The following is a 144179-nucleotide window of genomic DNA, read 5'->3' as shown; positions in this document are numbered from 1 at the left end:
TACCTACACCGCCATCTGTATGAACATGGAAATATCTACACCACTATCTGTATGAACATGGAAATATCTACACCGCTATCTGTATGAACATGCAATTACCTTCACCGCCATCTGTATGAACATGGATATATCTACACAGCCATCTGGATGAACATGGAAATATCTACACCGATATCTGCATAAACATGGAAATATCTACACCGCTATCTGTGTAAACATGCATACATCTTCACCGCTATCTGTATAAACATGGAAATATCTTCACCGCCATCTGTATGATCATGGATATATCAACACAGCCGTCTTGATGAACATGGAAATAACTACACCGCTATCTGTATGAACATGGAAATATCTTCACCGCCATCTGTATGAACATGGATATATCTACACAGCCATCTGGATGAACATGGAAATACCTACACCGCTATCTGTATGAACATGGAAATAGCTACACCGCTATCTGTATGAACATGGAAATATCTACACCACTATCTGTATGAACACGGAAATACCTACACCGTTATCTGTATGAACATGGAAATATCTACACCGATATCTGTATAAGCATGGAAATATCTACACCGCTATCTGTATGAACATGGAAATATCTACACCGCTATCTGTGTAAACATGGAAATATCTACACCGCTACCTGTATAAACATGGAAATATCAGCACCGCTATCTGTATGAACATGGAAATATATACACCGCTATCTGTATGAACATGGAAATATTTGCACCGCTATCTGTTTGAACATGGAAATATCTACACCGCTATCTGCATGAAAATGGAAATATCTACACAGCTATCTGCATGTACATGGAAATATCTACAAAGCTATCTCTTTACACATGGAAATAACTACACCGCTATCTCTATAAACATGGAAATATCTACACCGCCATCTGTATGAACATGGAAGTATCTGCACCGCCATCTGCATGAACATATAAATATCTACACCGCCATCTGTATTAAGATGGAGATATCTACACCGCTATCTGTATAAACATGGAAATAGCTACACCGCTATCTGTATAAGCAAGGAAATATCTACACCACTATCTGTATAAACATGGAAATATCTACACCGCTACCTGTATAAACATGGAAATATCAGCACCGCTATCTGTATGAACATGGAAATATCTACACCGCTATCTCTGTAAACATGCATACAACTTCACCGCTATCTATATAAACAATGAAATATCTACACCGCTATCTGTATGAACATGGAAATATCTACACAGCTATCTGTTTGAATATGGAAATATCTACACCGCTATCTGCATGAAAATGGAAATATCTACACAGCTATCTGCATATACATGGAAATATCTACAAAGCTATCTCTTTACACATGGAAATAACTACACCGCTATCTCTATAAAGATGGAAATATCTACACCGCCATCTGTATGAACATGGATATATCTGCACCGCCATCTGTATGAACATACAAATATCTACACCGCCATCTCTATTAAGATGGAGATACCTATACCGCTATCTGTATAAGCATGGAAATATCTACACCGCTATCTGTATAAACATGGAAATATCTACACCGCTATCTGTATAAACATGGAAATATCAGCACCGCTATCTGTATGAACATGGAAATATCAGCCCCTCTATCTGTATGAACATGGAAATATCTACACCACTATCTGTATGAACATGGAAATATCTACACCGCTATCTGTATGAACATGGAATTACCTTCACCGCCATCTGTATGAACATGGATATGTCTACACAGCCATCTGGATGAACATGGAAATATCTACACCGCTATCTGTATGAACATGGAAATATCTTCAACGCCATCTCTATGAACATGGATATATCTACACAGCCATCTGGATGAACATGGAAATACCTACACCGCCATCTGTATGAACATGGAAATATCTACACCACTATCTGTATGAACATGGAAATATCTACACCGCTATCTGTATGAACATGCAATTACCTTCACCGCCATCTGTATGAACATGGATATATCTACACAGCCATCTGGATGAACATGGAAATATCTACACCGATATCTGCATAAACATGGAAATATCTACACCGCTATCTGTGTAAACATGCATACATCTTCACCGCTATCTGTATAAACATGGAAATATCTTCACCGCCATCTGTATGATCATGGATATATCAACACAGCCGTCTTGATGAACATGGAAATAACTACACCGCTATCTGTATGAACATGGAAATATCTTCACCGCCATCTGTATGAACATGGATATATCTACACAGCCATCTGGATGAACATGGAAATACCTACACCGCTATCTGTATGAACATGGAAATAGCTACACCGCTATCTGTATGAACATGGAAATATCTACACCACTATCTGTATGAACACGGAAATACCTACACCGTTATCTGTATGAACATGGAAATATCTACACCGATATCTGTATAAGCATGGAAATATCTACACCGCTATCTGTATGAACATGGAAATATCTACACCGCTATCTGTGTAAACATGGAAATATCTACACCGCTACCTGTATAAACATGGAAATATCAGCACCGCTATCTGTATGAACATGGAAATATATACACCGCTATCTGTATGAACATGGAAATATTTGCACCGCTATCTGTTTGAACATGGAAATATCTACACCGCTATCTGCATGAAAATGGAAATATCTACACAGCTATCTGCATGTACATGGAAATATCTACAAAGCTATCTCTTTACACATGGAAATAACTACACCGCTATCTCTATAAACATGGAAATATCTACACCGCCATCTGTATGAACATGGAAGTATCTGCACCGCCATCTGCATGAACATATAAATATCTACACCGCCATCTGTATTAAGATGGAGATATCTACACCGCTATCTGTATAAACATGGAAATAGCTACACCGCTATCTGTATAAGCAAGGAAATATCTACACCACTATCTGTATAAACATGGAAATATCTACACCGCTACCTGTATAAACATGGAAATATCAGCACCGCTATCTGTATGAACATGGAAATATCTACACCGCTATCTCTGTAAACATGCATACAACTTCACCGCTATCTATATAAACAATGAAATATCTACACCGCTATCTGTATGAACATGGAAATATCTACACAGCTATCTGTTTGAATATGGAAATATCTACACCGCTATCTGCATGAAAATGGAAATATCTACACAGCTATCTGCATATACATGGAAATATCTACAAAGCTATCTCTTTACACATGGAAATAACTACACCGCTATCTCTATAAAGATGGAAATATCTACACCGCCATCTGTATGAACATGGATATATCTGCACCGCCATCTGTATGAACATACAAATATCTACACCGCCATCTCTATTAAGATGGAGATACCTATACCGCTATCTGTATAAGCATGGAAATATCTACACCGCTATCTGTATAAACATGGAAATATCTACACCGCTATCTGTATAAACATGGAAATATCAGCACCGCTATCTGTATGAACATGGAAATATCAGCCCCTCTATCTGTATGAACATGGAAATATCTACACCACTATCTGTATGAACATGGAAATATCTACACCGCTATCTGTATGAACATGGAATTACCTTCACCGCCATCTGTATGAACATGGATATGTCTACACAGCCATCTGGATGAACATGGAAATATCTACACCGCTATCTGTATGAACATGGAAATAGCTACACCGCTATTTGTATGAACATGGAAATAGCTACACCACTATCTGTATGAACATGGAAATATCTACACCGCTATCTGTATGAACATGGAAATAGCTACACAGCTATCTGTATAAACATGGAAATATCTACACCGCAATCTGTATGAACATGGAAATATCTGCACCGCCATCAGTATGAACATGGATATATCTACACAGCCATCAGGATGAACATGGAAATATCTACACCGCTATCTGTATGAACATGGAAATAGCTACACCGCTATCTGTACGAACATGGAAATATCTTCACCACTATCTGTATGAACATGGAAATATCTACACCGCTATCTGTACGAACTTGGAAATAACTTCACCGACATCTGTATGAATATGTATAAATCTACACAGCCATCTGGATGAACATGGAAATATCTACACTGCTATCTGTGTAAACATGCATACATCTTCACCGCTATCTGTATAAACATGGAAATATCTACACCGCTATCTGTATGAACATGGAAATATCTACACCGCTATCTGTTTGAACATGGAAATATCTAAACCGCTATCTGCATGAAAATGGAAACATCTACACAGCTACCTGCATATACTTGGAAATATCTTCACAGCTATCTCTTTACACATGGAAATAACTACAGCGTTATCTGCATGAACATGGAAATATCTACACCGTCATCTGTATGAACATGGAAATATCTGCACGCCCATCTGTATGAACATATAAATATCTACACCGCCATCTGTATTAAGATGGAGGTATCTACACCGCTATCTGTATAAACTTGGAAATATCTACACCGCTATCTGTATAAACATGGAAATATCTGCTCGGCCATCTGTATGAACATATAAATATCTACACCGCCATCTGTATTAAGATGGAGATATCTACACCGCTATCTGTATAAACATGAAAATAACCACCCCGCTATCTGTATAAACATGGAAATATCTACACCGCTATCTGTATAAACATGGAAATATCAGCACCGCTATCTGTATGAACATGGAAATATCAGCCCCTCTATCTCTATGAACATGGAAATATCTACACCACTATCTGTATGAACATGGAAATATCTACACTGCTATCTGTATGAACATGGAATTACCTTCACCGCCATCTGTATGAACATGGATATGTCTACACAGCCATCTGGATGAACATGGAAATATCTACACTGCTATCTGTATGAACATGGAAATAGCTTCACTGCTATCTGTATGATCATGGAAATATCTACACCACTATCTGTATGAACATGGAAATATCTACACCGCTATCTGTATGAACATGGAAATAGCTACACCGCTATCTCTATAAACATGGAAATATCTTCACCGCCATCTGTATGAACATGGAAATATCTGCACCGCCATCTGTATGAAAATATAAATATCTACACCGCCTACTGTATTAACATGGAGATAACTACACCGCTATCTGTATAAACTTGGAAATATCTACACCGCTATCTGTATAAACATGGAAATATCTACACCGCTATCTGTATAAACATGGAAATATCACCACCGCTATCTGTATGAACATGGAAATATCTACACAGCTATCTGTGTAAACATGCATACGACTTCACTGCTATCTATATAAACATGGAAATACCTACACCGCTATCTGTATGAACATGGAAATATCTACACTGCTATCTGTTTGAACATGGAAATATCTACACCGCTATCTGCCTGAAAATGGAAATATCTACACAGCTATCTGCATATACAAGGAAATATCTACAAAGCTATCTCTTTACACATGGAAATAACAACACAGCTATCTCTATAAACATGGAAATATCTACACCGCCATCTGTATGAACATAGAAATACCCACAGCACTATCTGTATGAACATGGAAATATCTACACCGCTATCTGTATGGACATTGATATATCTACACAGCCATCTGGATGAACATGGAAATTTCTACACCGATATCAGTATGAACATGGAAATATCTACACCGCTATCTGTATGAACATGGAAATATCTTCACCGACATCTGTATGAACATGGATATATCTACACAGCCATCTGGATGAACATGGAAATATCTACACCGCTATCTGTATGAACATGGAAATAGCTACACCGCTATCTGTATGAACATGGAAATATCTACACCACTATCTGTATAAACATGGAAATATCTACACCGCTATCTGTATAAACTTGGAAATATCTATACCGCTACCAGTATAAACAAGGAAATATCAGCACCGCTATCTGTATGAACATGGAAATATCTACACCGCTATCTGTATGAACATGGAAATATCTACACCGCTATCTGTTTGAACATGGAAATATCTACAGCGCTATCTGCATGAAAATGGAAATATCTACACAGCTATCTGCATATACATGGAAATATCTACAAAGCTATCTCTTTACACATGTATATAACTGCACCGCTATCTCTATAAACATGGGAATATCTACACCGCCATCTGTATGAAAATGAAAATATCTGCACCGCCATCTGTATGAACATATAAATATATACACCGCCATCTGTATTAAGATGGAGATATCTACACCGCTATCTGTATAAACATGGAAATATCTACACTGCTATCTGTATGAACATGGAAATATCTTCACCGCCATCTGTATGAACATGGATATATCTACACAGCCATCTGGATGAAAATGGAAATATCACACCGCTATCTGAATGAACATGGAAATATATACACCGCTATCTGTATGAACATGGAAATATCTACACCGCTATATGTATGCACATGGAAATATCCTCACCGCCATCTGTATGAACATCGATATATCTGCACCGCTACCTGTATAAACATGGAAATATCAGCACCGCTATCTGTATGAACATGGAAATATCTACACCGCTATCTGTGTTAACTTGCATACATCTTCACCGCTATCTGTATAAACATGGAAATATCCACACCGCCATCTGTATGAACATGGAAATATCTGCACTGCCTTCTGTAAGAACATATAAATATTTACACCGCCAACTGTATTAAAATGGAGATATCTACACCGCTATCTGTATAAACTTGGAAATATCTACACCGCTATCTGTATAAACATGGAAATATCTACACCGCTATCTGTATAAACATGAAAATATCTACACCGCTACCTGTATAAACATGGAAATATAAGCACCGCTATCTGTATGCACGTGGAAATATCTACACCGCTATCTGTACGAACATGGAAATATCTACACCGCTATCTGTATGAACATGGAAATAGCTACACCGCTATCAGTATGAACATGGAAATATCTACAGCACTATCTGTATGAACAAGGAAATATCTACACCGCTATCTGTATGAACATGGATATATCTACACAGCCATCTGGATGAACATGGAAATATCTACACCGATATCTGCATAAACATGGAAATATCTACACCGCTATCTGTGTAAACATAGAAATATCTTCACCGCTATCTGTATAAACATGGAAATATCTTCACCGCCATCTGTATGATCATGGATATATCTACACAGCCGTCTGGATGAACATGGAAATAACGACACTGCTATCTGTAAGAACATGGAAATAGCTACACCGCTATCTGAACAAGGAAATAGCTACAACGCTATCTGTATGAACAAGGAAATAACTACAGCACTATCTGTATGAACATGGAAATATCTACACCGCTATCTGTATGAACATGGATATATCTACACAGCCCTCTGGATGAACATGGAAATATCTACACCGATATCTGTATGAACATAGAAATATCTACACCGCTATCTGTGTAAACATGCATACATCTTCACCGCTATCTGTATAAACATGGAAATATCTACACCGCCATCTGTATGAACATGGAAATATCTGCACTGCCTTCTGTAAGAACATATAAATATCTACACCACCAACTGTATTAAGATGGAGATATCTACACCGCTATCTGTATAAACTTGGAAATATCTTCACCGCTATCTGTATAAACATGGAAATATCTACACCGCTACCTGTATAAACATGGAAATATAAGCACCGCTATCTGTATGAACATGGAAATATCTACACCGCTATCTGTACGAACATGGAAATCTCTACACCGCTATCTGCACGAACATGGAAATAGCTACACCGCTATCAGTATGAACATGGAAATATCTACAGCACTATCTGTATGAACACGGAAATATCTACACCGCTATCTGTATGAACATGGATATATCTACACAGCCATCTAGATGAACATGGAAATATCTACACTGATATCTGCATAAACATGGAAATATCTACACCGCTATCTGTGTAAACATGCATACATCTTCACCGCTATCTGTATAAACATGGAAATATCTTCACCGCCATCTGTATTATCATGGATATATCAACACAGCCGTCTGGATGAACACGGAAATAACTACAACGCCATCTGTATGAACATATAAATATCTACACCGCCATCTGTATTAAGATGGAGATATATACACCGCTGTCTGTATAAACATGGAAACATCTACACCGCTATCTGTATAAACATGGAAATATCTACACCGCTATCTGTATAAAAATGGAAATATGTACACCGCTACTTGTATAAACATGGAAATATCAGCACCGCTATCTGTATGTACATGGAAATATCTACACTGCTATCTGTGTAAACATGGAAATATCAGCACCGCTATCTGTATGAACATGGAAATATCAGCCCCTCTATCTGTATGAACATGGAAATATCTACACCACTATCTGTATGAACATGGAAATATCTACACCGCTATCTGTATGAACATGGAATTATCTTCACCGTCATCTGTATGAACATGGATATGTCTACACAGCCATCTGGATGAACATGGAAATATCTACACCGCTATCTGTATGAACATGGAAATATCTACACCGCTATCTGTATGAACATGGAAATATCTACACCACTATCTGTATGAACATGGAAATATCTACACCGCAATCTGTATGAACATGGAAATAGCTACACCGCTATCTCTATAAACATGGAAATGTCTACACCGCCATCTGTATGAACATGGAAACATCTGCACCGCCATCTGTATGAACATATAAATATCTACACCGCCAACTGTATTAAGATGGAGATATCTACACCGCTATCTGTATAAACATGGAAATATCTACACCGCTTTCTGTATAAACATGGAAATATCTACACCGCTTTCTGTATAAACATGGAAATACCTACACCGCTACCTGTATAAACATGGAAATATCAGCACTGCTATCTCTATGAACATGGAAATATCTACACCGCTATCTGTGTAAACATGCATACATCTTCACCGCTATCTGTATAAACATGGAAACATCTACACCGCTATCTGTGTGAACATGGAAATATCTACAATGCTATCTGTTTGAACATGGAAATATCTACACCGCTATCTGCATGAAAATGGAAATATCTACACAGCTATCTGCATATACATGGAAATATCTACAAAGCTATCTCTTTACACATGGAAATAACTACACCGCTATCTCTATAAACATGGATATATCTACACCGCCATCTGTATGTACATGGAAATATCTGCACCGCTATCTGTATAAACATGGAAATATCTACACCGCTATCTGCATAAACATGGAAATATCTACACCACTACCTGTATAAACATGGAAATATAAGCACCGCTATCTGTATGAACATGGAAATATCTACACTGCTATCTGTACGAACATGGAAATATCTACAACGCTATCTGTATGAACATGGAAATAACTACACCGCTATCTGTGTAAACATGCATACATCTTCACCGCTATCTGTATAAACATGGAAATAACTACACCGCCATCTGTACGAACATGAAAGTATCTGCACCATCTATAAGAACATATAAATATCTACACCGCCAACTGTATTAAGATGGAGATATCTACACCGCTATCTGTATAAACTTGGAAATATCTACACCGCTATCTGTATAAATATGGAAATATCTACACCGCTATCTGTATAAACATGGAAATGTCTACACCGCTACCTGTATAAACATGGAAATATAAGCACCGCTATCTGTATGAACATGGAAATATCTACACAGCTATCTGTACGAACATGGAAATATCTACACCGCTATCTGTATGAACATGGAAATATCTACACCGCTATCCGTTTGAACATGGAAATATCTACACCGCTATCTGCATGAAAATGGAAATATCTACACAGCTATCTGCATATGCATGGAAATATCTACAAAGCTATCTCTTTACACATGGAAATAACTACACCGCTATCTCTATAAACATGGAAATATCTACACCGCCATCTGTATGAACATGGATATATCTGCACCGCTATCTGTATGAACATATAAATATCTACACCGCCGTCTGTGTTAAGATGCAGATAACTACAGCGCAATCTGTATAAACATGGAAATATCTACACCGCTATCTGTATAAACATGGAAATAAATACACCGCTATCTGTATAAACATGGAAATATAAGCACGACTATCTGTATGAACATGGAAATATCTACACAGCTATCTGTACGAACATGGAAAAATCTACACCGCTATCTGTATGAACATGGAAATAGCTACACCGCTATCTGTATGAACATGGAAATATCTACACCACTATCTGTATGAAGACGGAAATACCTACACCGCTATCTGTATGAACATGGAAATATCTACACTGATATCTGTATAAACACGGAAATATCTACACCGCTATCTGTATGAACATGGAAATATCTACACCGCTACCTGTATAAACATGGAAATATCAGCACCACTATCTGTATGAACATGGAAATATCTACACCGCTACCTGTATGAACATGGAAATATCTACACCGCTATCTGTTTGAACATGGAAATATCTACACCGCTATCTGCATGAAAATGGAAATATCTACACAGCTATCTGCATATACATGGAAATATCTACAAAGCTATCTCTTTACACATGGAAATAACTACACCGCTATATCTATAAACATGGAAATATCTACACCGCCATCTGTATGAACATGGAAATATCTGCACCGCCATCTGTATGAACATATAAATATCTACACCGCCATCTGTATTAAGATGGAGATATCTACAGCGCTATCTGTATAAACATGGAAATATCTACACCGCTATCTGTATAAACATGGAAATATCTACACCGCTATCTGTATAAACATGGAAATATCAGCACCGCTATCCATATGAGCATGGAAATATCAGCCCCTCTATCGGTATGAACATGGAAATATCTACACCACTATCTGTATGAATATGGAAATATCTACACCGCTATCTGTATGAACATGGAATTACATTCACCGTCATCTGTATGAACATGGATATGTCTACACAGCCATCTGTAAGAACATGGAAATATCTACACCGCTATCTGTGTAAACATGCATACACCTTCACCGCTATCTATATAAACATGGAAATATCTACACCGCTATCTGTATGAACATGGAAATATCTACACCGCTATCCGTTTGAACATGGAAATATCTACACCGCTATCTGCATGAAAATGGAAATATCTACACAGCTATCTGCATATAAATGGAAATATCAACAAAGCTGTCTCTTTACACATGGAAATAACTACACCGCTATCTCTATAAACATGGAAATATCTACACCGCCATCTGTATGAACATGGAAATATCTGCACCGCCATCTGTATGAACTTATAAATATCTACACCGCCATCTGTATTAAGATGGAGATATCTACACCGCTATCTGTATAAACATGGAAATATCTACACCGCTATCTGTATAAACATGGAAATATCTACACCGCTATCTGTATAAACATGGAAATATCAGCACCGTTATCTGTATGAGCATGGAAATATCAGCCCCTCTATCGGTATGAACATGGAAATATCTACACCACTATCTGTATGAACATGGAAATATCTACACAGCTATCTGAATGAACATGGATTTACCTTCACCGTCATCTGTATGAACATGGATATGTCTACACAGCCATCTGGATGAACATGGAAATATCTACACTGCTATCTGTATGAACATGGAAATAGCTTCACCGCTATCTGTATGATCATGGAAATACCTACACCACTATCTGTATGAACATGGAAATATCTACACCGCTATCTGTATGAACATGGAAATAGCTACACCGCTATCTCTATAAACATGGAAATATCTACACCGCCATCTGTATGAACATGGAAATATCTGCACCGCCATCTGTATGAACATATAAATATCTACACCGCCAACTGTATTAACATGGAGATAACTACACCGCTATCTGTATAAACTTGGAAATATCTACACCGCTATCTGTATAAACATGGAAATATCTACACCGCTATCTGTATAAACATGGAAATATCAGCACCGCTATCTGTATGAACATGGAAATATCAGCCCCTCTATCTGTATGAACATGGAAATATCTACACCGCTATCTGTGTAAACATGCATACGACTTCACCGCTATCTATATAAACATGGAAATACCTACACCGCTATCTGTATGAACATGGAAATATATACACTGCTATCTGTTTGAACATGGAAATATCTACACCGCTATCTGTACGGACATGGATATATCTACACAGCCATCTGGATGAACATGGAAATTTCTACACCGATATCACTATGAACATGGAAATATCTACACCGCTATCTGTGTAAACATGCATACATCTTCACCGCTATCCGTAGAAACATGGAAATATCTTCACCGCCATCTGTATGATCATGGATATATCTACACAGCCGTCTGGATGAACATGGAAATATCTACACCGCTATCTGTATGAACATGGAAATAGCTACACCGCTATCTGTATGAACATGAAAATATCTACTCCACTATCTGTATGAACACGGAAATATCTACACCGCTATCTGTATGAACACGGAAATATCTACACCGCTATCTGTATAAACTCGGAAATATCTACACCGCTATCTGTACAAACATGGAAATATCTACACCGCTATCTGTATCAACTTGGAAATATCTACACCGCTACCTGTATAAACAAGGAAATATCAGCACCGCTATCTGTATGAACATGGAAATATCTACACCGCTATCTGTATGAACATGGAAATATCTACACCGCTATCTGTTTGAACATGGAAATATCAGCACCGCTATCTGTATGAACATGGAAATATATACACCGCTATCTGTATGAACATGGAAATATTTGCACCGCTATCTGTTTGAACATGGAAATATCTACACCGCTATCTGCATGAAAATGGAAATATCTACACAGCTATCTGCATGTACATGGAAATATCTACAAAGCTATCTCTTTACACATGGAAATAACTACACCGCTATCTCTATAAACATGGAAATATCTACACCGCCATCTGTATGAACATGGAAGTATCTGCACCGCCATCTGCATGAACATATAAATATCTACACCGCCATCTGTATTAAGATGGAGATATCTACACCGCTATCTGTATAAACATGGAAATAGCTACACCGCTATCTGTATAAACAAGGAAATATCTACACCACTATCTGTATAAACATGGAAATATCTACACCGCTACCTGTATAAACATGGAAATATCTGCACCGCTATCTGTATGAACATGGAAATATCTACACCGCTATCTGTGTAAACATGCATACAACTTCACCGCTATCTATATAAACAATGAAATATCTACACCGCTATCTGTATGAACATGGAAATATCTACACAGCTATCTGTTTGAATATGGAAATATCTACACCGCTATCTGCATGAAAATGGAAATATCTACACAGCTATCTGCATATACATGGAAATATCTACAAAGCTATCTCTTTACACATGGAAATAACTACACCGCTATCTCTATAAAGATGGAAATATCTACACCGCCATCTGTATGAACATGGATATATCTGCACCGCCATCTGTATGAACATACAAATATCTACACCGCCATCTCTATTAAGATGGAGATACCTATACCGCTATCTGTATAAGCATGGAAATATCTACACCGCTATCTGTATAAACATGGAAATATCTACACCGCTATCTGTATAAACATGGAAATATCAGCACCGCTATCTGTATGAACATGGAAATATCAGCCCCTCTATCTGTATGAACATGGAAATATCTACACCACTATCTGTATGAACATGGAAATATCTACACCGCTATCTGTATGAACATGGAATTACCTTCACCGCCATCTGTATGAACATGGATATGTCTACACAGCCATCTGGATGAACATGGAAATATCTACACCGCTATCTGTATGAACATGGAAATAGCTACACCGCTATTTGTATGAACATGGAAATAGCTACACCACTATCTGTATGAACATGGAAATATCTACACCGCTATCTGTATGAACATGGAAATAGCTACACAGCTATCTGTATAAACATGGAAATATCTACACCGCAATCTGTATGAACATGGAAATATCTGCACCGCCATCTGTATGAACATGGATATATCTACACAGCCATCAGGATGAACATGGAAATATCTACACCGCTATCTGTATGAACATGGAAATAGCTACACCGCTATCTGTACGAACATGGAAATATCTTCACCACTATCTGTATGAACATGGAAATATCTACACCGCTATCTGTACGAACTTGGAAATAACTTCACCGACATCTGTATGAATATGTATAAATCTACACAGCCATCTGGATGAACATGGAAATATCTACACTGCTATCTGTGTAAACATGCATACATCTTCACCGCTATCTGTATAAACATGGAAATATCTACACCGCTATCTGTATGAACATGGAAATATCTACACCGCTATCTGTTTGAACATGGAAATATCTAAACCGCTATCTGCATGAAAATGGAAACATCTACACAGATACCTGCATATACTTGGAAATATCTTCACAGCTATCTCTTTACACATGGAAATAACTACAGCGTTATCTGCATGAACATGGAAATATCTACACCGTCATCTGTATGAACATGGAAATATCTGCACGCCCATCTGTATGAACATATAAATATCTACACCGCCATCTGTATTAAGATGGAGGTATCTACACCGCTATCTGTATAAACTTGGAAATATCTACACCGCTATCTGTATAAACATGGAAATATCTGCTCGGCCATCTGTATGAACATATAAATATCTACACCGCCATCTGTATTAAGATGGAGATATCTACACCGCTATCTGTATAAACATGAAAATAACCACCCCGCTATCTGTATAAACATGGAAATATCTACACCGCTATCTGTATAAACATGGAAATATCAGCACCGCTATCTGTATGAACATGGAAATATCAGCCCCTCTATCTCTATGAACATGGAAATATCTACACCACTATCTGTATGAACATGGAAATATCTACACTGCTATCTGTATGAACATGGAATTACCTTCACCGCCATCTGTATGAACATGGATATGTCTACACAGCCATCTGGATGAACATGGAAATATCTACACTGCTATCTGTATGAACATGGAAATAGCTTCACTGCTATCTGTATGATCATGGAAATATCTACACCACTATCTGTATGAACATGGAAATATCTACACCGCTATCTGTATGAACATGGAAATAGCTACACCGCTATATCTATAAACATGGAAATATCTACACTGCCATCTGTATGAACATGGAAATATCTGCACCGCCATCTGTATGAAAATATAAATATCTACACCGCCTACTGTATTAACATGGAGATAACTACACCGCTATCTGTATAAACTTCGAAATATCTACACCGCTATCTGTATAAACATGGAAATATCTACACCGCTATCTGTATAAACATGGAAATATCACCACCGCTATCTGTATGAACATGGAAATATCTACACAGCTATCTGTGTAAACATGCATACGACTTCACTGCTATCTATATAAACATGGAAATACCTACACCGCTATCTGTATGAACATGGAAATATCTACACTGCTATCTGTTTGAACATGGAAATATCTACACCGCTATCTGCCTGAAAATGGAAATATCTACACAGCTATCTGCATATACAAGGAAATATCTACAAAGCTATCTCTTTACACATGGAAATAACAACACAGCTATCTCTATAAACATGGAAATATCTACACCGCCATCTGTATGAACATAGAAATACCCACAGCACTATCTGTATGAACATGGAAATATCTACACCGCTATCTGTATGGACATTGATATATCTACACAGCCATCTGGATGAACATGGAAATTTCTACACCGATATCAGTATGAACATGGAAATATCTACACCGCTATCTGAACATGGAAATATCTTCACCGACATCTGTATGAACATGGATATATCTACACAGCCATCTGGATGAACATGGAAATATCTACACCGCTATCTGTATGAACATGGAAATAGCTACACCGCTATCTGTATGAACATGGAAATATCTACACCACTATCTGTATAAACATGGAAATATCTACACCGCTATCTGTATAAACTTGGAAATATCTATACCGCTACCAGTATAAACAAGGAAATATCAGCACCGCTATCTGTATGAACATGGAAATATCTACACCGCTATCTGTATGAACATGGAAATATCTACACCGCTATCTGTTTGAACATGGAAATATCTACAGCGCTATCTGCATGAAAATGGAAATATCTACACAGCTATCTGCATATACATGGAAATATCTACAAAGCTATCTCTTTACACATGTATATAACTGCACCGCTATCTCTATAAACATGGGAATATCTACACCGCCATCTGTATGAAAATGGAAATATCTGCACCGCCATCTGTATGAACATATAAATATATACACCGCCATCTGTATTAAGATGGAGATATCTACACCGCTATCTGTATAAACATGGAAATATCTACACTGCTATCTGTATGAACATGGAAATATCTTCACCGCCATCTGTATGAACATGGATATATCTACACAGCCATCTGGATGAACATGGAAATATCACACCGCTATCTGAATGAACATGGAAATATATACACCGCTATCTGTATGAACATGGAAATATCTACACCGCTATATGTATGCACATGGAAATATCCTCACCGCCATCTGTATGAACATCGATATATCTGCACCGCTACCTGTATAAACATGGAAATATCACCACCGCTATCTGTATGAACATGGAAATATCTACACCGCTATCTGTGTTAACTTGCATACATCTTCACCGCTATCTGTATAAACATGGAAATATCCACACCGCCATCTGTACGAACATGGAAATATCTGCACTGCCTTCTGTAAGAACATATAAATATTTACACCGCCAACTGTATTAAGATGGAGATATCTACACCGCTATCTGTATAAACTTGGAAATATCTACACCGCTATCTGTATAAACATGGAAATATCTACACCGCTATCTGTATAAACATGAAAATATCTACAACGCTACCTGTATAAACATGGAAATATAAGCACCGCTATCTGTATGCACGTGGAAATATCTACACCGCTATCTGTACGAACATGGAAATATCTACACCGCTATCTGTATGAACATGGAAATAGCTACACCGCTATCAGTATGAACATGGAAATATCTACAGCACTATCTGTATGAACAAGGAAATATCTAAACCGGTATCTGTATGAACATGGATATATCTACACAGCCATCTGGATGAACATGGAAATATCTACACCGATATCTGCATAAACATGGAAATATCTACACCGCCATCTGTGTAAACATAGAAATATCTTCACCGCTATCTGTATAAACATGGAAATATCTTCACCGCCATCTGTATGATCATGGATATATCTACACAGCCGTCTGGATGAACATGGAAATAACGACACCGCTATCTGTAAGAACATGGAAATAGCTACACCGCTATCTGAACAAGGAAATAGCTACAACGCTATCTGTATGAACAAGGAAATAACTACAGCACTATCTGTATGAACATGGAAATATCTACACCGCTATCTGTATGAACATGGATATATCTACACAGCCCTCTGGATGAACATGGAAATATCTACACCGATATCTGTATGAACATAGAAATATCTACACCGCTATCTGTGTAAACATGCATACATCTTCACCGCTATCTGTATAAACATGGAAATATCTACACCGCCATCTGTATGAACATGGAAACATCTGCACTGCCTTCTGTAAGAACATATAAATATCTACACCACCAACTGTATTAAGATGGAGATATCTACACCGCTATCTGTATAAACTTGGAAATATCTACACCGCTATCTGTATAAACATGGAAATATCTACACCGCTACCTGTATAAACATGGAAATATAAGCACCGCTATCTGTATGAACATGGAAATATCTACACCGCTATCTGTACGAACATGGAAATCTCTACACCGCTATCTGCACGAACATGGAAATAGCTACACCGCTATCAGTATGAACATGGAAATATCTACAGCACTATCTGTATGAACACGGAAATATCTACACCGCTATCTGTATGAACATGGATATATCTACACAGCCATCTGGATGAACATGGAAATATCTACACTGATATCTGCATAAACATGGAAATATGTACACCGCTATCTGTGTAAACATGCATACATCTTCACCGCTATCTGTATAAACATGGAAATATCTTCACCGCCATCTGTATTATCATGGATATATCAACACAGCCGTCTGGATGAACACGGAAATAACTACAACGCCATCTGTATGAACATATAAATATCTACACCGCCATCTGTATTAAGATGGAGATATATACACCGCTGTCTGTATAAACATGGAAATATCTACACCGCTATCTGTATAAACATGGAAATATCTACACCGCTATCTGTATAAAAATGGAAATATGTACACCGCTACTTGTATAAACATGGAAATATCAGCACCGCTATCTGTATGAACATGGAAATATCTACACTGCTATCTGTGTAAACATGGAAATATCAGCACCGCTATCTGTATGAACATGGAAATATCAGCCCCTCTATCTGTATGAACATGGAAATATCTACACCACTATCTGTATGAACATGGAAATATCTACACCGCTATCTGTATGAACATGGAATTATCTTCACCGTCATCTGTATGAACATGGATATGTCTACACAGCCATCTGGATGAACATGGAAATATCTACACCGCTATCTGTATGAACATGGAAATATCTACACCGCTATCTGTATGAACATGGAAATATCTACACCACTATCTGTATGAACATGGAAATATCTACACCGCAATCTGTATGAACATGGAAATAGCTACACCGCTATCTCTATAAACATGGAAATGTCTACACCGCCATCTGTATGAACATGGAAATATCTGCACCGCCATCTGTATGAACATATAAATATCTACACCGCCAACTGTATTAAGATGGAGATATCTACACCGCTATCTGTATAAACATGGAAATATCTACACCGCTTTCTGTATAAACATGGAAATATCTACACCGCTTTCTGTATAAACATGGAAATACCTACACCGCTACCTGTATAAACATGGAAATATCAGCACTGCTATCTCTATGAACATGGAAATATCTACACCGCTATCTGTGTAAACATGCATACATCTTCACCGCTATCTGTATAAACATGGAAACATCTACACCGCTATCTGTGTGAACATGGAAATATCTACAATGCTATCTGTTTGAACATGGAAATATCTACACCGCTATCTGCATGAAAATGGAAATATCTACACAGCTATCTGCATATACATGGAAATATCTACAAAGCTATCTCTTTACACATGGAAATAACTACACCGCTATCTCTATAAACACGGATATATCTACACCGCCATCTGTATGTACATGGAAATATCTGCACCGCTATCTGTATAAACATGGAAATATCTACACCGCTATCTGCATAAACATGGAAATATCTACACCACTACCTGTATAAACATGGAAATATAAGCACCGCTATCTGTATGAACATGGAAATATCTACACTGCTATCTGTACGAACATGGAAATATCTACAACGCTATCTGTATGAACATGGAAATAACTACACCGCTATCTGTGTAAACATGCATACATCTTCACCGCTATCTGTATAAACATGGAAATAACTACACCGCCATCTGTACGAACATGAAAGTATCTGCACCATCTATAAGAACATATAAATATCTACACCGCCAACTGTATTAAGATGGAGATATCTACACCGCTATCTTTATAAACTTGGAAATATCTACACCGCTATCTGTATAAATATGGAAATATCTACACCGCTATCTGTATAAACATGGAAATGTCTACACCGCTACCTGTATAAACATGGAAATATAAGCACCGCTATCTGTATGAACATGGAAATATCTACACAGCTATCTGTACGAACATGGAAATATCTACACCGCTATCTGTATGAACATGGAAATATCTACACCGCTATCCGTTTGAACATGGAAATATCTACACCGCTATCTGCATGAAAATGGAAATATCTACACAGCTATCTGCATATGCATGGAAATATCTACAAAGCTATCTCTTTACACATGGAAATAACTACACCGCTATCTCTATAAACATGGAAATATCTACACCGCCATCTGTATGAACATGGATATATCTGCACCGCTATCTGTATGAACATATAAATATCTACACCGCCGTCTGTGTTAAGATGCAGATAACTACAGCGCAATCTGTATAAACATGGAAATATCTACACCGCTATCTGTATAAACATGGAAATAAATACACCGCTATCTGTATAAACATGGAAATATAAGCACGACTATCTGTATGAACATGGAAATATCTACACAGCTATCTGTACGAACATGGAAAAATCTACACCGCTATCTGTATGAACATGGAAATAGCTACACTGCTATCTGTATGAACATGGAAATATCTACACCACTATCTGTATGAAGACGGAAATACCTACACCGCTATCTGTATGAACATGGAAATATCTACACTGATATCTGTATAAACACGGAAATATCTACACCGCTATCTGTATGAACATGGAAATATCTACACCGCTACCTGTATAAACATGGAAATATCAGCACCACTATCTGTATGAACATGGAAATATCTACACCGCTACCTGTATGAACATGGAAATATCTACACCGCTATCTGTTTGAACATGGAAATATCTACACCGCTATCTGCATGAAAATGGAAATATCTACACAGCTATCTGCATATACATGGAAATATCTACAAAGCTATCTCTTTACACATGGAAATAACTACACCGCTATCTCTATAAACATGGAAATATCTACACCGCCATCTGTATGAACATGGAAATATCTGCACCGCCATCTGTATGAACATATAAATATCTACACCGCCATCTGTATTAAGATGGAGATATCTACAGCGCTATCTGTATAAACATGGAAATATCTACACCGCTATCTGTATAAACATGGAAATATCTACACCGCTATCTGTATAAACATGGAAATATCAGCACCGCTATCCATATGAGCATGGAAATATCAGCCCCTCTATCGGTATGAACATGGAAATATCTACACCACTATCTGTATGAATATGGAAATATCTACACCGCTATCTGTATGAACATGGAATTACATTCACCGTCATCTGTATGAACATGGATATGTCTACACAGCCATCTGTAAGAACATGGAAATATCTACACCGCTATCTGTGTAAACATGCATACACCTTCACCGCTATCTATATAAACATGGAAATATCTACACCGCTATCTGTATGAACATGGAAATATCTACACCGCTATCCGTTTGAACATGGAAATATCTACACCGCTATCTGCATGAAAATGGAAATATCTACACAGCTATCTGCATATAAATGGAAATATCAACAAAGCTGTCTCTTTACACATGGAAATAACTACACCGCTATCTCTATAAACATGGAAATATCTACACCGCCATCTGTATGAACATGGAAATATCTGCACCGCCATCTGTATGAACTTATAAATATCTACACCGCCATCTGTATTAAGATGGAGATATCTACACCGCTATCTGTATAAACATGGAAATATCTACACCGCTATCTGTATAAACATGGAAATATCTACACCGCTATCTGTATAAACATGGAAATATCAGCACCGTTATCTGTATGAGCATGGAAATATCAGCCCCTCTATCGGTATGAACATGGAAATATCTACACCACTATCTGTATGAACATGGAAATATCTACACAGCTATCTGAATGAACATGGATTTACCTTCACCGTCATCTGTATGAACATGGATATGTCTACACAGCCATCTGGATGAACATGGAAATATCTACACTGCTATCTGTATGAACATGGAAATAGCTTCACCGCTATCTGTATGATCATGGAAATACCTACACCACTATCTGTATGAACATGGAAATATCTACACCGCTATCTGTATGAACATGGAAATAGCTACACCGCTATCTCTATAAACATGGAAATATCTACACCGCCATCTGTATGAACATGGAAATATCTGCACCGCCATCTGTATGAACATATAAATATCTACACCGCCAACTGTATTAACATGGAGATAACTACACCGCTATCTGTATAAACTTGGAAATATCTACACCGCTATCTGTATAAACATGGAAATATCTACACCGCTATCTGTATAAACATGGAAATATCAGCACCGCTATCTGTATGAACATGGAAATATCAGCCCCTCTATCTGTATGAACATGGAAATATCTACACCGCTATCTGTGTAAACATGCATACGACTTCACCGCTATCTATATAAACATGGAAATACCTACACCGCTATCTGTATGAACATGGAAATATATACACTGCTATCTGTTTGAACATGGAAATATCTACACCGCTATCTGTATGGACATGGATATATCTACACAGCCATCTGGATGAACATGGAAATTTCTACACCGATATCAGTATGAACATGGAAATATCTACACCGCTATCTGTGTAAACATGCATACATCTTCACCGCTATCCGTAGAAACATGGAAATATCTTCACCGCCATCTGTATGATCATGGATATATCTACACAGCCGTCTGGATGAACATGGAAATATCTACACCGCTATCTGTATGAACATGGAAATAGCTACACCGCTATCTGTATGAACATGAAAATATCTACTCCACTATCTGTATGAACACGGAAATATCTACACCGCTATCTGTATGAACACGGAAATATCTACACCGCTATCTGTATAAACTCGGAAATATCTACACCGCTATCTGTACAAACATGGAAATATCTACACCGCTATCTGTATCAACTTGGAAATATCTACACCGCTACCTGTATAAACAAGGAAATATCAGCACCGCTATCTGTATGAACATGGAAATATCTACACCGCTATCTGTATGAACATGGAAATATCTACACCGCTATCTGTTTGAACATGTAAATATCTACAGCGCTATCTGCATGAAAATGGAAATATCTACACAGCTATCTGCATATACATGGAAATATCTACAAAGCTATCTCTTTACACATGTATATAACTACACCGCTATCTCTATAAACATGGGAATATCTACACCGCCATCTGTATGAACATGCAAATATCTGCACCGCCATCTGTATGAACATATAAATATCTACACCGCCATCTGTATTAAGATGGAGATATCTACACCGCTATCTGTATAAACATGGAAATATCTACACTGCTATCTGTATGAACATGGAAATATCTTCACCGCCATCTGTATGAACATGGATATATCTACACAGCCATCTGGATGAACATGGAAATATCTACACCGCTATCTGTATGAACATGGAAATATGTACACCGCTATCTGTATGAACATAGAATTACCTTCACCGCCATCTGTATGAACATGGATATGTCTACACAGCCATCTGGATGAACATGGAAATATCTACACCGCTATCTGTATGAAAATGGAAATAGCTACACCGCTATTTGTATGAACATGGAAATATCTACACCACTATCTGTATGAACATGGAAATATCTACACCACTATCTGTATGAACATGGAAATAGCTACACAGCTATATCTATAAACATGGAAATATCTACACCGCCATCTGTATGAACATGGAAATATCTGCACCGCCATCTGTATGAACATGGATATATCTACACAGCCATCAGGATGAACATGGAAATATCTACACCGCTATCTGTATGAACATGGAAATAGCTACACCGCTATCTGTACGAACATGGAAATATCTTCACCACTATCTGTATGAACATGGAAATATCTACACCGCTATCTGTACGAACTTGGAAATAACTTCACCGACATCTGTATGAACATGTATAAATCTACACAGCCATCTGGATGAACATGGAAATATCTACACTGCTATCTGTGTAAACATGCATACATCTTCACCGCTATCTGTATAAACATGGAAATATCTACACCGCTATCTGTATGAACATGGAAATATCTACACCGCTATCTGTTTGAACATGGAAATATCTAAACCGCTATCTGCATGAAAATGGAAATATCTACACAGCTACCTACATATACTTGGAAATATCTTCACAGCTATCTCTTTACACATGGAAATAACTACAGCGTTATCGGCATGAACATGGAAATATCTACACCGTCATCTGTATGAACATGGAAATATCTGCATGGCCATCTGTATGAACATATAAATATCTACACCGCCATCTGTATTAAGATGGAGATATCTACACCGCTATCTGTATAAACATGGAAATATCTACACCGCTATCTGTATAAACATGGAAATATCTACACCGCTATCTGTATAAACATGGAAATATCTTCACAGCCATCTGTATGAACATGGATATATCTAAACAGCCGTCGGGATGAACATGGAAATATCTACACTGCTATCTGTATGAACATGGAAATATCTTCACCGCCATCTGTATGAACATGGATATATCTACACAGCCATCTGGATGAACATGGAAATATCTACACCGCTATCTGTATGAACATGGAAATAGCTACACCGCTATCTGTGTGAACATGGAAATAGCTACACCGCTATCTGTATGAACATGGAAATAGCTACACCGCTATCTGTGTGAACATGGAAATAGCTACACCGCTATCTGTATGAACATGGAAATATCTACACCGCTATCTGTGTGAACATGGAAATAGCTACACCGCTATCTGTATGAACATGGAAATATCTACACCACTATCTGTATGAACATGGAAATATCTACACCACTATCTGTATGTACATGGAAATATCTACACCGCTATCTGCATGAACATGTAAATATCTACACCGCTAAGTGTATAAACACGGGAATATCTACACCGCTATCTGTATAAACATGGAAATATCTAGACCGCTATCTGTATAAACATGGAAATATCTACACCGCTACCTGTATAAACATGGAAATATCAGCACCGCTATCTGTATGAACATGGAAATATCTACACCGCTATCTGTGTGAACATGGAAATATCTACACCGCTATCTGTTTGAACATGGAAATATCTACACCGCTATCTGCATGAAAATGGAAATATCTACACCGCCATCAGTATGAACATGGAAATATCTGCACCGCCATCTGTATGAACATGGAAATAGCAACACCGCCAACTGTATTAAGATGGAGATAACTACACCGATATCTGTATAAACTTGGAAATATCTACACCGCTATCTGTATAAACATGGAAATATCTACACCGCTATCTGTATAAACATGGAAATATCTGCATCGCTACCTTTATAAACATGGAATTATAATCACGGCTATCTGTATGAACATGGAAATATCCACACCGCTATCTGTACGAACATGGAAATATGTACACCGCTATCTGTATGAACAAGGAAATAGCTACAACGCTATCTGTATGAACAAGGAAATATCTACAGCACTATCTGTATGAACATGGAAATATCTACACCGCTATCTGTATGAACATGGATATATTTACACAGCCCTCTGGATGAACATGGAAATATCTACACCAATATCTGTATGAACATAGAAATATCTACACCGCTATCTGTGTAAACATGCATACATCTTCACCGCTATCTGTATAAACATGGAAATATCTACACCGCCATCTGTACGAACATGGAAATATCTGCACTGCCTTCTGTAAGAACATATAAATATCTACACCACCAACTGTATTAAGATGGAGATATCTACACCGCTATCTGTATAAACATGGAAATATCTACACCGCTATCTGTATAAACATGGAAATAACTACACCGCTACCTGTATAAACATGGAAATATAAGCACCGCTATCTGTATGAACATGGAAATATCTACACCGCTATCTGTACGAACATGGAAATATCTACACCGCTATCTGTACGAACATGGAAATAGCTACACCGCTATCAGTATGAACATGGAAATATCTACAGCCCTATCTGTATGAACATGGAAATATCTACACCGCTATCTGTATGAACATGGATATATCTACACAGCCATCTGGATGAACATGGAAAAATCTACACCGATATCTGCATAAAGATGGAAATATCTACACCGCTATCTGTGTAAACATGCATACATCTTCACCGCTATCTGTATAAACATGGAAATATCTTCACCGCCATCTGTATGATCATGGAAATATCAACACAGCCGTCTGGATGAACATGGAAATAAATACACCGCTATCTGTATGAACATGGAAATATCTTCAACGCCATCTCTATGAACATGGATATATCTACACAGCCATCTGGATGCACATGGAAATACCTACACCGCCATCTGTATGAACATGGAAATATCTACACCACTATCTGTATGAACATGGAAATATCTACACCGCTATCTGTATGAACATGCAATTACCTTCACCGCCATCTGTATGAACATGGATATGTCTACACAGCCATCTGGATGAACATGGAAATATCTACACCGCTATCTGTATGAACATGGAAATATCTACACCGCTATCTGTATGAACATGGAAATATCTACACCTCCATCTGTATGAACATGGAAATATCTACACCGCTATCTGTATGAACATGGAAATAGCTACACCGCTATCTCTATAAACATGGAAATGTATACACCGCCATCTGTACGAACATGGAAATATCTGCACCGCCATCAGTATGAACATATAAATATCTACACCGCCAACTGTATTAAGATGGAGATATCTACACCGCTATCTGTATAAACATGGAAATATCTACACCGCTTTCTGTATACACATGGAAATATCTACACCGCTATCTGTATAAACATGGAAATATAAGCACCGCTATCTGTATGAACATGGAAATATCTACACAGCTATCTGTACGAACATGGAAATATCTACACCGCTATCTGTACGAACATGGAAATAGCTACACCGCTATCAGTATGAACATGGAAATATCTACAGCACTATCTGTATGAACACGGAAATATCTACACCGCTATCTGTATGAACATGGATATATCTACACAGCCATCTGGATGAACATGGAAAAATCTACACCGATATCTGCATAAAGATGGAAATATCTACACCGCTATCTGTGTAAACATTCATACATCTTCACCGCTATCTATATAAACATGGAAATATCTTCACCGCCATCTGTATGATCATGGAAATATCAACACAGCCGTCTGGATGAACATGGAAATAAATACACCGCTATCTGTATGAACATGGAAATATCTTCAACGCCATCTGTATGAACATGGATATATCTACACAGCCATCTGGATGAACATGGAAATACCTACACCGCCATCTGTATGAACATGGAAATATCTACACCACTATCTGTATGAACATGGAAATATCTACACCGCTATCTGTATGAACATGCAATTACCTTCACCGCCATCTGTATGAACATGGATATGTCTACACAGCCATCTGGATGAACATGGAAATATCTACACCGCTATCTGTATGAACATGGAAATATCAACACCGCTATCTGTATGAACATGGAAATATCTACACCTCCATCTGTATGAACATGGAAATATCTACACCGCTATCTGTATGAACATGGAAATAGCTACACCGCTATCTCTATAAACATGGAAATGTCTACACCGCCATCTGTACGAACATGGAAATATCTGCACCGCCATCAGTATGAACATATAAATATCTACACCGCCAACTGTATTAAGATGGAGATATCTACACCGCTATCTGTATAAACATGGAAATATCTACACCGCTTTCTGTATAAACATGGAAATATCTGCATCGCTACCTTTATAAACATGGAATTATAATCACGGCTATCTGTATGAACATGGAAATATCCACACCGCTATCTGTACGAACATGGAAATATGTAGACCGCTATCTGTATGAACAAGGAAATAGCTACAACGCTATCTGTATGAACAAGGAAATATCTACAGCACTGTCTGTATGAACATGGAAATATCTACACCGCTATCTGTATGAACATGGATATATCTACACAGCCCTCTGGATGAACATGGAAATATCTACACCAATATCTGTATGAACATAGAAATATCTACACCGCTATCTGTGTAAACCTGCATACATCTTCACCGCTATCTGTATAAACATGGAAATATCTACACCGCCATCTGTACGAACATGGAAATATCTGCACTGCCTTCTGTAAGAACATATAAATATCTACACCACCAACTGTATTAAGATGGAGATATCTACACCGCTATCTGTATAAACATGGAAATATCTACACCGCTATCTGTATAAACATGGAAATATCTACACCGCTATCTGTATAAACATGGAAATATAAGCACCGCTATCTGTATGAACATGGAAATATCTACACCGCTATCTGTACGAACATGGAAATATCTACACCGCTATCTGTACGAACATGGAAATAGCTACACCGCTATCAGTATGAACATGGAAATATCTACAGCACTATCTGTATGAACACGGAAATATCTACACCGCTATCTGTATGAACATGGATATATCTACACAGCCATCTGGATGAACTTGGAAAAATCTACACCGATATCTGCATAAAGATGGAAATATCTACACCGCTATCTGTGTAAACATGCATACATCTTCACCGCTATCTGTATAAACATGGAAATATCTTCACCGCCATCTGTATGATCATGGAAATATCAACACAGCCGTCTGGATGAACATGGAAATAAATACACCGCTATCTGTATGAACATGGAAATATCTTCAACGCCATCTGTATGAACATGGATATATCTACACAGCCATCTGGATGAACATGGAAATACCTACACCGCCATCTGTATGAACATGGAAATATCTACACCACTATCTGTATGAACATGGAAATATCTACACCGCTATCTGTATGAACATGCAATTACCTTCACCGCCATCTGTATGAACATGGATATGTCTACACAGCCATCTGGATGAACATGGAAATATCTACACCGCTATCTGTATGATCATGGAAATATCTACACCGCTATCTGTATGAACATGGAAATATCTACACCTCCATCTGTATGAACATGGAAATATCTACACCGCTATCTGTATGAACATGGAAATAGCTACACCGCTATCTCTATAAACATGGAAATGTCTACACCGCCATCTGTACGAACATGGAAATATCTGCACCGCCATCAGTATGAACATATAAATATCTACACCGCCAACTGTATTAAGATGGAGATATCTACACCGCTATCTGTATAAACATGGAAATATCTACACCGCTTTCTGTATAAACATGGAAATATCTGCATCGCTACCTTTATAAACATGGAATTATAATCACGGCTATCTGTATGAACATGGAAATATCCACACCGCTATCTGTACGAACATGGAAATATGTACACCGCTATCTGTATGAACAAGGAAATAGCTACAACGCTATCTGTATGAACAAGGAAATATCTACAGCACTATCTGTATGAACATGGAAATATCTACACCGCTATCTGTATGAACATGGATATATCTACACAGCCCTCTGGATGAACATGGAAATATCTACACCAATATCTGTATGAACATAGAAATATCTACACCGCTATCTGTGTAAACCTGCATACATCTTCACCGCTATCTGTATAAACATGGAAATATCTACACCGCCATCTGTACGAACATGGAAATATCTGCACTGCCTTCTGTAAGAACATATAAATATCTACACCACCAACTGTATTAAGATGGAGATATCTACACCGCTATCTGTATAAACATGGAAATATCTACACCGCTATCTGTATAAACATGGAAATAACTACACCGCTACCTGTATAAACAAGGAAATATAAGCACCGCTATCTGTATGAACATGGAAATATCTACACCGCTATCTGTACGAACATGGAAATATCTACACCGCTATCTGTACGAACATGGAAATAGCTACACCGCTATCAGTATGAACATGGAAATATCTACAGCACTATCTGTATGAACACGGAAATATCTACACCGCTATCTGTATGAACATGGATATATCTACACAGCCATCTGGATGAACATGGAAAAATCTACACCGATATCTGCATAAAGATGGAAATATCTACACCGCTATCTGTGTAAACATGCATACATCTTCACCGCTATCTGTATAAACATGGAAATATCTTCACCGCCATCTGTATGATCATGGAAATATCAACACAGCCGTCTGGATGAACATGGAAATAAATACACCGCTATCTGTATGAACATGGAAATATCTTCAACGCCATCTCTATGAACATGGATATATCTACACAGCCATCTGGATGAACATGGAAATACCTACACCGCCATCTGTATGAACATGGAAATATCTACACCACTATCTGTATGAACATGGAAATATCTACACCGCTATCTGTATGAACATGCAATTACCTTCACCGCCATCTGTATGAACATGGATATGTCTACACAGCCATCTGGATGAACATGGAAATATCTACACCGCTATCTGTATGAACATGGAAATATCTACACCGCTATCTGTATGAACATGGAAATATCTACACCTCCATCTGTATGAACATGGAAATATCTACACCGCTATCTGTATGAACATGGAAATAGCTACACCGCTATCTCTATAAACATGGAAATGTCTACACCGCCATCTGTACGAACATGGAAATATCTGCACCGCCATCAGTATGAACATATAAATATCTACACCGCCAACTGTATTAAGATGGAGATATCTACACCGCTATCTGTATAAACATGGAAATATCTACACCGCTTTCTGTATACACATGGAAATATCTACACCGCTATCTGTATAAACATGGAAATATAAGCACCGCTATCTGTATGAACATGGAAATATCTACACCGCTATCTGTACGAACATGGAAATATCTACACCGCTATCTGTACGAACATGGAAATAGCTACACCGCTATCAGTATGAACATGGAAATATCTACAGCACTATCTGTATGAACACGGAAATATCAACACCGCTATCTGTATGAACATGGATATATCTACACAGCCATCTGGATGAACATGGAAATATCTACACCGATATCTGCATAAACATGGAAATATCTACACCGCTATCTGTGTAAACATGCATACATCTTCACCGCTATCTGTATAAACATGGAAATATCTTCACCGCCATCTGTATGAACATGGATATATCTACACAGCCATCTGGATGAACATGGAAATACCTACACCGCTATCTGTATGAACATGGAAATAGCTACACCGCTATCTGTATGAACATGGAAATATCTAAACCACTATCTGTATGAACACGGAAATACCTACACCGTTATCTGTATGAACATGGAAATATCTACACCGATATCTGTATAAGCATGGAAATATCTACACCGCTATCTGTATGAACATGGAAATATCTACACCGCTATCTGTGTAAACATGGAAATATCTACACCGCTACCTGTATAAACATGGAAATATCAGCACCGCTATCTGTATGAACATGGAAATATATACACCGCTATCTGTATGAACATGGAAATCTTTGCACCGCTATCTGTTTGAATATGGAAATATCTACACCGCTATCTGCATGAAAATGGAAATATCTACACAGCTATCTGCATGTACATGGAAATATCTACAAAGCTATCTCTTTACAGATGGAAATAACTACACCGCTATCTCTATAAACATGGAAATATCTACACCGCCATCTGTATGAACATGGAAGTATCTGCACCGCCATCTGCATGAACATATAAATATCTACACCGCCATCTGTATTAAGATGGAGATATCTACACCGCTATCTGTATAAACATGGAAATAGCTACACCGCTATCTGTATGAACAAGGAAATATCTACACCACTATCTGTATAAACATGGAAATATCTACACCGCTACCTGTATAAACATGGAAATATCAGCACCGCTATCTGTATGAACATGGAAATATCTACACCGCTATCTGTGTAAACATGCATACAACTTAACCGCTATCTATATAAACAATGAAATACCTACACCGCTATCTGTATGAACATGGAAATATCTACACTGCTATCTGTTTGAATATGGAAATATCTACACCGCTATCTGCATGAAAATGGAAATATCTACACAGCTATCTGCATATACATGGAAATATCTACAAAGCTATCTGTATAAACATGGAAATATCTATACCGCTATCTGTATAAACATGGAAATATCTACACCGCTACCTGTATAAACATGGAAATATCAGCACCGCTATCTGTATGAACATGGAAATATCTACACCGCTATCTGTGTGAACATGGAAATATCTACACCGCTATCTGTTTGAACATGGAAATATCTACACCGCTATCTGCATGAAAATGGAAATATCTACACCGCCATCTGTATGAACATGGAAATATCTGCACCGCCATCTGTATGAACATGGAAATAGCTACACCGCCAACTGTATTAAGATGGAGATAACTACACCGCTATCTGTATAAACTTGGAAATATCTACACCGCTATCTGTATAAACTTGGAAATATCTACACCGCTATCTGTATAAACATGGAAATATCTGCATCGCTACCTGTATAAACATGGAATTATAATCACGGCTATCTGTATGAACATGGAAATATCTACACCGGTATCTGTACGAACATGGATATATCTACACAGCCCTCTGGATGAACATGGAAATATCTACACCGATATCTGTATGAACATAGAAATATCTACACCGCTATCTGTGCAAACATGCATATATCTTCACCGCTATCTGTATAAACATGGAAATATCTACACCGCCATCTGTACAAACATGCAAATATCAACACTGCCTTCTGTAAGAACATATAAATATCTACACCACCAACTGTATTAAGATGCAGATACGTACACCGCTATCTGTATAAACTTGGAAATATCTACACCGCTATCTGTATAAACATGGAAATATCTACACCGCTATCTGTATAAACATGGAAATATCTACACCGCTATCTGTATAAACATGGAAATATCTACACCGCTACCTGTATAAACATGGAAATATAAGCACCGCTATCTGTATGAACATGGAAATATCTACACCGCTATCTGTACGAACATGGAAATATCTACACCGCTATCTGTACGAACATGGAAATAGCTACACCGCTATCAGTATGAACATGGAAATATCTACAGCACTATCTGTATGAACACGGAAATATCTACACCGCTATCTGTATGAACAAGGATATATCTACACAGCCATCTGGATGAACATGGAAATATCTACACCGATATCTGCATAAACATGGAAATATCTACACCGCTATCTGTGTAAACATGCATACATCTTCACCGCTATCTGTATAAACATGGAAATATCTTCACCGCCATCTGTATGATCATGGATATATCAACACAGCCGTCTGGATGAACATGGAAATAACTACACCGCTATCTGTATGAACATGGAAATAGCTGCACCGCTATCTGTATGAACATGGAAATATCTACACCACTATCTGTATGAACACGGAAATACCTACACCGCTATCTGTATGAACATGGAAATATCTACACCGATATCTGTATAAGCATGGAAATATCTACACCGCTATCTGTATGAACATGGAAATATCTACACCGCTATCTGTATAAACATGGAAATATCTACACCGCTACCTGTATAAACATGGAAATATCAGCACCGCTATCTGTATGAACATGGAAATATATACACCACTATCTGTATGAACATGGAAATATTTGCACCGCTATCTGTTTGAACATGGAAATATCTACACCGCTATCTGCATGAAAATGTAAATATCTACACAGCTATCTGCATGTACATGGAAATACCTACAAAGCTATCTCTTTACACATGGAAATAACTACACCGCTATCTCTATAAACATGGAAATATCTACACCGCCATCTGTATGAACATGGAAATATCTGCACTGCCATCTGTATGAACATATAAATATCTAAACCGCCATCTGTATTAAGATGGAGATATATACACCGCTATCTGTATAAACATGGAAATATCTACACCGCTATCTGTATAAACATGGAAATATCTACACCGCTATCTGTATAAACATTGAAATATCTACACCGCTATCTGTATAAACATGGAAATATCTACACCGCTATCTGTATAAACATGGAAATATGTACACCGCTACCTGTATAAACATGGAAATATCAGCACCGCTATCTTTATGAACATGGAAATATCTACACCGCTATCTGTGTAAACATGGAAATATCAGCTCCGCTATCTGTATGAACATGGAAATATCAGCCCCTCTATCTCTATGAACATGGAAATATCTACACCGCTATCTGTATGAACATGGAAATATCTACACCGCTATCTGTATGAACATGGAAATATCTACACCTCCATCTGTATGAACATGGAAATATCTACACCGCTATCTGTATGAACATGGAAATAGCTACACCGCTATCTCTATAAACATGGAAATGCCTACACCGCCATCTGTACGAACATGGAAATATCTGCACCGCCATCAGTATGAACATATAAATATCTACACCGCCAACTGTATTAAGATGGAGATATCTACACCGCTATCTGTATAAACATGGAAATATCTACACCGCTTTCTGTATACACATGGAAATATCTACACCGCTACCTGTATAAACATGGAAATATCTACACCGCTACCTGTATAAACATGGAAATATCAGCACCGCTATCTGTATGAACATGGAAATATCTACACCACTATCTGTGTAAACATGCATACATCTTCACCGCTCTCTGTATAAACATGGAAACATCTACACCGCTATCTGTGTAAACATGGAAATATCTACAACGCTATCTGAACATGGAAATATCTACACCGCTATCTGTATGAACATGGAAATAGCTACACCGCTATCTCTATAAACATGGAAATATCTACACCGCCATCTGTATGAACATGGAAATATCTGCACCGCCATCTGTATGAAAATATAAATATCTACACCGCCTACTGTATTAACATGGAGATAACTACACCGCTATCTGTGTAAACTTGGAAATATCTACACCGCTATCTGTATAAACATGGAAATATCTACACCGCTATCTGTATAAACATGGAAATATCACCACCGCTATCTGTATGAACATGGAAATATCTACACAGCTATCTGTGTAAACATGCATACGACTTCACTGCTATCTATATAAACATGGAAATACCTACACTGCTATCTGTATGAACATGGAAATATCTACACTGCTATCTGTTTGAACATGGAAATATCTACACCGCTATCTGCCTGAAAATGGAAATATCTACACAGCTATCTGCATATACATGGAAATATCTACAAAGCTATCTCTTTTCACATGGAAATAACAACACAGCTATCTCTATAAACATGGAAATATCTACACCGCCATCTGTATGAACATAGAAATACCCACAGCACTATCTGTATGAACATGGAAATATCTACACCGCTATCTGTATGGACATGGATATATCCACACAGCCATCTGGATGAACATGGAAATTTCTACACCGATATCAGTATGAACATGGAAATATCTACACCGCTATCTGTATGAACATGGAAATATCTTCACCGCCATCTGTATGATCATGGATATATCAACACAGCCGTCTGGATGAACATGGAAATAACTACACCGCTATCTGTATGAACATGGAAATATCTTCACCGCCATCTGTATGAACATGGATATATCTACACAGCCATCTGGATGAACATGGAAATACCTACACTGCTATCTGTATGAACATGGAAATAGCTGCACCGCTATCTGTATGAACATGGAAATATCTACACCACTATCTGTATGAACACGGAAATACCTACACCGCTATCTGTATGAACATGGAAATATCTACACCGATATCTGTATAAGCATGGAAATATCTACACCGCTATCTGTATGAACATGGAAATATCTACACCGCTATCTGTATAAACATGGAAATATCTACACCGCTACCTGTATAAACATGGAAATATCAGCACGGCTATCTGTATGAACATGGAAATATATACACCGCTATCTGTATGAACATGGAAATATTTGCACCGCTATCTGTTTGAACATGGAAATATCTACACCGCTATCTGCATGAAAATGTAAATATCTACACAGCTATCTGCATGTACATGGAAATATCTACAAAGCTATCTCTTTACACATGGAAATAACTACACCGCTATCTCTATAAACATGGAAATATCTACACCGCCATCTGTATGAACATGGAAATATCTGCACTGCCATCTGTATGAACATATAAATATCTAAACCGCCATCTGTATTAAGATGGAGATATATACACCGCTATCTGTATAAACATGGAAATATCTACACCGCTATCTGTATAAACATGGAAATATCTACACCGCTATCTGTATAAACATTGAAATATCTACACCGCTATCTGTATAAACATGGAAATATCTACACCGCTATCTGTATAAACATGGAAATATGTACACCGCTACCTGTATAAACATGGAAATATCAGCACCGCTATCTTTATGAACATGGAAATATCTACACCGCTATCTGTGTAAACATTGAAATATCAGCACCGCTATCTGTATGAACATGGAAATATCAGCCCCTCTATCTCTATGAACATGGAAATATCTACACCGCTATCTGTATGAACATGGAAATATCTACACCGCTATCTGTATGAACATGGAAATATCTACACCTCCATCTGTATGAACATGGAAATATCTACACCGCTATCTGTATGAACATGGAAATAGCTACACCGCTATCTCTATAAACATGGAAAGGCCTACACCGCCATCTGTACGAACATGGAAATATCTGCACCGCCATCAGTATGAACATATAAATATCTACACCGCCAACTGTATTAAGATGGAGATATCTACACCGCTATCTGTATAAACATGGAAATATCTACACCGCTTTCTGTATACACATGGAAATATCTACACCGCTACCTGTATAAACATGGAAATATCTACACCGCTACCTGTATAAACATGGAAATATCAGCACCGCTATCTGTATGAACATGGAAATATCTACACCACTATCTGTGTAAACATGCATACATCTTCACCGCTCTCTGTAGAAACATGGAAACATCTACACCGCTATCTGTGTAAACATGGAAATATCTACAACGCTATCTGAACATGGAAATATCTACACCGCTATCTGCATGAAAATGGAAATATCTACACAGCTATCTGCATATACATGGAAATATCTACAAAGCTATCTCTTTTCACATGGAAATTGCTACACCGCTATCTGTATGAACATATAAATATCTACACCGCCATCTGTATTAAGATGGAGATATCTACACCGCTATCTGTATAAACATGAAAATAACCACCCCGCTATCTGTATAAACATGGAAATATCTACACCGCTATCTGTATAAACATGGAAATATCAGCACCGCTATCTGTATGAACATGGAAATATCAGCCCCTCTATCTCTATGAACATGGAAATATCTACACCACTATCTGTATGAACATGGAAATATCTACACTGCTATCTGTATGAACATGGAATTACCTTCACCGCCATCTGTATGAACATGGATATGTCTACACAGCCATCTGGATGAACATGGAAATATCTACACTGCTATCTGTATGAACATGGAAATAGCTTCACTGCTATCTGTATGATCATGGAAATATCTACACCACTATCTGTATGAACATGGAAATAGATACACCGCTATCTCTATAAACATGGAAATATCTACACCGCCATCTGTATGAACATGGAAATATCTGCACCGCCATCTGTATGAAAATATAAATATCTACACCGCCTACTGTATTAACATGGAGATAACTACACCGCTATCTGTGTAAACTTGGAAATATCTACACCGCTATCTGTATAAACATGGAAATATCTACACCGCTATCTGTATAAACATGGAAATATCACCACCGCTATCTGTATGAACATGGAAATATCTACACAGCTATCTGTGTAAACATGCATACGACTTCACTGCTATCTATATAAACATGGAAATACCTACACCGCTATCTGTATGAACATGGAAATATCTACACTGCTATCTGTTTGAACATGGAAATATCTACACCGCTATCTGCCTGAAAATGGAAATATCTACACAGCTATCTTCATATACATGGAAATATCTACAAAGCTATCTCTTTACACATGGAAATAACAACACAGCTATCTCTATAAACATGGAAATATCTACACCGCCATCTGTATGAACATAGAAATACCCACAGCACTATCTGTATGAACATGGAAATATCTACACCGCTATCTGTATGGACATTGATATATCTACACAGCCATCTGGATGAACATGGAAATTTCTACACCGATATCAGTTTGAACATGGAAATATCTACACCGCTATCTGTATGAACATGGAAATATCTTCACCGCCATCTGTATGAACATGGATATATCTACACAGCCATCTGGATGAACATGGAAATATCTACACCGCTATCTGTGTGAACATGGAAATACCTACACCGCTATCTGTATGAACATGGAAATACCTACACCGCTATCTGTATGAACATGGAAATATCTACACCGCTATCTGTATAAACATGGAAATATCTACACCGCTATCTGTATAAACTTGGAAATATCTATACCGCTACCAGTATAAACAAGGAAATATCAGCACCGCTATCTGTATGAACATGGAAATATCTACACCGCTATCTGTATGAACATGGAAATATCTACACCGCTATCTGTTTGAACATGGAAATATCTACAGCGCTATCTGCATGAAAATGGAAATATCTACACAGCTATCTGCATATACATGGAAATATCTACAAAGCTATCTCTTTACACATGTATATAACTGCACCGCTATCTCTATAAACATGGGAATATCTACACCGCCATCTGTATGAAAATGGAAATATCTGCACTGCCATCTGTATGAACATATAAATATCTACACCGCCATCTGTATTAAGATGGAGATATCTACACCGCTATCTGTATAAACATGGAAATATCTACACTGCTATCTGTATGAACATGGAAATATCTTCACCGCCATCTGTATGAACATGGATATATCTACACAGCCATCTGGATGAACATGGAAATATCACACCGCTATCTGAATGAACATGGAAATATATACACCGCTATCTGTATGAACATGGAAATATCTACACCGCTATATGTATGCACATGGAAATATCCTCACCGCCATCTGTATGAACATCGATATATCTGCACCGCTACCTGTATAAACATGGAAATATCAGCACCGCTATCTGTATGAACATGGAAATATCTACACCGCTATCTGTACGAACATGGAAATATCTACACCGCTATCTGTACGAACATGGAAATAGCTACACCGCTATCAGTATGAACATGGAAATATCTACAGCACTATCTGTATGAACACGGAAATATCTACACCGCTATCTGTATGAACAAGGATATATCTACACAGCCATCTGGATGAACATGGAAATATCTACACCGATATCTGCATAAACATGGAAATATCTACACCGCTATCTGTGTAAACATGCATACATCTTCACCGCTATCTGTATAAACATGGAAATATCTTCACCGCCATCTGTATGATCATGGATATATCAACACAGCCGTCTGGATGAACATGGAAATAACTACACCGCTATCTGTATGAACATGGAAATAGCTGCACCGCTATCTGTATGAACATGGAAATATCTACACCACTATCTGTATGAACACGGAAATACCTACACCGCTATCTGTATGAACATGGAAATATCTACACCGATATCTGTATAAGCATGGAAATATCTACACCGCTATCTGTATGAACATGGAAATATCTACACCGCTATCTGTATAAACATGGAAATATCTACACCGCTACCTGTATAAACATGGAAATATCAGCACCGCTATCTGTATGAACATGGAAATATATACACCACTATCTGTATGAACATGGAAATATTTGCACCGCTATCTGTTTGAACATGGAAATATCTACACCGCTATCTGCATGAAAATGTAAATATCTACACAGCTATCTGCATGTACATGGAAATACCTACAAAGCTATCTCTTTACACATGGAAATAACTACACCGCTATCTCTATAAACATGGAAATATCTACACCGCCATCTGTATGAACATGGAAATATCTGCACTGCCATCTGTATGAACATATAAATATCTAAACCGCCATCTGTATTAAGATGGAGATATATACACCGCTATCTGTATAAACATGGAAATATCTACACCGCTATCTGTATAAACATGGAAATATCTACACCGCTATCTGTATAAACATTGAAATATCTACACCGCTATCTGTATAAACATGGAAATATCTACACCGCTATCTGTATAAACATGGAAATATGTACACCGCTACCTGTATAAACATGGAAATATCAGCACCGCTATCTTTATGAACATGGAAATATCTACACCGCTATCTGTGTAAACATGGAAATATCAGCTCCGCTATCTGTATGAACATGGAAATATCAGCCCCTCTATCTCTATGAACATGGAAATATCTACACCGCTATCTGTATGAACATGGAAATATCTACACCGCTATCTGTATGAACATGGAAATATCTACACCTCCATCTGTATGAACATGGAAATATCTACACCGCTATCTGTATGAACATGGAAATAGCTACACCGCTATCTCTATAAACATGGAAATGCCTACACCGCCATCTGTACGAACATGGAAATATCTGCACCGCCATCAGTATGAACATATAAATATCTACACCGCCAACTGTATTAAGATGGAGATATCTACACCGCTATCTGTATAAACATGGAAATATCTACACCGCTTTCTGTATACACATGGAAATATCTACACCGCTACCTGTATAAACATGGAAATATCTACACCGCTACCTGTATAAACATGGAAATATCAGCACCGCTATCTGTATGAACATGGAAATATCTACACCACTATCTGTGTAAACATGCATACATCTTCACCGCTCTCTGTATAAACATGGAAACATCTACACCGCTATCTGTGTAAACATGGAAATATCTACAACGCTATCTGAACATGGAAATATCTACACCGCTATCTGTATGAACATGGAAATAGCTACACCGCTATCTCTATAAACATGGAAATATCTACACCGCCATCTGTATGAACATGGAAATATCTGCACCGCCATCTGTATGAAAATATAAATATCTACACCGCCTACTGTATTAACATGGAGATAACTACACCGCTATCTGTGTAAACTTGGAAATATCTACACCGCTATCTGTATAAACATGGAAATATCTACACCGCTATCTGTATAAACATGGAAATATCACCACCGCTATCTGTATGAACATGGAAATATATACACAGCTATCTGTGTAAACATGCATACGACTTCACTGCTATCTATATAAACATGGAAATACCTACACTGCTATCTGTATGAACATGGAAATATCTACACTGCTATCTGTTTGAACATGGAAATATCTACACCGCTATCTGCCTGAAAATGGAAATATCTACACAGCTATCTGCATATACATGGAAATATCTACAAAGCTATCTCTTTTCACATGGAAATAACAACACAGCTATCTCTATAAACATGGAAATATCTACACCGCCATCTGTATGAACATAGAAATACCCACAGCACTATCTGTATGAACATGGAAATATCTACACCGCTATCTGTATGGACATGGATATATCCACACAGCCATCTGGATGAACATGGAAATTTCTACACCGATATCAGTATGAACATGGAAATATCTACACCGCTATCTGTATGAACATGGAAATATCTTCACCGCCATCTGTATGATCATGGATATATCAACACAGCCGTCTGGATGAACATGGAAATAACTACACCGCTATCTGTATGAACATGGAAATATCTTCACCGCCATCTGTATGAACATGGATATATCTACACAGCCATCTGGATGAACATGGAAATACCTACACTGCTATCTGTATGAACATGGAAATAGCTGCACCGCTATCTGTATGAACATGGAAATATCTACACCACTATCTGTATGAACACGGAAATACCTACACCGCTATCTGTATGAACATGGAAATATCTACACCGATATCTGTATAAGCATGGAAATATCTACACCGCTATCTGTATGAACATGGAAATATCTACACCGCTATCTGTATAAACATGGAAATATCTACACCGCTACCTGTATAAACATGGAAATATCAGCACGGCTATCTGTATGAACATGGAAATATATACACCGCTATCTGTATGAACATGGAAATATTTGCACCGCTATCTGTTTGAACATGGAAATATCTACACCGCTATCTGCATGAAAATGTAAATATCTACACAGCTATCTGCATGTACATGGAAATATCTACAAAGCTATCTCTTTACACATGGAAATAACTACACCGCTATCTCTATAAACATGGAAATATCTACACCGCCATCTGTATGAACATGGAAATATCTGCACTGCCATCTGTATGAACATATAAATATCTAAACCGCCATCTGTATTAAGATGGAGATATATACACCGCTATCTGTATAAACATGGAAATATCTACACCGCTATCTGTATAAACATGGAAATATCTACACCGCTATCTGTATAAACATTGAAATATCTACACCGCTATCTGTATAAACATGGAAATATCTACACCGCTATCTGTATAAACATGGAAATATGTACACCGCTACCTGTATAAACATGGAAATATCAGCACCGCTATCTTTATGAACATGGAAATATCTACACCGCTATCTGTGTAAACATTGAAATATCAGCACCGCTATCTGTATGAACATGGAAATATCAGCCCCTCTATCTCTATGAACATGGAAATATCTACACCGCTATCTGTATGAACATGGAAATATCTACACCGCTATCTGTATGAACATGGAAATATCTACACCTCCATCTGTATGAACATGGAAATATCTACACCGCTATCTGTATGAACATGGAAATAGCTACACCGCTATCTCTATAAACATGGAAAGGCCTACACCGCCATCTGTACGAACATGGAAATATCTGCACCGCCATCAGTATGAACATATAAATATCTACACCGCCAACTGTATTAAGATGGAGATATCTACACCGCTATCTGTATAAACATGGAAATATCTACACCGCTTTCTGTATACACATGGAAATATCTACACCGCTACCTGTATAAACATGGAAATATCTACACCGCTACCTGTATAAACATGGAAATATCAGCACCGCTATCTGTATGAACATGGAAATATCTACACCACTATCTGTGTAAACATGCATACATCTTCACCGCTCTCTGTAGAAACATGGAAACATCTACACCGCTATCTGTGTAAACATGGAAATATCTACAACGCTATCTGAACATGGAAATATCTACACCGCTATCTGCATGAAAATGGAAATATCTACACAGCTATCTGCATATACATGGAAATATCTACAAAGCTATCTCTTTTCACATGGAAATTGCTACACCGCTATCTGTATGAACATATAAATATCTACACCGCCATCTGTATTAAGATGGAGATATCTACACCGCTATCTGTATAAACATGAAAATAACCACCCCGCTATCTGTATAAACATGGAAATATCTACACCGCTATCTGTATAAACATGGAAATATCAGCACCGCTATCTGTATGAACATGGAAATATCAGCCCCTCTATCTCTATGAACATGGAAATATCTACACCACTATCTGTATGAACATGGAAATATCTACACTGCTATCTGTATGAACATGGAATTACCTTCACCGCCATCTGTATGAACATGGATATGTCTACACAGCCATCTGGATGAACATGGAAATATCTACACTGCTATCTGTATGAACATGGAAATAGCTTCACTGCTATCTGTATGATCATGGAAATATCTACACCACTATCTGTATGAACATGGAAATAGATACACCGCTATCTCTATAAACATGGAAATATCTACACCGCCATCTGTATGAACATGGAAATATCTGCACCGCCATCTGTATGAAAATATAAATATCTACACCGCCTACTGTATTAACATGGAGATAACTACACCGCTATCTGTGTAAACTTGGAAATATCTACACCGCTATCTGTATAAACATGGAAATATCTACACCGCTATCTGTATAAACATGGAAATATCACCACCGCTATCTGTATGAACATGGAAATATCTACACAGCTATCTGTGTAAACATGCATACGACTTCACTGCTATCTATATAAACATGGAAATACCTACACCGCTATCTGTATGAACATGGAAATATCTACACTGCTATCTGTTTGAACATGGAAATATCTACACCGCTATCTGCCTGAAAATGGAAATATCTACACAGCTATCTTCATATACATGGAAATATCTACAAAGCTATCTCTTTACACATGGAAATAACAACACAGCTATCTCTATAAACATGGAAATATCTACACCGCCATCTGTATGAACATAGAAATACCCACAGCACTATCTGTATGAACATGGAAATATCTACACCGCTATCTGTATGGACATTGATATATCTACACAGCCATCTGGATGAACATGGAAATTTCTACACCGATATCAGTTTGAACATGGAAATATCTACACCGCTATCTGTATGAACATGGAAATATCTTCACCGCCATCTGTATGAACATGGATATATCTACACAGCCATCTGGATGAACATGGAAATATCTACACCGCTATCTGTGTGAACATGGAAATACCTACACCGCTATCTGTATGAACATGGAAATACCTACACCGCTATCTGTATGAACATGGAAATATCTACACCGCTATCTGTATAAACATGGAAATATCTACACCGCTATCTGTATAAACTTGGAAATATCTATACCGCTACCAGTATAAACAAGGAAATATCAGCACCGCTATCTGTATGAACATGGAAATATCTACACCGCTATCTGTATGAACATGGAAATATCTACACCGCTATCTGTTTGAACATGGAAATATCTACAGCGCTATCTGCATGAAAATGGAAATATCTACACAGCTATCTGCATATACATGGAAATATCTACAAAGCTATCTCTTTACACATGTATATAACTGCACCGCTATCTCTATAAACATGGGAATATCTACACCGCCATCTGTATGAAAATGGAAATATCTGCACTGCCATCTGTATGAACATATAAATATCTACACCGCCATCTGTATTAAGATGGAGATATCTACACCGCTATCTGTATAAACATGGAAATATCTACACTGCTATCTGTATGAACATGGAAATATCTTCACCGCCATCTGTATGAACATGGATATATCTACACAGCCATCTGGATGAACATGGAAATATCACACCGCTATCTGAATGAACATGGAAATATATACACCGCTATCTGTATGAACATGGAAATATCTACACCGCTATATGTATGCACATGGAAATATCCTCACCGCCATCTGTATGAACATCGATATATCTGCACCGCTACCTGTATAAACATGGAAATATCAGCACCGCTATCTGTATGAACATGGAAATATCTACACCGCTATCTGTGTTAACTTGCATACATCTTCACCGCTATCTGTATAAACATGGAAATATCCACACCGCCATCTGTACGAACATGGAAATATCTGCACTGCCTTCTGTAAGAACATTAAATATTTACACCGCCAACTGTATTAAGATGGAGATATCTACACCGCTATCTGAATAAACTTGGAAATATCTACACCGCTATCTGTATAAACATGGAAATATCTACACCGCTATATGTATAAACATGAAAATATCTACACCGCTACCTGTATAAACAAGGAAATATAAGCACCGCTATCTGTATGAACATGGAAATATCTACACCGCTATCTGTACGAACATGGAAATATCTACACCGCTATCTGTATGAACATGGAAATAGCTACACCGCTATCAGTATGAACATGGAAATATCTACAGCACTATCTGTATGAACAAGGAAATATCTACACCGCTATCTGTATGAACATGGAAATATCTACACCGCCATCTGTATGAACATGGAAATATCTGCACTGCCTTCTGTAAGAACATATAAATATCTACACCACCAACTGTATTAAGATGGAGATATCTACACCGCTATCTGTATAAACTTGGAAATATCTACACCGCTATCTGTATAAACATGGAAATATCTACACCGCTACCTGTATAAACATGGAAATATAAGCACCGCTATCTGTATGAACATGGAAATATCTACACCGCTATCTGTACGAACATGGAAATATCTACACCGATATCTGCATAAACATGGAAATATCTACACCGCTATCTGTGTAAACATGCATACATCTTCACCGCTATCTGTATAAACATGGAAATATCTTCACCGCCATCTGTATTATCATGGATATATCAACACAGCCGTCTGGATGAACACGGAAATAACTACACCGCTATCTGTATGAACATGGAAATATCTTCACCGCCATCTGTAAGAACATGGATATATCTACACAGCCATCTGGATGAACATGGAAATACCTACACCGCTATCTGTATGAACATGGAAATAGCTACACCGCTATCTGTATGAACATGGAAATATCTACACCACTATCTGTATGAACACGGTAATACCTACACCGCTATCTGTATGAACATGGAAATATCTACACCGATATCTGTATAAGCATGGAAATATCTACACCGCTATCTGTATGAACATGGAAATATCTACACCGCTATCTGCATGAAAATGGAAATATCTACACAGCTATCTGCATGTACATGGAAATATCTACAAAGCTATCTCTTTACACATGGAAATAACTACACCGCTATCTCTATAAACATGGAAATATCTACACCGCCATCTGTATGAACATGGAAATATCTGCACCGCCATCTGTATGAACATATAAATATCTACACCGACATCTGTATTAAGATGGAGATATATACACCGCTGTCTGTATAAACATGGAAATATCTACACCGCTATCTGTATAAACATGGAAATATGTACACCGCTACCTGTATAAACATGGAAATATCAGCACCGCTATCTGTATGAACATGGAAATATCTACACTGCTATCTGTGTAAACATGGAAATATCAGCACCGCTATCTGTATGAACATGGAAATATCAGCCCCTCTATCTGTATGAACATGGAAATATCTACACCACTATCTGTATGAACATGGAAATATCTACACCGCTATCTGTATGAACATGGAATTATCTTCACCGCCATCTGTATGAACATGGATATGTCTACACAGCCATCTGGATGAACATGGAAATATCTACACCGCTATCTGTATGAACATGGAAATATCTACACCGCTATCTGTATGAACATGGAAATATCTACACCACTATCTGTATGAACATGGAAATATCTACACCGCAATCTGTATGAACATGGAAATAGCTACACCGCTATCTCTATAAACATGGAAATGTCTACACCACCATCTGTATGAACATGGAAATATCTGCACCGCCATCCGTATGAACATATAAATATCTACACCGCCAACTGTATTAAGATGGAGATATCTACACCGCTATCTGTATAAACATGGAAATATCTACACCGCTTTCTGTATAAACATGGAAATATCTACACCGCTTTCTGTATAAACATGGAAATACCTACACCGCTACCTGTATAAACATGGAAATATCAGCACCGCTATCTCTATGAACATGGAAATATCTACACCGCTATCTGTGTAAACATGCATACATCTTCACCGCTATCTGTATAAACATGGAAACATCTACACCGCTATCTGTGTGAACATGGAAATATCTACAATGCTATCTGTTTGAACATGGAAATATCTACACCGCTATCTGCATGAAAATGGAAATATCTACACAGCTATCTGCATATACATGGAAATATCTACAAAGCTATCTCTTTACACATGGAAATAACTACACCGCTATCTCTATAAACATGGATATATCTACACCGCCATCTGTATGTACATGGAAATATCTGCACCGCTATCTGTATAAACATGGAAATATCTACACCGCTATCTGCATAAACATGGAAATATCTACACCGCTACCTGTATAAACATGGAAATATAAGCACCGCTATCTGTATGACCATGGAAATATCTACACTGCTATCTGTACGAACATGGAAATATCTACAACGCTATCTGTATGAACATGGAAATAACTACACCGCTATCTGTGTAAACATGCATACATCTTCACCGCTATCTGTATAAACATGGAAATAACTACACCGCCATCTGTACGAACATGAAAGTATCTGCACCGCCATCTATAAGAACATATAAATATCTACACCGCCAACTGTATTAAGATGGAGATATCTACACCGCTATCTGTATAAACTTGGAAATATCTACACCGCTATCTGTATAAATATGGAAATATCTACACCGCTATCTGTATAAACATGGAAATGTCTACACCGCTACCTGTATAAACATGGAAATATAAGCACCGCTATCTGTATGAACATGGAAATATCTACACAGCTATCTGTACGAACATGGAAATATCTACACCGCTATCTGTATGAACATGGAAATATCTACACCGCTATCCGTTTGAACATGGAAATATCTACACCGCTATCTGCATGAAAATGGAAATATCTACACAGCTATCTGCATATGCATGGAAATATCAACAAAGCTATCTCTTTACACATGGAAATAACTACACCGCTATCTCTATAAACATGGAAATATCTACACCGCCATCTGTATGAACATGGATATATCTGCACCGCTATCTGTATGAACATATAAATATCTACACCGCCATCTGTGTTAAGATGCAGATATCTACAGCGCAATCTGTATAAACATGGAAAAATCTACACCGCTATCTGTATAAACATGGAAATAAATACACCGCTATCTGTATAAACATGGAAATATCAGCACCGATATCTGTATGAGCATGGAAATATCAGCCCCTCTATCGGTATGAACATGGAAATACCTACACCACTATCTGTATGAAAATGGAAATATCTACACCGCTATCTGTATGAACATGGAATTACCTTCACCGTCATCTGTATGAACATGGATATGTCTACACAGCCATCAGGATGAACATGGAAACATCAGCACCGCCATCTGTATGAACATATAAATATCTACTTCGCCAACTGTATTAAGATGGAGATAACTACACCGCTATCTGTATAAACTTGGAAATATCTACACCGCTATCTGTATGAACATGGAAATATCTACACCGCTATCTGTGCGAACATGGAAATATCTACAACGCTATCTGTATGAAATTGGAAATAGCTACACCGCTATCTGTATGAACATGGAAATATCTACAGCACTATCTGTATGAACATGGAAATATCTACACCGCTACCTGTATGAACATGGATATATCTACACAGCCATCTGGATGAACATGGAAATATCTACACCGATATCTGTATGAACATAGAAATATCTACACCGCTATCTGTGTAAACATGCATACATCTTCACCACTATCTGTACAAACATGGAAATAACTACACCGCCATCTGTACGAACATGAAAATATCTGCACCGCCATCTATAAGAACATATAAATATCTACACCGCCAACTGTATTAAGATGGAGATATCTACACCGCTATCTGTATAAACTTGGAAATATCTACACTGCTATCTGTATAAACATGGAAATATCTACACCGCTATCTGTATAAACATGGAAATATCTACACAGCTACCTGTATAAACATGGAAATATAAGCACGGCTATCTGTATGAACATGGAAATATCTACACAGCTATCTGTACGAACATGGAAAAATCTACACCGCTATCTGTATGAACATGGAAATAGCTAAACCGCTATCTGTATGAACATGGAAATATCTACACCACTATCTGTATGAAGACGGAAATACCTACACCGCTATCTGTACGAACATGGAAATATCTACACCGATATCTGTATAAACACGGAAATATCTACACTGCTATCTGTATGAACATGGAAATATCTACACCGCTACCTGTATAAACATGGAAATATCAGCACCACTATCTGTATGAACATGGAAATATCTACACCGCTACCTGTATGAACATGGAAATATCTACACCGCTATCTGTTTGAACATGGAAATATCTACACCGCTATCTGCATGAAAATGGAAATATCTACACAGCTATCTGCATATACATGGAAATATCTACAAAGCTATCACTTTACACATGGAAATAACTACACCGCTATCTCTATAAACATGGAAATATCTACACCGCCATCTGTATGAACATGGAAATATCTGCACCGCCATCTGTATGAACATATAAATATCTACACCGCCATCTGTATTAAGATGGAGATATCTACAGCGCTATCTGTATAAACATGGAAATATCTACACCGCTATCTGTATAAACATGGAAATATCTACACCGCTATCTGTACAAACATGGAAATATCTACACCACTATCTCTATAAACATGGAAATATCTACACCGCCATCAGTATTAACATGGAAATATCTACACCGCTATCTGTGTAAACATGCATACATCTTCACCGCTATCTGTATAAACATGGAAATATATACACCGCTATCTGTATGAACATGGAAATATCTACACCGCTATCCGTTTGAACATGGAAATATCTACACCGCTATCTGCATGAAAATGGAAATATCTACACAGCTATCTGCATATACATGGAAATATCTACAAAGCTATCTCTTTACACATGGAAATAACTACACCGCTATCTCTATAAACATGGAAATATCTACACCGCCATCTGTATGAACATGGAAATATCTGCACCGCCATCTGTATGAACATATAAATATCTACACCGCCATCTGTATTAAGATGGAGATATCTACAGCGCTATCTGTATAAACATGGAAATATCTACACTGCTATCTGTATAAACATGGAAATGTCTACACCTCTATCTGTATAAACATGGAAATATCAGCACCGCTATCTGTATGAGCATGGAAATATCAGCCCGTCTATCGTTATGAACATGGAAATATCTACACCACTATCTGTATGAACATGGAAATATCTACACCGCTATCTGTATGAACATGGAATTACCTTCACCGTCATCTGTATGAACATGGATATGTCTACACAGCCATCTGGATGAACATGGAAATATCTACACCGCTATCTGTATGAACATGGAAATAGCTACACCGCTATCTGCATGAACATGGAAATATCTACACCACTATCTGTATGAACATGGAAATATCTACACCGCTATCTGTATGAACATGGAAATAGCTACACTGCTATCTCTATAAACATGGAAATTTCTACACCGCCATCAGTATGAACATGGAAATATGTGCACCGCCATCTGTATGAACATATAAATATCTACACCGCCAACTGTATTAAGATGGAGATATCTACACCGCTATCTGTATAAACTTGGAAATATCTACACCGCTATCTGTATAAACATGGAAATATCTACACCGCTATCTGCATAAACATGGAAATATCAACATCGCTACCTGTATAAACATGGAAATATAAGCTGCTATCTGTATGAACATGGAAATATCTACACCGCTATCTGTACGAACATGGAAATATCTACACCGTTATCTGTATGAACATGGAAATAGCTACACCGCTATCTGTATGAACATGGAAATATCTACAGCACTATCTGTATGAACATGGAAATATCTACACCGCTACCTGTATGAACATGGATATATCTACACAGCCATCCGGATGAACATGGAAATATCTACACCGATATCTGCATAAACATGGAAATATCTTCACCGCCATCTGTATGATCTTGGATATATCTACACAGCCGTCTGGATGAACATGGAAATATCTACACCGCTATCTGTTTGAACATGGAAATATCTTCACCGCCATCTGTATGAACATGGATATATCTACACAGCCATCTGGATGAACATGGAAATATCTACACCACTATCTGTATGAACATGGAAATAGCTACACCGCTATCTGTATGAACATGGAAATATCTACACCACTATCTGTATGAACACGGAAATACCTACACCGAGATCTGTATGAACATGGAAATATCTACACCGATATCTGTATAAACACGGAAATATCTACACCGCTATCTGTATGAACATGGAAATATCTACACCGCTACCTGTATAAACATGGAAATATCTACACCGCTACCTGTATAAACATGGAAATATCACCACCACTATCTGTATGAACATGGAAATATCTACACCGCTATCAGTATGAACATGGAAATATCTTCACCGCCATCTGTATGAACATGGATATATCTACGCAGCCATATGGATGAACATGGAAATAACTACACCGCTATCCGTAAACATGGAAATATCTACACCGCTATCTGTATGAACATGGAAATATCTAAACCGCTATCTGTATGAACATGGAAATATCTACACCGCTATCTGTATGAACATGGAAATATCTTCAACGCCATCTGTATGAACATGGATATATCTACACAGCCATCTGGATGAACATGGAAATATCTACACCGCTATCTGTATGAACATGGAAATATCTACACCGCTATCTGTGTAAACAGGCATACAACTTCACCGCTATCTGTATAAACATGGAAATTTCTACACCGCTATCTGTATGAACATGGAAATATCTACACCGCTATCTTTTTGAACTTATAAATATCTACACCGCTATCTGCATGAAAATGGAAATATCTACACAGCTATCTGAATATACATGGATATATCTACACAGCTATCTCTTTACACATGGAAATAACTGCACCGCTATCTGTATCAACATGGAATTATCTACACCACTATCTGTATGAACATGGAAATATCTACACTGCTATCTCTATGAACATGGAAATATCTTCACCGCCATCTGTATGAACATGGATATATCTACACAGCCATCTGGATGAACATGGAAATATCTACACCGCTGTCTGCATGGACTTGGAAATAGCTACACCGCTATCTGTATGAACATGGAAATATCTGCACCGCTATCTGTATGAACATTGAAATATCTTCACCGCCATCTGTATGAACATGGATATATCTACACAGCCATCTGGATGAACATGGAAATATCTACACCGCTATCTTTATGAACATGGAAATATCTACACCGTAATCTGTATGAACATAGAAATATCTACACCGCTATCTGTATGAACATGGAAATAGCTACACCGCTATCTGTACGAACATGGAAATATCTACACCGCTATCTGTATGAACATGCAAATTTCTACACAGCTATCTGTATATCAATGGAAATATCTACACCGCTGTCTCTATTAACATGGAAATAACTACACTGCTATCTGTATAAACACGGAAATATCTACACCGCCACCTGAATGAACATGGAAATATCTACACTGCCATCCGTACAAACATGGAAATATCTACACCGCCATCTGTATGAACATGTAAATATCTTCACCACCATCTGTATGAACATGGAAATATCTACACCGCTAAATGTATGAACATGGAAATGTCTACACAGCTATTGGTATGAACATGTAAATATCTACACCGCCATCTGTATGAACATGGAAATATCTACACCGCTAACTGTATGAACATTTAAATATCTACACCGCTATCAGTATGAACATGGAAATATCTACACCGCTATCTGTATTAACATGGAAATATCTACACCGCTATCTGTATGAACATGGAAATATCTACACCGCTATCTGTATGAACATGCAAATATCTACACAGCTATCTGTATATCAATGGAAATATCCAGACTGGTATCTCTATAAACATGGAAATAAATACACTGCTATCTGTATAAACATGGAAATATCTACAAGGCCATCTCTATGAACATGGAAATATCTAGACCACTATCTGTATAAACATGGAAATATCTACACCGCTATCTGTATGAACATGGAAATATCTACACCGCTATCTCTATGAACATGCAAATATCTACACCGCTATCTCTATGAACATGCAAATATCTACACAGCAATCTGTATGTCAATGGAAATATCTACACTGCTATTTCTATAAACATGGAAATAACTACACTGCTATCTGTATAAACATGGAAATATCTACACGGCCATCTCTATGAACATGGAAATATCTACACCGCCATTTGAATGAACCTGGAAATATCTACACTGCCATCTCTATGAACATGGAAATATCTACACCGCCATTTCTATGAACATGGAAATATCTACACCGCTAAATGTATGAACATGGAAATGTCTACACCGCCATTGGTATGAACATGGAAATATCTACACCGCTATCTGTATGAACATGGAAATATCTACACCACTATCTGTATGAACATGGAAATATCTACACCGCTATCAGTATGAACATGGAAATATCTTCACCGCCATCTGTATGATCATGGATATATCTACACAGCCATATGGATGAACATGGAAATAACTACACCGCTATCTGTAAACATGGAAATATCTACACCGCTATCTGTATGAACATGGAAATATCTAAACCGCTATCTGTATGAACATGGAAATATCTACACCGCTATCTGTATGAACATGGAAATATCTTCAACGCCATCTGTATGAACATGGATATATCTACACAGCCATCTGGATGAACATGGAAATATCTACACCGCTATCTGTATGAACATGGAAATATCTACACCGCTATCTGTGTAAACAGGCATACAACTTCACCGCTATCTGTATAAAAAAGGAAATTTCTACACCGCTATCTGTATGAACATGGAAATATCTACACCGCTATCTTTTTGAACTTATAAATATCTACACCGCTATCTGCATGAAAATGGAAATATCTACACAGCTATCTGAATATACATGATATATCTACACAGCTATCTCTTTACACATGGAAATAACTACACCGCTATCTGTATCAACATGGAATTATCTACACCACTATCTGTATGAACATGGAAATATCTACACTGCTATCTGTATGAACATGGAAATATCTTCACCGCCATCTGTATGAACATGGATATATCTACACAGCCATCTGGATGAACATGGAAATATCTACACCGCTGTCTGCATGGACTTGGAAATAGCTACACCGCTATCTGTGTGAACATGGAAATATCTGCACCGCTATCTGTATGAACATGGAAATATCTTCACCGCCATCTGTATGAACATGGATATATCTACACAGCCATCTGGATGAACATGGAAATATCTACACCGCTATCTTTATGAACATGGAAATATCTACACCGTAATCTGTATGAACATAGAAATATCTACACCGCTATCTGTATGAACATGGAAATAGCTACATCGCTATCTGTACGAACATGGAAATATCTACACCGCTATCTGTATGAACATGCAAATATCTACACAGCTATCTGTATATCAATGTAAATATCTACACCGCTATCTCTATTAACATGGAAATAACTACACTGCTATCTGTATAAACATGGAAATATCTACACCGCCACCTGAATGAACATGGAAATATCTACACTGCCATCCGTACAAACATGGAAATATCTACACCGCCATCTGTATGAACATGTAAATATCTTCACCACCATCTGTATGAACATGGAAATATCTACACCGCTAAATGTATGAACATGGAAATGTCTACACCGCCATTGGTATGAACATTGAAATATCTACACCGCTATCTGTATGAACATGGAAATATCTACACCGCTATCTGTATGAACATGGAAATATCTACACCGCTATCAGTATGAACATGGAAATATCTTCACCGCCATCTGTATGAACATGGATATATCTACACAGCCATATGGATGAACATGGAAATAACTACACCGCTATCTGTAAACATGGAAATATCTACACCGCTATCTGTATGAACATGGAAATATCTAAACCGCTATCTGTATGAACATGGAAATATCTACACCGCTATCTGTATGAACATGGAAATATCTTCAACGCCATCTGTATGAACATGGATATATCTACACAGCCATCTGGATGAACATGGAAATATCTACACCGCTATCTGTATGAACATGGAAATATCTACACCGCTATCTGTGTAAACAGGCATACAACTTCACCGCTATCTGTATAAACATGGAAATTTCTACACGGCTATCTGTATGAAAATGGAAATATCTACACCGCTATCTTTTTGAACTTATAAATATCTACACCGCTATCTGCATGAAAATGGAAATATCTACACAGCTATCTGAATATACATGGATATATCTACACAGCTATCTCTTTACATATGGAAATAACTACACCGCTATCTGTATCAACATGGAATTATCTACACCACTATCTGTATGAACATGGAAATATCTACACTGCTATCTGTATGAACATGGAAATATCTTCACCGCCATCTGTATGAACATGGATATATCTACACAGCCATCTGGATGAACATGGAAATATCTTCACCGCTGTCTGCATGGACTTGGAAATAGCTACACCGCTATCTGTATGAACATGGAAATATCTGCACTGCTATCTGTATGAACATGGAAATATATTCACCGCGATCTGTATGAACATGGATATATCTACACAGCCATCTGGATGAACATGGAAATATCTACACCGCTATCTTTATGAACATGGAAATATCTACACCGTAATCTGTATGAACATAGAAATATCTACACCGCTATCTGTATGAACATGGAAATAGCTACACCGCTATCTGTACGAACATGGAAATATCTACACCGCTATCTGTATGAACATGGAAATATCTAAACCGCTATCTGTATGAACATGGAAATATCTACACCGCTATCTGTATGAACATGGAAATATCTTCAACGCCATCTGTATGAACATGGATATATCTACACAGCCATCTGGATGAACATGGAAATATCTACACCGCTATCTGTATGAACATGGAAATATCTACACCGCTATCTGTGTAAACAGGCATACAACTTCACCGCTATCTGTATAAACATGGAAATTTCTACACGGCTATCTGTATGAAAATGGAAATATCTACACCGCTATCTTTTTGAACTTATAAATATCTACACCGCTATCTGCATGAAAATGGAAATATCTACACAGCTATCTGAATATACATGGATATATCTACACAGCTATCTCTTTACATATGGAAATAACTACACCGCTATCTGTATCAACATGGAATTATCTACACCACTATCTGTATGAACATGGAAATATCTACACTGCTATCTGTATGAACATGGAAATATCTTCACCGCCATCTGTATGAACATGGATATATCTACACAGCCATCTGGATGAACATGGAAATATCTACACCGCTGTCTGCATGGACTTGGAAATAGCTACACCGCTATCTGTATGAACATGGAAATATCTGCACTGCTATCTGTATGAACATGGAAATATCTTCACCGCGATCTGTATGAACATGGATATATCTACACAGCCATCTGGATGAACATGGAAATATCTACACCGCTATCTTTATGAACATGGAAATATCTACACCGTAATCTGTATGAACATAGAAATATCTACACCGCTATCTGTATGAACATGGAAATAGCTACACCGCTATCTGTACGAACATGGAAATATCTACACCGCTATCTGTATGAACATGCAAATATCTACAGAGCTATCTGTATATCAATGGAAATATCTACACCGCTATCTCTATTAACATGGAAATAACTACACTGCTATCTGTATAAACATGGAAATATCTACACCGCCACCTGAATGAACATGGAAATATCTACACTGCCATCCGTACAAACATGGAAATATCTACACCGCCATCTGTATGAACATGTAAATATCTTCACCACCATCTGTATGAACATGGAAATATCTACACCGCTAAATGTATGAACATGGAAATGTCTACACAGCTATTGGTATGAACATGTAAATATCTACACCGCCATCTGTATGAACATGGAAATATCTACACCGATAACTGTATGAACATTTAAATATCTACACCGCTATCAGTATGAACATGGAAATATCTACACCGCTATCTGTATTAACATGGAAATCTCTACACCGCTATCTGTATGAACATGGAAATATCTACACCGCTATCTGTATGAACATGCAAATATCTACACAGCTATCTGTATATCAATGGAAATATCCAGACTGGTATCTCTATAAACATGGAAATAAATACACTGCTATCTGTATAAACATGGAAATATCTACACGGCCATCTCTATGAACATGGAAATATCTAGACCACTATCTGTATAAACATGGAAGTATCTACACCGCTATCTGTATGAACATGGAAATATCTACACCGCTATCTCTATGAACATGCAAATATCTACACCGCTATCTCTATGAACATGCAAATATCTACACAGCAATCTGTATGTCAGTGGAAATATCTACACTGCTATCTCTATAAACATGGAAATAACTACACTGCTATCTGTATAAACATGGAAATATCTACACGGCCATCTCTATGAACATGGAAATATCTACACCGCCATTTGTATGAACCTGGAAATATCTACACTGCCATCTGTATGAACATGGAAATATCTACACCGCTATCTGTATGAACATGGAAATATCTACACCGCCATCCGTATGAACATGGAAATATCTACACCGCCATCTGTATGAACATGGAAATATCTACACTGCCTTCCGTACGAACATGGAAATATCTACACCGCCATCTGTATGAACATGTAAATATCTACACTGCCTTCTGTATGAATATGGAAATATCTACACCGCTAAGTGTATGAACAGGGAAATACCTACACCGCTATCTGTATGAACATGGAAATAACTACACCGCTATCTGTATGAACATGGAAATATCTACACCGCTCTCTGTACGAACATGGAAATATCTACACCGCTATCTGTATGAACATGGAAATATCTACATCGCTATGTGTATGAACATGCAAATATCTACACGGCTATCTGTATATCAATGGAAATATCTACACTGCTATCTCTATAAACATGGAAATATCTACACTGCTATCTGTATAAACATGGAAATATCTACACCGCCATTTGTATGAACATGGAAATATCTACACCGCTAACTGTATGAACATGGAAATATCTACACCGCTATCTGTATGAACATGGAAATATCTACATCGTTATCTGTATGAACATAGAAATATGTACACCGCTATCTGTATGAACATGGAAATATCTACCCCACCATCTGTAGGAACATGGAAATATCAACACCGCCATCTGTATGAACATGGAAATATCTACACTGCTAACTGTATGAACATGGAAATATATACACCGCTATCTGTATGAACATGGAAATATCTACACCGCTATCTGTATGAACATGGAAATATCTACACCGCTATCTGTATGAACATGGAAATATCAACACCGCTATCTGTATGAACATGCAAATATCTACACAACTATCTGTACATCAGTGGAAATATCTACACTGCTATCTCTATAAACATGGTAATAACTACACTACTATCTGTAAACATGGAAATATCTGCTCCATCATCTCTATGAACATGGAAATATCTACACCGACATTTGTACGAACATGGAAATATCCACTCCGCTATCTGTGTAAACATGGAAATGTCAACAACGCTATCTGTGTAAACATGGAAATATCTACACCGCCATCTGTGTAAACATGAAAATATCTACACCGCCATCCCTATAAACATGGAAATATCTACACCGCCATCTGTATGAACATTGAAATATCTACACCGCCATCTCTATAAACGTGGAAATATCTTCACCGCTATCTGTATGAACTTGGAAATATCTACACTGCTCTCTGTATAAAATTGAAATTATCTACACCACTATCTCTATAAACCTGGAAATATCTACACTGCTATCTATTTTAACATGGAAATATCTACACCGCTATCTGTATAAACATGGAAATATCTTCACCGCTATCTGTATAAACATGGAAATATCTACAACGCTGTCTCTATAAACTTGGAAATAACTACACCACTATCTCTGTAAACATGGAAATATCTAGACCGCCATCTCTATAAACATGGAAATATCTACACCACCATCTGTATAAACATGGAAATATCTATACCGCTATCTGCATAAACATGGAAATATCTACACCGCCATCTCTATGAACATGGAAATATCTACACCGTCATCTGTACGAACATGGAAATATCTATACCGCCATTTGTATGAACATGTGAATATCTACACCGCCATCTGTATGAACATGGAAATATCTACACCGCTAACTGTATGAACATGGAAATATCTACACCGCTATCTGTATGAACATGGAAATATCTACACCGTTATCTGTATGAACATAGAAATATCTACACCGCTATCTGTATGAACATGGAAATAGCTACACCGCTATCTGTACGAACATGGAAATATCTACACCGCTATCTGTATGAACATGCAAATATCTACACAGCTATCTGTATATCAATGGAAATATCTACACCGCTATCTCTATTAACATGGAAATAACTACACTGCTATCTGTATAAACATGGAAATATCTACACCGCCACCTGAATGAACATGGAAATATCTACACTGCCATCCGTACAAACATGGAAATATCTACACCGCCATCTGTATTAACATGTAAATATCTTCACCACCATCTGTATGAACATGGAAATATCTACACCGCTAAATGTATGAACATGGAAATGTCTACACAGCTACTGGTATGAACATGTAAATATCTACACCGCCATCTGTATGAACATGGAAATATCTACACCACTAACTGTATGAACATTTAAATATCTACACCGCTATCAGTATGAACATGGAAATATCTACACCGCTACCTGTATTAACATGGAAATATCTACACCGCTATCTGTATGAACATGGAAATATCTACACCTCTATCTGTATGAACATGCAAATATCTACACAGCTATCTGTATATCAATGCAAATATCCTGACTGGTATCTCTATAAACATGGAAATAAATACACTGCTATCTGTATAAACATGGAAATATCTACACGGCCATCTCTATGAACATGGAAATATCTAGACCACTATCTGTATAAACATAGAAATATCTACACCGCTATCTGTATGAACATGGAAATATCTACACCGCTATCTCTATGAACATGCAAATATCTACACCGCTATCTCTATGAACATGCAAATATCTACACAGCAATCTGTATGTCAGTGGAAATATCTACACTGCTATCTCTATAAAGATGGAAATAACTACACTGCTATCTGTATAAACATGGAAATATCTACACGGCCATCTCTATGAACATGGAAATATCTACACCTCCATTTGTATGAACCTGGAAATATCTACACTGCCATCTCTATGAACATGGAAATATCTACACCGCCATTTCTATGAACATGGAAATATCTACACCGCTAAATGTATGAACATGGAAATGTCTACACCGCCATTGGTATGAACATGGAAATATCTACACCGCTATCTGTATGAACATGGAAATATCTACACCGCTATCTGTATGAACATGTAAATATCTACACCGCCATCTGTATGAACATGTAAATATCTACACTGCCATGTGTATGAACATGGGAATATCTACACCGCTAACTGTATGAACATTGAAATATCTACACCGCTATCTGTATGAACATGGAAATATCTACACCGCTATCTGTATGAACATGGAAATATCTACACTGCTGTCTGTATGAACATGGAAATATCTACACCGCTATCTCTATGAACATGCAAATATCTACATCGCTATCTCTATGAACATGCAAATATCTACACAACTATCTGTATGTCAATGGAAATATCTACACTGCTATCTCTATAAACATGGAAATAACTACACTGCTATCTCTATAAATATGGAAATATCTACACCGCCATCTCTATTAACATGGAAATATCTACACCGCCATTTGTATGAACATGGAAATATCTACACCGCCATCTCTATGAACATGGAAATATCTACACCGCCATTTGTATGAACACGGAAATATCTACACCACCATCTGTATGAACATGGAAATATCTTCACCGCCATCTGTATGAACATGGATATATGTACACAGGCATCTGGATGAACATGGAAATATCTACACCGCTATCTGCATGAACATGGAAATATCTACACAGCTATCTGAATATACATGGAAATATCTACACGGATTTCTCTATAAATATGGAAATAACTAAAGTACTATCTCTATAAACTTCGAAATATCTACACCGCCATCTGTATGAACATGGAAATATCTACACCGCCATCTGTACAAACATGGATATATCTACACCTCCATCTGTATTAAGATGGAAATATCTACACCGCTATCTGTATAAACAAGGAAATATCTGCCCAACTATCTGTATAAACATGGAAATATCCGCACCGCTATGTGTATAAACATGGAAATATCTACACTGCTATCTGCATAAACATGGAAATATCCACACCGCTATCTGTGTAAACAGGGAAATGTATACACCGCTATCTGTGTAAACAGGGAAATATCTACACCGCCATCTGTGTAAACATAAAAATATCTACACCGCCATCCCTATAAACATGGAAATATCTACACCGCCATCTGTATGAACATGGAAATATCTACACCGCCATCTCTATAAACGTGGAAATATCTACACCGCTATCTGTATGAACTTGGAAATATCTACGCTGCTCTCTGTATAAAATTGATATTATCTACACCATTATCTCTATAAACATGGAAATATCTACACTGCTATCTATTTTAACATGGAAATATCTACACCGCTATCTGTATAAACATGGAAATATCTTCACCGCTATCTGTATAAACATGGAAATATCTACAACGCTGTCTCTATAAACTTGGAAATAACTACACCACTATCTCTGTAAACATGGAAATATCTAGACCGCCATCTCTATAAACATGGAAATATCTACACCACCGTCTGTATAAACATGGAAATATCTATACCGCTATCTGCATAAACATGGAAATATCTACACCGCCATCTCTATGAACATGGAAATATCTACACCGCCGTCTGTACGAACATGGAAATATCTATACCGCCATCTGTATGAACATGTAAATATCTACACCGCCATCTGTATGAACATGGAAATATCTACACCGCTAACTGTATGAACATGGAAATATCTACACCGCTGTCTGTATGAACATGGAAATATCTACACCGTTATCTGTATGAACATAGAAATATCTACACCGCTATCTGTATGAACATGGAAAGATCTACACCGCTATCTGTACGAACATGGAAATATCTACACCGCTATCTGTATGAACATGAAAATATCTACACAGCTATCTGTATATCAATGGAAAAATCTACACCGCTATCTCTATTAACATGGAAATAACTACACTGCTATCTGTATAAACATGGAAATATCTACACCGCCACCTGTATGAACATGGAAATATCTACACTGCCATCCGTACAAACATGGAAATATCTACACCGCCATCTGTATGAACATGTAAATATCTTCACCGCCATCTGTATGAACATGGAAATATCTACACCGCTAAATGTATGAACATGGAAATGTCTACACCGCTATTGGTATGAACATGGAAATATCTACACCGCTATTTGTATGAACATGGAAATATCTACACCGCTATCTGTATGAACAGGGAAAGATCTACACCGCTATCTGTATGAACATGGATATATCTACACCGCCATCTGTATCAAAATGTAAATATCTACACCGCTATCTGTATGAACATGGAAATATCTAAACCGCTATCTGTATGAACATGCAAATATCTACACAGCTATCTGTATATCAATTAAAATATCCAGACTGTTATCTCTATAAACATGGAAATAACTACACTGCTATGTGTATAAACATGGAAATATCTACACGGCCATCTCTATGAACATGGAAATATCTACACCGCCATTTGTGTGAACCTGGGAATATCTACACTGCCATCTCTATGAACATGGAAATATCTACACCGCCATTTCTATGAACATGGAAATATCTACACCGCTAAATGAACATGGAAATGTCTACACCGCCATTGGTATGAACATGGAAATATCTACACCGCTATCTGTATGAACATGGAAATACCTACACCGTTATCTGTATGAACATGTAAATATCTACACCGCCATCTGTATGAACATGTAAATATCTACACTGCCATCTGTATGAACATGGGAATATCTACACCGCTAACTGTATGAACATGGAAATATCTACACCGCTATCTCTATGAACATGGAAATATCTACACCGCTATCTGTATGAACATGGAAATATCTACACCGCTATCTGTATGAACATGGAAATATCTACACAGCTATCTCTATGAACATGCAAATATCTACACCGCTATCTCTATGAACATGCAAATATCTACACAGCTATCTGTATGTCAATGGAAATATCTACACTGCTATCTCTATAAATATGGAAATAACTACACTGCTATCTCTATAAATATGGAAATATCTACACCGCCATCTCTATGAACATGGAAATATCTACACCGCCATTTGTATGAACATGGAAATATCTACACCGCCATCTCTATGAACATGGAAATATCTACACCGCCATTTGAATGAACATGGAAATATCTACACCACCATCTGTATGAACATGGAAATATCTTCACCGCCATCTGTATGAACATGGATATATGTACACAGCCATTTGGATGAACATGGAAATATCTACACCACTATCTGCATGAACATGGAAATATCTACACAGCTATCTGAATATACATGGAAATATCTACACAGATTTCTCTATAAATATGGAAATAACTAAACTGCTTTCTCTATAAACTTCGAAATATCTACACCGCCATCTCTATGAACATGGAAATATCTACACCGCCATTTGTATGAATCTGGAAATATCTACACCGCCATTTCTATGAACATGGAAATATCTACACCGCCATTTGTATGAACATGGAAATATCTTCACCGCGATTTGTATGAACATGGATATATGTACACCGGAATCTGGATGAACATGGAAATATCTTCACCGTAATCTGCATGAACATGGAAATATCTACACAGATTTCTCTATAAATATGCAAATAACTACATCGCTATCTCTATAAACTTCAAAATATCTACACCGCCATCTGTATGAACATGGAAATATCTACACCGCCATCTGTACGATCATGGACATATCTACACCGCCATATGTATTAAGATGGAAATATCTACACCGCTATCTGTATAAACATGGAAATATCTGCCCAACTATCTGTATAAACCTTGAAATATCCCCACCGCTATCTGAATAAACATGGAAATATCCGCACCGCTATCTGTATAAACATGGAAATATCTACACTGCTATCTGCATAAACATGGAAATATCCACACCGCTATCTGCGTAAACATGGAAATGTCTACACCGCTATCTGTGTAAACATGGAAATATCTAAACCGCCATCTGTGTAAACATGAAAATATCTACACCGCCATTCCTATAAACATGGAAATATCCACACCGTCCTCTGTACGAACATGGAAATATCTACACCGCAATCTCTATAAACGTGGAAATATCTACACCGCTATCTGTATGAACTTGGAAATATCTACACTGCTCTCTGTATGAAATTGAAATTATCTACAACACCATCTCTATAAACATGGAAATATCTACACCGCTATCTGTATAAACATGGAAATATCTGCCCAACTATCTGTATAAACATGGAAATATCCGCACCTCTATCTGTATAAACATGGAAATATCTACACTGCTATCTGCATAAACATGGAAATATCCACACCGCTATCTGAGTAAACATGGAAATATCTACACCGCCATCTGTGTAAACATGAAAATATCTACACCGCCATCCCTATAAAGATGGAAATATTTACACCGCCATCTGTATGAACATGGAAATATCTACACCGCCATCTCTATAAACATGGAAATATCTACACCACCATCTGTATAAACATGGAAATATCTATACCGCCATCTGCATAAACATGGAAATATCTACACCGCCATCTCTATGAACATGGAAATATCTACAACGCCATCTGCACGAACATGGAAATATCTACACCGCCTTCTGTATGAACATGTAAATATCTACACCGCCATGTGTATGAACATGGAAATACCTACACCGCTATCTGTATGAACATGGAAATATCTACACCGCTATCTGTATGAACATGCAAATATCTACACCGGCATCTGGATGAAGATGGAAATATCTACACTGCTATCTGTATGAACATGGAAATATCTACACAGCTATCTGCATATACATGGAAATATCTACACAGATTTCTCTATAAATATAGAAATAACTACAGCGCTATCTCTATAAACTTCGAAATACCTACACCGCCATCTGTATGAACATGGAAATATCTACACCGCCATCTATACGAACATGGACATATCTACACCGCCATCTGTATTAAGCTGGAAATATCTACACCGCTATCTTTATAAACATGGAAATATCTGCACCACTATGTGTATAAACATGGAAATATCCGCACCGCTTTCTGTATAAACATGGAAATATCTACACCGCTATCTGCCCAAACATGGAAATATCCACACCGCTATCTGTGTAAACATGGAAATATCTACACCACCATCTGTGTAAACATGAAAATATCTACACCGACATCTCTATAAACATGGAAGTATCTACACCGCCATCTGTATGAACATGGAAATATCTACAACGCCATCTCTATAAACGTGGAAATATCTACACCGCTATCTGTATGAAATTGGAAATATCTACACTGCTATCTGTATAAAATAGGAATTATCTACACCACTATCTCTATAAACATGGAAATATCTGCACCGCTATCTGTATAAGCATGGAAATATCTACACCGCTATCTGTATAAACATGGAAATATCTTCACCGCTATTTGTATAAACATGGAAATATCTACAACGCTGTCTCTATAAACTTGGAAATAACTACACCACTATCTCTATAAACATGGAAATATCTAGCCCGCCATCTCTATAAACATGGAAATATCTACACCACCATCTGTATAAACATGGAAATATCCATACCGCTATCTGCATAAACATGTAAATATCTACACCGCCATCTCTATGAACATGTAAATATCAACACCGCCATCTGTATGAACATGGAAATATCTACACCGCTATCTCTATGAACATGGAAATATCTATACCGCTATCTGTATGAACATGCATATATCTACACAGCTATCTGTTTATCAATGGAAATATCTGCGCTGCTATCTCTATAAACATGGAAATAACTACACTGCTATCTGTATAACCATGGAAATATCTTCACTGCCACCTGTATGAACATGGAAATATCTACACTGCCATCCGTACGAACATGGAAATATCTACACCGCCATAAGTATGAACATGTAAATATCTACTATGCCATCTGTATGAACATGGAAATATCCACACCGCTGACTGTATGAGCATGGAAATATCTACAACGCTATCTGTATGAACATGGAAATACCTACACCGCTATCTGTATGAACATGGAAATATCTACACCGCTATCTGTACGAACATGCAAATATCTACACAGCTATCTGTATGAACATGGAAATATCTACACCGCCACCTGTATGAACATGGAAATATCTACACTGCCATCCATACGAACATGGAAATATCTACACCGCCATCTGTATGAACATGTAAATATCTACACGGCCCTCTGTATGAACATGGAAATATCTACACGGCTAACTATATGAACATGGAAATATCTGCACCGCCATCTGTACGAACATGGAAATATCTACACCGCCATTTGTATGTACATGGAAATATCTACACCGCCATCTCTATGAACATGGAAATATCTACACCGCCATTTGTATGAACATGGAAATATCTACACCGCCATCTGTATGAACATGGAAATATCTTCACTCCCATCTGTATGAACATGGATATATCTACACCGGCATCTGGATGAACATGGAAATATCTACACCGCTATCTGTATGAACATGCAAATATCTGCCCAACTATCTTTATAAACATGGAAATATCCGCACCACTATCTGTATAAACACGGAAATATCTACACCGCTATCTGTATGAACATGTAAATATTTACACCGCCATCTGTATGAACATGGAAATATCTACACCGCCATCTGTATGAACATGGAAATATCTACACCGCTATCTGTATGAACATGCAAATATCTACACAGCTATCTGTATATGAATGGAAATATCTACACTGCTATCTCTATAAACATGGAAATAACTACACTGCTATCTGTATAATCATAGAAATATCTACACCGCCACCTGTATGAACATGGAAATATCTACACTGCCATCTGTATGAACATGGAATTATCTACACCGCCATCTGTATGAACATGGAAATATCTACACCGCTAACAGTAAGAACATGGAAATACCTTCACCGCTATCTGTAAGAACATGGAAATATCTACACCGCTATCTGTATGAACATGCAAATATCTACACCGGCATCTGGATGAACATGGAAATATCTACACCGCTATCTGCATGAACATGGAAATATCTACACAGCTATCTGCATATACATGGAAATATCTACACAGATTTCTCTATAAATATGGAAATAACCACAGCGCTATCTCTATAAACTTCGCAATATCTACACCGCCATCTGTATGAACATGGAAATATCTATACCGCCATCTGTACGAACATGGACATATCTACACCGCCATCTTTATTCAGATGGAAATATCTACACCGCTATCTGTATAAACATGGAAATATCTGCCCAACTATCTGTATAAACATGGAAATATTCGCACCGCTATCTTTATAAACATGGAAATATCTACACTGCTATCTGCATAAACATGGAAATATCCAAACCGCTATCTGTGTAAACACGGAAAGGTCTACAACGCTATCTGTGTAAACATGGAAATATCTACACCGCCATCTGTGTAAACATGAAAATATCTACACCGCCATCTCTATAAACATGGAAATATCTACACCGCCATCAGTATGAACATGGAAATATCTACAACGCCATCTCTATAAACGTGGAAATATGTACACTGCTATCTGTATGAACTTGGAAATATCTACACTGCTCTCGGTATAAAATTGAAATTTTCTACACCACTATCTCTATAAACATGGAAATATCTACACTGCTATATGTATAAACATGGAAATATCAACACCGCTATGTGTATAAACATGGAAATATCTTCACCGCTATCTGTATAAACATGGAAATATCTACAACGCTGTCTCTATAAACTTGGAAATAACTACACCACTATCTCTATAAACATGGAAATATCTACACCGGTAACTGTATGAACATGGAAATATCTACACCGCCATCTGGATGAACATGGAAATATCTACACCGCCATCTCTATAAACGTGGAAATATCTGCACCACTATCTATATGAACTTGGAAATATCTACACTGCTATCTGTATAAAATTGAAATTATCTACACCACTATCTCTATAAACATGGAAATATGTACATGGTTATTTGTATAAACATGGAAATATCTGCACCGCTATCTGTATAAACATGGAAATATCTTCACCGCTATCTGTATAAACATGGAAATATCTACAACGCTGTCTCTATAAACTTGGAAATATCTACACCTCTATCTCTATAAACATGGAAATATCTAGACCGCCATCTCTATAAACATGGAAATATCTACACCACCGTCTGTATAAACATGGAAATATCTATACCGCTATCTGCATAAACATGGAAATATGTACACCGCCATCTGTGTAAACATGAAAATATCTACACCGCCATCCCTATAAACATTGAAATATCTACACCGCCATCTGTATGAACATGGAAATATCTACACCGCCATCTCTATAAACGTGGAAATATCTACACCGCTATCTGTATGAACTTGGAAATATGTACACTGCTATCTGTATAAAATTGAAATTATCTACACCACTATCTCTATAAACATGGAAATATCTACACTGATATCTATTTTAACATGGAAATATCTACACCGCTATCTGTATAAACATGGAAATATCTACACCGCCATCTCTATGAACATGGAAATATCTACACCACCATTTCTATGTACATGGAAATATCTACACCGCCATCTGTATGAACATGGAAATATCTACACCGCCATTTGTATGAACATGGAAATATCTACACCACCATCTGTATGAACATGGAAATATCTTCACCCCCATCTGTATGAACATGGATATATCTACACCGGCATCTGGATGAACATGGAAATATCTACACCGCCATCTGCATGAACATGGAAATATCAACACAGCTATCTGCATATACATGGAAATATCTACACTAATTTCTCTATAAATATGGAAATAACTACAGAGCAATCACTATAAACTTCGGAATATCTACACGGCCATCTGTATGAACATGTAAATATCTACACCGCCATCTGTAATAAGATGGAAATATCTACACCGCTATCTGTATAAACATGGAAATATATTCACCACTATCTGTATAAACATGGAAATATCCGCACCGCTATCTGTATAAACATGGAAATATCTACACCGCTATCTGCATAAACATGGAAATATCCACACCGCTATCTGTGTAAACATGGAAATGTCTACACCGCTATCTGAGTAAACATGGAAATATCTACACCGCCATCTGTGTAAACATGAAAATATCTACACCGCCATCTCTATGAACATGGAAATATCTACACCGCTATCTGTATGAACTTGGAAATATCTACACTGCTATCTGTATAAAATTGGAATTATCTACATCACTATCTCTATAAACATGGAAATATCTACACCGCTATCTGTATAAACATGGAAATATCTTCACCGCTATCTATATAAACATGGAAATATCTACAACGCTGTCTCTATAAACTTGGAAATAACTACACCACTATCTCTTTAAACATGGAAACACCTTGACCGCCATCTCTATAAACATGGAAATATCTACACCACCATCTGTATAAACATGGAAATATCTATACCGCTATCTGCATAAAGTTGGAAATATCTACACCGCCATCTCTATGAACATAGAAATATCTACACCGCCATCTGTACGAACATGGAAATATCTGCACCGTCATCTGTATGAACATGTAAATATCTACACCGCCATCTGTATGAACATGGAAATATCTACACCGCTAACTGTATGAACATGGAAATATCTACACCGCTATCTGTATGAACATGGAAATATCTACACCGTTATCTGTATGAACATGGAAATATCTACACCGCTATCTGTACGAACATGGAAATATCTACACAGCTATCTGTATATCAATGGAAATATCTACACTGCTGTCTCTATAAACATGGAAATAACTACACTTCTATCTGTATAAACATGGAAATATCTACACCGCCATCTCTATGAACATGGAAATATCTACACCACCATTTGTATGTACATGGAAATATCTACACCACCATCTGTATGAACATGGAAATATCTACACCGCCATTTGTATGAACATGGAAATATCTACACCACCATCTGTATGAACATGGAAATATCATCACCACCATCTGTATGAACATGGATATATCTACACCGGCATCTGGATGAACATGGAAATATCTACACCGCCATCTGCATGAACATGGAAATATCAACACAGCTATCTGCATATACATGGAAATATCTACACAGATTTCTCTATAAATATGGAAATAATTACAGAGCAATCACTATAAACTTCGGAATATCTACACCGCCATCTGTATGAACATGGAAATATCTACACCGCCATCTGTACGAACACGGACATATCTACACCGCCATCTGTAGTTAGATGGAAATATCTACACCGCTATCTGTATAAACATGGAAATATGTGCACAACTATCTGTATAAACATGGAAATATCCGCACCCCTATCTGTATAAACATGGAAATATCTACACCGCTATCTCCATAAACATGGAAATATCCACACCGCTATCTGTGTAAACATGGAAATATCTACACCGCTATCTGTGTAAACATGGAAATATCTACACCACCATCTGTATAAGCATGAAAATATCTACACCACCATCTCTATAAACATGGAAATATCTACAATGCCTTCTGTATGAACATGGAAATATCTACACCGCTATCTCTATAAACGTGGAAATATCTACACCGCTATCTGTATGAACTTGGAAATATCTACACTGGTATCTGTATAAAATTGAAATTATCTACACCACTATCTCTATAAACATGGAAATACCTACACCGCTATCTGTATAAACATGGAAATATCTACACCGCTATCTGTATAAACATGGAAATATCTTCATCGCTATCTCTATAAACATGGAAATAACTACAACGCTGTCTCCATAAACTTGGAAATAACTACACCACTATCTCTATAAACATGGAAATATCTAGACCGCCATCTCTATAAACATGGAAATATCTACACCACCATCTGTATAAACATGGAAATATCTATACCGCTATCTGCATAAAGTTGGAAATATCTACACCGCCATCTCTATGAACATGGAAATATCTACACCGCCATCTGTACGAACATGGAAATATCTGCACCGTCATCTGCATGAACATGTAAATATCTACACCGCCATCTGTATGAACATGGAAATATCTACACCGCTAACTGTATGAACATGGAAATATCTACACCGCTATCCGTATGAACATGGAAATATCTACACCGCTCTCATTATATACATGGAAATATCTACACCGCCATCTGTACGAACATGGAAATATCTGCACCGTCATCTGCATGAACATGTAAATATCTACACCGCCATCTGTATGAACATGGAAATATCTACACCGCTATCTGTATGAACATGGAAATATCTACACCGCCATCCATATGAACATGGAAATATCTACACCGCTCTCAGTATATACATGGATATATCTACACCGCTATCTCTATGAAGATGGAAATAACTACGCCGCTATCTTTTTAAATATGGAAATAACTACACCGCCATCCGTATGAACGTGGAAATATCTACACCGCTATCTGTATGAACTTGGAAATATCTACACAGCTATCTGTATATACATGGAAATATCTACACTGCTATCGCTATGAACATGGAAATATCTACTGCGCTATCTGAACGAACATGAAAATATCAACTCCGCTATCTCTCTAAACATGGAAATAACTACACTGCTATCTCCATAAACATGAAAATATCTAGACCGCCATCTCCATAATCATGGAAATACGTACACCGCCATCTGTAGAAACATGAAAATATCTACACCGCCATCTGTATAAACATGGAAATATCTACAAGGCTATCTGTAAAAACATGGAAATATCTACACCGCTATCTGTATAAACCTGAAAATATCTAAACCGCTGTCTGTATGAACATGGAAATATCTACACCGCTACCTTTATAAACGTGGAAATATCTTCACAGCTATCTGTATAAACATGGAAATATCTACACCGCTACCTCTATAAACATGGAAATACCTACCACGGTATCTGTGTAAACATGGAAATGTCTACACCGCTATCTGTGTAAGCATTGAAATTTCTACACCGCCATCTGTTTGAACATGGAAATATCCCCAGCGCCGTCACTATAAAGATGGAAATACCTACACCGCTATCTGTATAAACACGGAAATATCTACACTACTATCTGTATGAACATTGAAATATCTACACCGCTATCTGTAGAAACATGGAAATATCTAGAATGCTATCTCTATTAACATGGAAATGTCTACACCGCTGTCTCTATAAACATGGAAATATTTACACCGCTATGTTCATAAACATGGAAATATCTACACCGTTATCTCTATAAACATGGTAATATCTGCACCGCCATCTGTATAAACATGGAAATATCTACACCACCATCTCTATAAACATGGAAATATCTACTCCGCCATCTGTATGAACTTGGAAATATCTACACCGCCATCTCTATAAACATGGAAATATCTAAACCGCTATCTGTATGAACATGGAAATATCTACACCGCTATCTCTATAAAGATGGAAATATCTTCACCGCCATCTTTATGAACATGGAAATATCTACACCGCTAGCTGTATAAAATGGAAATATTTACACCGCAATCTGAATAAAAATGGGAATACCTACACCGCCATCTCTATAAACATGGAAATATCTTCACCGCAATCTCTATAAACATGGAAATATCTACACCGCCATCTGTATGAACATGGAAATATCTACACCGCCATCTGTATGAACTTGGGCATATCTACCGCGAAATCTGTATGAACATGGAAATATCTACACCACCATCTGTATGATCATGGAAATATGTACACATACATCTGTATGAACATGCAAATATCTTCACCGCCATCTGTATGAACATGGAAATACCTACACCGCCATCTGTAGGAACATGGAAATATCTACACCGCCATCTCTATAAACATGGAAATATCTACACTGCCATCTGTATAAACATGGAAATATCTACACCGCTATCTGTATATACATGGAAATATCTGCACCGCTATCCGTATAAACATGGAAATATCTATACCGCTATCTCTATAAACATGGAAATATCTACACCACTATCTGTATAAACATGGAAATGTCCACACCGCTATCTGTAGAGACTTGGAAATATCTACACCGCTAACTGTATAAACATGGAAATATCTACACCGCTATCATTATAAACATCCGTATTTGCTCTTAATTTATACCCAAGGCTGGGATGTTTAATATGAAAAAAGACCAAGTACATAATTAGTCTATATTTGGTCTGGCAATTGATCTCTGCATTAATGAAACCTCAAAGACATTCAAATCTGAAATCTAAGCTACATATTAAATAGCTTGGTTTTTAGGTAGCACGTTGCTGTGTATGCTGCCTTCATAGAACATGCAAGTAGCAATGGCCATTTTTTAATATTCATTAGCCTTGAAGTTCTCCTAATTTTGAATCACATAGAAATAGAAATCTAATCTCACTAGATTTTTTTTTTTTTGAAACAGGGTCTGGCTTCGTTGCCCAGGGTGAAGAGCAGGGCATGATCTTGGCTCACACCTCTGCCTCTCGGACTCAAGCCATCCACCCACCTCAGACTTGGGGTAGCTGGGACCACAGGCATGTGCCACCATATCCAGCTAATATTTTTATTTTTGTACAAATGGGGTTTGTCATCTTTCCCAGGCAGGCCTCAAACTCCAAGACTCAAGCAATCCACCTGCCTTGAATTCCCAAAGTACTGGGTTTACAGGTGACAGCCATTACGCCCAGCAACTAAACTTCTAAAAATCAATTTTACATAAAATTATCTAAGCGTGCAAGGAAAGATAAGAGGCCTAAGGAACCAGTGAGTTGATGAATAAATGCAGTTTAAATCATACATGTAAACAACATGATGTGATGTGGTAGGAATCATCTAACATGCTTTAAAGCATGAGTAAAAGGTCTTTTCTTAGAAAACTGGATCTTAGTTTAGGATATCTTTAGATAAGAGTATGAAAAGTCATATCACATTGATAAGTGAAGTGCTTCCTTTGGCTAATTTTAGGGATAGGACATTTACTTTCATATAATTCATAGGAATCTTAGACTTAAAAATAAAATTTCCCTTCTCAAATCCTTACTTTCATACATTTTTTGCATTTCTTTCACTTTTGTGTTAATGGCCTATGTCTCAACATATTCTATTAAGCCTTCTGGAAACACATACTTTGTTTCCAGCCTCTTCAGAGAACCATCACTCCACTTCCTAGGCTTCTGAAGAAGCAGACCCAAGCTTATAGTTATTACATATTTCTAAATCTAGGTGACCAAGAAAAATTGATACTTTTCCCATCATACCTTTAAGTTAATAATCAGGTGTATGCTGAGAGGTAAAGACCGAAGAGTGTTGGTTGTCTAATTGTGCAGCTGTATAAACAAATCTTAATGCTTGAAAATATTCAAAGGTTATTCTCACGTTGATTGTTGGTAACTATGTGTAACAACATGAAAAGAAAAAAAATCAAAGAATTACGTCTGAGGATAATACACAATCTCTAAGGGTAAGAAGAGCAACAAAAATTCTGCTTCAATTACCACTGAAATAATATATTTATCCTGTAAAATCTATGGTGGCTGGTTGTAAAAATTAGGCATTAGCAAACTGATAAAGACTTTTTAATGAAAACATTATGAAACATAGTTTTTAAAAAGTTAAATACACCCACACCAGTTTTTCACATTCTTTGGGCTGCTTTAATGCTGCCATTAAATAATTGATTTAGTTGTGACATAGATCCTATGTTCCATTGAGTCTACCACTCATAAAGATGCAATGTAAGGTAACAAAAGTATAAATTGTGTGTGTGAGGGGGAGAAGTCAAGAGTATTTTTATGTGACAGAAGTTAAGTTGTTATCAGTGTAAAATAGTCTGTTACAAATACAGGACTCTGTATGTTAGTTTCACTTGCCAGAAAGAAATAAATTACAGCAGATACACACACACACACCAAAAAAGGGAAAAGAAACAAAGCTTAGCACCACAGAAAACCACCAAACTAGAGAGATGAACAATAAGAAAGGAAGAAGTGAACAAGTAATCTAAAAAACAACTAATGAAATGGTAGAAGGAAGTCCTAATTTATCAATAATAAACTTGAATAGAAGTGGATTAAACTCTACTTAAAAGATATAAAGTGGATGAATGGATTCAGGTAGCAAAACCCACCTATGTGCTGCCTACATGATACTTACCTCACTATTAAAGACAAATAGACTGAAAGTGAAGAGATGGAAAAATATATTTTATGCAAACAAATGAAAAGCAAGCAGGAGTAGCCACAGTCATGTCATATTTTAAAAGGCTTTAAATAAAAAAACTATATAAAAAAAGAATGTCACTGTATAATGAAATGATAAAATGTCCAATTCAATAAGAGGACGTAACATATATGTTACTTAGGTGTAACTATATATGTACCCAACACCAGAACAACCAGATATGTAAAGCAAATATTAGATTTAAAGGTAGAGATTGACTGCAATACAATATTAGTAGGAAATTTCAACACTCCACTTTAAAAATGGACAGATTATATGAAGAGAAAATCAACCAAAAAATGACAGACTCAAACTATACCATAGACCAAATGGACCTAGCAGGTAAAGAAGATCTCACCTGATATGGTTTGGCTGTATATCCCCACCGAAATCTCATCTTGATTATAGCTCCCATAATTCATACATGTTGTGGGAGGGAACCAGTGGGAGATAATTGAATCATGGGGGCGGTTTCCCCCATACTGTTCTTGTGGTAGTGAATACGTCTAACAAGATCTGATGGTTTTATAAGGGGGAACCCTTTCACTTGGTTCTCAATTCTATTTTGTTTGCTACCATGTAAGATGTGCCTTTCGCCTTCCATCATGATTGGGAGACCTCCCCAGCCACGTGGAACTATGAGTCCACTAAACCACTTTTTCTCTGTAAATTACCCAGTCTTGGGTATGTCTTTATCAGCAGTATGAAAACAGACTAATACATCATCCAGCAGCTGCAGAATACAAATTATTCTCAACTGTACACCAAACATTCTCTAGGACCAATCATACATTATGACACATAATAAGTCTTAACAAACTTAAGAAGACAGATATCATATGAAGTATCTTTTCTGATTACAGTGATATAAAGCCAGAAATCAACAACAGGAAAGCCCTTGGAAATTTTATAAAAACATGGAAATTAAATAGCATGCACCCAAGAAATCAATAGGTCTCATTAAGACATTAATAGGAAAATTTCAAAAGTCGCTGAGACAAGTAAGAATGAAAATCCAACATACCCAAACCTATGGAACGTAGCAAAAGCAGTTCTAAGAGGGAAATTTATAGCAATAAAAGCCTACACCAAAAATGAAGAAAGATTTTCAAATCACAAAGCAAAATTATACACTTCAAGTAACTAGAACATCAAAAACAAACTAAACCCAAAATTGGTAGAAGGAAGGAAATAATAAAGCTCACAGCAGATATAAAGGAAACAGACACTAAAAAATATTTCAAAAGATAAATAAGACAAAGTGTAAAGGTAAAACTGACAAACCTTTAGCTAAACTAAGACAAAAGGAGAGAAAATTCAAAGAAATAAAAGATGAAAAAGGAGACATTACAACTGATACACCACAGAAATAGAAGGGATTGTAAGACATTACTCATAACTATATGCCAACAAATTTGATAATGTAGAATAAAATGAATAAATTTCTGCACACATACAACTACCAAGATTAAATTGTGAGGAAATATAACATCTGAACACATCAATAATGAGTTTGGAAATTGAATCAATAATAAAACATCTTCCATCAAAACAACAACAACAACAACCAACACCCAGGACCTGATGTCTTCACTGCTGAATTCTACCAAACAGTTAAAGAATAACTACCAATTCTCCACAAACTTTTCCACAAAAGTAATGAGGAAGGAATACTTCCATACTCATCTTATGAGGCTCGCAATATCCTGATTCTAAAACCAGACAAAGACATGCACAAAATGAAAATAACAGGCCAATATTCCTGGAGAACATAGATACAAAAATTCTCAACAAGATACAAGTGAACTGACTTCGACAGCACACTAAAAAGAGTATTCACTATAATCAAGTGGGATTCATCCCAGGGATGAAAGGATGGCTTAACATGCACAAATCAGTAATTATGATACACCACTACAATAGAAAGAAAAACAAAAACCATGTGATCATTTCAACAGATGCAAAAAGAACACTTGACAAAAGTCAACATTCCTTTATGATAAAAACTGTCAAGAAAGTAGGTATAGGAGTGTACCTCAACGCAGTAAAGGCCATATGTGACAAACCCACAGCTAACATCTTATTTATGGTGAACAGTTAAATGCTTTTCCTCTATGATATGGAGGAAGACAAGGATGTCAACTTCTACCACTTCTGTTTAGCATAGTACTGGAGGTCAGAGCCAGAGCAATTAGACAAAAGAAATAAATAAGAGGGATCCAAACTGGAAAGAAGGAAGTCAGATTGTTTCTGTTTGTAGAAAATGTGATCTCACATACATATGTATACATCTATATATATGATCATATAGATATATATGATCTCTCTCTCTTTAGGGTTCTTTCTATATATACTTATATAGAGTGAGAACCCTAAAGACTTGACCAAAAACTACTAGAAATCATAAATAAATTCAGTAAAGTTGTAGTATACAAAATCAACACAGAAAATTCAGTGGTGTTTCTATACACTAATAGTGAACTATCTGAAAAAGTCATCAAGAAAGGAATTCCATTTACAATAGCTACCAAGAAATCTGCAGATAAATTTAATCAAGGTCATGAAAGATCTCTTCAATGAAAACTATAACACACTGATGGAAAAATTTACGATACACAAAAAATGGACACTATATACTCATGGAATGGAAGAATTGATACTATTGAAATGACCATACTAACAAAATGTCCTACAGATTCAATGCAATCCCTATCAAAATAACAATGAAATTCTTCACAGAAATAGAAAAAAATACCCTAAAATTTGTATGAAACCAGAAAAGACCCCAAATAACCAAAGCAATCCTGTGCAAAAATAACAAAGCTGGAGGCACCACACTACCTGACTTCAAAATATACTACAAAGCCATAGTAAGCAAAACAGCATGGCACTGCCATAAAGCAAACACATAGACCAATGGAAGAGAATATACAGCTCAGAAATAAATTCTCATACCTAAAGTCAACTGATTTTCAAAAAAGGAGTCAAGAGCACACACAGGGGTAAAGACAGTGTCTTCATTAAATGGTACTGAGAAGATTGGATATTTATATGTGGGATAATGAAATTAGACCCCTATTTTTTACCTTATACAAAATCAACTCAAATGCGATTAAAGACCTAAAGGTAAGATTGAAAACTATGAAAAACTACTAGAAGATAACATGTGGGAAATTCTCTATAACTTTGGGTTGTACAAGGATTTTTTAAATGAGACGTCAAAAGCACAGGCAACAAAAGCAAAAATAGATAAATGGGGTTTCATCAAACTAAAATGCTTTTGCACAGCAAAGGAAACTTAACAGAGTGAAAAAACAACTTACAGAATGGGATACAATATTTGCAAACTATACATCTGCTAAGGAGTTAATGCCCAGATTATATAAGAAACTTAAACAACTCAACAGCAAAAACATAAATAACTTATTTAAAAATGGGCAAAACTGGGAGGCTGAGGCAGGTGGATTCCCTGAGGTCAGGAGTTTGAGACCAGCCTGACCAATATGGTGAAATCATTTCTCTACTAAAAATACAAAAATTTAGCCAAACATGATGGCGTGTGCCTGTAACCCCGGCTACTCAGCAGGCTGAGGCAGGGGAATTGCTTGAAAGAGGGAGATGGAGGTTGCCGTGAGCCCCGATTGCACCACTGTACTCCAGCTTGGGCAACAGAGCAAGACTCCTTCTCAAAAAAAAAAAAAAAAAAGGACAAAATAAACTAAAAGACATGCCACAAGAGAAAATATAGAAATGGTCAAGACGAATATATAATAAAATCATGTTCAACATCACTAACCATCAGGGAAATGCAAATCAAAACCACAATGAGATACCAGTTCACCCATTAGAATGGCTATTACCAAAAAGGTAAAAGATAACAAGAGTTGGCAAGGAAGTGGAGAAAAGGGAACACTTACACACTGTTGATGGAGTTGTAAACTAGTACAACCATTAAGCAAAACTTTATGGAAGTTCGCTAAAAAATAAAAAAAAACAAAAAAACAATTATTCGATCACATAACCCAGCAATCCCACTACTGGGTATATATCCATAGGAAATGAAATCATTGTGTTTGAAAAATATCTGCACTCTTATGTTTACTGTAGCACTATTTCTAATAATCAGATATGGAATCAACCTATGTGTCTAAAAACAAAGAAGTGAATTATATATATATAATATATACTATGTATATTATACATAATATATATTATGTATATTATATATAATATATATCATGTATATTATGTATAATATATATCATGTATATTATACATAATATATATCATGTATAATATATATAATAAACGTTATGTATAATATATATAATATACGTTATGTATTATATATATAATATACGTTATGTATATTATATATAATATACGTTATGTATATTATATATTACATATAATATATATTATTATTATATATATAATTATATATAATTATAATTATAATTATATATAATTTTATGTGTAATTATAATTATACATAAAATTAATTATAATTATATATAATTTTATGTGTAATTATAATTATACATATTATTATATATAATATATATATATGGACACATACACAATGAAATACTATTCAGCAATAAAAAAAGAATGAAATTCTGCCAGTTGCAACAACATGCATGACCCTGTAGGATACAATGTTAGGTGAAATAAGCCAGACACAGAAAGCAAATACCGCATGATCTCTCTCATATGTGGAATCTTAAAAAAAAAAATGTTAATAGAGAAGTAGAGTAGAATAGTGGTTACCAAACAGTGAGGAAGAAGTGGGGAGGGCAAAATGGAGATAGATTGGTTAACAGTTATGAAATCACAATTCTATAGGAAGAATAAGTTGAAGTGTTCTTTGCAAAGCAGGGTGACTATAGTTAAAAGTAAAGTATTGTATATTACAAAGTATCTAGAAGAAAGGATTTTGAAATTTCTTATGAAAAAGAAATGATAAATGCATGAGGTAATTAATACACTAACTATCCTTATTGGATCATTAGACAACATACATATTCATTGAAACATCAAATTGTATCCTACAAATCTATATGATTACAATGTGAAAATTTTTTAAAAATAAATTAATGAATTAAATAACAATTTTAAAATGTTCTCAATCACCAATGCAAAGTTTAGGAGCTTTGTTCTTGACTCAGCCTTAAGACTGAAAACTAATGTGTTAGAAATATTTGTAGATCCTCTCAATTTTGAAAGAATCCTAGCTAAACTACTGAAATATAAAATATATTTTATGTAATATGCTCTTAGGTATATTCTTAGGTGAACTCTGCTTTTAGATGAAGCTTATAAAAATGAAAAACGTATCTGAAATAAAATTTTAAAGTATTTGGAAAATTACAGCTTAATCTATTAAAGACAAATTTTCTATACAGTAACCTTTTTATGTGCTTTTGAAATGGGATATACAATTATTTTCCCTGATGTGAAACAAAATATAGAAAGTTGGCATTTTATCTAAGAAGTTAACTTAGGAAGAAAGAGTGAGAGGCAGAGGAATGAGGGAAGAAAGGAAGGCTGATGATGGGATACCTTATCAAGTTGCCTAATGCTGTATTGGAACCTAATAGGCCTTCTAAGGAGTTTTATTACATAATGCAAGACTCCTCAATCTGGGAGGAGGAAAGGGCTTTATTTTTGAGTGGTCACAGGTTGCCCCATGGGCATAAACTCTACCAAGCTTCTAGGTTACACCTACATGAGCATCCCACCTGCTTAAGTGAGAGCAGCCACAAACTGTGGGCCATTCCAGGTAAGTGTCATATCACACCTGCACCAACTAGTCAAAGCCTGGGTCAAAGCCTGTGCAGAACTGATTGCTACAGCAGAGGCTAAAATAAGAAATGGGGCTAAGAGAATGAAAAGCAGTGCCCATATGTATCCAAAAACAGGTTGAAGATATCTTTAGGAAGGAACAGATAATTTTTTTTATTCATACAATAACAGATGCATATGAACTCCTCGAGTAGTCACCCATTCCTGTCAGCCCTTGGGCTTCATAACTAAATCACTCTTCCTTTGTAATCCAGTCCCACATTTTCAGCTATCTCTCTATGTTTATTATCTTAAATATTTCTTTGCTCTATACTCTTCCCCTAGTCTTCAACCAATTTCTTTCTTTATTGTCCCAACCCACAGACTGTTATTTCCACTTCGATGTCCCATAGAAGCTTCAAGGGTTTGAAATACCTAAAAAACAACTCATCTTTCTCCCTAAAACTGCCTCTCCTTCTCCCACTTCAAAATTTCAACTAATGGCTCCCCCTGTTATCCCTACCAGAATCCTGAATGATCCCTGTTTCTCCTCATTCACTCCATACATGTAAATCTCATTAACGTTACTTTCTAGATATTTCATGAATCCTTTCCATTCATTCTGTACTAGAAAGTGTTCCCAGTTTAGACCCTGGTGGTTGGTGGCCTCTTACCTAGGCGCTCTCTCTCTCTCTCTCTCTCTGTGGGTGTGGGTGTGGGTGTGTGTGTCCTGAGAATTTATTTACTTCTGGTTTTTGTTTGTTTTTTAGTATCCAGAATCTACAGGGAACTTAAATCAATTAGAAAAAAAATAACCCAATTAAAAAATGGGCAAAGGACATGAACAAACTCATCTCAAAAGAGCACATACAAATGGCCAACAAATACAAAAAAAAAAAGGTTAGAATCACTAATCATCAGAAAATTGCAAATCAAAACACAATGAGATACCATTTCATACCGGTTGGAATGGCTATTATTAAAAAGTCAAAATACAACAGATGCCAGCAGGGCTGTAGACAAGAGGAAGTGTCTGTATATTTTTAGCTATAGCCCTACTTCAAACGTGTCCCCCTTACAGCCAAAAGAGCGGCCTATCTAAAGGACTGTTCTGATCAGCTCACTTACCTGACTGAAACCTTCAGTGACTCCCATGGCCTGCAGGTCAATGCACTAATTCATGACTATAACATGTGAGATATCCTTGATCTGGCTACTGGTCTAGCCCTCTCTGACTCACGCTTTATAAACCATGCATTCTGGAACTTTTTAGTTGTTTCCCACATCAGCATGCTACTTCCCATCCATGTAGATTTGCAGAGACCTCCTCATCTTTTTAATTCCCAGTTCCCACTCTCAACATGGGCCATCTCCTACCCACACTTCAAAACCTAAGCAAAACAACACCTTCCGTGACACCTCCATGCTGAGTCAGATGCCATCCCCTTTGTATTGTAGTTCTTTGCTTGTGTGCCTTTGTCTCACTTTGTTCTCTTTAAAATAAACTCCATGAGGACAATGATCACCTGCTATTTGTGTTAATATCTGCACCAAGTGGCATAGTGTCTGGAGTATAGTAGGATCTATTTTCAAGGAACAAAAGATTATATCTATACCAATAGACATGAATTAGCGCTTTTTTTTTAAAGATAAGCTCCCTTTGAACTAAGTCAATGTTTACAAGAAGAGTTATACTAAAAGGTTCACTTTTGCTGCTTACGTTTCATTTATTTCAGGCAATTAATTCATTGTTATTGGTAAATCGATACTTTTTATTGATACTGAAAAGAGAGAAATAAACTAATGACTATCTCTGTTAGAGTAGATTTGTTCATATCTATCAGTAAAATGTTAATTATCTGAAAGTCAATAATAAAACATAAACTGTGATCTTAAATGTTTTTTAGGGGCTCAAAAATAATTAGAATTCATGTCAGCATATAAAAAAAGATCAGAGTATTTTTAAGATATGATAAAATTTTATTTTAGTTTCTTAATAGGGATTTTTGTGACCTTACAGTGTTCAACTAATTACAATTTTAAAAATAGGATTGATAGAGTTTTAGAATTAGAAACAATTTATAGATTATTTTATTTTTCTTTTGAGGAACCAGGTCATCAGAAGATCAAGGAACACCTATAATGTCACTAGATCCTAATTTAATTTAAATTTTAGAATCCAGGTATTCTAACTCTTGTCTTGATACTATTTCTACTTTATTATGTTGCTTCCCAGGGCTTTAAAAAATAAAAGCTGGGAAATTACATTTGCTTTGCACATACAGCACCAATTATCAAATTCAGCATAAAAGCATAACATGTATACATCAAAAAGAAAACATAAAAACTTCATATTAAAAGCATCTCAAAACAATTGAATATAATAGGGAAACCTTATACAAATGCAACACTCCCCCATTAATAAAAAGAAACCAATTGGAGAAAAAAGAAATTCAATATAAACATGTTGGAATATAACCTAATTCATTTTAACCCAATGCTTCAAATTGAAAAAAATTAGCACTAGTGTTATTTTCCTTTATCTTTACAATCTTGCTTTTCATTACATTATGCTATGTTTTGTATTAAACATAAAATCAATTTTTCACCTTAACACATGCTAGAAATACAGAGTCACCATGCTGGAAATCAGTAGAAAGTGTCTTTGTTCCTACTTTTTTTTTTCTTTGAAAAAGCTTTGGGAAAAAATATCATTTACAATGTTTAATTTTAATAACTTAAAGAATGTAATTGATTTTTGTTTGTTTTTGACATGGAGTTTCACTCTTGTCACTCAGGCTGGAGTACAATGGCATGATCTCGGCTCACTGTAACCTCCACCTCCCAGGTTCAAATGATTCTCCTGTCTCAGCCTCCCGAGTAGCTGGGATGACAGGCACTCGCCACCACACCTGGCTAATTTTTGTATTTTTAGTAGAGATGGGGTTTCATCATGTTGGCCAGGCTGGTCTCAAACTCCTGACCTCAGGCGATCCGCCCACCTCGGCCTCCCAAAGAGCTGGGACTACAGGCGTGAGCCACCGCGCCCAGCCAATTGAATAGTTTTTAACTCAGAGGATAAATGCTTGAGGGGATGGAAAGCCCATTCCTCATGATGTGATTATTTCACACTGCATGCCTGTATTAAAACATCTCATGTACCCCACAAATATATAAACCTCCTATGTACCCATAAACATTTTATAAAATAATGAAAATATTTTAAAACTAAAAAAATTGTTTTTTAATTAAGCAACCTTATTTAAATAAAATCATTCTTCCTCATCCTCAGTCCTGGGATCTACCAGAAAGAATTAGCAACATCTTAAAGATGACAAAGTGTTAAAGATAAGCTGCTATTAAGTAAAAGTGTGAAGTGTGGAGGGGACAAGCTGGATGCCTGAACCATTTTGTTCTATCTTTAGGACAGTGAAAGAGCAAGATGCAGGGTTGGGGTGGGGGACACTTATTCTGTTGAGCATTGTCACCACTATATTCACTGAAATTCATCTGCATGCTTGTATGTATACTGTTGATTCACCTGATACACTGAAAATTATATGAAATTGTTCTCTATTCTTTAGATAATTATAATCTAAGTGCTAATATGAAGCTTAGAATTTATATGAAATAATTATGCCCACAACAAGACATTTCAGCTAATTCCTAGATAATAATCTCACTTCACCCTGCACAAAACAGGCACATGATCATGTCACTCTGACCTGGTTTGAGTCCAAGGAGACTTTTGTTTTTAAAATAATTTAGGTTAGTAGTTAAAATATGAACTTTGGGCCAGGAGTGGTGGCTCATGCCTATAATCCCAGCACTTCGGGAGGCTGAGGCGGGCGGATGACTTGAAGTCAGGAGTTGGAGACTGGCCTGGCCAACATGCTGAAACCCCATCTCTACTAAAAAAAAAAATACAAAAATTAGCTGGGTGTGGTGGCAGGCACCTATAATCCCAGCTACTTGGGAGACTGAGGCAGGAGAATTGCTTGAGCCTGGGAAGTGGAGGTTGCAGTGAGCAGAGATCTTACCACTACACTCCAAAACAAACAACAAACAAAAAAATTCTAGAGTCACAATGAAAATCTTAACAACCTGCTTCTACTTCTCATTTTTTTTTATTTTGACCTGATTTTAGACTGATGGTAAAATGCACAAATAACACAAAGTGCCCCCTATGTCCCTCACCCTGCTTCCCGTACTACTAACATTTTCAGAGCCTTCCTTATTTTCTCTATAAAAAAGCAGAATTCTCCTTTTAGAGATTTGGAAAGATTATTAAAAGATAAGTTACAAAATACAGTACCTGACACGTATAAAATATTAAATAAATATTAGCCATGCTTAATTATTTTGTTTTGAGTCTATATGAGTCAAGTTTTAGTAGAAATATGGGCTAGAAAAAAAAAGAAACAGAAAGCGGGACTCTGTGATCCGACTTGGGCTTATAGAACAGACTGTACTAGTTTGTTCTCATGCTGCTAATAAAGTCCTACCCAAGACCGGGTAATTTATAAAGGAAAGAGGTTTAATGAACTCACAATTCCACATGGCTGGGGAGGCCTCACAGTCACGGCAGAAGGCAAAAAAGAAGCCAAGGCACATCTTAAATGGTAGCAGAGAAGAAAGCTTGTGTAGGGAAACTCCCACTTGAAAACCATCAGATCCCGTGAGACTTATTCGCTACCAGGAGAACAGTAGGGGGAACCCGCCCCTATGATTCAATTATCTCCACCTGACTCCATCCTTGACATGCGGGGATAATTACAATCAAGGTGAGATTCGGGCAGAGACACAGCCGAATCATATCAATGACTAATGAGAGTTATGTCCAGAACCTAATGAAAACCTGTCTGAGGCCACATTCCCTGTAAAGCAGATTTGAGATAGAGATTTGTGTAGAGAACATTTAACTGGGTAAAATCCTAGGAACCAACAACTGTGGCGAAAAAGCTGAATTGGATAAAGGGAGTTGAGATGTGAGGCAGTCACAACAAATACCTCAGCTAATCTCAAGGGGGAGCTGAGAAGCTGGGGTGACCCTTCAGAGTTGCCCTAAATTGAGGCAGGAGTATGGAGTTTTAATACCTTTCACTGGCCATTCTTCAGATACGAGTTGTCCCCAAGGATGGACATCAGCTTGACAAGTTATTAATTAGATCTCCTGAGAATAAATTCTAGAGAGAATCAGCTGAGAGGCATGATTTAGCAAATGAGAACCAAGTGAAAGGCGAAAGGGGTTTCCCCTTATAAAACCATCAGATCTCATGAGACTTATTCACTACCACTAGAACAGTGTGGGGAAAACTGCCCCCATGATCCACTTACCTCTCACTGGGTCCCTCCCACAACATGTGAATTATGGGAGCTACAGTGCAAGATGAGATTTCGGTGCAGACACAGCCAAGCCATATCAGACAGTAATAACTTTCAATTAAATATAGCTAGACGTTCTGTCAATGGGTCACAGCAGTCTAGAGAATACATTGAAAAACTCTGGGAACAGCAGATATAGAGGTCAGATCTAGAGATTTTGAACAAAGTTTAGTGCTACAATGCTTTGGTGACCACAGACAAAAGGTGTCTGTTGTTGTTATAGTTTGTTTCTGTCTTGTTTTTCATCATGGGAGGACAAAAAGAAAAAATGGGGGCAATGGTGAAGGAGAAATGAAAAAGACCTGCTTTTCTATGGGTGGAAGCGACTAAACGAGAGAATAAATTTGGATTACACAACAAATGCAAATCAAGTTAGAAGCATGAAAGGCATGATTAAGGCCATGGTTCTAATAGATATCAGCCAGCGGAACCAGGATCATGCCACATCAAGAGAGGCTGCAGAGCCATTGCCTTCTCTCCTGTCAATGCTAAATTAATGAAATGGAACTCACAGAAGCACTATGTAATCAAATATTGGTGGGACACAAGCAAATTCTGAAAAAGTTTCATTGATCAATGATAATATCTTTTGGTGTAAATATCTCCTCAAAACAGTTCAGGAAAAAAAATAAAGCTATAATTTTCCTTTAGAAATATTTAACTTTGTTATACTAGTTTACTTATTTTTTACCTAATACATTCTGATATATTGTTATGTAGGTTAAAGATGCTCGATTCATGCCACTGTGGAAACCACACATAATTTAGGCAATAATGCAAATTCTTTTCAAATTCTTTTATCAGTGTATTCACTTTATTTTTATTTCTAACACAATTCAAAATTACAGGATGCTATCAAAGTGATGCTACAAAACCCCACTAAAATTTTTTAAATTCTTCAAATCACACACTTACACACACACACACACACACACACACACACACACACACACACACACACCACATGCATTCCCCGTACAGGCCTTTTTTGTGGGGGGCCTGAGTAAATAATTGCATTTTATTTTCAATTTTTCATTTTGAAATAATTAAAGACTTACCAAAAATGTTGCAAAACTACGTGCCTTTTTGAAGTAAAGTCTTGAAAAAGTTGTTTGGTATATCCTTTATAGTAAAAAAAGAAAACACGTGTATATTCTGTTGATTAAAGGCATGCTGAGATTGTTAGACATGTGATTTCATCAGAGACTCCAATATAGAGCACAGCTGTAACGACATCCTAAGAGTGTTCTAACTGAAATGTGTTGGAAGAAGGTTCTAATTTTTCTCAACCCTTCTCAAGTTGGCACTTAGCAGATTTCCACTCTATAAAAATAACTCCTGCTCTGCAACTAATGTTCACAGATAAGCTCCAAACATATTTACAGCTCCATTTAAGTATAATGTACACACAGTAAAATTCACCCTTTTCAATGTGCAATTTAATGGGTTATGGCAGATGAATATCATCATTTGACCACAATCATGATCAAGATACAGAAAATCTGCATCATCACAAAACGTTTTCTTTTGCTGTTTTGCATTTGATCTTTTCTCCATTCCTGAACACAGGCAACCACTAATCTGCTTCTGTTTCTACAGTTTGCATTTTCTAGAGTATCCTATTAGTGGAATGATACATTGGTGTCTTTCATGTCTAGCTTCTTTCACTGAGCATAATGCTTTTGATATTCATTTATATTGCTGTTGTATCAGTTTGCTCCTTTTTATTGTTGAGTGGTACTCCATCTACAACTGGTTTATCCATTTACAAGTTGATGGACACATCTGCTATGAACTTCAAGGATGAGGCTTGGTACGGATATGTTTTATTTATTTTGAGTCGCAGTGGAATTATTTGGTTATATGATCAGTACTAAGTTTAACATTAATAGAAACTGCCAAACTGCTTTCCAAAATGTCTGTACCATTTTGAAGTCCCACTAGCCAGGTGTGAATAGCAATTCTTCACATCATGTGGTATGGTCAGTTCTGCTCGTGTCAGCCACTCCAGTGGGTGTACAGTGGTACCTCAATGTGGTTTTAACTTGCATTTCCCTGATGACGGGTAATGTTAAGTATCTTTTCATTTGTGTATTGGACATCATCTCTTTTTAAATTAAAATATCTGTACAAATATTTGGTCCATTTAGGTCAAAATATTATGTTAAATGAGTTATTTGTGTTTTGTTATTTAGTTTTTTAGTTATGTGTACATTCTAGATGAAAGTTCTTTATCAGACATATTTAAAATTATTCTGTCCCAATCTGTGGTTTGCCTTTTCATTTTTTGATGCTATGTTTTAAATTGCAAAAGTCTTAATTTCATGAAGTCCAACTTACTATTTTTTTCCATTTTCATCCATCCTTTTCTTATCTAAAAAATTTTTAGCTATAGTAAGATTATTAAAAATTTTTCCTATTCAGTAAGCTTTATACTTTTTATATTTACATTATGTATAAAATACATGTTGAGTTAATTTGAGGATATGGTGTGAGGTAATTCTGAAGTTCATATTCTCCATTTAATATCCAATTTTATTAGTACCATCTTTATAAAGACATTGATTTCCTTATTGAATTATTTTGGCAACTTTGGCCATGTAAGGCTGGATATATTTCTAAATTATTTATTCTGTTTCACTGATATATATGTCTTCTTCATGCCAGTAAGTTTACTGTACTGGTTAGTGTAGCTTTACAATATGTCTTGAAATTTGGAAAGTTTTCCAACTTTATTCTTCTTTCTAAAACATGCTCTGGCTATTCTAGGACTTCCATATTTAAAAAAAAAAATTAGAATCAGCTTTGTAATTTCTCCAAAAAGGCCTATAGGTTTGATTGGGATTGTGCCAAATCTGGACATCAGTTTCAGAAGAATTATCATCTAATAAGTATGACATGTATATTTACCAATGAACTTGATACATATTTCTACCTATTCAATCTCTCGTATTAGTGATTTAGAAATTTTGGATCAGCATACCTTTTATTAAATTTATTCTGAATTATTTTATTATTTTTGAGGCTATTATAAGTTAAATTGCTTACATAATTTTATTTTCTAATTGGTGTTGATTGTGTATAGAAACACAATTGATTTTATTTATTGATCTTTCATCCTACAACTTTGTTAAATTCACTTCATACCTCTAGCACACTTCTGCAGATGCCTAAGGATTTTCTGTGTATATGTTTACATCATGTGAGAATAGTATTTTTCTTTCTTCCCAACTTGGGTGTCACTTATTTCTTATTTTCTTTTCTTTTCTCTTTATTTCTTTCTTCTTTCTGTCCATTCCTCCTTCCTTCCCTTCTTTCTTTCTCCCTGTTTTAGAATCAGTTTTGTAATTTATCCAAAAGGACCTATAAGGTTTCATGGGAATTCCACTGAATCTAGAGATCAATTTCAGGAGAATTATCATCTCATAAGTATTAAATATTTATCAATGAACTTGGTATATATTTCCACTTATTTAATATTGAATGCAATACTTTAAAGAACTAGGGAGAGAGGACATCATTGCATTTTTCATAATCTTATGTAGAAAGTATTAAGGCTTTCACCATTTTAAGTAAGATGTTTGCTATAGATTTTCTGTAAACACATAATCAGTTTGAAAATGTACTTTTCTATCCTCAGTTTGCTGGGAGTTTTTAATTTAAAAAATGTGTTACATTTTGTAAATTCCTTTTTTGCATCTATTGAGAGTGTCACGTGATTTTTCTTTTTTCTGTCAGCATGGTAGATTTTCAGTTGTTGAAACCAACTTGAGATAAGCCCCACTTGGTTAAAACACATTATCATTTTTAAATATTCCTAGACTCACTTTGCTAATATTGTATTAAGAATGTTGCATCTAAGTTCATAATGGTTATCAGTCTGTCATTTTTGAGTTGTGATATCTGTATTTGTTTCTGATATCGAGAGAATCCACGTAAAACATCTACTTCTGTCATCAGTAATAATCTGACCAGGGATAACACCAACAGTTAGAGAGGAACCTGTCATTACCTGTGGCAGCAGAGATATCAGAGATTCCAAAAAGAAAAGCAAGGTTAAAATTTCAAATATAATCACATGAAATATCAGAAAGCCAGGGGATAGAAATATAGGAGAGCAAAATCTTAGAGGTCAAAACGAGTAGTTAAGTACTGCACATGATAATAAAAAGTAAAGTCCTTTCCTAAGGCAGAGCCTGGCTGCTGCCTAGCTTCTTTGACAATTCTTGGTAGGCTTTCATGGCTTTATAAGGGCTTATACTTTAGGTAAAGTTATAGTCAGGGAAACAGTGGGTGTAGGTTGGCTCTGTAGAAATGAAGCATTACAGGAGCACTGCAGTTAGAAAGAAACTGATACTGATGATACTTCGGTCACACTAATAATACATTCTAATGATAATCATAGCAATCATGGTAATGACAGAAAAAATATATATATAATATTAACATGCTTCTATTTGCACATATACATATGTGAATAGAAACATTGATTTAAAGACATGAAAGTATAGAAATAGCCTACACCTGATAAAGATATGCTCATACACAATAACAAACATCAGTATAAACAGAGATTTTGATGTATCACAGAATTCTCCAATAGATCACAATTTTGACACTATGGGAAGTGTCATTTTCAGAACTTTTCTTTATCTCCATTATCTCCATTCTCTATTTCCAACATTCCTGGAGACCGAACTCAAGGATCAGTAAATATTCTCAACCTTAACCATAGCAGACTTCATTCATCCCATATATGCTTGTTATTTTTCCCCATTGACAGAAGGCATTGTACCATGAAATATACAACATATCTCTGACACACCTGACGGAAACAAACAATGGGGAAAGATTGACTATTTAATCAATGGTGATGGGAAAACTGGCTAGCCATATGAAGAAAGCTGAAACTGGACCCCTTCCTTACACCTTATAAAATAATTAACTCAAGATGGATTAAAGACTTAAACATAAGATCTAAAACCATAAAAACTCTAGAAGAAAACCTAGCCAATACCATTCAGAACATAGGCATAGGCAAAGACTTCATGACTAAAACACCAAAAGCAGTGGCAACAAAAGCCAAAATTGAGAAACGGGATCTAATTAAACTAAAGATAGCTTCTGCACAGCAAAAGACACTATCATCAGAGTGAACACACAACCTACAGAGTGGGAGAAAATTTTTGCAATCTATCCATCTAACAAAGGGCTAATATCCAGAATCTACAAGAAACTTAAACAAATTTACAAGAAAAAAACAACCCCATCAAAAAGTGGGAAAAGGATATGAACAGACACTTCTCAAAAGAAGACATTTATGCGGCCAATAAACACATGAAAAAAAGCTCATCATAGGCTGGGCGTGGTGGCTCACGCCTGTAATCCCATCACTTTGGGAGGCCAAGGCGAGTGGATCACAAGGTCGGGAGTTTGAGACTTGCCTGGCCACTACGGTGAAACTCTGTCTCTACCAAAAACACACACAAAAAACTTTAGCCAGGCGTGGTGGTATATATCTGTAATCCCAGCTACTCAAGAGGCTAAGGCAGGAGAATTGCTTGAACCCATTAGGTGGAGGTTGCAGTGAGCCGAAATTGTGCCACTGCACTCCACCCTGGGTGACAGAGTGAGGCTGTCTCGAAGAAAAAAAAAAAAAAAGCTCATCACCCCTGGTCCAATGAGATACCATCTCGCGCCAGTTAGAATGGCAATCATTAAAAAGTCAGGAAACAACAGGTGCTAGAGAGGATGTGGAGAAATAGGAATGCTTTTACACTGTTGGTGGGAGTGTAAATTAATTCAACCATTGTGGAAGACAGTGTAGCAATTCCTCAAGGATCCAGAACTAGAAATACCATTTGACCTAACAGTCTCATTACTAGGTACACATCCAAAGGATTATAAATCATTCTACTATAAAGACACTTTCACACATATGTTTATTGCAGCACTATTCACAATAGCAAAGACTAGGAACCAACCCAAATGCCCATCAATGATAGACTGGATAAAGAATATGTGGCACATATACACCATGGAATACTATGCAGCTATAAAAAAGGATGGATTAATGTCTTTTGCAGAGACATGGATGAAGCTGGAAACCATCATTCTCAGCAAACTATCACAAGAACAGAAAACCAAACACCACATGTTCTCACTCATAAGTGGGAGTTGAACAAAGAGAACACATAGACACAGGGAGGGGAACATCACACACTGGGGCCTGTCAGTGGGTAGGAAGGAAAGAGGAGGGATAGCATTAGGAGAAATACTTAATGTAGATGACGGGTTGATGGGTGCAGCAAACCACGACAGCACATGTATACCTATTTCACAAAACTGCAAGTTCTGCATATGTATCCCAGAACTTAAAGTGTATGTATGTGTGTATATATATACACACAAATGTAAATGTAAATGTAAATAAATTGAAAATGGTAAAAATAGAAATATGTTTCGTACACAAATAGTGACATAATAAAGCAAGATAGAATGTATGTTTGAGTTAAAAAAAATTGCTTAGAAGACAACTTGAATTCCATTCCAAGGAACTAGTTTTCAAAAGTTTACAACCAGATTTCAGTTTGGCAAAAGGCAACAATGCTGTTTTGAAAATAATTTCTGAAAAGAGCTTCCCCAGCAGTTCCAAATGGCAGTCCTGATACAAGGAAGTAGGAGCAATTTTGTTACCACCAGGAACATTGAATTTATTTTCAGACCTTGAAATTCTGGGAGGCCCTCGAATAATAATCAACTACAATATTTTACTTTACATAGAAATATTGTTTTAATGTTAATATAAAAGCTTGTATATGAACTAAAATTGTCAATCTGCCACTTTTAAGAAAGAAGAATCCATTATGTCCCTAATCTATAGTGAGTTGATATGTTCCATAAGCAGTTCTGGAAGGAGGCTACACTTAGAGCATAAATTGGTATAGATCGCTTTGCTCTCACAGATAGCGACACAATATTTTCTGCTGAATGGGAAAAAGTTTGAAGGCATAAATCAAGATAAAGCAACCATCTGACAAAGAATTACAAAGAGGCCCCATACCTTTTTCTTAGTGAACGCCATGTGACACATTGATTTTCCACTGAAGATAAAAGCCAAAATCATGTGTCATCAATAGAAAGCAAGCAAAACTATTTGGTTCAATATGTTATGGTACTTAACAAAAAAAAACTTGCAGAGAAAAGACAAATCTAAAATGTTGCACATGATTCAAACAAGTCTGGATCAGAAGAGACATTTCAGAGGTCACCGCTAGAGAGTCAAGGATACATTAGAGAGAAATAAACTCCTGCTTTTTTGTTTATCTACTTACATACACAGATACTGTCTGATGAAGATGATTTGTATCAGGTATGGTATTTGATGGTATAGTCATTTACAAAATAATTCATCCCTTATGATCTAATGCAATTTTCTTCATATTACACGTGTATATTTAAATACTTCCTTGTGAAGTGGCAGCTAGCCAGGCTGCTGTTAGCATATCCAGTACATTACTGCAAATTCCAAAATGGCAAATCCCACAGTTGAAATTTCAACCTCTCTAGCGTCCCTCGGCTGGAGTGCATAATCACGGCAAAAATCTGCAACATCAGAGGTGGCCACCACAGACACAAAGTCTATGTTTCTCATTCCATTCTACCAAATCTAGTCAGCAGTCTGGGTGAGGGGGCTTGGCAGTATCTATGAGCAGAAAGCATTCAAATGGCTGGTATATGTGCTTCCGGGGAAACTAAGGGAAAAAAAGAGAGAGGGAGGGAGGGAGGGAACAAGAAAGAAGAAGGAAACTCAAGGAGAGAGGAAGGGAAGGAGGCTGGCAAGAAGGGATGGAGGGAGCAAGGGAGGGAGGAATAAAGGAAGGAAGTTACACCAAGTTTCAAAACTGGCCACGGACTGAGAAGGATTAAGAGACAAACGGAATTGAAAGCACTTATGTTCATACTCGGTATTTTTCTTACCCATTCTTGCAAATTAGTAATTTAAAAATTTTCATTTCCACAAATCCACGTGTTTTCTTGTTCCTCTCTCTCCGCTCTTTTTCCTTCTTTCCTTCCTGCCTTTCTTCTTTCTTTTCAACATAGGTTATATAAATGTGTGAGAGCTATCACTAGTCTACATTAATCATCAGGATTTTCCTGTATATTTCCAATTAAGATGACCCATAATAATATTCTACTGTAATTTTGGAGGGTCCAAAATACTAGATGGCATTTAGTGTTTTGGAAATCATGACAAGTCTAACAGGACTTTAAAAAACCTATCAAGACATCTGATGTGTTTTCTTGCCCATACACTCTTTAATGAGGTCTGCTTGACCCTTTCTTCTTCCCTTCTCTAGTCATGGGTTCTTCACACTGAAAACTAAGCTTTGCATCAGTGTTTGACGAACAGGTGACATAATAAACTGCAGTTATATTTTAAATTCAGCTCAAGATGGTAGATGAGAAATCTAAGATTGTGAAGTGAGATTTAGCATGCTGTTCAGTATGCAACAAATCTGAGTGTTGCTCACACAGGATTCATACCAACAGGCTCCTTCCAAAACCTTTCAATGCAAATTCTAGCAAATGCACACTTGGAAGAAAAATGTTCCATGAAGTTGTATATGTAAATTTATACTTTCAGCATTTATGTATATAATTTCAGGGGAAGTGGGATCAACTTAACATTATTAAACATAGTCCAATGATATTTACAACATAACTTCAGAAACATTTTATTACTAGAAGTATTTTAAAAAGGATGTACCATTTAGGATTTAAGACACACCCCACAAATGAAAAAACAAATTAGATTATAAACAACATTTAAAAAAAATTATGCCATCTCTTTCACTACAAAATCCTCCTGGGGGAAAAATATCTTTTCCTTCATTATTAAAGGATGTTATCAGAGCACAGTGGAATTCTTTCAGATTTAGTCAGAAGGTTCTCTGGAGTTGAGAGATCTATTGCAGAATATTTTCTTTGAAAGTCCATGTCCTTTCCCCAGGCCTACATCATATATAAATAAACATTTCAGAAAAGGGGCCATGTTAGGAAAAAGTGGGTTGAAGATTGTAAGACCTGGTTCCTGGGTGCCAAATAATTCACAAGTTGGAATAAGCTGGGTTTTTGTAACACTTCTCTATGACTGCCATTGATACTGAACTATGCCAAGGAACTAAGTCCTACCAAGGAAAAGCAGGAGGAAAACAGGTGTAAGAAAACATTTCCTGTCAGTGTGTCCAGAGATAGCATGAGTCAACAGCGGCTCCTCATGAAGCCATCGATTCGTAACACTGGAGTATCTAGAATGCATCTGGGTCGAATTATTAAAAAGAAAGTTCTTCTCAAGCTAGTTGTAATGGTAGCTAATTTAAAAAATTAATGTTCTGCGATTCTGATAAAAATCTATGTGGTGAACCAACAATAAAGGCGGCTGAAGATATTGGTATGAAATAGTTATTTTTCCTTATATACCTGGACGTTCATGTAAGAAATTATACTTTTGGAAGGTCTGTCATATTCTCAGTGTATAAGAGTGGAATCATTTTTAGAAGTTATTGTCAGAATTTTGCTTTAATAGTGCAATAAAGTGTGCATTCTCTCTCTCTCATTTTCATTCAACAGCCTCTACAAATTGAGCCTGGCTCAAAGGTCTTTCCCTCTTGGAATATGACTCCTCCCCTGTCCCTCTACATAGGCTATTCTATAACAAATTATTTGGCTGTCTTGATTTTTTCAGAGACCTCATGCTAGTAGTAGAGAGCCAGGAGAAAGTGAGATGTCCTATATAAAAGGCCTGCTAGAAAAAGAAATCAGCACTGAGTTCTAAGGATACTGAACAACTTTTTAAAAAACAAGCAAGCCATATTAAACACATTAGTTACAACCAAATTAGATAAAACAATGAAAATTATCCAAGAAGAAAAAGTACATCACCTGTCTAGGTTTAAAATTGCTTAAGGCTGCCATCCAAGGACCATCTATGATAACAAATAAAGTAGTCTGTATTGACACAAAGTTTTAGTGATAGACGTAATTACATTCTTCTGCTGGTGGTGTTCTAGAATAAATGGAATATCTGCTGATCGAATCTGAATGCATCCCATAATATTAGCATGTAGGATCCCAGATCTGCAGGCACTATCTCTTTCTCAGATCTACACTTTGAATATTATGTTAGTTAAAATGAGAAGTATGTTAGAAAATGTCTTTTAGAAAAGAAATATTGGCTGAGTATGGTGGCTCATGCCTGTAATCCCAACACTCTGGGAGGCCAAGGTGAGAAGATCTCTTGAGCTCAAGAATTTGAGACCAGCTTGGGCAACATATCTATAAAAAATTTTAAAACTTAGCCAGTGTGGTGGTGCACACCTATAGGCACAGCTACTTCAGAGGCTGAATCAAGAGGATCACTTGAGCTTGGGAGTTTGAGGTTGCAGTGAACTATGAACATGGCACTGAACTCCAGTCTGGGCAACAGAGTGAGAACTTGTCTTCAAAAAAATAAAAAAGAAGAAAAAAATAGGAAACATTGTGTTCACAAATGCTATGGTACTCTTTCTTATATAAACTATTTCTTTGCAGTATTCTAGAGGAATTAAGACAAATTTACCATTTAATAATTTCATATGGTATATTATTGCATTAGTATAGTATGTTATTATATAATTAGTATAAGTGACCAGTGCTGCAACAACCACATTCCAAAAAGTATTGTGATCCTCCAAAATTACAATGTCTAAATGACATTATTCTCCTTCATGAGACCATTATACCTTAATTTTTCAGCACCATGAAAATCTACAAACGCCCTCTAAACTATATTTAGAAAACGTGGGGAAAAAATAGATACAGTTTCAGAAGATACATATATTTTGAAAATTAGCCTTTTTGGAATAAATTATTCTTTATGACATATAAATAAACACATTTTTCAGACTGGCGGGGTAACATTTGCATCAGTCAAAATAATTAGATTACTAAAACCTGTAATCTTATTAGAAAAATGGTTTATTCAGAGAATCATTGGAATTATTAGCCTTCAAGCTGCTATATATTGAATCTGATCAAAATAATTAAGATAATATTATTTCATTTTTCAGTATAATATCTCCTTAGTATTTGTGTTTCTTATTTAATATGTGATTATATTTACTTCTGTGAATAATATGGATGAAGATCATTACAGTGTCAAGATCACTGGGTTCAGAACACAGAAACCTCAAGTCTATTCTTTTTTCTTAAATACCTGTAAGACTTTAAAGAAGACAGAGTTTCTGGACTCTAATTTCTCTATCTGTAGAATAAATGGGTTAGACCAAATAACTCCCTTCTGCTTATAAATTTTCTAATTATATGACTGAGCTTACACCTGGAAAACAGTCTATCTCCTCTATAAATTAATGATAGAAATGAAAACCACCATGTTTCATGAAATTAACCACATAAATATTAACATCAACTGCTCAGAAGGACTTAAGTGCAAGTATCACAGGAATTCTGAAGCACAGAGAACTAAATATAAGAAATGTAACACTTCGTATTTTCAAAGAAGATTTTAATAATATATGTAAACACAGTAGCCTGTTCATAAGAAAAAAGAAAAGTGACGTCTTAGCATATTCAGGGTTCAACCAAAACTACTACTGGAATGTAAATCAAAGTAATATTCACCTAACTGTCATAATTGGCATGAATAATTTTAAGTAAAACACTTTTGATATTAAATGTGAACAATAAGCCAAAACAGAGAAAATTAATCAATTGATCATTTATTGAAACTGAAATAAAAATATATAATTATTGAAGCCTCTTATATACATAAACCAATCATTGCTTAAATGAGCTGACATACTAGCTCCATAGTTTTATGTCACTAAGGAACTCTTTTGAACACAATAAAGAAACCAGAATTGAGCACAAAGAATGATGAACTGGGAAGTTCATGGCTTTCTATCTACTAATTAGGAGTACAATCATTCAGTCAAACAGCCACTCAACAAACATTTAGCATACAGCTTCTGGATACCAGGTACTGGTGTAGGTGCTAGAGCAACAAGGAAATATTCCCTGCATTCAGTGAGCTCACAGGCAAGTAAACAAGTAAGTATAAAGACTGCATGACTGATTGGGAGTGGTGGCTCATGCCTGTAATGCCAGCACTTTGGGAGGCCAACGTGGGCAGATCACGAGGTCAAGAGATCGAGACCATCCTGGCCAACATAGTGAAACCCCGTCTCTACTAAAAATACAAAAATTAGCTGGGCACGGTGGTGCATGGCTTTAGTTACTTGGGAGGCTGAGGCAAGAGAATCAATTGAACCTGGAAGGTAAAGGTTGCAGTGAGCTGAGATCACACCACTGCACTCCAGCCTGGTGACAGAGTGAGACTCTGTCTCAAAAAAAAAAAAAAGACTCCATGATAAATGTGTATCTACAAAAGGGCACAAAGGAATGAGTAGCTAATCCCCAAAGCCATATGGAGCAGTCAGTATAAGCTTCAGGAAAAGAAACTGAAGTAAAAAACTAACCTGAATCTGAAAAAAATGAGTAGGTATTTTCCAAGCATGTTTCAGGGGAAAAGTTGCAGGATGCAGAAGTCCTCCCAAGTACAAAAAGAGAATGAACTCTGGACAACTGGCAATTTATGGCACACAGGAATCAGTAAATGTAGGGATGAGAGGCACACAGAAACATGGGCAAAAACAGGAATTTTGACTTTATTCCATAAATCATGGAAAGCCACCAATGGGTTTTAAGTAATAAAATACTAAGACCGGGTTTGCATTTTAGAAAGATCAATTTGATTTCAGTGAGGAGGTCCAAAAATGAGAGCAGCAAGGCCAGATAGAAGGTCCTACTGCAACTAGCTATGGTTAGAGATGCAGACCAAAACTAAGGTGAAATCATTTAGAAGAAATAACGTGGATATAAGAGCCATTGGTTTGGCCTCTCCACATCATTTTTTTTAATTTTATTTTCATTTATTTATTTATTTTTTTTTTTGAGACAGAGTCTCGCTCTGTCACCAAGGCTGGAGTGCAGTGGCGTGATCCTGGCTCACTGCAAGTTCTGCCTCCCGGGTTCACACTATTCTCCTGCCTCAGCCTCCCGAGTAGCTGGGACTACAGGCACGCACCACCACGCCCAGCTAATTTTTTCTATTTTTTAGTAGAGATGGGGTTTCACCGTGTTAGCCAGGATGGTCTCGATCTCCTGACCTCGTGATCCACCCACCTCGGCCTCCCAATGTGCTGGGATTACAGGCTTGAGCCACCATGCCCAGCTGGCCTCTCCACATCTTTACTGTTATACTGATAACATGGGGATGAAAATAAATATTATTTGTATTTAAACAATTATTGTTATGTGAAAATTAAACAAATAACATACTATGATAACATCTGAGGTTCAAGAAATATTAAGTCCTGAAAATAGGAAAGATGAAAGGAAGGAAACAGGGAGTGGGGAGGAAAGTAGGAGAAAGGAGAGAATATAGGAATGAGAGAGGAGGAAAATAATAAGAAAGAAGTAGAAAGCTAGGTACAGTGGCTCATGACTGTAATCCCAGCGCTTTGGGAGGCTGAGTCAGGCAGATCACAAGGTCAGGAGTTCAAGACCAGCCTGGCCAATATGGTGAAACCTTGTCTCCACTAAAAATACAAAAATTAGCTGGGTGTGGTGGCAGGCACCTATAGTCCCAGCTACTCGGGAGGCTGAGGCAGGAGAATCACTTGACCCTGGGAGGCAGAGGTTGCAGTGAGCTGAGATCACACCACTGCACTCCAGCCTGGGTGACAGAGAAAGATGCTGTCTCAAGAAAAAAAGAAAAAAAAAAAGAAAGAAGTAGAAAAAGATATAGTATTTCTTAATCAGCAGAAGCTACTCTTATTTTTCAATACTCTACCTTTCTAATGTGTCACTGACAAGGAAAGGTCTTGAATAATTGACTGAAGTCAGAATAGGTAAGGCACTCTAGCTGTGGATACGTGAGAGGCCTTAAAAAGTTCATGGAAAATGTATATTATGAAAAAAACTATGCAAAGGTTTCAATATTGGCAGCAAAATAAACTCATACTAATTTATTATAGCATGTTTGAACAGGATCTAGTTTGAGACAGTAAGAAGGAGTAGACATTAGTTTGAAAAGAGCCCCTAGCAGAGCAATGTAAATTCTGCTAAAATTGAAGCAAGAACAAACATTAGATTATGATGAAGCTTGAGTGAAAGAATGGTGAAATCACTGATGCTTTACAAGAAGCTTGAGGGGACAATGCACCAAAGAAATCAGTAGTTCACAAGCGGACAGCTTTTTTAAAGAAGAAACGAGATGATGTGGAAGATGAAGTCCACAGGGACAGATCATCCATATCAATTTGCAAGGAAAAAAATTAATCTTGTTTGTGCCCTAATTGAAGAGGACTGATAATCAACAGCACAAACAATAGCCAACATCGTAGACATCTTAATTGGTTCAGCTTACACAGTTCTGACTAAAAAATTAAAGTTGAACCAACTTTCCACTGCATGGGTGCCAAAAGTGTTGTGCTCAGATCAGCTGCAGACAAGAGGAGAGCTCTCAATGGAAATTTTAAAGAACTAGGGTCAAGATCCTGAAGGATTTCTTTGAAGAATTGTAACAGAAGATAAAACATGGCTTTCCCAGTATGATCCTGAGGGCAAAACACAATCAAAGCAATGGCTACCAAAGGTGGAAGTGGTCCAGTCAAAGCAAAAGGGGATCACTCAAGAGCAAAGGTCACGGCAACAGTTTTTTGGGGACATTCCAGGCATTTTGCTTGTTGACTTTGTGGAAGGTCAAAGAACAATAATATCTGCATATCATGAGAGTGTTTTGAATAAGTTAGCCAAAGTTTTAGGGCAAAATACCTGGGAAAGCTTTAGCAGACAGTCCTCTAACACCACAATGTTTCTGCTCATTCCTGTCATCGAGCAAAGGCAATTTTGTGAGAGTCTCAATGGGAAATTGTCAGGCATCCACCTTACAGCTCTGATTTGGCTCCTTCTGACTTCTTTTTGTTTCCCAATCTCAACAAATGTGGAAAGGGCACCCATTTTTCTTAAGTTAATAATGTATAAGAGACTGCATTGACATTGTTAAGTTCCCAGGACCATCAGTTCTTTAGGGATGAAAACCGAAGATCACATTTTCAATGTTTATCTTTTAACTTCATTTTTCCACAAACTTTTTGAAGTTTCTCCATACAAATGTCTCCATACAAATGAGCACTTGCAAAATAAGCAGAGAGTCTCATTCAATGGACAGAAAGTTCTGTGCCATCTAAAAATTATCTTAAGCAAGTTCAATGTGTAGCAACAGACTGTATTGATAAATATCAGTTAGGTTGACTTCTGCAATGACCATGATGGAGTAACAAGAACTAGACTTTCTCTCCCTCCTGAAACAACCAAAAAAATGGCCAAAATGTATGCCACAAAAGTTTGCAAGACCCTGTAAAGTCAGTCTCAAACACGGTGAGCCTATCAACTGCCCTAATTTATGCCTGGAGAAAGTTTTCCAGCCCACTTCTCCAGGAGAAGAGCCCAAGAGGAGCCCATTGTTCTCCCTGAGCTGAGGGGACAGAGCTGAGAGTCCACAGAAACCATGTTGACATGAGCTCTCAGGACAAGGTTTCCGAGAAGAAGGGGCTGCACAGAAAGAGAACTCCAGAGCTCTGCAAAGGGTCCCCCTAAAGTACATAGCTAAGTAATTGTTAGGACAGGCCTAGAGAAAAGTACCTACGGTTGGGGAAACAACACACAGATAAGATGAAAAGTAACAGTACACATGCTCACCAAGGTCCAGTAATAGTGCTTATTTTATCAGCCAACCCAGAAACACCTCAAGATTCCCAGGGATACCCAGAAGGATCTTGCCTCACTAGTTGGGAGTGATTAGCTCTAAAATGAGAACTGGTCTGATCCCACCTAATGAATTTTTAAAGCAAGACCAAAAAGAGTCAAACTCTTTCCAACTAAACTTAAATACATACCAATACAAAGATCAAGAATATTTATATATACTTCCAGCACTCAATAAGATAAAAGTCACCGTATCTGACATCCAGACACAGTTTAGCAGAGACGCAACAGTAACAACAAAAGACAGAAGAACGTGGCTCATAATAAGGAGAAAAATCACTGAGTCAGAACTGATCCAGAGTAAATCAAGGTGCCAGAGTTATCAGTTAAGAACATTAAAATGCTTATTGAAACAGTATTCTATATGTTCTAAAATAGAGACATGCAAGATACACTAAAGGAGGCTGGGCGCAGTGGCTCACGCCTGTAATCTCAGCATTTTGCGAGGCCGAGGCAGGTGGATCACGAAGTCAGGAGTTCAGGACCAGCCTGACCAATATGGTGAAATCCCATCTCTACTAAAAATACAAAAATTAGCGGGACATAGTAGCATGCGGCTGTAGTCCCAGCTACATGGTAGGCTGATAGCACATTAGTCATTAAAGAAGAAAAGATAGACACCTCTCAAAATAAAATATAGAGAGAAAATAAATTTTTAAAAAACATGAACAGAGCAATAGTAGACAGTACATTTCAAGTAACTGAATTTACGTGTAATCTCAGTTCCCAAAGGAGAGGAGAGGGAAGATGTGAAAACATTTGGGACTTTGAGTCAGGCAAAGCTTTCTTTGATATGACCCCACAACATGATTTATATAATAATATATTGATAAGAAGAACTCATCAAATTTAAAAAAAAGAATCTGCTCTTCAAAAGAATCTATTAAGAGACTGAAAAGACAAGCTGCAGGCTGGGAGAAAATATTTGCAACTCATATATCTGATAAAAGGCTTGCATCAAAAATATATTTTAAAAGCTCAAAATTTAATAATGAAAAACAAACAACCCCATTTAAAACTTGGGTGAAAGACTGGAACAGACATTTCAAAGTAGACATTTGTTTGGTAAATAAGCACATATGCTCAACATAATTAATGCTTAGGGCAATGCAAATTAAAACCAAAATGAGACGCCACTATCTATTTTTAAATAGCTAAGATTAGCATGACTGATAATAGCCAAGCACTGGCCTGGATGTGGAGAAGCTGAAACTCTCATACACTGCTGATGGGAATACAAAAATGTGTAACCTTTGAAAAACAGTTCAAGAGTCCCTTAAAAAGTTAAACATACTTCTGCCGTAAGACTCAGCCATTGCACTCCTGGGTATTTACCCAAGAGAGATAAAAGTAGGTGTTCATATAATGATATCAACACAAATGTTCATAGCACATGTATTCATAATAGCCCAAACTAGAAACAGTCTAAATATCGATCAATACATTAATGAATTAACTTGCTTTACCCGAATTAATTATGGATACATACTATAACATGAATGAATCTCAAAATCATTATACTAAGTGAAACAAGGCAGACTCTAGAGGTAAAACATGCAGAGAAAAAAACATAAAATGTCAGACAAAAAAGTGCATAGTGTAAAATTGTATTTATATACATTTTTTGACTGTATAAATTACTGTCCAGTGACAGAAAGCAGTTTGGTGGTTTTTAAGGGCCAGGAATGAGGGGCCAGAGAAATGTATTATAAAGAGGCATCAGGAAACTGGAGGTGAAGTATATTTCCATCACCTCGATTGTGTGCTGATAGTTTCTAAACTTTCAATATTTTTAGTTTATTATATGTTATACAAAATAAAGCTTGTAATAAAAATCAAAAGATTGAGCCATCCTTATTTTCTCTATAAAAGAGCAGAATTCTCCTTTTAGAGATTTGGAAAGATTATTAAAAGATAAGTTACAAAATACAGTACCTGACACGTATAAAATATTAAATAAATATTAGCCATGCTTAATTATTTTGTTTTAAGTCTATATGAGTCAAGTTTTAGTAGAAATATGGGCTAGAAAAAAAAAAGAAAGCGGGACTCTGTGATCCGACTTGGGCTTATAGAACAGACTGTACTAGTTTGTTCTCATGCTGCTAATAAAGTCCTACCCAAGACCGGGTAATTTATAAAGGAAAGAGGTTTAATGAACTCACAATTCCACATGGCTGGGGAGGCCTCACAGTCACGGCAGAAGGCATAAAAGAAGCAAAGGCACATCTTAAATGGTAGCAGAGAAGAAAGCTTGTGTAGGAAAACTCCCATTTTAAAAGCATCAGATCTCGTGAGACTTATTCGCTACCAGGAGAACAGTAGGGGGAACCCGCCCCTATGATTCAATTATCTCCACCTGACTCCATCCTTGACATGCGGGGATAATTACAATCAAGGTGAGATTCGGCCGGAGACACAGCCGAATCATATCAATGACTAATGAGAGTTATGTCCAGAACCTAATGAAAACCTGTCTGAGGCCACATTCCCTGTAAAGCAGATTTGAGATAGAGATTTGTGTAGAGAACATTTAACTGGGTAAAATCCTAGGAACCAACAACTGTGGCGAAAAAGCTGAATTGGATAAAGGGAGTTGAGATGTGAGGCAGTCACAACAAATACCTCAGCTAATCTCAAGGGGGAGCTGAGAAGCTGGGGTGACCCTTCAGAGTTGCCCTAAATTGAGGAAGGAGTATGGAGTTTTAATACCTTTCACTGACCATTCTTCAGATACGAGTTGTCCCCAAGGATGGACATCAGCTTGACAAGTTATTAATTAGATCTCCTGAGAATAAATTCTAGAGAGAATCAGCTGAGAGGCATGAATTGCCAACACTCCCAATAGCTGGGCAAACTTCAGTTTTGAGGGAGGATTTGGGTCACACACAAAAGTCTCCACAACCAATTATTCATGGGAAATTCTATGTAGGCAGAGCTGTTTCATGGCCAGTTAATCAAAACTACATAATCTATTTGGTTAAGCAAAAGAAATTAAAAAGATAAAATAAAATCTATATATTAACACTCAAAAGTTTTTAATGCATTTGCCTTGCATTTCTTGTGTTTTGCCTTCCATTTCAAATGTTTTGCCTTGCATTTGTTTATTTGCTTTTAAGAACCTTTAGAGAACAATAATTACCAATATAATATGGAGTAGCACAGCATAGACGAGGGAAGCTAACTCTCTCCCTTTTCCCAGAACCTGGAACAGCTAAAGATCCTAAGCATTGTCAGCTTTGGTATCTGACATAGTTTGGATGTTTGTCCCCTTCAAATCTCACGTTAAAATGTGATCCCCAATGTTGGAGATAGATGCCTCCTGAATGGCTTGGTGCTGTCCTCTTGGTAATGAATGAGTTCTTACCCTGTGAGTTCATGCGATATCTGGTTGTTTAAAAGAGACTGACACCTCCTCCCTGTCTCTCTTGCTTCCTCTCTCACCATGTGATATGCTGGTTTCCCTTCACCTTCCACCATGATTGGAAGGTTCCTGAGACCCTCCCTGGAAGCAGGTGCCAGTACTATGCTTCATGTACAGCCTTCAGAACAAGGAGCCAAATAAACCTCATTTCTTTATAAATTACCCAGCCTCAGGTATTTCTTTATAACAATACAAATGGGCTAACAGAGTATCATTCATGGACAGTGAGTGTATTAGTCAATTTTCATGCTGCTGATAAAGACATACCCAAGACTGGGTAATTTATAAAGAAAAAGAGGTTTAATGAATTCACATATCTGCACCGCTACCTGTATAAATATGGAAATATCTTCACCGTTACCTGTACAAACATGGAAATATCTACACTGCTACCTGTATAAACATGGAAATATCTACACCGCTATCTGTATAAACATGGAAATAACTACACCGCTATCTCTATAAATATAGAAATATCCACACCGCTGTCTCTATAAACATGGAAATATCTACCACACTATCTGTAGAAACATGGAAATATCTACACCGCTATCTCTATAAACATGGAAATATCTACACCACTATCTGTATAAACATGGAAACATCCACACCGCTATCTGTATAGACATGAAAATATCTACACCGCTATCTGTATAAACATGGAAATATCTACACCGCTATCGGTATAAACATCCGTACTTGCTCTTAATTTATACCCAAGGCTGGGATGTTTCATATGATAAAAAGACCAAATACAGATTTAGTCTATATTTGGTCTGGCAATTGATCTCTGCAATAATCAAACCTCAAAGACAATCAAACCTGAAATCTAAGCTACATATTAAATAGCTTGGTTTTTAGGTTGCACGTTGCTGTGTATGCTGGCTTCATAGAAAATGCAAGTAGCAATGGCCATTTTTTAATAGTCATTAGCCTTGAAGCTCTCCTAGTTTTGAATCACATAGAAATAGAAATCAAATCTCACTAGATTTTTTTTTTTTTAAACAGGGTCTGGCTTCTTTGCCCAGGCTGAAGAGCAGGGCATGATCTTGGCTCACACCTCTGCCTCTCGGACTCAAGTCATCCTCCCACCTCAGCCTTGGAGTAGCTGGGACCACAGGCATGTGCCACCATATCCAGCTAATATTTTTATTTTTGTACAAATGGGGTTTGTCTTCTTTCCCAGGCAGGCCTCAAACTCCAAGACTCAAGCAATCCACCTGCCTTGAATTCCCAATGTACTGGGTTTACAGGTGACAGCCACTACGCCCAGCAACTAAACTTCTAAAAATCAATTTTACATAAAATTATCTAAGCGTGCAAGGAAAGATAAGAAGCCTAAGGAACCAGTGAGTTGAAGAATAAATGCAGTTTAAATCATACATGTAAACAACATTATGTGATGTGGTAGGAATCATCTAGCATGCTTTAAAACATGAGTAAAATGTCTTTTCTTAGAAAACTGGATCTTAGTTTAGGATATCTTTAGATAAGAGTATGAAAAGTCATATCATATTGATAAGTAAAGTGCTTCCTTTGGCTAATTTTAAGGATATGACATTTACTTTCATATAATTCATAGGAATCTTAGACTGAAAAATAAAATTTCCCTTCTCAAATCCTTACTTTCATACATTTTTTGCATTTCTTTCACTTTTGTGTTAATGGCCTATGTCTCAACATATTCTATTAAGCCTTCTGGAAACACATACTTTGTTTCCAGCCTCTTCAGAGAACCATCACTCCACTTCCTAGGCTTCTGAAGAAGCAGACCCAAGCTTATAGTTATTACATATTTCTAAATCTAGGTGACCAAGAAAAATTGATACTTTTCCCATCATACCTTTAAGTTAATAATCAGGTGTATGCTGAGAGGTAAAGACCCAAGAGTGTTTGTTGTCTAATTGTGCAGCTGTATAAACAAATCTTAATGCTTGAAAATATTCAAAGGTTATTCTCACGTTGATTGTTGGTAACTATGTGTAACAACATGAAAAGAAAAAAAAATCAAATAATTACGTCTGAGGATAATACACAATCTCTAAGGGTAAGAAGAGCAACAAAAATTCTGCTTCAATTACCACTGAAATAATATATTTATCCTGTAAAATCTATGGTGGCTGGTTGTAAAAATTAGGCATTAGCAAACTGATAAAGACTTTTTAATGAAAACATTATGAAACATAGTTTTTAAAAAGTTAAATACACCCACACCAGTTTTTCACATTCTTTGGCCTGCTTTAATGCTGCCATTAAATAATTGATTTAGTTGTGACATAGATCCTATGTTCCATTGAGTCTACCATTCATAAAGATGCAATGTAACGTAACAAAAATATAAATTGTGTGTGTGGGGGGGGAGAAGTCAAGAGTATTTTTATGTGACAGAAGTTAAGTTGTTATCAGTGTAAAATAGTCTGTTACAAATACAGGACTCTGTATGTTAGTTTCACTAACCAGAAAGAAATAAATTACAGCAGATACACACACACACACCAAAAAAGGGAAAAGAAACAAAGCTTAGCACCACAGAAAACCACCAAACTAGAGAGATAAACAATAAGAAAGAAGTGAACAAGTAATCTAAAAAACAACTAATGAAATGGTAGAAGGAAGTCCTAATTTATCAATAATAAACTTCAATAGAAGTGGATTAAACTCTAGTTAAAAGATATAAAGTGGATGAATGGATTCAGATAGCAAAACCCACCTATATGCTGCCTACATGATACTTACCTCACTATTAAAGATAACTAGACTGAAAGTGAAGAGATGGAAAAATATATTTTATGCAAACAAATGAAAAGCAAGCAGGAGTAGCCACAGTCATGTCATATTTTAAAAGGCTTTAAATAAAAAAACTATATAAAAAAACAATGTCGCTGTATAATGAAATGATAAAAGGCCCAATTCAATAAGAGGACATAACATGTATAATACTTAGGTGTAACTATATATGTACCCAACACCAGAACAACCAGATATATAAAGCAAATATTAGATTTAAAGGTAGAGATTGACTGCAATACAATATTAGTAGGAAATTTCAACACTCCACTTTAAAAATGGACAGATTATATGAAGAGAAAATCAACCAAAAAATGACAGACTCAAACTATACCATAGACCAAATGGACCTAGCAGGTAAAGAAGATCTCACCTGATATGGTTTGGCTGTATATCCCCACCGAAATCTCATCTTGATTATAGCTCCCATAATTCATACATGTTGTGGGAGGGAACCAGTGGGAGATAATTGAATCATGGGGGCGGTTTCCCCCATACTGTTCTTGTGGTAGTGAATACGTCTAACAAGATCTGATGGTTTTATAAGGGGGAACCCTTTCACTTGGTTCTCAATTCTATTTTGTTTGCTACCATGTAAGATGTGCCTTTCGCCTTCCATCATGATTGGGAGACCTCCCCAGCCACGTGGAACTATGAGTCCACTAAACCTCTTTTTCTCTGTAAATTACCCAGTCTCGGGTATGTCTTTATCAGCAGTATGAAAACAGACTAATACATCATCCAACAGCTGCAGAATACAAATTATTCTCAACTGTACACCAAACATTCTCTAGGACCAATCATACATTATGACACATAATAAGTCTTAACAAACTTAAGAAGACAGATATCATATGAAGTATCTTTTCTGATTACAGGGATATAAAGTCAGAAATCAACAACAGGAAAGCCCTTGGAAATTTTATAAAAACATGGAAATTAAATAGCACGCACCCAAGAAATCAATAGGTCTCATTAAGACATTAATAGGAAAATTTCAAAAGTCACTGAGACAAGTAAGAATGAAAATCCAACATACCCAAACCTATGGAACGTAGCAAAAGCAGTTCTAAGAGGGAAATTTATAGCAATAAAAGCCTACACCAAAAAAGAAGAAAGATTTTCAAATCACAAAGCAAAATTATACACTTCAAGTAACTAGAACATCAAAAACAAACTAAACCCAAAATTGGTAGAAGGAAGGAAATAATAAAGCTCACAGCAGATATAAATGAAACAGACACTAAAAAATATTTCAAAAGATAAATAAGACAAAGTGTAAAGGTAAAACTGACAAACCTTTAGCTAAACTAAGACAAAAGGAGAGAAAATTCAAATAAATAAAAGATGAAAAAGGAGACATTACAACTGATACACCACAGAAATAGAAGGGATTGTAAGACATTACTCATAACTATATGCCAACAAATTTGATAATGTAGAATAAAATGAATAAATTTCTGCACACAAACAACTACCCAGATTAAGTTGTGAGGAAATATAACATCTGAACACATCAAGAATGAGTTTGGAAATTGAATCAATAATAAAACATCTTCCATCAAAACAACAACAACAACAACCAACACCCAGGACCTGATGTCTTCACTGCTGAATTCTACCAAACAGTTAAAGAATAACTACCAATTCTCCACAAACTTTTCCACAAAAGTAATGAGGAAGGAATACTTCCATACTCATCTTATGAGGCTCACAACATCCTGATTCTAAAACCAGACAAAGACACGCACAAAATGAAAATAACAGGCCAATATTCCTGAAGAACATAGATACAAAAATTCTCAACAAGATACAAGTGAACTGACTTCGACAGCACACCAAAAAGAGTATTCACTATAATCAAGTGGGGTTCATCCCAGGGATGAAAGGATGGCTTAACATGCACAAATCAGTAAATATGATACACCACCACAATAGAAAGAAGAACAAAAACCATGTGATCATTTCAACAGATGCAAAAAGAACACTTGACAAAAGTCAACATTCCTTTATGATAAAAACTGTCAAGAAAGTAGGTATAGGAGTGTACCTCAACGCAGTAAAGGCCATATGTGACAAACCCACAGCTAACATCTTATTTATGGTGAATAGTTAAATGCTTTTCCTCTATGATATGGAGGAAGACAAGGATGTCAACTTCTACCACTTCTATTTAGCATAGTACTGGAGGTCAGAGCCAGAGCAATTAGACAAAAGAAATAAATACGAGGGATCCAAACTGGAAAGAAGGAAGTCAGATTGTTTCTGTTTGTAGAAAATGTGATCTCACATACATATGTATACATCTATATATATGATCATATAGATATATATGATCTCTCTCTCTTTAGGGTTCTTTCTATATATACTTATATAGAGTGAGAACCCTAAAGACTTGACCAAAAACTACTAGAAATCATAAATAAATTCAGTAAAGTTGTAGTATACAAAATCAACACAGAAAATTCAGTGGTGTTTCTATACACTAATAGTGAACTATCTGAAAAAGTCATCAAGAAAGGAATTCCATTTACAATAGCTACCAAGAAATCTGCAGATAAATTTAATCAAGGTCGTGAAAGATCTCTACAATGAAAACTATAACACACTGATGGAAAAATTTACGATCCACAAAAAATGGACACTATATACTCATGGAATGGAAGAACTGATACTATTGAAATGACCATACTAACAAAATGTCCTACAGATTCAATGCAATCCCTATCAAAATAACAATGAAATTCTTCACAGAAATAGAAAAAAATACCCTAAAATTTGTATGAAACCAGAAAAGACCCCAAATAACCAAAGCAATCCTGTGCAAAAATAACAAAGCTGGAGGCACCACACTACCTGACTTCAAAATATACTACAAAGCCATAGTAAGCAAAACAGCATGGCACTGCCATAAAGCAAACACATAGACCAATGGAAGAGAATATACAGCTCAGAAATAAATTCTCATACCTAAAGTCAACTGATTTTCCAAAAAGGAGTCAAGAGCACACACAGGGGTAAAGACAGTCTCTTCATTAAATGGTACTGAGAAGATTGGATATCTACATGTGGGATAATGAAATTAGACCCCTATCTTTTACCTTATACAAAAATCAACTCAAATGCGATTAAAGACCTAAAGGTAAGATTGAAAACTATGAAAAACTACTAGAAGATAACATGTGGGAAATTCTCTATAACTTTGGGTTCTACAAGGATTTTTTAAATGAGACGTCAAAAGCACAGGCAACAAAAGCAAAAATAGATAAATGGGGTTTCATCAAACTAAAATGCTTTTGCACAGCAAAGGAAACTTAACAGAGTGAAAAAACAACTTACAGAATGGGATACAATATTTGCAAACTATACATCTGCTAAGGAGTTAATGCCCAGATTATATAACAAACTTAAACAACTCAACAGCAAAAACATAAATAACTTATTTAAAAATGGGCAAAACTGGGAGGCTGAGGCAGGCGGATTGCCTGAGGTCAGGAGTTTGAGACCAGCCTGACCAATATGGTGAAATCATTTCTCTACTAAAAATACAAAAATTTAGCCAAACATGATGGCGTGTGCCTGTAACCCTGGCTACTCAGCAGGCTGAGGCAGGGGAATTACTTGAACCAGGGAGATGGAGGTTGCCGTGAGCCCCGATTGCACCACTGCACTCCAGCTTGGGCAACAGAGCAAGACTCCTTCGCAAAAAAAAAAAAAAAAAAAAGGACAAAATAAACTAAAAGAAATGCCACAAGAGAAAATATAGAAAGGGTCAAGACGAATATATAATAAAATCATGTTCAACATCACTAACCATCAGGGAAATGCAAATCAAAACCGCAATGAGATACCAGTTCACCCATTAGAATGGCTATTAGCAAAAAGGTAAAAGATAACAAGAGTTGGCAAGGAAGTGGAGAAAACGGAACACTTACGCACTGTTGATGGGGTTGTAAACTAGTACAACCATTAAGCAAAACTTTATGGAAGTTCGCTAAAAAATAAAAAATAAAAAAAAAAAACAATCATTCGATCACATAACCCAGCAATCCCACTACTGGGTATATATCCATAGGAAATGAAATCATTGTGTTTGAAAAATATCTGCACTCTTATGTTTACTGTAGCACTATTTCTAATAATCAGATATGGAATCAACCTATGTGTATAAAAACAAACAAGTGAATTATATATATATAATATATATTATGTATATTATATATAATACCTATTATGTATATTATATATAATATATTATGTATAATATATAATAGATTATTAATATTAATATATTATATATTAATATTAATTATATTAATAATAAATAATAATTATTAATTAATAATTACTAATAATTATTAATAATTCATATTAATATTGATATATTATTAATATATAATATATTATATGTATAATATACATTATATATTATGTATATTTTATATATAATACATATTATGTATATTATATACATAATATATATTATGTATATTATAATATATAATGTATAATGTATATAATATACGTTATGTATATTATATATAATATACATTATGTATGTTATGTATATTATATATTACATATAATATATATATTATTATTATATATAATTATATATAATTATAATTATAATTATATATAATTTTATGTGTAATTATAATTATGCATAAAATTAATTATAATTATATATAATTTTATGTGTAATTATAATTATACATAAAATTATATATGTATATATATATATATATATATGGACACACACACAATGAAATACTATTCAGCCATAAAAAAAGAATGAAATTCTGCCAGTTGCAACAACATGGATGACCCTGTAGGATACAATGTTAAGTGAAATAAGCCAGACACAGAAAGCAAATACCGCATGATCTCGCTCATATGTGGAATCTTAAAAAAAAAAATGTTAATAGAGAAGTAGAGTAGAATAGTGGTTACCAAACAGTGAGGAAGAAGTGGGGAGGGCAAAATGGAGATAGATTGGTTAACAGTTATGAAATCACAATTATATAGGAAGAATAAGTTGTAGTGTTCTTTGCAAAGCAGGGTGACTATAGTTAAAAGTAAAGTATTGTATATTACAAAGTATCTAGAAGAAAGGATTTTGAAATTTCTTATTAAAAAGAAATGATGAATGCATGAGGTAATTAATACACTAACTATCCTTATTGGATCATTAGACAACATACATATTCATTGAAACATCAAATTGTATCCTACAAATCTATATGATTACAATGTGAAAATTTTTAAAAAATAAATTAATGAATTAAATAACAATTTTAAAATGTTCTCAATCACCAATGCAAAGTTTAGGAGCTTTGTTCTTGACTCAGCCTTAAGACTGAAAACTAATGTGTTAGAAATATTTGTAGATCCTCTCAATTTTGAAAGAATCCTAGCTAAACTACTGAAATATAAAATATATTCTATGTAATATGCTCTTAGGTATATTCTTAGGTGAACTCTGCTTTTAGATGAAGCTTATAAAAATGAAAAACGTATCTGAAATAAAATTTTAAAGTATTTGGAAAATTACAGCTTAATCTCTTAAAGACAAATTTTCTATACAGTAACCTTTTTATGTGCTTTTGAAATGGGATATACAATTATTTTCCCTGATGTGAGACAAAATATAGAAAGTTGGCATTTTATCTAAGAAGTTAACTTAGGAAGAAAGAGTGAGAAGCAGAGGAATGAGGGAAGAAAGGAAGGCTGATGATGGGATACCTTATCAAGTTGCCTAATGCTGTATTGGAACCTAATAGGCCTTCTAAGGAGTTTTATTACATAATGCAAGACTCCTCAATCTGGGAGGAGGAAAGGGCTTTATTTTTGAGTGGTCACAGGTTGCCCCATGGGCATAAACTCTACCAAGCTGCTAGGTTACACCTACATGAGCATCCCACCTGCTTAAGTAAGAGCAGCCACAAACTATGGGCCATTCCAGGTAAGTGTCATATCACACCTGCACCAACTAGTCAAAGCCTGGGTCAAAGCCTGTGCAGAACTGATCGCTACAGCAGAGGCTAAAATAAGAAATGGGGCTAAGAGAGTAAAAAGCAGTGCCCATATGTATCCAAAAACAGGTTGAAGATATCTTTAGGAAGGAACAGATAATTTTTTTTATTCATACAATAACAGATGCATATGAACTCCTCGACTAGTCACCCATTCCTGTCAGCCCTTGGGCTTCATAACTAAATCATTCTTCCTTTGTAATCCAGTCCCACATTTTCAGCTATCTCTATATGTTTATTATCTTAAATATTTCTTTGCTCTATACTCTTCCCCTAGTCTTCAACCAATTTCTTTCTTTATTGTCCCAACCCACAGACTGTTATTTCCACTTCGATGTCCCATAGAAGCTTCAAGGGTTTGAAATACCTAAAAAACAACTCATCTTTCTCCCTAAAACTCCCTCTCCTTCTCCCACTTCAAAATTTCAACTAATGGCTCCCCCTGTTATTCCCACCAGAATCCTGAATGATCCCTGTTTCTCCTCATTCACTCCATACATGTAAATCTCATTAACGTTACTTTCTAGATATTTCATGAATCCTTTCCATTCATTCTGTACTAGAAAGTGTTCCCAGTTTAGACCCTGGTGGTTGGTGGCCTCTTACCTAGGTGCGCTCTCTCTCTCTCTCTCTCTCTCTCTCTCTGTGGGTGTGGGTGTGGGTGTTTGTGTCCTGAGAATTTATTTACTTCTGGTTTTTGTTTGTTTTTTAGTATCCAGAATCTACAGGGAACTTAAATCAATTAGAAAAAAAATAACCCAATTAAAAAATGGGCAAAGGACATGAACAAACACTTCTCAAAAGAACACATACAAACGGCCAACAAATACACGAAAAAAAAATGCTTAGAATCACTAATCATCAGAAAAATGCAAATCAAAACACAATGAGATACCATTTCATACCGGTTGGAATGGCTATTATTAAAAAGTCAAAATACAACAGATGCCAGCAGGGCTGTAGACAAGAGGAAGTGTCTGTATATTTTTAGCTATAGCCCTACTTCAAACGTGTCCCCATTACAGCCAAAAGAGCGGCCTATCTAAAGGACTGTTCTGATCAGCTCACTTACCTGACTGAAACCTTCAGTGACTCCCATGGCCTGCAGGTCAATGCACTAATTCATGACTATAACATGTGAGATATCCTTGATCTGGCTACTGGTCTAGCCCTCTCTGACTCACGCTTTATAAACCATGCATTCTGGAACTTTTTAGTTGTTTCCCACATCAGCATGCTACTTCCCATCCATGTAGATTTGCAGAGACCTCCTCATCTTTTTAATTCCCAGTTCCCACTCTCAACATGGGCCATCTCCTACCCACACTTCAAAACCTAAGCAAAACAACACCTTCCGTGACACCTCCATGCTGAGTCAGATGCCATCCCCTTTGTATTGTAGTTCTTTGCTTGTGTGCCTTTGTCTCACTTTGTTCTCTTTAAAATAAACTCCATGAGGACAATGATCACCTGCTATTTGTGTTAATATCTGCACCTAGTGGCATAGTGTCTGGAGTATAGTAGGATCTATTTTCAAGGAAAAAAAGATTATATCTATGCCAATAGACATGAATTAGCGCTTTTTTTTTTAAAGATAAGCTCCCTTTGAACTAAGTCAATGTTTACAAGAAGAGTTATACTAAAAAGTTCACTTTTGCTGCTTACGTTTCATTTATTTCAGGCAATTAATTCATTGTTATTGGTAAATCGATACTTTTTATTGATACTGAAAAGAGAGAAATAAACTAATGACTATCTCTGTTAGAGTAGATTTGTTCATATCTATCAGTAAAATGTTAATTATCTGAAAGTCAATAATAAAACATAAACTGTGATCTTAAATGTTTTTTAGGGGCTCAAAAATAATTAGAATTCATGTCAGCATATAAAAAAAGATCAGAGTATTTTTAAGATATGATAAAATTTTATTTTAGTTTCTTAATAGGGATTTTTGTGACCTTATAGAGTTCAACTAATTATAATTTTAAAAATAGGATTGATAGAGTTTTAGAATTAGAAACAATTTATAGATTATTTTATTTTTCTTTTGAGGAATCAGGTCATCAGAAGATCAAGGAACACCTCTAATGTCACTAGATCCTAATTTAATGTAAATTTTAGAATCCAGGTATTCTAACTCCTGTCTTGATACTATTTCTACTTTATTATGTTGCTTCCCAGGGCTTTAAAAAATAAAAGCTGGGAAATTACATTTGCTTTGCATATACAGCACCAATTATCAAATTCAGCATAAAAGCATAACATGTATACATCAAAAAGAAAACATAAAAACTTCAAATTAAAAGCATCTCAAAACAATTGAATATAATAGGGAAACCTTATACAAATGCAACACTCACCCATTAATAAAAGGAAACCAATTGGAGAAAAAAGAAATTCAATATAAACATGTTGGAATATAACCTAATTCATTTTAATCCAATGCTTCAAATTGAAAAAAAATAGCACTAGTGTTATTTTCCTTTATCATTACAATCTTGCTTTTCATTACATTATGCTATGTTTTGTATTAAACATAAAATCAATTTTTCACCTTAACACATGCTAGAAATACAGAGTCACCATATTGGAAATCAGTAGAAAGTGTCTTTGTTTCTACTTTTTTTTCTTTGAAAAAGCTTTGGGAAAAAAAATCACTTACAATGTTTAATTTTAATAACTTAAAGAATGTAATTGATTTTTGTTTGTTTTTGACATGGAGTTTCACTCTTGTCACTCAGGCTGGAGTACAATGGCATGATCTCGGCTCACTGTAACCTCCACCTCCCAGGTTCAAATGATTCTCCTGTCTCAGCCTCCCGAGTAGCTGGGATGACAGGCACTCGCCACCACACCCGGCTAATTTTTGTATTTTTAGTAGAGATGGGGTTTCATCATGTTGGCCAGGCTGGTCTCAAACTCCTGACCTCAGGCGATCCACCAACCTCGGCCTCCCAAAGAGCTGGGACTACAGGCGTGAGCCACCGTGCCCAGCCAATTGAATAGTTTTTAACTCAGAGGATAAATGCTTGAGGGGATGGAAAGCCCATTCCTCATGACGTGATTATTTCACACTGCATGCCTGTATCAAAACATCTCATGTACCCCACAAATATATAAACCTCCTATGTACCCACAAAAATTTTATAAAATAATGAAAATATTTTAAAACTAAAAAAAATTGATTTTTAATTTAGCAACTTTATTTAAATAAAATCATTCTTCCTCATCCTCAGTCCTGGGATCTACCAGAAAGAATTAGCAACATCTTAAAGATGACAAAGTGTTAAAGATAAGCTGCTATTAAGTAAAAGTGTGAAGTGTGGAGGGGACAAGCTGGATGCCTGAACCATTTTGTTCTATCTTTAGGACAGTGAAAGAGCAAGAAGCAGGGATGGGGTGGGGGACATATATTCTGTTGAGCCTTGTCACCACTATATTCACTGAAATTCATCTGCATGCTTGTATGTATACTTTTGATTCGCCTGATACACTGAAAATTATATGAAATTGTTCTCTATTCTTTAGATAATTATAATCTAAGTGCTAATATGAAGCTTAGAATTTATATGAAATATGTATGCCCACAACAAGACATTTCAGCTATTTCCTAGATAATAATCTCACTTCACCCTGCACAAAACAGGCACATGATCATGTCACTCTGACCTGGTTTGAGTCCAAGGGGGCTTTTGTTTTTAAAATAATTTAGGTTAGTAGTTAAAATATGAACTTTGGGCCAGGAGTGGGAGCTCATGCCTATAATCCCAGCACTTCGGGAGGCTGAGGCGGGCGGATGACTTGAAGTCAGGAGTAGGAGACTGGACTGGCCAACATGCTGAAACCCCATCTCTACTAAAAAAAAAAAAAAATAGAAAACTTAGCTGGGTGTGGTGGCGGGCACCTATAATCCCAGCTACTTGGGAGACTGAGGCAGGAGAATTGCTTGAGCCTGGGAAGTGGAGGTTGCAGTGAGCAGAGATCTTACCACTACACTCCAAAACAAACAACAAACAAAAAAATTCTAGAGTCACACTGAAAATCTTAACAACCTGCTTCTACTACCCATTTTTTTAATTTTTATTTTGACCTGATTTTAGATTGATAGCAAAATGCACAAATAACACAAAGTGCCCCCTATGTCCCTCACCCTACTTCCCCTAATGCTAACATTTTCAGAGCCATCCTTATTTTCTCTATAAAAGAGCAGAATTCTCCTTTTAGAGATTTGGAAAGATTATTAAAAGATAAGTTACAAAATACAGTACCTGACACGTATAAAATATTAAATAAATATTAGCCATGCTTAATTATTTTGTTTTAAGTCTATATGAGTCAAGTTTTAGTAGAAATATGGGCTAGAAAAAAAAAACGGAAAGCGGGACTCTGTGATCCGACTTGGGCTTATAGAACAGACTGCACTAGTTTGTTCTCATGCTGCTAATAAAGTCATACCCAAGACCGGGTAATTTAGAAAGGAAAGAGGTTTAAGGAACTCACAATTCCACATGGCTGGGGAGGCCTCACAGTCACGGCAGAAGGCAAAAAAGAAGCAAAGGCACATCTTAAATGGTAGCAGAGAAGAAAGCTTGTGTAGGGAAGCTCCCATTTTAAAAGCATCAGATCTCGTGAGACTTATTCGCTACCAGGAGAACAGTAGGGGGAACCCGCCCCTATGATTCAATGATCTCCACCTGACTCCATCCTTGACATGCGGGGATAATTACAATCAAGGTGAGATTCGGATGGAGACACAGCCGAATCATATCAATGACTAATGAGAGTTACGTCCAGAACCTAATGAAAACCTGTCTGAGGCCACATTCCCTGTAAAGCAGATTTGAGATAGAGATTTGTGTAGAGAACATTTAACTGGGTAAAATCCTAGGAACCAACAACTGTGGCGAAAAAGCTGAATTGGATAAAGGGAGTTGAGATGTGAGGCAGTCACAACAAATACCTCAGCTAATCTCAAGGGGGAGCTGAGAAGCTGGGGCGACCCTTCAGAGTTGCCCTAAATTGAGGCAGGAGTATGGAGTTTTAATACCTTTCACTGGCCATTCTTCAGATAAGAGTTGTCCCCAAGGATGGACATCAGCTTGACAAGTTATTAATTAGATCTCCTGAGAATAAATTCTAGAGAGAATCAGCTGAGAGGCATGATTTGCCAACACTCCCAATAGCTGGGCAAACTTCAGTTTTGAGGGAGGATTTGGGTCACACACAAAAGTCTCCACAACCAATTATTCATGGGAAATTCTATGTAGGCAGAGCTATTTCATGGCCAGTTAATCAAAACTACATAATCTATTTGGTTAAGCAAAAGAAATGAAAAAGATAAAATAAAATCTATGTATTAACACTCAAAAGTTTTTTAATGCATCTGCCTTGCATTTCGTATGTTTTGCCTTGCCTTTTATATGTTTTGCCTTGCATTTGTTTATTTGCTTTTAAGAACCTTTAGAGAACAATAATTACTAATATAATATGGAGTAGCACAGCATAGACGAGGGAAGCTAACTCTCTCCCTTTTCCCAGAACCTGGAACAGCTAAAGATCCTAAGCATTGTCAGCTTTGGTATCTGACATAGTTTGGATGTTTGTCCCCTTCAAATCTCACGTTAAAATGTGATCCCCAATGTTGGAGATAGATGCCTCCTGAATGGCTTGGTGCTGTCCTCTTGGTAATGAATGAGTTCTTACCCTGTGAGTTCATGCGATATCTGGTTGTTTAAAAGAGACAGACACCTCCTCCCTGTCTCTCTTGCTTCCTCTCTCACCATGTGATATGCTGGTTTCCCTTCACCTTCCACCATGATTGGAAGGTTCCTGAGGCCCTCCCTGGAAGCAGGTGCCAGTACTATGCTTCATGTACAGCCTTCACAACAAGGAGCCAAATAAACCGCATTTCTTTATAAATTACCCAGCCTCAGGTATTTCTTTATAACAATGCAAATGGGCTAACAGAGTATCATTCATGGACAGTGAGTGTATTAGTCAATTTTCATGCTGCTGATAAAGACATACCCAAGACTGGGTCATTTATAAAGAAAAAGAGGTTTAATGAATTCACAGTTCCACATGGCTGAGGAGGCCTCACAGTTATGGCAGAAGGCGAAAGGCGCATCTTACATGGCAGCAGGCAAACAGCAAATGAGAACCAAGTGAAAGGCGAAAGGGGTTTCCCCTTATAAAACCATCAGATCTCATGAGACTTATTCACTACCACTAGAACAGTGTGGGGAAAACTGCCCCCATGATCCACTTACCTCTCACTGGGTCCCTCCCACAACATGTGAATTATGGGAGCTACAGTGCAAGATGAGATTTCAGTGGGGACACAGCCAAACCATATCAGACAGTAATAACTTTCAATTAAATATAGCTAGACTTTCTGTCAGTGGGTCACAGCAGTCTAGAGAATACATTGAAAAACTCTGGGAACAGCAGATATAGAGGTCAGATCTAGAGATTTTGAACAAAGTTTAGTGCTACAATGCATTGGTGACCACAGACAAAAGGTGTCTGTTGTTGTTATAGTTTGTTTTCTGTCTTGTTTTTCATCATGGGAGGACAAAAAGAAAAAATGGGGGCAATGGTGAAGGAGAAATGAAAAAGACCTGCTTTTCTATGGGTGGAAGCGACTAAACGAGAGAATAAATTTGGATCACACAACAAATGCAAATCAAGTTAGAAGCATGAAAGGCATGATTAAGGCCATGGTTCTAATGGAGATCAGCCAGCGGAACCAGGATCATGCCACACCGAGAGAGGCTGCAGAGCCATTGCCTTCTCTCCTGTCAAAGCTAAATTAATGAAATGGAACTCACAGAAGCACTATGTAATCAAATATTGGTGGGACACAAGCAAATTCTGAAAAAGTTTCATTGATCAGTGATAATACCTTTTGGTGTAAATATCTCCTCAAAACATTTCAGGAAAAAAAAATAAAGCTATAATTTTCCTTTAGAAATATTTAACTTTGTTATACTAGTTTACTTATTTTTTACCTAATACATTCTGATATATTGTTATGTAGGTTAAAGATGCTCGATTCATGCCACTGTGGAAACCACACATAATTTAGGCAATAATGCAAATTCTTTTCAAATTCTTTTATCAGTGTATTCACTTTATTTTTATTTCAAACACAATACAAAATTACAGGATGCTATCAAAGTGATGCTACAAAACCCCACTAAAATTTTTTCAATTCTTCAAATCACACACTTACACACAAACACACACACACACACACACACCACATGCATTCCCCGTACAGACCTTTTTTTGGGGGGCCTGAGTAAATAATTGCATTTTATTTTCAATTTTTCATTTTGAAATAATTAAAGACTTACCAAAAATGTTGCAAAACTACGTGCCTTTTTGAAGTAAAGTCTTGAAAAAGTTGTTTGGTATATCCTTTATAGTAAAAAAAGAAAACACGTGTATATTCTGTTGATTAAAGGCATGCTGAGATCGTTAGACATGTGATTTCATCAGAGACTCCAATATAGAGCGCAGCTGTAACGACATCCTAAGAGTGTTCTAACTGAAATGTGTTGGAAGAAGGTTCTAATTTTTTTCACCCCTTCTCAAGTTGGCACTCAGCAGATTTCCACTCTATAAAAATAACTCCTGCTCTGCAACTAATGTTCACAGATAAGCTCCAAACATATTTACAGCTCCATTTAAGTATAATGTACACACAGTAAAATTCACCCTTTTCAATGTGCAATTTAATGGGTTATGGCAGATGAATATCATCATTTGACCACAATCATGATCAAGATACAGAAAATCTGCATCATCACAAAACGTTTCCTTTGCTGTTTTGCATTTGATCTTTTCTCCATTCCTGAACACAGGCAACCACTAATCTGCTTCTGTTTCTACAGTTTGCATTTTCTAGAGTATCCTATTAGTGGAATGATACATTGGTGTCTTTCATGTCTAGCTTCTTTCACTGAGCATAATGCTCTTGATATTCATTTATATTGCTGTTGTATCAGTTTGCTCCTTTTTATTGTTGAGTGGTACTCCATCTACAACTGGTTTATCCATTTACAAGTTGATGGACACATCTGCTATGAACTTCAAGGATGAGGCTTGGTACGGATATGTTTTTATTTATTTTGAGTCGCAGTGGAATTATTTGGCTATATGATCAGTACTAAGTTTAACATTAAAAGAAACTGCCAAACTGCTTTCCAAAATGTCTGTACCATTTTGAAGTCCCACTAGCCAGGTGTGAATAGCAATTCTTCACATCATGTGGTATGGTCAGTTCTGCTCGTGTCAGCCACTCCAGTGGGTGTACAGTGGTACCTCAATGTGGTTTTAACTTGCATTTCCCTGATGACGGGTAATGTTAAGTATCTTTTCATTTGTGTATTGGACATCATCTCTTTTTAAATTAAAATATCTGTACAAATATTTGGCCCATTTAGGTCAAAATATTATGTTAAATGAGTTATTTGTGTTTTGTTATTTAGTTTTTTAGTTATGTGTACATTCTAGATGAAAGTTCTTTATCAGACATATTTAAAATTATTCTGTCCCAATCTGTGGTTTGCCTTTTCATTTTTTGATGCTATGTTTTAAGTTGCAAAAGTCTTAATTTCATGAAGTCCAACTTACTATCTTTTTCCATTTTCATCCATCCTTTTCTTATCTAAAAAATTTTTAGCTATAGTAAGATTATTAAAAATTTTTCCTATTCAGTAAGCTTTATACATTTTATATTTACATTATGTATAAAATACATGTTGAGTTAATTTGAGGATATGGTGTGAGGTAATTCTGAAGTTCATATTCTCCATTTAATATCCAATTTTAATAGTACCATCTTTATAAAGACTTTGATTTCCTTATTGAAATATTTTGGCAACTTTGGCCATGTAAGGCAGGATATATTTCTAAATTATTTATTCTGTTTCACTGATATATATGTCTTCTTCATGCCAGTAAGTTTACTGTACTGTTTAGTGTAGCTTTACAATATGTCTTGAAATTTGGAAAGTTTTCCAACTTTATTCTTCTTTCTAAAACATGCTCTGGCTATTCTAGGACTTCTGCATTTAAAACAAAAATTAGAATCAGCTTTGTAATTTCTCCAAAAAGGCCTATAGGTTTGACTGGGATTGTGCCAAATCTGGAGATCAGTTTCAGAAGAATTATCATCTAATAAGTATGACATGTATATTTACCAATGAACTTGATACATATTTCTACCTATTCAATCTCTCGTATTAGTGATTTAGAAATTTTGGATCAGCATACCTTTTATTAAATTTATTCTGAATTATTTTATTATTTTTGAGGCTATTATAAGTTAAATTGCTTACATAATTTTATTTTCTAATTGGTGTTGATTGTGTATAGAAACACAATTGATTTTATTTATTGATCTTTCATCCTACAACTTTGTTAAATTCACTTCATGCCTCTAGCACACTTCTGCAGATGCCTAAGGATTTTCTATGTATATGTTTACATCACGTGAGAATAGTATTTTTCTTTCTTCCCAACTTGGGTGTCACTTATTTCTTATTTTCTTTTCTTTTCTCTTTATTTCTTTCTTCTTTCTGTCCATTCCTCCTTCCTTCCCTTCTTTCTTTCTCCCTGTTTTAGAATCAGTTTTGTAATTTATCCAAAAGGACCTATAAGGTTTCATGGGAATTCCACTGAATCTAGAGATCAATTTCAGGAGAATTATCATCTCATAAGTATTAAATATTTATCAATGAACTTGGTATATATTTCCACTTATTTAATATTGAATGCAATACTTTAAAGAACTAGGGAGAGAGGACATCATTGCATTTTTCATAATCTTATGTAGAAAGTATTAAGGCTTTCACCATTTTAAGTAAGATGTTTGCTATAGATTTTTTGTAAACACATAATCAGTTTGAAAATGTACTTTTCTATCCTCAGTTTGCTGGGAGTTTTTAATTTAAAAAATGTGTTACATTTTGTAAATTCCTTTTTTGCATCTATTGAGAGTGTCACGTGATTTTTCTTTTTTCTGTCAGCATGGTAGATTTTCAGTTGTTGAAACCAACTTGAGATAAGCCCCACTTGGTTAAAACACATTATCATTTTTAAATATTCCTAGACTCAATTTGCTAATATTGTATTAAGAATGTTGCATCTAAGTTCATAATGGTTATCAGTCTGTCATTTTTGAGTTGTGATATCTGTATTTGTTTCTGATATCGAGAGAATCCACGTAAAACATCTACTTCTGTCATCAGTAATAATCTGACCAGGGATAACACCAACAGTTAGAGAGGAACCTGTCATTACCTGTGGCAGCAGAGATATCAGAGATTCCAAAAAGAAAAGCAAGGTTAAAATTTCAAATATAATCACATGAAATATCAGAAAGCCAGGGGATAGAAATATAGGAGAGCAAAATCTTAGAGGTCAAAACAAGTAGTTAAGTACTGCACATGATAATAAAAAGTAAAATCTTTTCCTAAGGCAGAGCCTGGCTGCTGCCTAGCTTCTTTGACAATTCTTGGTAGGCTTTCATGGCTTTATAAGGGCTTATACTTTAGGTAAAGTTATAGTCAGGGAAACGGTGGGTGTAGGTTGGCTCTGTAGAAATGAAGCATTACAGGAGCACTGCAGTGAGAAAGAAACTGATACTGATGATACTTCGGTCACACTAATAATACATGCTAATGATAATCATAGCAATCATGGTAATGACAGAAAATATATATATATAATATTAACATGCTTCTATTTGCACATATACATATGTGAATAGAAACATTGATTTAAAGACATGAAAGTATAGAAATAGCCTACACCTGATAAAGATATGCTCATACACAATAACAAACCTCAGTATAAACAGAGATTTTGATGTATCACAGAATTCTGCAATAGATCACAATTTTGACACTATGGGAAGTGTCATTTTCAGAACTTTTCTTTATCTCCATTATCTCCATTCTCTATTTCCAACATTCCTGGAGACTGAACTCAAGGATCAGTAAATATTCTCAACCTTAACCATAGCAGACTTCATTCATCCCATATATGCTTGTTATTTTTCCCCATTGACAGAAGGCATTGTACCATGAAATATACAACATATCTCTGACACACCTGACGAAAACAAACAATGGGGAAAGATTGACTATTTAATAAATGGTGATGGGAAAACTGGCTAGCCAAATGAAGAAAGCTGAAAGTGGACCCCTTCCTTGCACCTTATAAAATAATTAACTCAAGATGGATTAAAGACTTAAACATAAGATCTAAAACCATAAAAACTCTAGAAGACAACCTAGCCAATACCATTCAGAACATAGGCATAGGCAAAGACTTCACGACTAAAACACCAAAAGCAGTGGCAACAAAAGCCAAAATTGAGAAATGGGATCTAATTAAACTAAAGATAGCTTCTGCACAGCAAAAGACACTATCATCGGAGTGAACACACAACCTACAGAGTGGGAGAAAATTTTTGCAATCTATCCATCTAACAAAGGGCTAATATCCAGAATCTACAAGGAACTTAAACAAATTTACAAGAAAAAACAACCCCATCAAAAAGTGGGAAAAGGATATGAACAGACACTTCTCAAAAGAAGACATTTATGCGGCCAATAAACACATGAGAAAAAGCTCATCATAGGCTGGGCGTGGTGGCTCACGCCTGTAATCCCATCACTTTGGGAGGCCAAGGCGAGTGGATCACAAGGTCAGGAGTTTGAGACTTGCCTGGCCACTATGGTGAAACTCTGTCTCTACCAAAAACACACAAAAAAACTTTAGCCAGGCGTGGTGGTATATATCTGTAATCCCAGCTACTCAAGAGGCTAAGGCAGGAGAATTGCTTGAACCCATTAGGTGGAGGTTGCAGTGAGCCGAAATTGTGCCACTGCACTCCACCCTGGGTGACAGAGTGAGGCTGTCTCGAAGAAAAAAAAAAAAAAGCTCATCACCCCCGGTCCAATGAGATACCATCTCGCGCCAGTAGAATGGCAATCATTAAAAAGTCAGGAAACAACAGGTGCTAGAGAGGATGTGGAGAAATAGGAATGCTTTTACACTGTTGGTGGGAGTGTAAATTAGTTCAACCATTGTGGAAGACAGTGTAGCAATTCCTCAAGGATCCAGAACTAGAAATATCATTTGACCTAACAGTCTCATTACTAGGTACACATCCAAAGGATTATAAATCATTCTACTATAAAGACACATTCACACATATGTTTATTGCAGCACTATTCACAAGAGCAAAGACTAGGAACCAACCCAAATGCCCATCAATGATAGACTGGATAAAGAATATGTGGCACATATACACCATGGAATACCATGCAGCTATAAAAAAGGATGGATTAATATCTTTTGCAGAGACATGGATGAAGCTGGAAACCATCATTCTCAGCAAACTATCACAAGAACAGAAAACCAAACACCACATGTTCTCACTCATAAGTGGGAGTTGAACAATGAGAACACATAGACACAGGGAGGGGAACATCACACACTGGGGCCTGTCAGTGGGTAGGAAGGAAAGAGGAGGGATAGCATTAGGAGAAATACTTAATGTAGATGACGAGTTGATGGGTGCAGCAAACCACGACAGCACATGTATACCTATTTCACAAAACTGCAAGTTCTGCAAATGTATCCCAGAACTTAAAGTGTATGTATGTGTGTATATATATATACACACAAATGTAAATGTAAATGTAAATAAATTGAAAATGGTAAAAATAGAAATATGTTTCCTACACAAATAGTGACATAATAAAGCAAGATAGAATGTATGTTTGAGTTAAAAAAAATTGCTTAGAAGACAACTTGAATTCCATTCCAAGGAACTAGTTTTCAAAAGTTTACAACCAGATTTCAGTTTGGCAAAAGGCAACAATGCTGTTTTGAAAATAATTTCTGAAAAGAGCTTCCCCAGCAGTTCCAAATGGCAGTCCTGATACAAGGAAGTAGGGGCAATTTTGTTACCACCAGGAACACTGAATTTATTTTCAGACCTTGAAATTCTGGGAGGCCCTCGAATAATAATCAACTACAATATTTTACTTTACATAGAAATATTGTTTTAATGTTAATATAAAAGCTTGTATATGAACTAAAATTGTCAATCTGCCACTTTTAAGAAAGAAGAATCCATTATGTCCCTAATCTATAGTGAGTTGATATGTTCCATAAGCAGTTCTGGAAGGAGGCTACACTTAGAGCATAAATTGGTATAGATCGCTTTGCTCTCACAGATAGCGACACAATATTTTCTGCTGAATGGGAAAAAGTTTGAAGGCATAAATCAAGATAAAGCAATCATCTGACAAAGAATTACAAAGAGGCCCCATACCTTTTTCGTAGTGAACTCCATGTGACACATTGATTTTCCACTGAAGATAAAAGCCAAAATCATGTGTCATCAATAGAAAGCAAGCAAAACTATTTGGCTCAATATGTTATGGTACTTAACAAAAAAAACTTGCAGAGAAAAGACAAATCTAAAATGTTGCACATGATTCAAACAAGTCTGGATCAGAAGAGACATTTCAGAGGTCACTGCTAGAGAGTCAAGGATACATTAGAGAGAAATAAACTCCTGCTTTTTTGTTTATCTACTTACATACACAGATACTGTCTGATGAAGATGATTGATATCAGGTATGGTATTTGATGGTATAGTCATTTACAAAATAATTCATCCCTTATGATCTAATGCAATTTTCTTCATATTACACGTGTATATTTAAATACTTCCTTGTGAAGTGGAGGCTAGCCAGGCTGCTGTTAGCATATCCAGTACATTTCTGCAAATTCCAAAATGGCAAATCCCACAGTTGAAATTTCAACCTCTCTAGCGTCCCTCGGCTGGAGTGCATAATCACGGCAAAAGTCTGCAACATCAGAGGTGGCCGCCACAGACACAAAGTCTGTGTTTCTCATTCCATTCTACCAAATCTATTCAGCAGTCTGGGTGAGGGGGCTTGGCAGTATCTATGAGCAGAAAGCATTCAAATGGCTGGTATATGTGCTTCCGGGGAAACTAAGGGGAAAAAAGAGAGAGGGAGGGAGGGAGGGAACAAGAAAGAAGAAGGAAACTCAAGGAGAGAGGAAGGGAAGGAGGCTGGCAAGAAGGGATGGAGGGAGCAAGGGAGGGAGGAATAAAGGAAGGAAGTTACACCAAGTTTCAAAACTGGCCACGGACTGAGAAGGATTAAGAGACAAACGGAATTGAAAGCATTTATGTTCATACTCGGTATTTTTCTTACCCATTCTTGCAAATTAGTAATTTAAAAATTTTCATTTCCACAAATCCACGTGTTTTCTTGTTCCTCTCTCTCCGCTCTTTTTCCTTCTTTCCTTCCTGCCTTTCTTCTTTCTTTTCAACATAGGTTATATAAATGTGTGAGAGCTATCACTAGTCTACATTAATCATCAGGATTTTCCTGTATATTTCCAATTAAGATGACCCATAATAATATTCTACTGTAATTTTGGAGGGTCCAAAATACTAGATGGCATTTAGTGTTTTGGAAATCATGACAAGTCTAACAGGACTTTAAAAAACCTATCAAGACATCTGATGTGTTTTCTTGCCCATACACTCTTTAATGAGGTCTGCTTGACCCTTTCTTCTTCCCTTCTCTAGTCATGGGTTCTTCACACTGAAAACTAAGCTTTGCATCAGTGTTTGACGAACAGGTGACATAATAAACTGCAGTTACATTTTAAATTCAGCTCAAGATGGTAGATGAGAAATCTAAGATTGTGAAGTGAGATTTAGCATGCTGTTCAGTATGCAACAAATCTGAGTGTTGCTCACACAGGATTCATACCAACAGGCTCCTTCCAAAACCTTTCAATGCAAATTCTAGCAAATGCACACTTGGAAGAAAAATGTTCCATGAAGTTGTATATGTAAATTTATACTTTCAGCATTTATGTATATAATTTCAGGGGAAGTGGGATCAACTTAACATTATTAAACATAGTCCAATGATATTTACAACATAACTTCAGAAACATTTTATTACTAGAAGTATTTTAGAAAGGATGTACCATTTAGGATTTAAGACACACCCCACAAATGAAAAAACAAATGAGATTATAAACAACATTTTTAAAAAAATTATGCCATCTTTTCACTACAAAATCCTCCTGGGGGAAAAATATCTTTTCCTTCATTATTAAAGGATGTTATCAGAGCACAGTGGAATTCTTTCAGATTTAGTCAGAAGGTTCTCTGGAGTTGACAGATCTATTGGGGAATATTTTCTTTGAAAGTCCATGTCCTTTCCCCAGGCCTACATCATATATAAATAAACATTTCAGAAAAGGGGCCATGTTAAGAAAAAGTGGGTTGAAGATTGTAAGACCTGGTTCCTGGGTGCCAAATAATTCACAAGTTGGAATAAGCTGGGTTTCTGTAACACTTCTCTATGACTGCCATTGATACTGAACTATGCCAAGGAACTAAGTCCTACCAAGGAAAAGCAGGAGGAAAACAGGTGTAAGAAAACATTTCCTGTCAGTGTGTCCAGAGATAGCATGAGTCAGCAGCGGCTCCTCATGAAGCCATCGATTCGTAACACTGGAGTATCTAGAATGCATCTGGGTCGAATTATTAAAAAGAAAGTTCTTCTCAAGCTAGTTGTAATGGTAGCTAATTTAAAAAATTAATGTTCTGCGATTCTGATAAAAACCTATGTGGTGAACCAACAATAAAGGCGGCTGGAGATATTGGTATGAAATAGTTATTTTTCCTTATATACCTGGACGTTCATGTAAGAAATTATACTTTTGGAAGGTCTGTCATATTCTCAGTGTATAAGAGTTGAATCATTTTTAGAAGTTATTGTCAGAATTTTGCTTTAATAGTGCAATAAAGTGTGCATTCTCTCTCTCTCATTTTCATTCAACAGCCTCTACAAATTGAGCCTGGCTCAAAGGTCTTTCCCTCTTGGAATATGACTCCTCCCCTGTCCCTCTACATAGGCTGTTCTATAACAAATTATTTTGCTGTCTTGATTTTTCAGAGACCTCATGCTAGTAGTAGAGAGCCAGGAGAAAGTGAGATGTCCTATATAAAAGGCCTGCTAGAAAAAGAAATCAGCACTGAGTTCTAAGGATACTGAACAACTTTTTAAAAAACAAGCAAGCCATATTAAACACATTAGTTACAACCAAATTAGATAAAACCATGAAAATTATCCAAGAAGAAAAAGTACATCACCTGTCTAGGTTTAAAATTGCTTAAGGCTGCCATCCAAGGACCATCTATGATAACAAATACAGTAGTCTGTATTGACACAAAGTTTTAGTGATAGACGTAATTACATTCTTCTGCTGGTGGTGTTCTAGAATAAATGGAATATCTGCTGATCAAATCTGAATGCATCCCATAATATTAGCATGTAGGATCCCAGATCTGCAGGCACTATCTCTTTCTCAGATCTACACTTTGAATATTATGTTAGTTAAAATGAGAAGTATGTTAGAAAATGTCTTTTACAAAAGAAATATTGGCTGAGTATGGTGGCTCATGCCTGTAATCCCAACACTCTGGGAGGCCAAGGTGAGAAGATCTCTTGAGCTCAAGAATTTGAGACCAGCTTGGGCAACATATCTATAAAAAATTTTAAAACTTAGCCGGTGTGGTGGTGCACACCTATAGGCACAGCTACTTCAGAGGCTGAATCAAGAGGATCACTTGAGCTTGGGAGTTTGAGGTTGCAGTGAACTATGAACATGGCACTGAACTCCAGTCTGGGCAACAGAGTGAGAACTTGTCTTCAAAAAAATAAAAAAGAAGAAAAAAATAGGAAATATTGTGTTCACATATGCTATGGTACTCTTTCTTATATAAACTATTTCTTTGTAGTATTCTAGAGGATTTAAGACAAATTTACCACTGAATAATTTCATATGGTATATTATTGCATTAGTATAATATGTTATTATATAATTAGTATAAGTGGCCAGTGCTGCAACAACCACATTCCAAAAAGTATTGTGATCCTCCAAAATTACAATGTCTAAATGACATTATTCTCCTTCATGAGACCATTATACCTTAATTTTTCAGCACCATGAAAATCTACAAATGCCCTCTAAAATATATTTAGAAAACGTGGGGAAAAAATGGATACAGTTTCAGAAGATACATATATTTTGGAAATTAGCCTTTTTGGAATAAATTATTCTTTATGACATATAAATAAACACATTTTTCAGACTGGCGGGGTAACATTTGCATCAGTCAAAATAATTAGATTACTAAAACCTGTAATCTTATTAGAAAAATGGTTTATTCAGAGAATCATTGGAATTATTAGCCTTCAAGCTGCTATAGATTGAATCTGATCAAAATAATTAAGATAATATTATTTCATTTTTCAGTATAATATCTCCTTAGTATTTTTGTTTCTTATTTAATATGTGATTATATTTACTTCTGTGAATAATATGGATGAAGATCATTACAGTGTCAAGATCACTGGGTTCAGAGCACAGAAACCTCAAGTCTATTCTTTTTTCTTAAATACCTGTAAGACTTTAAAGAAGACAGAGTTTCTGGACTCTAATTTCTCTATCTGTAGAATAAATGGGTTAGACCAAATAACTCCTTTCTGCTTATAAATTTTCTAATTATATGACTGAGCTTACACCTGGAAAACAGTCTATCTCCTGTATAAATTAATGATAGAAATGAAAACCACCACGTTTCATGAAATTAACCACATAAATATCAACATCAACTGCTCAGAAGGACTTAAGTGCAAGTATCACAGGAATTCTGAAGCACAGAGAACTAAATATAAGAAATGTAACACTCTTCGTATTTTCAAAGAAGATTTTAATAATATATGTAAACACAGTAGCCTGTTCATAAGAAAAAAGAAAAGGGACGTCTTAGCATATTCAGGGTTCAACCAAAACTACTACTGGAATGTAAATCAAAGTAATATTCACCTAACTGTCATAATTGGCATGAATAATTTTAAGTAAAACACTTTTATTTGATATTAAATGTGAACAATAAGCCAAAACAGAGAAAATTAATAAATTGATCATTTATTGAAACTGAAATAAAAATATATAATTATTGAAGCCTCTTATATACATAAACCAATCATTGCTTAAATGAGCTGACATACTAGCTCCATAGTTTTATGTCACTAAGGAACTCTTTTGAACACAATAAAGAAACCAGAATTGAGCACAAAGAATGATGAACTGGGAAGTTCATGGCTTTCTATCTACTAATTAGGAGTACAATCATTCAGTCAAACAGCCACTCAACAAACATTTAGCATACAGCTTCTGGATACCAGGTACTGGTGTAGGTGCTAGAGCAACAAGGAAATAGTCCCTGCATTCAGTGAGCTCACAGGCAAGTAAACAAGTAAGTATAAAGACTGCATGACTGATTGGGAGCGGTGGTTCATGCCTGTAATCCCAGCACTTTGTGAGGCCAACGTGGGCAGATCACGAGGTCAAGAGATCGAGACCATCCTGGCCAACATAGTGAAACCCCGTCTCTACTAAAAATACAAAAATTAGCTGGGCACGGTGGTGCACGCCTGTAGTTACTTGGGAGGCTGAGGCAAGAGAATCAGTTGAACCTGGAAGGTAAAGGTTGCAGTGAGCTGAGATCACACCACTGCACTCCAGCCTGGTGACAGAGTGATACTCTGTCTCAAAAAAAAAAAAAAAAAAAGACTCCATGATAAATGTGTATCTACAAAGGGCACAAAGGAATGAGTAGCTAATCCCCAAAGCCATATGGAGCAGTCAGTATAAGCTTCAGGAAAAGAAACTGAAGTAAAAAGCTAACCTGAATCTGAAAAAAATGAGTAGGTATTTTCCAAGCACGTTTCAGGGGAAAAGTTGCAGGATGCAGAAGTCCTCCCAAGTACAAAAAGAGAATGAACTCTGGACAACTGGCAATTTATGGCACACAGGAATCAGTAAATGTAGGGATGAGAGGCACACAGAAACATGGGCAAAAACAGGAATTTTGACTTTATTCCATAAATCATGGAAAGCCACCAATGGGTTTTAAGTAATAAAATACTAAGACCAGGTTTGCATTTTAGAAAGATCAATTCGATTTCAGTGAGGAGGTCCAAAAATGAGAGCAGCAAGGCCAGATAGAAGGTCCTACTGCAACTAGCTATGGTTAGAGATGCAGACCAAAACTAAGGTGAAATCATTTAGAAGAAATAACGTGGATATAAGAGCCATTGGTTTGGCCTCTCCACATCATTTTTTTAATTTTATTTTCATTTATTTATTTATTTATTTTTTGAGACAGAGTCTCGCTCTGTCACCCAGGCTGGAGTGCAGTGGTGTGATCTTGGCTCACTGCAAGTTCTGCCTCCCGGGTTCACACTATTCTCCTGCCTCAGCCTCCCGAGTAGCTGGGACTACAGGCACGCGCCACCACGCCCAGCTAATTTTTTCTATTTTTTAGTAGAGATGGGGTTTCACCGTGTTAGCCAGGATGGTCTCGATCTCCTGACCTCGTGATCCACCCACCTCGGCCTCCCAATGTGCTGGGATTACAGGCTTGAGCCACCATGCCCAGCTGGCCTCTCCACATCTTTACTGTTATACTGATAACATGGGGATGAAAATAAATATTATTTGTATTTAAACAATTATTGTTACGTGAAAATTAAACAAATAACATACTATGATAACATCGGAGGTTCAAGAAATATTAAGTCTTGAAAATAGGAAAGATGAAAGGAAGGAAACAGGGAGTGGGGAGGAAAGTAGGAGAAAGGAGAGAATATAGGAATGAGAGAGGAGGAAAATAATAAGAAAGAAGTAGAAAGCTAGGTACGGTGGCTCATGACTGTAATCCCAGTGCTTTGGGAGGCCGAGTCAGGCAGATCACAAGGTCAGGAGTTCAAGACCAGCCTGGCCAATATGGTGAAACCTTGTCTCCACTAAAAATACAAAAATTAGCTGGGTGTGGTGGCAGGCACCTATAGTCCCAGCTACTCGGGAGGCTGAGGCAGGAGAATCACTTGACCCTGGGAGGCAGAGGTTGCAGTGAGCTGAGATCACACCACTGCACTCCAGCCTGGGTGACAGAGAAAGATGCTGTCTCAAAAAAAAAAAAAAAGAAAAAAAAAAAAGAAAGAAGTAGAAAAAGATATAGTATTTCTTAATCAGCAGAAGCTACTCTTATTTTTCAATACTCTACCTTTCTAATGTATCACTGACAAGGAAAGGTCTTGAATAATTGACTGAAGTCAGAATAGGTAAGGCACTCTACCTGTGGATACATGAGAGGCCTTAAAAAGTTCATGGAAAATGTATATTATGAAAAAAACTATGCAAAGGTTTCAATTTTGGCAGCAAAATAAACTCATACTAATTTATTATAGCATGTTTGAACAGGATCTAGTTTGAGACAGTAAGAAGGAGTAGACATTAGTTTGAAAAGAGCCCCTAGCAGAGCAATGTAAATTCTGCTAAAATTGAAGCAAGAACAAACATTAGATTATGATGAAGCTTGAGTGAAAGAATGGTGAAATCACTGATGCTTTACAAGAAGCTTGAGGGGACACTGCACCAAAGAAATCAGTAGTTCACAAGCGGACAGCTTTTTTAAAGAAGAAACGAGATGATGTGGAAGATGAAGTCCACAGGGACAGATCATCCATATCAATTTGCAAGGAAAAAAATTAATCTTGTTTGTGCCCTAATTGAAGAGGACTGAAAATCAACAGCACAAACAATAGCCAACATCGTAGACATCTTAATTGGTTCAGCTTACACAGTTCTGACTAAAAAATTAAAGTTGAACCAACTTTCCACTGCATGGGTGCCAAAAGTGTTGTGCTCAGATCAGCTGCAGACAAGAGGAGAGCTCTCAATGGAAATTTTAAAGAACTAGGGTCAAGATCCTGAAGGATTTCTTTGAAGAATTGTAACAGAAGATAAAACATGGCTTTCCCAGTATGATCCTGAGGGCAAAACACAATCAAAGCAATGGCTGCCAAAGGTGGAAGTGGTCCAGTCAAAGCTAAAGGGGATCACTCAAGAGCAAAGGTCACGGCAACAGTTTTTTGGGGACATTCCAGGCATTTTGCTTGTTGACTTTGTGGAAGGTCAAAGAACAATAATATCTGCATATCATGAGAGTGTTTTGAATAAGTTAGCCAAAGTTTTAGGGCAAAATACCTGGGAAAGCTTTAGCAGACAGTCCTCTAACACCACAATGTTTCTGCTCATTCCTGTCATCAAGCAAAGGCAATTTTGTGAGAGTCTCAATGGGAAATTGTCAGGCATCCACCTTACAGCTCTGATTTGGCTCCTTCTGACTTCTTTTTGTTTCCCAATCTCAACAAATGTGGAAAGGGCACCCATTTTTCTTAAGTTAATAATGTATAAGAGACTGCATTGACATTGTTAAGTTCCCAGGACCATCAGTTCTTTAGGGATGAAAACCGAAGATCACATTTTCAATGTTTATCTTTTAACTTCATTTTTCCACAAACTTTTTGAAGTTTCTCCATACAAATGTCTCCATACAAATGAGCACTTGCAAAATAAGCAGAGAGTCTCATTCAATGGACAGAAAGTTCTGTGCCATCTAAAAATTATCTTAAGCAAGTTCAATGTGTAGCAACAGACTGTATTGATAAATATCAGTTAGTTTGACTTCTGCAATGACCATGATGGAGTAACAAGAACTAGACTTTCTCTCCCTCCTGAAACAACCAAAAAAATGGCCAAAATGTATGCCACAAAAGTTTGCAAGACCCTGTAAAGTCAGTCTCAAACAAGGTGAGCCTATCAACTGCCCTAATTTATGCCTGGAGAAAGTTTTCCAGCCCACTACTGCAGGAGAAAAGCCCAAGAGGAGCCCATTGTTCTCCCTGAGCTGAGGGGACAGAGCTGAGAGTCCACAGAAACCATGTTGACATGAGCTCTCAGGACAAGGTTTCCGAGAAGAAGGGGCTGCACAGAAAGAGAACTCCAGAGCTCTGCAAAGGGTCCCCCTAAAGTACATAGCTAAGTAATTATTAGGACAGGCCTAGAGAAAAGTACCTACGGTTGGGGAAACAACACACAGATAAGATGAAAAGTAACAGTACACATGCTCACCAAGGTCCAGTAATAGTGCTTATTTTATCAGCCAAACCAGAAACACCTCAAGATTCCCAGGGATACCCAGAAGGATCTTGCCTCACTAGTTGGGAGTGATTAGCTCTAAAATGAGAACTGGTCTGATCCCACCTAATGAATTTTTAAAGCAAGACCAAAAAGAGTCAAACTCTTTCCAACTAAACTTAAATACATACCAATACAAAGATCAAGAATATGTATATATACTTCCAGCACTCAATAAGATAAAAGTCACCATATCTGACATCCAGACACAGTTTAGCAGAGACACAACAGTAACAACAAAAGACAGAAGAACGTGGCTCATAATAAGGAGAAAAATCACTGAGTCAGAACTGATCCAGAGTAAATCAAGGTGCCAGAGTTATCAGTTAAGAACATTAAAATGCTTATTGAAACAGTATTCTATATGGTCTAAAATAGAGACATGCAAGATACACTAAAGGAGGCTGGGCGCAGTGGCTCACGCCTGTAATCTCAGCATTTTGCGAGGCCGAGGCAGGTGGATCACGAAGTCAGGAGTTCAGGACCAGCCTGACCAATATGGTGAAATCCCATCTCTACTAAAAATACAAAAATTAGCGGGGCATAGTAGCATGCGGCTGTAGTCCCAGCTACATGGTAGGCTGATAGCACATTAGTCATTAAAGAAGAAAAGATAGACACCTCTCAAAATAAAATAGAGAGAGAAAATAAATTTTTAAAAAACATGAACAGAGCAATAGTAGACAGTAAATTTCAAGTAACTGAATTTACGTGTAATCTCAGTTCCCAAAGGAGAGGAGAGGGAAGATGTGAAAACATTTGGGACTTTGAGTCAGGCAAAGCTTTCTTTGATATGACCCCACAGCATGATTTATATAATAATATATTGATAAGAAGAACTCATCCAATTTAAAAAAAAGAATCTGCTCTTCAAAAGAGTCTATTAAGAGACTGAAAAGACAAGCTGCAGGCTGGGAGAAAATATTTGCAACTCATATATCTGATGAAAGGCTTGCATCAAAAATATATTTTAAAAGCTCAAAATTTAATAATGAAAAACAAACAACCCCATTTAAAACTTGGGTGAAAGACTGGAACAGACATTACAAAGTAGACATTTGTTTGGTAAATAAGCACATATGCTCAACATAATTAATGCTTAGGGCAATGCAAATTAAAACCAAAATGAGACGCCACTATCTATTTTTAAATAGCTAAGATTAGCATGACTGATAACAGCCAAGCACTGGCTTGGATGTGGAGAAGCTGAAACTCTCATACACTGCTGATGGGAATACAAAAAAGTGTAACCTTTGAAAAACAGTTTAAGAGTCCCTTAAAAAGTTAAACATACTTCTGCCGTAAGACTCAGCCATTGCACTCCTGGGTATTTACCCAAGAGAGATAAAAGTAGGTGTTCATATAATGATATCAACACAAATGTTCATAGCACATGTATTCATAATAGCCCAAACTAGAAACAGTCTAAATATCAATCAATACATTAATGAATTAACTTGCTTTATCCGAATTAATTATGGATACATACTATAACATGAACGAATCTCAAAATAACTATACTAAGTGAAACAAGGCAGACTCTAGAGGTAAAACATGCAGAGAAAAAAACATAAAATGTCAGACAAAAAAGTGCATAGTGTAAAATTTTATTTATATACATTTTTTGACTGTATAAATTACTGTCCAGTGACAGAAAGCAGTTTGGTGGTTTTTAAGGGCCAGGAATGAGGGGCCAGAGAAATGTATTATAAAGAGGCATCAGGAAACTGGAGGTGAAGTATATTTCCATCACCTCGATTGTGTGCTGATGGTTTCTAAACTTTCAATATTTTTAGTTTATTATATGTTATACAAAATAAAGCTTGTAATAAAAATCAAAAGATTGAGCCATCCTTATTTTCTCTATGAAAGAGCAGAATTCTCCTTTTAGAGATTTGGAAAGATTATTAAAAGATAAGTTACAAAATACAGTACCTGACACGTATAAAATATTAAATAAATACTAGCCATGCTTAATTATTTTGTTTTAAGTCTATATGAGTCAAGTTTTAGTAGAAATATGGGCTAGAAAAAAAAAACGGAAAGCGGGACTCTGTGATCCGACTTGGGCTTATAGAACAGACTGCACTAGTTTGTTCTCATGCTGCTAATAAAGTCATACCCAAGACCGGGTAATTTAGAAAGGAAAGAGGTTTAAGGAACTCACAATTCCACATGGCTGGGGAGGCCTCACAGTCACGGCAGAAGGCAAAAAAGAAGCAAAGGCACATCTTAAATGGTAGCAGAGAAGAAAGCTTGTGTAGGGAAACTCCCATTTTAAAAGCATCAGATCTCATGAGACTTATTCGCTACCAGGAGAACAGTAGGGGGAACCCGCCCCTATGATTCAATTATCTCCACCTGACTCCATCCTTGACATGCGGGGATAATTACAATCAAGGTGAGATTCAGGTGGAGACACAGCCGAATCATATCAATGACTAATGAGAGTTATGTCCAGAACCTAATGAAAACCTGTCTGAGGCCACATTCCCTGTAAAGCAGATTTGAGATAGAGATTTGTGTAGAGAACATTTAACTGGGTAAAATCCTAGGAGCCAACAACTGTGGCGAAAAAGCTGAATTGGACAAAGGGAGTTGAGATGTGAGGCAGTCACAACAAATACCTCAGCTAATCTCAAGGGGGAGCTGAGAAGCAGGGGTGACCCTTCAGAGTTCCCCTAAATTGAGGCAGGAGTATGGAGTTTTAATACCTTTCACTGGCCATTCTTCAGATAAGAGTTGTCCCCAAGGATGGACATCAGCTTGACAAGTTATTAATTAGATCTCCTGAGAATAAATTCTAGAGAGAATCAGCTGAGAGGCATGATTTGCCAACACTCCCAATAGCTGGGCAAACTTCAGTTTTGAGGGAGGATTTGGGTCACACACAAAAGTATCCACAACCAATTATTCATGGGAAATTCTATGTAGGCAGAGCTATTTCATGGCCAGTTAATCAAAACTACATAATCTATTTGGTTAAGCAAAAGACATTAAAAAGATAAAATAAAACCTATATATTAACACTCAAAAGTTTTTTAATGCATTTGCCTTGCATTTCGTATGTTTTGCCTTGCATTTCATGTTTTGCCTTGCATTTGTTTATTTGCTTTCAAGAACCTTTAGAGAACAATAATTACTAATATAATATGGAGTAGCACAGCATAGACGAGGGAAGCTAACTCTCTCCCTTTTCCCAGAACCTGGAACAGCTAAAGATCCTAAGCATTGTCAGCTTTGGTATCTGACATAGTTTGGATGTTTGTCCCCTTCAAATCTCACGTTAAAATGTGATCCCCAATGTTGGAGATAGATGCCTCCTGAATGGCTTGGTGCTGTCCTCTTGGTAATGAATGAGTTCTTACCCTGTGAGTTCATGCGATATCTGGTTGTTTAAAAGAGACTGACACCTCCTCCCTGTCTCTCTTGCTTCCTCTCTCACCATGTGATATGCTGGTTTCCCTTCACCTTCCACCATGATTGGAAGGTTCCTGAGGCCCTCCCTGGAAGCAGGTGCCAGTACTATGCTTCACGTACAGCCTTCAGAACAAGGAGCCAAATAAACCTCATTTCTTTATTAATTACCCAACCTCAGGTATTTCTTTATAACAATGCAAATGGGCTAACAGAGTATCATTCATGGACAGTGAGTGTATTAGTCAATTTTCATGCTGCTGATAAAGACATACCCAAGACTGGGTCATTTATAAAGAAAAAGAGGTTTAATGAATTCACATATCTGCACCGATAGCTGCATAAATATGGAAATATCTATAGCGCTACCTGTATAAACATGGAAATATCTACACCGCTATCTGAATAAACATGGAAATATCTACACCGCTATCTCTATAAACATGGAAATATCTACACCGCTATCCGTATGAACATGGAAATATCTACACCGCTATCTGTATAAACAAGGAAATAACTACACCGCCATCTCTATAAACATGGATATATCTACAGGGCCATCTGTATAAACATGGAAATAAATACACCGCTATCTGTATATACATGGAAATATATACACCGCTATCTCTATAAACATGGAAATATCTACACCGTTATCTGTATAAACATGGAAATAACTACACCTCTATTTCTATAAACATGGAAATACCTACACTGCTATCTGCATAAACATGGAAATATCTAAACCGCTACCTGTAAAACAGGGAAATATCTACACCGCTATCTCTATAAACATTGAAACATCTACACTGCTATCTTTATAAACATTGAAATACCTACACTGCTATTTGTATAAACATGGAAATATCTAAACCGCTATCTCTATAAACGTGGAAATATCTACACAACCATCTGTATGAACATGGAATTATCTACAACGCCATCTGTATGAACATTGAAATATCTTCACCGCTATCTGTATAAACATGGAAATATCTACACCGCTATCTGTATATACATGGAAATATCAACACCGCTATCTCTATCAACATGGAAATATATACAACGCTATCTCTATAATCATGGAAATACCTACACCGCCATCTGTATCGACATGAAAATATCTACACCGCCATCTGTATAAACATGGAAATATCTACACTGCTATCTGTATTAAGATGGAAATATCTACACCGCCATCTATATAAACATGGAAATATCTACACCGCCATCTGTATGAACATGGAAATATCTACAGCGCAATTTCTATAAAGATGGAAATATCTACACCGCAATCTGTTTAAACATGGAAATATCTACAACTCTATCTGTATTAAGAAGGAAATATCTACACTGCCATCTCTATAAAGATGGAAATATCTACACAGCCATCTGTATGAACATGGAAATATCTACACAGCTATCTGTATATACATGGAAATATATACACCGCTATCTCTATAAACATGGAAATATCTAAACTGCTACCTGTAAAACAGGGAAATATCTACACCGCTATCTCTATAAACATTGAAATATCTACACTGCAATCTTTATAAACATTGAAATACCTACACTGCTATTTGTATAAACATGGAAATATCTACAACGCTATCTCTATAAACATGGAAATATCTACACCGCTATCTCTATAAACATGGAAATAACTACATCGCTATGTGTATCAACATGGAAATATCTATACCGCTATCTCTAAAAACATGGAAATATCTACAGCACCATCTGTATAAACATGGAAATATCTACACCGCCATCTCTATAAACATTGAAATATCTACAATGCCATCTGTATGAATATGGAAATAACTACACCGCCACCTGTATAAACATGGAAATATCTACAATGCCATCTGTTTAAACATGGAAATATCTATACCGCTATATGTATAAACATGGAAATATCTAAAACGCTATCTCTATAAACATGGAAATATCTACACCGCTATCTGCATGAACATGGAAATATCTACACAGCCATCTGTAAGAACATGGAATTATCTACACTGCCATCTGTATCAACATGGAAATATATACACCGCCATCTGTATCAACATGGAAATACCTTCACCGACATCTGTAGGAACATGGAAAAATCTACACCTCTATCTGTATGAACATGGAAATATATACACTGCTATCTGTAA

Source organism: Gorilla gorilla, chromosome X, assembly GCF_029281585.2.
Source record: "Gorilla gorilla gorilla isolate KB3781 chromosome X, NHGRI_mGorGor1-v2.1_pri, whole genome shotgun sequence".
NCBI lineage: Eukaryota > Metazoa > Chordata > Mammalia > Primates > Hominidae > Gorilla > Gorilla gorilla.
This window is presented reverse-complemented; position numbering follows the sequence as displayed.